This window comes from Aptenodytes patagonicus, chromosome 3, assembly GCF_965638725.1.
Source record: "Aptenodytes patagonicus chromosome 3, bAptPat1.pri.cur, whole genome shotgun sequence".
NCBI lineage: Eukaryota > Metazoa > Chordata > Aves > Sphenisciformes > Spheniscidae > Aptenodytes > Aptenodytes patagonicus.
In genome coordinates, this window is record NC_134951.1 from 120,417,229 (window position 1) to 120,561,407 (window position 144,179).

At 41.9% G+C, this 144,179-nt stretch overlaps 3 protein-coding genes across 11 annotated transcripts in view; 1 reads left to right on the plus strand and 2 right to left on the minus strand.

The window, feature by feature from the left end:
* Nucleotides 1-521: 521 nt before the first annotated feature.
* Nucleotides 522-27,086, plus strand: UGP2 (UDP-glucose pyrophosphorylase 2). 2 transcript variants are annotated; one of them, XM_076334993.1, is made up of 10 exons: nucleotides 522-576; nucleotides 6,860-6,987; nucleotides 7,535-7,642; nucleotides 20,032-20,217; nucleotides 21,604-21,737; nucleotides 22,404-22,701; nucleotides 23,787-23,984; nucleotides 24,172-24,414; nucleotides 24,879-24,983; nucleotides 25,981-27,086. In XM_076334993.1, exons 2-10 carry the CDS (start codon nucleotides 6,874-6,876, stop codon nucleotides 26,086-26,088), a joined length of 1,494 nt encoding a protein of 497 aa, XP_076191108.1. In that variant the 5' UTR covers nucleotides 522-576; nucleotides 6,860-6,873; the 3' UTR covers nucleotides 26,089-27,086. The 2 variants fall into 2 exon arrangements, with proteins under 2 accessions (XP_076191108.1, XP_076191107.1); XM_076334992.1 differs by lacking the exon at nucleotides 522-576 and adding an exon at nucleotides 952-1,221.
* Nucleotides 27,087-27,891: 805 nt separating this feature from the next.
* On the minus strand, nucleotides 27,892-80,122 carry VPS54 (VPS54 subunit of GARP complex). The gene is made up of 24 exons (XM_076334991.1): nucleotides 80,077-80,122; nucleotides 79,524-79,635; nucleotides 69,738-69,899; nucleotides 68,632-68,873; nucleotides 67,094-67,172; nucleotides 64,106-64,140; nucleotides 62,667-62,798; nucleotides 59,590-59,975; nucleotides 54,912-55,038; nucleotides 53,763-53,870; nucleotides 50,509-50,564; nucleotides 48,591-48,687; nucleotides 47,778-48,115; nucleotides 45,754-45,883; nucleotides 45,122-45,303; nucleotides 44,190-44,302; nucleotides 42,796-42,859; nucleotides 40,521-40,626; nucleotides 37,022-37,109; nucleotides 35,346-35,467; nucleotides 35,154-35,234; nucleotides 31,376-31,483; nucleotides 30,358-30,452; nucleotides 27,892-28,353 (listed from the first exon to the last, which is right to left on the minus strand). The coding sequence occupies exons 3-24, from the start codon at nucleotides 69,871-69,873 to the stop codon at nucleotides 28,248-28,250; spliced, it is 2,931 nt and encodes a 976-aa protein (XP_076191106.1). The 5' UTR covers nucleotides 69,874-69,899; nucleotides 79,524-79,635; nucleotides 80,077-80,122; the 3' UTR covers nucleotides 27,892-28,247.
* A 19,750-nt stretch (nucleotides 80,123-99,872) lies between these two features.
* Nucleotides 99,873-144,179, minus strand: part of PELI1 (pellino E3 ubiquitin protein ligase 1) — a 48,136-nt gene continuing 3,829 nt past the window's right edge. For 3 of the 8 annotated variants that reach the window (XM_076334994.1, XM_076334995.1, XM_076334996.1), the window contains 7 exons: nucleotides 132,733-132,897; nucleotides 108,703-108,847; nucleotides 107,456-107,585; nucleotides 105,763-105,864; nucleotides 103,563-103,760; nucleotides 103,262-103,450; nucleotides 99,873-102,375 (listed from right to left, as the gene is read on the minus strand). In XM_076334994.1, coding sequence (XP_076191109.1) covers nucleotides 101,809-102,375; nucleotides 103,262-103,450; nucleotides 103,563-103,760; nucleotides 105,763-105,864; nucleotides 107,456-107,585; nucleotides 108,703-108,847; nucleotides 132,733-132,787 — 1,386 coding nt within the window. In that variant the 5' untranslated portion in view covers nucleotides 132,788-132,897 and the 3' untranslated portion in view covers nucleotides 99,873-101,808. Of the gene's footprint in view, nucleotides 102,376-103,261; nucleotides 103,451-103,562; nucleotides 103,761-105,762; nucleotides 105,865-107,455; nucleotides 107,586-108,702; nucleotides 108,848-113,777; nucleotides 113,891-118,386; nucleotides 118,508-132,732; nucleotides 132,898-144,179 lie in introns of those variants that run through there. The other 5 variants (XM_076335000.1, XM_076335001.1, XM_076334998.1 and 2 more) reach the window with 3 other exon arrangements.

A 144,179-nucleotide genomic window follows, 5' to 3' on the forward strand; every position in this document is an offset into this window, starting at 1 on the left:
AACTGTCTTTAACCTTGGCTTCAAGCCCCGTTTTCCGAAGCTCCCACCCTCGAACCGCGGACGTCACGACAGACTGGCAATCGCGATGCATTTCCGCGCGCCTCCCGCGGGGCTGAAGGGCCTCAGGAGGGCAGCGGGGTGAATTACGGACGGCTTGTGCAGGAGAGGCCCCGCGCTACCGCTACCGCCCCCGCCGCCAACTCCCGGGGCAAGCGCCCCTGCTCCGGCGCCCCGCCCGGCCTCGCACCGCCCCGGGGGAAGGCGCTCGCCGGACCCCGCCCCCGCGCGGGGCCCCCTTGCGCGGGGGGCCGCGCCGCCGTCACGCCCGCCTGCGCCCCCGCCCACGCGCCGGCCCGCCCCCCACCGTCGCCAGCCGTGGGGCGGGGCGGGGCGGGGCGGGCGGGGCGGAGCGCCCGCCCCTCCCACTTCCGCCGCCGCCGCTGCGAGGTGCTTGCCGGGAAGGCGGCGGGACCCCGCCCTCGCTGGAGGTGGGGGGAAGGGGGGGGGGGTTGGGCGGGAGCGGGCGCGCGGCACGCGGATCTCCGCGCCGCCCCCCGCGGTGCCGGCAGCGACGAGGTGGGTACGGCGGAACCGCCGCGCCCCCCCCCCCCCCGCCCCCCATCTTCTCTCTGGGGCGGTGTGAGGGGGCGGCGGAGGCGGCGGGGAGGCCCCTCGCGGCCCCCCCGCCGCCTGAGGGAGAGGCGGGGCCCCCCTCAGGCCTAACGGCCGCGCGGGGCACGCGGAGCGGTGGGCGGCCGTGCCGGCCCGGCCCGGCCTGGCCTGTCCCGTCCGGGAGCGGGGAGGAGCCGTGCGGGGAGCCCCGGGGAGGCGGGCGGCCGGGCCCGGCGGGGAGGGGAGAGGAGGGGAGGGTTGGGGGTGGCGAAACCCGGGGCGCGGCGGGTCCGCCTCTTTCATTGATGAAATTTAAATTCCTCGGGGTTTGCCTCCCGCCCGCCGGCCCGGGAGGGACTGCTCGGCTGAGGGGCCAGCGCGGCGGGCGGGCTGCTCCCAGCGGTGCCGGGGCCGCCGTCTCTCTCGCCTCCCCGCCGCGCAGCTGCCCGACTGCCGGCGGCCAGCCTCCGCAGGGGCGCGGGGAGGCAGCTTGCCCTCCCCAGCCTTGGGGTAAAAAAAAAAAACCAAACCAAAAAACAATTCAGCCCCTATTTGTAAGAGCAAAGTATTTATTTTATTAAAGAGCGAAAATGTCGTCTTTCGCGAAAGGTAAGCTGACGTGCTTTGTAATTTTTTTTGACTCTTCAGCTGTGTTTACGTAGATCTCTGCTTTTTTCTTTCTTCTCTCCTTTCCAGCAGCCCGGTCGAGCACAGGCGGTGGTAGGTGTAGCAGCCTGATCGGCAGCCGAGTTGCGATGTGCAAGGGCTTCCTCAAAGTGTTACTCGTTATTGGGCAGCGGGGCCTCGGCCGGTTCGGCTCTGCTCGGTTTGCTTACCTCGGTGGATGTGTGGCTCTCTTGTGCGGTACAGGCGCACGGTGAAACTGGGCGATTGTAGCGGCAGGGCTCCGGTCCATGGCTGATGCACAGGCAGGATCTGGAGTATACAGGGGGATCTTGCAAGTGCAAATCTCCCCCCTTCACGAAGAGGTCTGTTAAAGCTGGGGGAGAAAGAGCACTGAGGTCGAGCATCTACGCTGTTTTTTCACAGGCTTGAGTGTGTTTTGGCGTTTTCTGATCCCGGTAGGCTTCGGCGCTCTCCTTTACTCTCCGCATATGTGAGCGTGTGTGTACGTGGTCCAAGTTTCAGATTCTTTTATTGCAAAACAGGGAACCAGCCCACAAGAGGTCATTTCAGGAGGAAAAATTACTTTGGTGCATTGCTGTGGCAGTTTTATTTTCCTCCTTTCCAGTATTTCTAATGGTGCCTGTGTGCTTTTTGTAATGAAATCCGTGCCTGTAGGTTTCCTTAATATAAATCCATGTAGGCCTATCAACAAATGTAACACTGCCTGTAGAAAGGACAGGAGTAGGTCTTTTGCTATATGAACTCGGATGTTGCAGGAAACCAAGGGCCTTCGCAGGCTTTGGGAAATCGCCGTCGCTCACCCAGTGGATGCCTAGGACTGTGCGACACTTGCTGTGTAAATGCATCGACTGTCCGCAAGTGTCCTGTGGCACCTGGGTGAAATGCAGAGAGCTGAAGGGGGGAAACGTTACAGCCACATTGCTCAGTCGGCTGCTCTGAAAGTTGTCAAGATAAGCCCCTTCTTGCTGTGAAATATATTATGAAAATATGTTCTGAATTGTTCTTATTAAATGGAATTGGCTTATCTCAGCCTACTGTTGAAGGTAGCCATCTTGCAAGCAAGTGATATTATTTTAGAAATGGAAAGCTGGAGAAACCTATGTAAAGATCATAACCAGTTTTTAAAATATGACCAAGGATTTGACAATCCTAAAAGCTTTTTTAAAAAAAGCATCCACCATTTAAGTGCTCTTTTATCAAGCCAATAGTACTAAAACATGTTGCCAATGTCAAGTGATATTTTTAGCATGAGGATCAGCTGCTAGAATGAGAAATCCAGCTGTGTCTGACCGTAACACCTAAACTCTTCGTGTGCGCAGCTGGCAAGAGCGGCTTCCTAGGTTGCAAACTTCTGAGTTAGCTCAGGCTAATGTGCTCATCCGTTAAGGAGAGAGGGAGTGTATAGGTTTCACTTCATGTATGCTTCAGTCCAGCTGTGTTGACAAATTTTGCCTCTAGTAGTAGGAAAAGAAAAGCTGTTTGTAAAGGTTGAGTGGGTATGTTCAGTTCTAAAAATCAAATGAAGTAATATTTACTAGCATTTCGCGTTATAGTGTGGGTATTTAAAGAGATTTTTATCCTCATCAGGGATAAAAATTGCCTTGAACTTTCAGCGGAGTTGGTGGAAGTTAAGGCATTCAGTCTGTACCCTCAGCACAGAGTTCAAGGATAGAGCATTTAAAGTTGTGTGTTTTAACTTAGTGGCCACCCTTCTTGATTTTTTTATGCAAGTAGTCTGGCTCCAAGGAGACCTAAATAATTTTCTGCTGTAGGTCTTTCTGTATATACTTGGATTGCAAAAGTGTTTACAATTCATAACCCTCGGCCCAAAAGATTTTTTCATGAGAGAGAGGACTTCTTGCTTGACTTGTCCCACGACTCCCTCCTGTGCTGGGTCCTTGTATACCGAGTACCAAGGCAGTGAAGTTCTCTTCTGAGCAAATTAATGAACAAAACTAGCCCTTCTCCGCTTTTAATGTAGAATAAGAGGAGGGACGGCAGAAAGGAAATACGTGCAAACCCCTAAGGGGTCACTGCTGTTCTGTTCTTGTGCAGTTTTCCTGAGGACATCTGTCCTTTATTTTGTTTCCGATAGTGTGAGAAGACCTCCTTTTTATTAGCTTGATCTGATTTATCATGTTTTGTTTTTTCATATGTCAGTTATAAAGTTATGTATCATAAACCTGCAAATACTCTGCCACATGCAGCAGTTCACGCTGTGAGGGCAGGGGGCAGGTTAGCAGTGAGCGCAGAGCACAAAAGCGTGCTACAAATTACAATGGGGGCAGGAGGGTTTGAGTGAAACTCTCCACGCGTCAGACACCACCGTGAACTTGAAAGCTCTCCTTTCTCTGCTACTTGAGGAAGCACTTTCTACTGAAGACACTAAAATAAGATATCCTGGGTGGTCATTTTTGCAAAGCCCAGTATTTTCTGAAGCCTCAACTATTTAGTCATGCTCTTCTGTTCTGTGCTAATTTCCTGCGTGGGCCAGTCCCCCGAGAGTCTTCCACTACCTTATCCCACCCTTTTCTTCCTTCAGATGAGTGTTCAAGAATGCTGATCCCATAAAAGTGGGCTTAGGCTGAAATCTGAGGCATTGGTTGCGAAATAGCTTGGAAGAGGCATTTCTTTTTAAAACTGATCTGGGAGTTTATGGCCGCATGTACCCTTGGAAATCTCTTCCTGCAATTATCCAACACCCCTGCTTCCCATCTGATTTTTAGAGGCGCAGCAACTACTTTTCATTATAGCCTTAGGAAATTTTACTTGCCTGTAGGAAATAACTGCTTTCAGATATGCAGTTGCACTGGCCTTTCTACATCCTTGTTGCTGTCAGGGAGAAAAGGGAAATAAATCTGCACCCAGGCTGTTAAATTTAATAGTAGCTCATGTTAAAGGACTGCAGTTGTCTTTCTACTAGTAGTAGGCTGGGGTGCATAAATATCAGCTTCTTCCCAAAAACTCTGAGGGGCAGCAACACAGGAACAACTAGTACTGAGTTCATTTATGTTTGGAGCGGATGCATCGATGCTGCTGTTATCGTCTTGCTTTGGGGAGCCTTTAGGAGTGCCGTAAATCCCTGTCCAGTCCAAATCCTGGCGGACGTCTCAAGATAAATGCTGAGAAGCCTGTGCCTTGCAATGGCACAGTAAAAGCAGAAAAGCTTGGAGTTGCTATTTCTCTTGGCTGCTTAGTTACAGTATTCAAATTCTTATGTATGCAGAGTAGATACTTTTCCTGCACCAGGCAAACGCATGTTTTATGGACTCCAGCTGTGTCCTTCCTCTCTCTTTCCCCAACATAATAATAATAAATAATAATAATAATAATAGCACTAGTAATGCTCTCCCCAGGCAACCGTGCCCTGGCATGTTGAATCTGCATGAGACCGAGTGGTTGCAGTAGTCATTAAATGGTCAATGTAAAGCCTAAATATTCTCTGTTGCCAATGAAGGGTGCAGCCATCAGCGCTGGTAGCTTTGGTGGTCTGAATTTCGGTAAGAAATGTCCCATCTAGCTGGCTGGTCTGCGTGCTTGACACTTGGTGTTTGGGAAAAGCAACAGGTTTGCTTTGCTTCTCTGCGAGGAGGTTGGTGGACAAATGCATTTAGCATTTGCTCATTAAGTCGTGGAGAATTTATCGTATTATAAAAAAACCCAACAGACTAGGATATTATCACGCATTTACTTTTATGGTGGCTTTTTCTTTTGATTCGTTTGTGACGTTACTTAATCTCTAAATGCTTTTATCTGGTAGATATAAGTCTTTTGGCTAATATGAGCGAACAAGATTTTCCTACTTAGATGGCAGCCTGGGAAAGGTGCTAGCTGGCTCTACCTTACTTAGCCTCAATGTGTTTAACAGCACGAATGATGGTCTCTGAATACTTGATATTTGCAGAGTTTCTTCCGAGATGCATTGCGTCATGTTGGGAGGTTCACGTGTTTTACAGGCTGATGAACTGTGAGAAATGGCCACCGTTGTTGCTGTAACAGAAGTCATGTATTACAACATGTCACAGGGAGGATTACAAACATCTGACAGTATCTCCTAGCAGTTGTTTCTCTGGAAGTTTAAACAGTGTTTCAATACGCGTCAACCCAAAATGTGTGAATGAAAAGACAGTACTTGCAGCAGTTCGGTATGAAAGTATCAAGCTGGTATAGACCTCCTCATTTTTCTGTAGGAGGAGGTGCTTCCTAATGAAGAGATGTCTGTGTTACGACATATTTGACCTGGAAAGATACGCCTAACAGGCTTTCAACTACTACCTGTGTTAACTATTAAACGAAGCATTTGATTAAAAAAAGAACCTATTGCTCATTGTACCGCTCATCCTGAGCTGGCGTTTCCCCTGTGTTGCACCACCACAGTGTGTGCACTGCAGCACTTGTCTGTTTCTTTTTTTTTTTTTCTTCTCCTCCCTCCCCTCCCCTACCTGCAAAACAGTGCAGTCAGGAAAATGGCTTCTGTGGGCTTCAAAGCAAGGATTAGATACTGTCACTGAGTCTGAGGAATACTCTGCTTAAAAAAAAAAAAAAAAAAAATATCAAAACTGTATTAAAATGAACTGCCTCTGGCTTTCTTAGACATTGTCAATAGAATAGCCTTTTAATGCATGTTCTGAATAAGTAAGCTTTAAACGCAGGTTCCTCTTCTAACAATATTTTCTGGTGGTATCACTGTTCACTTGCAAAGTTTCCTCTCATCCCTTTCTGCATTAGTATTAGGGTGTTTCTAAAATCCAGCTATATTTGGCAATACATCACTCTCTGTGTTACAGAGAAGTGATTACTTAAGGGATTTGGCAGAAATTAAATTAACTGAGGTCTTTAGAGAACATACGCAGAATGTCTTTTGTGAACGCACTCACTTCAAATGCTTTCTGTTGGAAAATAAAGTCATGTTATCTCCTGTTTCTGCGATGTGGACTTGACTGTATAGAACATTTGTGTATTTACTCTTTTTCACATTTATGGAGCTTATCGCTTTCAAAAGCAAAACAAATGCTGAAGTGATAGACAGACTAATTTTCTAGGTTGCTTAGTAACTGAAGTGCATTGCTATAGTGTGAAAATACTCATACGATAAAGTAAAGGAATATTTACTGGAACAAACTGAAGATCGTGTGAAAGGGCACCGTATAAATAATTAAAGCATATGTTTTTATTTGCCTGTGTGAACAGAAGGATACCCTCGATCACAATGTTCTACATAGAAGAATTTTTTTAGTGAAAAGCTTTTTCACACTTTTACTTGCTAAAGTATGTTAATGCGGTAGGATGTGAATTCTTTGGCTCTCTAGCAAAAAAGTGTACCGCCGTGGGTTTTTGGACACTTCTTGAGATGGATCATTGGTCTTTTGGTACTTTTTTGAGTTTTGAGAGAAGGGTTCTTGTTCTGTGGTCCAAATTTAAGGTCTATTCTCCGAGTTACTAACAACAAAAACTTTAGATTCCTGGAGTGCTAGCACAGTAATAAAATGAGACTAGATTATGTGAGTTTATTAATTTTTTTAAAGAAAATTGAAGACTTTGTAGTCTAAGTTAGTTTTCCTCCTTTTCCTTTAACCCATGTTTTTTATTTTTATTTAAGATTTCAGCAAAGCAATGTCTCAAGCTGGCAGTTCACAGTTTCAGGAAGTCATTCGACAAGAGCTGGAGTACTCCATGAAAGTAGAACTTGATAAGATACTTGCGACTGCACCCTCAAATGAGCTAGAGGTAAGGAGCATGATGTGGATGCAACTCAAAGCATGAGAAATTAGATGCAGGAAATTGAGGCCAATTTTATACAGGGAGACAAATCACACAATACCACGATCCTTATTTTTAGGACGTGCTCTGATCCTCTGGAAGAGTAGCCTGGATACAATGTTAGTAGGAGACTTTCAGTTCCATGTAAACTGGGTGACAGAGTTATTAAGTGTTTAATCATCTTTAGTTATTAAAGGTTCTATGTAATCTTTAATGGATTGCAGAAAGGGAGGGTAAAGCTGTTATCCTAAAGATTGGGCCAAATTGTAATGGCTGTGATTTTGACTAAAGACTTGTCTTTTAGGTATCCAAGTTGTTTTTGTACCTTGAGTTTTGGTGGAAATGAGCTTTTGGTACCTTTTAGAATTCTACTTAAATTTTAGCATGTCTCTACTTCAGTGCTGATAAAATTACTCGTGTGAATAGGTTGTACTTCAAGTTTGTCAAAATGCTTCTGTGATTGAATAGGTATGTGTTAAATACCAGCATTAACTAATGCATTATTTCTTTGTAGCACACTAAAAAGGACCTGGAAGGATTTAAGAAGCTATTTCATAGATTCCTACAAGAAAAGGGACCATCTGTGGACTGGGGGAAGATTCAGAGACCTCCAGAAGATTCTGTAAGTTGCGATGAAGTGACAGTCTGTAGGGAACATAAAACTGATAATTGCTACTTGTAGCAAATGATGTAGTCGCCCATAGAATGGATATAATTGCCACGGTTCTGTAAAATCACGTAGGACAACACTTTGGGTTCTAACTGAAAAATAACTATTTATTGACATATGTTGTATGTATTCCCAAACATCAGGTCCTGCTTAACATACGTATCGAGTTCTTTGGTGTTATTTTGTTAGCTGTTCTTTGAGCAAGTGAACAAAATGGGACAGATGCCATCTTACCATTTGATACCTTCTCTGGAGTAAATGGTAGCTTGTGTTAGAGGGGAAGTAGGTAGGACCCTTGTTGTTCCCCTTTCCCTCCTGCCTGTGAAAGAAGGTTGTGCGTCTCAAATGAGACTGTTTCCAGCAATCCATTCTGCTAAATAATTTGAAAGGGACATATGGCAAGTGGGCTGGGTTATATAGCTCATTTAGCAACTTCTGTAATCTACAGCAGCTCAGTAAAAGCGAGGAATCTGAAAGAAGTTGACTGGGGGGGGGGGGTTGAGTGTAATTTTCTAATGTCAGCTATGTTGTTATAACTTATAAACTGCCACTTGAGTTGCTGCTGAAAAAGCACTAAATGTTTTTTTCAGCACTGTTTAGTACTGAAATAAACACTTCCTGTTAAACCTAACCTCATTTTATTGATTCATCTGTGGCCCTAGGCTGTCTTTTGACTCTTGCATAACTAACGGTGTAGTTGTGCTACTAATTCTTGCTTTTCCCAGCGTAGCTATCTTGGCATATTGCGGGTCTTCTGTGTCCTCACACGTTTTTGGTTTCTCTTAGCCTCTCTGTGGTGATTCAATCGAGGCTCTGTTTCCAACTGAAAGGCAGGCTGTCCAGTTACTTCCAGAACAGATGCAGTGCTGCTCTAAAGCGTTGGAAGAATGATGCTGTTTTAGAGCAAGTCTAGGGTTTTTCCAAGGTTGAGTGTTTTCTTTTAACTTCAAAAACATGTGATGTCTCTCTTCTGTACTGTAACACTGAATGATGTGTTGCTTTGGGGAGGAAAATCCACCTTCAATAAAGAGGCTAAGGTGAGAAATTGGAGTTCTAGATAACATGACTTACAAGGAAGACTGAAGAAAAGGGGGCTGCTTTTAGTCTAGAGGGGGTGAGACTCTGGGGAGTGATAAGCCTTTTAAATATCTAAAAAGGTAGTTGCAACAATGAAAGGAATAAACTGTTCTCTGTGTCAGGATAAAGTCTGGGATTAAATGACAGCAATTTGATGCGAGTGAATGGGCTGCTTTGTGGCGAGGGAGAGCTATTGTCTATTTTTAAAGTTTTGCACACCTTCAGCGGAAAAACTTTCAAGTTCTATAAAGGACTGAAATTTACTGGGTAGGACATTGAGAGCAAATGTCAGACAGGAGGGTTATAAGACACTGAAATAGACTGATGGGAAATACCCAGGCAAGGCAAGCTCTCTTAAAAAAAAGAAGTTAGACTAAGGTCTAACTTAAGGTCACAGAGGGCTGAAAGGAGGGCAAGATTAGAAAGAGTATCTCTCTTCTTCCTTATGGCCTGTGCTGGCTGATTCTCATCTGTGTCCCTTAGCTATGTAGCAACTTACGACCAAAAAGAAGAAAAAAACCCAAAACCAAACCCAAAATGGTAAAACTCCTGCAAAAGTGGGTCACTTTGGCTTAGGGGAGATGCATGCATGATCTTGGAGGAAATTTTGCTTCCTAGCATGAACTCCAAATCAAATAATCATACTTGATAAATGTCACAGAAGAAAGCTAGGGAAAAATACCCACAAACGAAGGTCCTTCCGTCCCCCTTTCACTTCTCTTGCTTTAGGATTCCTTGGATAAGGTGATACTTGGAGACTTCCTGATCTGACAGGAGGCAGGTTGAGCGCTCTCAAAAACTGAGAGCAAACTTAACTTTCTTGAGTATTTTTTTTCTTTTCTTTTTTTGCTGACCATAAGACTTCCATTTTCCTGCCAACCTCAAGCCCTGCTTGTATTTATCCTGCCTCCACCACCTTTTTAATACGTCAGTCATGTAGGGGACATACCGTGGAAGGTGTCTTCCATGAAACATTTTTCAGGTGACCTGCAGTATAACTTCTCACAGATTATTCTTTGCTGAGGGGTATGAGTTGTGGAATTATTAGATAAAAATTTATTTATTCAAGACCAGAATTCCAGAATTATCAGTGTAACTATTATAGGTAAGAACAGTAGAAGCTTTTAGAAGGGGTAAAGAGTGATAATTTTAGAAGGGCTTCAGAATAAAGACTGCAGTACTGAGTTCTTTGGAACAGGTATCCATCTGTGAATATATGCAGGTTTTCTCTGAGTGCTTTTGTTCAGCTCTAACTGAGTTTTTTCTTTTCCTAGCTAGAAAAACTCAGTGTACTCTCTTCCTGGTCTTGTTAGAACAGCACAGAGGATGGTACACACAAGACTCATTTAGAAAGTTGGTTGGTAATCTTGTAAGTGATGTATAATTGCCTGGTCAGACACGTCCTTGTTTTATGAGGTGGTGGGTTGCTCGGCTGCTTTTGAGAATCTTGCACTACAAGTATCATGGCCTAAAAAGCAACAACCTGCTCTCCCCGATGTGAATTTATTTGCCTGTGACTGTTTTGGAGAATTGGTTTGCTGCTTGATCAGTCCAAAGCACTGAATTCTGGCATGTGTAATCTTCAGCTGATACCTAGTAGAGCTCAAAGTATGTGTTTAGGTATATATGTGTGTGTATATACAGACATACACATGTGTGTGTATATCTATAAAAAAATAAAAGCACCCAAAAAATGTGCCAAGTGTGAGGTTGTTGGGGGTTTTTTGTTTATTTTTAACAGCTTAAAAAAGTTCATTAGTAGTTTATTGCATTTATAGTCTTTGTCTTTTAATTTTCTATTTTACATAAGCTACTTCTGTCTTTCAGATTAGGTCGGAAAGGTGTTTCAGGCTTTTGCCCAATGTGACAATGGGACTGTGCTATGCAGGAGCAGCATTTCTGATCAGACTTCCATAGGTCATCTAATGTGTTATCCATTGTACTTGTTCTTTGAATGTAGTTTTCTCTTCTTTCCTGAAGCATCTACTGACAAGTAAAGGCTCCTGTCAGTAAATTGAAACAGAAATGATTGTCTTGTAATACTCCTCCATTTTTCTCTGCAACGGGAGATTTCATCCCCGACCTCCATGTTTACAGTGTAACAACAAGTACCGATGGGCAAGCAAATTGTAAGCTCCAGACAATGATAAGAGAAGATTGAATCCATTTCACGCTATATTGGTAGACTTCTGACTTGTGTTTTCCTTCCAGATGCTTTGCTTCCATGTGTCCAAAGGCTTACAGTGATATCTGGCATAGTTAGGGCCCATTACTGTTACAGTCTTCAGAGAAGAAAGTGTACTTAGAGTGCTGGTTAACAAGGAGGAGGTAAAGAATGTGGATATGGCACATGTAATTTAATTGTGTTGATGTAGATTGCAGTGATCTGTTTGTTTGAGTTGGAAGCAATAGCAAAGTCCTGCTGGGAGGCCTCCAAGGGAACTGCAGTGATCAAGCTAACCTCAGAGCAGTGATGCAAAACCTCATCTAGGATGTAAAGAGAGCATCCAAAGCAATGTGAGTGTGAAAGGAGCTTATCTATTAGAGGTTTTGTTGCCCCAGATTCTTGTCTGCAGCTCAAGTTGTCATCTCAATGAACCATACCATGAAGGAAAAGAATGAAAAGATGCAAAACATCTTCCTAATCTTCAATTCTGGAAACAGGTTTTAAGGGTTGACTTGGTGCCATTTCTAAAACTGTCCCTTGGTGCTGAGTAAATATTTCCTTGTTGTTCTGTAAGTACGTATTGACTAATATGGGTGTATTCCTTTCCAGTCTCCCATGATGACAGCCCTGATACTCATTTTGTCTGTCTGTGACAAGCTCTTCCAAACTTCCTTGCAGTAGGAGTATGCCGAAATCTGTTAGTCAAACTCCCAACGTTGCCTCATGCAAAACTGTTCTGAAAATCACTTCTGTGACATTGTCTGCAAAACCAAAAGAAGCTAGATATGTCATCTTAGTACAATCCCAAACCACAGTTTTGAGACATGTCTCAAATGAGTAACACTGTCGTTATGCATCTGTAAGCCATGTCATTCCTGCCTGTTTTTGTTCCTGAAGTATTTCCCCATCAGCACTTACTTGTCAAGTCCGCTGTTCCAAACCCTTAGATCAAGAATTGATTTTTACTGTGTAGCACTTCTTACACTTGTGTATACACTCATAGGTGATGAGGTAGTTCGGCATATTAGTGCCTACACATGACAGGAACTGCTAGATGATAGCACTGGCATCTGGCAGTCCTGGTGCTGCAGGGATCCTGCTTGAATTTGAGTTCTTGACATTTGTTATTCTCTGAATTAAAGACCCTTCAAGATCCAGGGCTTCATTGCTAAGTTGTCATTTCCAATGCCTATGCCAAAAGAAACTGAAATATTTAGCGAGGTGAAGTTTTATAAATTTTCTGTTTTAGCTGATGCAACATCCAATGAGCTAAATCCTTGATGGAGGGCCTGGATGGAAATTTTAACTTCATCAGGATTTTACTCTGAGCTGCATAAGCTAGTTTCAGACATGATAGTGAAGGCATAAAAGGGTAGCTGGCACTTCAGCAGAAGCAAATTATTTTGAGGCAGTCTGCCTCTGAACTGAGTGGCAGACTTTTTTCTTTTTGGAGAGCTATATTGTGAGTGATGCAAGAAGAACGTAGTGAGACTTGAAAGTTGAAATCATTTTTTTGGCTATTCAGATGGCGTCTGAACATTGTGGGTGTGACTCACATCCCACCCAGCTAAAGCTCAAACCTAAATGTTTTAAATCCATTTGCAGTCTAATACAGAGTGGTATTGACCTTAGAGTGGACAGGAAGTGATGGCAAGGAGTAAGGATCTAGTCATATTTCTCTCCCGAACTGTACCCAGCACCAAGTATAAATTGCTCTAGATCTTGTTGGGTAGTGAATCATTAGTTAAGCTTTCTGATGTACCTTCAGTACATTAAAATCAGTGTTTATCATCTCTTTGTTAATGAGAAGTACGGTTGTTTTTAAGGGTGTCTACCCAGCATGAACACAATCTTTGTGGTTGACAAAACACAGTAAGATTCTGCTTTTTGCACACTTCTGTTCCTGAAAAGTTCTAGGAACTTTGCAATGAAGTTCCCATGTATGTCCTCTGAAATGGCAGCACTGTGTGTTGGTGGTTTTTTTTTGGGCGGGGGAGGGCAATCTTACATTGACAGCGTGTAGCAACCCTGACCCTTGAGTAACTAATTTCAGTATTGACCTTTGGGAGCCTAAGGATCAGTGTAGTTACAGAGTAAAAAAAAAAAGTGCTTAGTAGTTTGGGCAACGGTCTCTTTAGATAAGAACTGAGAGAATGTGTGCCTGTGTGTTAATTCTTCTCAGTGTGCACTTGGAATTGGATATCTGCCATCGGTTCCTACATTCATGACCCCTTGTGCTTTATCAGCTGTCCCTGCCTTTCTGACAAATCCATGCTGGTAGCTTTCAGGATCTTTTACCTTCAATAGTTTGTTCAGATGCATCCTGCAACACTGAAATGCTGTATCCGTGTCCTGCTTCTCATTTATTCTGCATGCTTCCTTTCGAAAATACAGCAGAATAAATGAACTGTGGATAGAATAAACTAACTATGAACAGATGGTATTCCTGAACGGATATGCATTTGGAATAAGAGAGGGATTGCACTAGATCAAAAAGCTCCAGTTCTGTTTGACTTTTGCATATTAACATTCTGCAAACCTGCTTATATCAAAGATCTTTGTATAGTATCTCAAAGATTGCTAAAGGATTTTCTTGTATGTAGTCTTTTTAATGGAAAGGAAGGGTAAAAGGAAGGAAAGGGAGGCATGAGATGCAAAGGACTTTGAGTTCTCCTGCATGAAAATTATTTTAGCTCAAGTTTACAGAATGTGCCTCTGTTGTTCTTGTCTAGCATGGCCATAGCTGTTGTAAGGTAGTGCTTAAGGTCTAAATTCTCTTTGTGAGAGCTTGGCATGACTGGTGAAAATGGTGCAGTTTCCAGTTGGAACTGGAATAGTGCAATTCTTTGTATCCTTCTTTTCTCCATCCTCCCCCAGCTTCCACTTAGCAATAAATCTCAAATGAAAGAAGTCCTGTTCTGTTAAAGGTTCCTTTGACTTGTTCTATCGTCTGGATCTGCCATGAGTAGATGACCAGATCTGATGTGCAAACCTGTTGCTACAGCTCAGCTTGAAGCTGTGGTTTTGATCCAGGCTTTACTGGCCTCCGTGACCTTCAGATTCTCTCCCTTGCACCTGCTTAATTCCTAATAGCTTCAGAAAATGTTCATGGCAGTGAGTGTATGTGGCAGTGTAATGCCAATGCAGCAACCATCCTGCTCTGGACTGCCTGAGGCAGTGATCTGTGGGAACAGATAAAGTCTTATTTGCCACACAGTCCTGTAAGGGATTGCCGAAGTCTTCACACAGAAAGTGTGGTGGATGCTGTTTCAATAGACGACTTTCTGATAGATGCAGGCAGTGCTGCTGCCCTAGTTTCAGTTTCAGTATGTTATTTCAGTTGTGCTGATGTGCTCTGTTGCATGAACAGAGACATCTGGGGATGCTAAGGCATCGCTGATGCAAGACCTGTCTAGCGTGTGCCTCTCTTTGGTTGCAGAACTGCTTGCTGATAACTAATTGCTAGAGCTGTTGCTGCTGTCATTGTGCAGTGTTTTACTTAGGTCAGTTGCTTCTGTTTTATGGAGGGCATGCCATGCAGGAACTTTGGGTTTATTGGTGACAAGCTCAATAAACCTCCAGTGTTTAGTGATATTTTCAGGTCAGCTGTAGCTGATTGCCAATCCCTTGAGGCATGGTTACATGAGTGGTAAAGTTTTTATTTGTTGTGAAGATTGCTATACAAGCTTCCCTCTGAGTAGACTTCATAATCTGGCCTTTTTGTCCAACTAAGGAAAGGTACTGTATGTATAATCTGTTTTCCCACTTCCTCATACCCGAAGCAGCTGACTTTTCTAGTCCTTATTTCCTGTCATCTGAATATTTTCAAGAGAGCCTTCTCTAGTTCAAAGAGTATGCTTGTGTGTGTACACACAGCGCATGCATATATGATAAGCCCTGTATGTATATGTTCTGTTTGTTTTTTTTTTCCCTAAATATTAGTCTCCTAGTTCTCTGCATCTCACTTCCTGGAAAAAATGAGCTTCTCAGCTAAGTTATAAATAAAACAACTCTGCTTTCTCTGAAAGCTTTCTCTGTCTTAATTTAGCTGAATAACTCTATGCCAGTCATAAGTTTCCTGATGAAGGGCTGTAGTGTTCCTCTGTAACATAAAGTGCTTGTGTGGACAATCTGAAATGGTCCTTTTTGAGATTGGTAGATATGAGTATTTAGGAAGTGTCTTCGACACTATGTTTATCTAGGTTGCCACAGCTGCCCAACTTAGTAACCTTCTCATCCTGGTGGTCTTTCAACAGCTGTTTATGCATGTGGTAGAATTATGTTGGAAACCAGGATAGATGCAAGTGACAAGTCTTGGTAGCTTAGTAACCTTTGGATGACATGAACACAACCCAGGGCCATGGAGAGCAAGCTCCACTTGCAGAGGAGGAACAACAGTGTTTGAGAATGCCTAGAAGAAACGTAGGCTCCTGCAGTTGCTAAATGGAGAAGAGCTGGGAGGGATATTCCCTTCAGACCTCACAGGTGGATAGGTCCGGTTTCTCACCCTACAGCTAGTCTCCCTTACTAAGCTGCTGTTGTTGATCTGACTTTTGCAGTCGTCCACCTCCCACCACTTCTGGTGTGGCAGAAGGAAGAGTACAAGCCCTGTAGAAATAGTGCAACTGTTAGTAGGTTGGGCCTTCTATTCTTCTTCACCCCTTTAAGGAGCAGGAAACATCAAGGCCAGTGTGTTGTGCATCTTTGATGTGGAGGACATGCAACTTCAAAAACAAGCAAATCAGCAGCTACTGGTTTGTTTCAAGACGTTTTACATCTTCCGCATGTAACATTACAACTTCATATAAGTCCAGATGTTGCTGTTTATTTACCAAAAGTCTGAGTACAGTTAAACTTTTTAAAAAATATTTTGTGGGTTGTTTAGACTTTATGAATGAATCTTCTGCATTAAAAAGGCACAACAACAGATTGCTGCGTAAACACCCAAACAAACTCATTTTGTAGATCTCCTAGGATGCTGAGCTCCCAACTTTACGGGCACAAACCCAAAATCTTTTAAGAGCCTTACCTCAGAGAGACCTAAAGGCTGGAGGAGCTTGTGTTTAAGAACTGGTGCCTGCTCCCCAGGGTGCAGCACCACGGTGCAGGGCAGAGCAGGCTTGGCATGGGGCAGACCCGGGTGTAGAGCCAGATCCCACCACAGCCCTCTTGGGAGCCGCTGCCAGGTTGTTCCCTTCCAGGGAGGTTAGGCATTTGGGCTGCACCATGATGGGGCTTTTATCCAGGGGCTCACTCACACCTGAACTGTTCTGGAGGCATGTTTGGCTGCTCCCAGTTTGGCATATCCTGGGTTATGCATCTGTTAAGCCTTTGCTGAAGCAGGACTGTGGAGATGCTTCCAAAATGCTGCTGTTAAATTTAAAATGTGGAGAGGAATGTTTTGATAAGATGTACTGGTTTGACATTTGTGTTGCTGGGCATCATTGTTATCTTCTGTGAAGTCTCATGCCCGAGCCCGGTGGTAGAGTTTTGTACTGGAAAACTGACAGTTTGCTTGGTGTTTTATTTCCTGTTATTTCAGGTTTGGTTTTAGGGTCTTTTGCCCCTCTGCCTGGGGACTCCATTCATTTCTAGCTGTCGCCTAATCTTTCACCGTCTTCTGTCTTATCAACCTCAGCTGTCTCTTTCCTTACTTATTTCAAACTTCTGTCATCTTTGGATGATGCAATTGAGCAGAATTTATAACCTGGAGGCAGGAAGCTGCACCAGGGTTTGGGGTAGAAAAGGGAGAGTGGGAAAAGGCTGCAGTTGGCCAGAGATCATAACCAGAAAATCTGAGGGGAGGCTGTGGAGAGGGAAAAAAAAAAGCAAGGCAAAAATGGATGAATATTTCCCTTCTGATCACAATATTTCATACCCTGCCTGTGTTTCTTGGAGTAATACATGGCACAATCCTGTTATCTCTAGGCACTGTGTGACTAATTGTGAGAAGTGTTTGTGATTAGAACAGTTGTTTAATTTCTTGGTACTGCTAGATAAAGAACCTTTTTGCCTAGAATGAATGCTGCCACACCCTCACATGAGGAAGCTGGAATGGGAAGACTTTACCATATTGCTTCCCTAGCGAAGTGGTCCAGCTAAGATAGCTTTCAGTAACGTATTTGGTCTATAATAGAAATTTGCATAAATTATTCATAACGAGTTGTGATGTTATCAGTTAAGCCACACATTTAAAGCTGTCAGCCTTTTTAATGAAGGGATCTTGGAGAGCTGTTTTTAACCAGCTAGTTAACAAGGAAGGAGACTTGTTTTTAATTCTCAGTTCAAGGTAGCAGAAATCCAGAGCAGTCATTTTGATTTAGTATAATTTTTACGTGGGTCACTTGTACTCAACAACGCATTGTTGTCTAAGTGTTGTGTTTTATTTCATAATCTTATGATACAATGTCAAAACTGAGACACTGTCTGTCAAAATGCTGGGAACCCCCCGAAACCTTGTTTGAAAACTGTCTCTCTTAAATGTGTGAATCAAATTGTGGTGATGTAGGTAAACTTCTAGGGATCAAAGTTTTGGTTGTTCAAAGGTTAGCATTCAAGTTAAAGCCTCAGCTGGCAAATTTCCATTCCCTTGTCCTTTATTGATCCATGCAGATTTTACTGACAAATCTGTGTGCTTGTCAATGACTAAAATGGCATGTTGTTTCTATGGCTAGCATTCTCTGCAGATTACATGGGAAATAGCATGACAACACCACCTGCTTTGTTTAATCAGTTAATTTCTTTCTTTAAGGAGAACTTACTATTAGCAGAAGACTGCAGCAGTGATTGTGTTACTGCTTGCTGTCTGAGCCATGATAACTCCACGTTTACCTTCTAGCCTGCTGAAAGAGTGAAATAAAAACTGTTTAACTACCGTGTCTGCAACTGTGACTTAACTGGAAAGTAGTAGCTTAAATACGTAAGATTTTCCTTTTCATTCTTAGTCTTACAAGCTAAATTGTATTTATCTTGAATGCAACAATAACTTTACACTTAGGATAGTCTGCGCATTACTTCTAAAGCCTGTATACGCTGTCTCAGGGTCTTTTGGCACAGGGAACCTCTACTGCTTTTGAAGCATGGAGAAGTACAGTTAAGTCTGAACTTACTTGGTAGGTAGGAATGCAATAACTTGATTAAGAGCATGTAGATGGAAACATTTCTATCTTTAATGTGTTGGTTAAATCTTAGTATAGGGTCATGAGTGAGTCTGGATGTTACCTTTTCTCCTGGGAACGGTATAGTCTGGGGGTATCCGTATTCCCAGTACCTGCCAGAAACAAGCAGCAAAGTTCCCGGCATTTGTGCAGAATGTAGCTTTAAAAATTGCATTAAAAGAAAGTAATTACTAGGCTTACTCGTCGAGCCTCATCATTTTAGTTGCATATCTTTGTTTTGATGGGTACATATCACAAAACTATCGAAATTTGTCTTGTTCCCCGGTAACACTGCCCACTGAGCCAAAAATTAAGTCACAACATTGACATACATTTTTAATGTTCAACAGCTAGAGTGTTTCAACAAGGAATCTGGTGCTATTCTTATATTTAATGTTTTCATATTAGTTAAAAATAGTTCAGTGAGAAAGTAGGGCTTTCAAGTTAAGTTAATCGCTTGCTTTTTTGGAGTACATATCTTACACAGTGGGAAATTTTTCTAAACGGAATGAGTTTAAGCAATTGCATTGAGATGTTTCTCCTGGGCCAGTTTCCACTGTTTGAGTAATGAGTTTAGTTAGTCATTATGCTGTAACTTATGGAGTGATCTTATCTTTATACCGTAAGCTTTCCAGATCCTGCATAGGGCAGAGTTTCCCTAATGTGAGGGATCTGCTCTCATCTGCTGCCCACGGCATACTGGAATGCTGGAATTGCGCAAACTCTCCTCTCTTCCCCTGCACATCCGTGTGAAATATGACTCTTCTTCCAGTGCAATGTGAATTTCCATTTGAACCCCATCCTGACTTGCCCAAAGCAAACACAGTTCTGAAAACCACTCTGTATGTATTCGTTTTTGGAAATCAGCTGTGGATATTACACACCCCTTATCAGAACTGAAATAACTTTCTTGTTGCTAGAATACACACAGCACTGACATACCAAGGCCGCTCTTCAAAAGAAAATCTCTAGAAGGGCAGGCTAAAGGATAATTGTATTGATTTTGCTCTAACAGTTTTGGCATGATACTACTTGTTGCATTGTTACCTTTGTTTCTTTGACTTAGGTGCTTTGTATTAGGAGACAAGCAATGCCTAATGCAAGGCACACTGTCACTACAAGCCTGATTTTGCTCTCCATCGCTAGCCCCAAATGTAGCCCGTACTCTGTTTTGAAACCTGTAGGATATAGCTGTCAGCAAGGTAGAAGACTTTCTACAAGGTGTAACGTGAGCTGGATGAACACATCCTGAAAATAGCAGGATAAGAACTAGGAACTTTCTTCCTCTTTGTAGCATGCTATTGCGAGAGATTAATTATTATATTGGACTAGTAGTTGGAATAAAAGTTGGTTTAAACTGAGTCAAAGAACCAACCTTTTGCCAAGAATGGTATTTCTGACAACCTCAGAGCAAAGTGTCAAAAAAAATCTGCTGCGAGTTTAAGCTGTGCAGGGAAGAAAAGTTTTATGTCCTGCATTGCAGAGCCTGTGTTCTTAAATTGTGGTCTAGCTGAAGGGGGACATCTTACTGGGGAAGTGAGTTAGGTGGCTCATAAGGTGACACCCCCCCCTCCTCCTGCAAGGCAAGAGGAGGGTGGTAAGTGGCATAACTGGCCTCACTTCTTCCTTACTATTGAGTAAGTTCCCTCTACCTGGAAGAGCAGAGACATTTTTTTTTCGTCTGAATGAAGCTGATTGTGACTAGTGTCACAAAGTCTATAGAACTTCTCAAGAGAAGAGGTTATTATAGTAACAAACTGGGTTGCTTGTATTGTAACAGATCAGGGTATTGTAGGCTCATTTTGCAAATGTTCTTTGGTGTCATAAATCATATAGACAAGTGTGGGTATTGTTGCCAAATTTTAAGTTTTGAAAGGTTTTAGGAGAAAGCAATTTCCTTCCAAATATCTGACTGCTGTTTTGTTTGTTTGTTTTTACAGATCCAACCCTATGAGAAGATAAAGGCCAGAGGACTGCCCGATAACATTGCTTCTGTCTTGAACAAGCTGGTGGTTGTGAAACTAAATGGCGGCTTGGGCACAAGCATGGGTTGTAAAGGCCCAAAAAGTCTTATTGGGGTGCGGAATGAGAACACCTTCTTGGATCTGACAGTTCAGCAGATTGAGGTAACTTTTGATGGGCTTTTCTTTCTATGTTGAAGGAAGCAAGACACATTGAGCTTCTCCTGTATGACCCTTTAAGAGAGGTCAGAGTGGAGGCTTGCCAAAAGGAAGAGGAGAAGGAAGTGAGGTCTGGTCACAGTGCTAGTGGTGAAGTGGAGAATTGCTTTGAAAGAATAGGCATGAAAGTGACGGAGCAATCGGCAGTTGAACTCTGTCCACTCCACACGTTGGCACAAGTGTAATTCAGCGTGTGCACACCAACCCGGACAGTGGTGATTGTGTCCAGAAACACAAGCAATCAAATTGTAGAGCTGGCCTGGCGTGGCTAACTCCTGGGCTTGTTTCCGACTCCTTCAGGTGCAAGTTTAAGTTCAGCTTTTTAAAACCTTTTTTTATGTGCATTAGAATAAAGCTCTTCACAGCAGCTCCAAGTTCCTTGTCGAATTAAAACTCTCATGCTGGAAGTGATTGCTGGCATTTTCCTCTGAAGAAAGAAAAGTAAAAGAAAATAACAGCTGCTGGTGTTGAGAGAGGACGTTTTGGCTTATGTTTTTAATGCAGAATATTCCTCTTACAGCAGATAATTAAGCTGGTCATTAGAGTAGGAAATTGGGTGTGCCTGTTCCATAGTTTCTGGAGCTCCAACAATTTTTGCCTCAGTGTGGTGTTTGTGTGGAGTGACTCTCCCATGTATGTTAGTTCTATAGCAGACCAGAGAGTAATGATCCCAAACACTCCCCAGCAGATGAGGGCAATCTGATACACAAAGCTTAAAACTCACTGAAGTATCTTTTTTTTCCTGCACACTCTGTTTTTGAGGGAATGCTGTCGTGTTTTCTGATTTTTGCCTTTGCTGTGCTTGTGCACATGGAAATGCTCTTGTGTATTTCAGCTCTATTCTGTAGATTCCCAAAAAATTAATACTGTGATGTTTCATTCATTATGTACTCTTGATACTAGTGTCCATCTCATAGTCTGCCAAGAAGGCTCAAAAGTGCTCACTGTGCAGAGGAGGTTTTGAAACTTCACCCTGACAGACCTTAATAATTTGAGGGAAAACACGCTTTTTGTAATCAACAGTAGGCTAAAATTTAAAATAATCATTTTGTGGTGTCGTGCTTTTCAAATTTTAAATCTCAATGCAAATTTAAAAACAAAGACTAGTTATACGTTAATTAATGTGGGCCTTATCTTTACTACTTACAAGGATTTGTTTTCCTTTACCTGATTTATTATCCTTTCTGTCAGCTTAAGCACATCTCTTTTTTTTAATCTCATGCATTTATTATTTTCAGTCTGTTTTATCAAATTTCTTTCTCCCAAAATCTTAGGTGTCAGGAGTTAAAGCTAGTAATACATGCTGAATTTATGATTTCTTTCCCATCTCAGCATTTAAACAAATCCTACAACACTGATGTTCCTCTTGTTCTCATGAATTCCTTCAACACTGATGATGACACAAAGAAAATTTTGCAGAAATACAGTCACAGCCGTGTGAAGATATATACTTTTAATCAAAGCAGGTATCAAAAAAACCTTCTCCGCTTGGGGTGAAAGGAAAAACTAGCTTGCATTTCTCCATATTCCAAATGGTGTGGATTTTTAGCTTGAGATGCTGAGGTAGCAATAGTGTCCTCTGTACCCATGTTCAGTCTCTATTTTGGGCCTCTTTGAAAGTCTGAAACATCAGGGTGTTAAGCAGAGTCAAAGGCAATGTATTAAAATTAGGGAGAGGGGTGTGTGGGGGACATAGTTTCTAAGAAATGCATGAATAATGGTGTCCTGGATGCTGGCCACTTGATTCCTGAATTTGCTTTTAGTGTACCTGGGCTCTGGAGGGAGACAGAACATGGCTTCCTTATCAAGAACGAACTCTAATCTAAAGTGGCTGATGATGTCAGAGGCGTGCTTGGCATGCTCTAAACCTGCGTGTCAGAGGAAAGCTGTTTTACAGCATGGTCGGAGAACTGTGGCTTTAAATTCTTGAATGAGAGATTGCATTCTGCAGCTTCTCAGTGATAGCTCAGTGTTTGGATGGGTCTTTCAATTCAGAGTACTTACACTAACCTAGAAAGCCTATCTTCAAAAGCTGTATGAACAAGCCCATGTAGTTGCACCTTTACTATTGTATTTTGTTTTTCTTGATGCTAGTCCGACATTGGTGAGAACTTAACCCACTGTCTTCCCAGGTATCCTAGAATTAACAAGGAAACTCTGCTGCCAATAGCCAAGGATGTGTCTTACTCAGGAGAGAATACGGAGTGCTGGTATCCCCCAGGCCATGGAGATATCTACGCCAGTTTTTATAACTCTGGTCTGCTGGACAACCTTATCGGAGAGGGGAAGGAATATATTTTTGTATCCAACATAGATAACTTGGGTGCCACTGTGGACCTTTACATTCTTAATCATCTTATGAACCCACCCAATGGAAAACGCTGTGAATTTGTCATGGAAGTCACAAACAAAACCAGGGCGGATGTGAAGGTAAAGGGAAATAGTTGTGCATGTCTGTCCGAAAGCCTGGCATGCTGGTGAAAAGCTCAGTCTCTTGTCTCTTCTGTATGCATGAATTCAGACATATACATTAAATCTTCTTATAGCTATTTCAGGCACCATTTAACACATCAGCTGTGATCTAATTTGAGATGCACAAAATCAGCAAGTTTATGAAGTTCTAATTCATGGAACAAATTGGATCTAGGTTCTGGGCAACAGCAGACAAGGACAGCCTGGACTTGACTGATTACTGAAAACACAAGTGCTTCCTGCAGGGTGCAGGTCACAACCTCCGTACCTTCTCCAGACTGTCACTTACACAGGGGAGAAGTTTGGGGATGGTAAAAGTAGAGCACTGAGGGGTGGGATACAGCAGTTGTATCTCTACTGACTGAAAACTGCCGAAGCTGCTTCCCCAGCTGTCAGGGTGTGCACTGCACAACTCAGCTTGGCGTGGCTGCCAGCCTGCTCCTGCCGCTTGACTTTGTACAAAGTCCAGGTCTGACAATGTGTTAGATGTTTATGGCAAATACTTCTAGCATGCAGTAATTTGCCCCGTAACTGTACTTCGCCTCTATTCTTTTAAATACGAGGATGGGGAGGAAATGTGATTTTCTCTGTATTCATTAGATACTAAGAAAGCTCTGATTTAGTCCTATAAAACCACAGAAATGCACTGTAAGAACACAGTTCAGGTTACTGAAGTACCACTTGTTTCTCCAGTAAGTGCCACAAATACAGAACTGTTAGATTTAATTTAGACTTTGCTCTGTAATCTAGCAAAGTACTGCTGAAGGTGATTTTTGACAACAGCAGCACTTGCAAAAGATTCTCAGCAACTTTCATTACAAGAATTAACTGTCTTGGAGTGCTGAAACATGATCGTTTGACAGTTCTGACTGTACTTTAAACTTGCTCTATAATTAGCAGCCTGGTAGCTGAACACAAGCAACATGTTGTCACTGAGGTTCAACTTTAAATGCCAACAAAACAGTGTGTCTGTTTGGGGTGAGGGGAGGGTTTCTCTGGCATCTCATGAACAGGACTTAAAACTTCTTCTTTGACCCTTGCAGGGTGGCACGCTTACGCAATATGAAAACAAGCTGAGGCTGGTGGAGATAGCTCAGGTCCCAAAAGCACACGTGGATGAATTCAAGTCCGTGTCAAAATTCAAAATATTCAATACCAACAATCTGTGGATTGCTCTGTCTGCGATTAAAAGGCTGCAAGAGAAAAACACTATTGACATGGAGATCATTGTTAACCCAAAGGTAATCAGCTAGGGAGGTTTTAGAGGAAAAAGGACTCAAAAGAACTGTTCGTTTCTAGGTAACTAAATGGACTGCTGCCTTCAAAAAGGAGCCAGTCTGTCGGTAAATGCAGAGCTCTGACTTACGCTCGTCTCTACTTCTGAGTGCTGTTACCTGCTGGTCGGTTTACGTGAGTTTTCTCTTCCAGACTCTGGATGGAGGCTTGAACGTTATCCAGTTGGAGACTGCAGTTGGTGCTGCTATTAAGAGTTTTGAGAACTCTCTGGGTATAAACGTACCTCGTAGTCGTTTTCTGCCTGTTAAGACCACGTCAGATCTCTTGCTTGTGATGTCTAATTTGTATAGCCTTAATGCTGGATCTCTAACAATGAGCGAGAAGCGTGAATTTCCAACAGTGCCTCTTGTCAAACTGGGAAGTTCTTTCACAAAGGTAAACTCCTATAATTATACTTTGTTTTTATCTCTTTGAATAAAAATACAGTCCATAGCAATAAATAAGTTAAAAGTGAGGTTTACTTTACCCACCTCTGCCCATCCGGGCATTCCCTTTTGCTCTTTGTAAAGAATTGTTAGGCTGTTAGAATACAAACTACTTAACATGTGAGCATAACGTCATGCTGCTGTTCAGTGCTCCTTTACCTTGTCAGCCGAGGAAACAGAAAGGTGAATTGGGTTGTGTGTGTTCTCCGGAGTTTGTCCAACATACTGCCCTCACTGCTTCTCGCAGTTACCTCCGACAAATGACAACACTGTGTTGCTTTCAAAGTAGCAACTTTTATTACATCAGATGTAGATTCCAGAAAGATCCCTGAAAGGAGTTTTCAGGAAGCTCCCGCACTCGTCTTAATCCACAGATGGATTTAAACTGTCTCTATTCTTTCCTCCCTCCAAAAGGTTCAAGATTACCTGCGGAGGTTTGAAAGTATTCCAGATATGCTGGAGCTGGATCATCTCACGGTTTCAGGTGATGTTACATTTGGGAAGAACGTTTCATTAAAGGTGAGTGTGTAATTAATTGGCATGCTCCTGCAATAAACATGACTGACCTCTGCTCCTTGGTTATTCATCCTGCCTAAGTCAGTGCCTTTACGCTCAGTCCATGGAAGCACTCCCAGGAATTAAGTAACTGGCCCAAGGATTGCAGAGGCCAAAGACTGAACAGTGACCCTTATGAGTGCAAGGTGTTACTGGTATAGCTGCCTTCCTGTATAGTCCCAGGGAGAGCTGAGGTTTGTCTATGAACCTTGAAAACACCACAGACCTCATGACTCTGTGTTCACAACAATGCTTACATCTTTGTCCTTTAGCTCTACACGACATGTACCACCTCACCTCTGGAGCTGGCTTTACAGCCACAGGCCCCTTCTTATCAATTTGGGGTTCTTGATTTATTAGTAAATGTTGGAGCTGAGCAAGTTACTTTACCATCTCTTGATTCTTCCTTAGGATGTGGCCAACCCTAGCAGAACACTGCCATGGTCCTGTAACAGTCTAGGCCAGTTTAGCTGCTGACACAGATCGGTGCGAGGTGGGGCTGCAACAACCAGCATTTGAACCGGCTTAGGCTGTTACCAGGCTGCACGCTCACACGGATCTATCTGTTCCCAGCTCTTCCTGTGCATTTGCCTTATAGCTATAATGGTGAGCTGTGCCATGACATGCTGATGTGGGTAACGTTTTTCCACCTAACAGCAAGCAGACATGATAAGAGCACTTACGGCAAGCCTGTATCTTCAAAGAAGGCATCAGCTCTGCTTGTAAGCTGATAGTATCTAGGATGCTGGTAATGAGAGTGTTTCCAATATTGCTGGTTTAAAAAAATCTTTGCTGTGGGGGGGGAAAAGTCTGTGCAGAAACAATACAACTAAATGCATCCAGGATCTGGCTGTGTTACAGCTGACAACGAACTGGTCCTCCAAACAACCCTACTCTACCTCATTCCAAGTCAACAGCTAATAGAAAGTTTCTAATAGCTGCTTCTCTTCTGTAAATCCAGGGAACAGTCATCATCATTGCAAATCACGGCGACAGAATTGACATCCCAGCTGGAGCTCTACTGGAGAACAAAATCGTATCTGGCAATCTTCGGATCCTGGACCACTGAGTCAGTGAAAGGGCACGGTCGGTTCTGTAGACTGCTGTGCTAAACCAGCCTCGTAATGGAAGAACCTTTTAAGCATTAGAAATATAAGTACAGAGGGCCTCTGCTTTGCCATCTTCACAGTACCCTGCAGTATTAATTTAAAATTAATTTCTCTTGCTTATCTTTTTAAGCAGACACATAGCGCAGTGGATGTGCGTAAGTAATGCTTCAGTCCTTAAAGAGATTCTGTAACTAACTCAGTTAATATAACCTTGAAGTGCAATACTGTTTGTCTTGAGGTAAGATGGACAGATCATCTTTGATAAGAAGTTGAGAGGCTTGCCTCTAACACAGTAGTTTTGAATTGCTTGTAACTGCAGAAATAAAGCTGTGAAGCAATACACGTGGGACAACACAGTTAGCTACTCACGCAACTTTTTATGAAGTATAAGTAAGTGGCAGGCACAGTTGAAAAACCAAAAGTTTCACTACTGCTAAAACCCTGTATTTTGTGTGCTCACAAACATCCCAACCTATAGCCCTCTTTAATGCCCACAAACTACACGTGGGACGTCCTATCCCAATTGTATGTCAAGATACTGGGGTAAGGCTGTCAATACCTCCATTTCTGTATTGTGAGAGAGTGGGAATTGTTGGTGTTCCAAACTCGCCCAAAGAATCTAATACTTGAGAAAAATGCCTCGGTATCCACATGTGGTGGTTGCTTTGTCACATCCCATTTAAGACTGGATCTCCTGTTAATATCTTAACCCTTGATCTGCCCTCTTTTTTTCAATAAATGGATCATGTTGATTACACCCATCTTCATATTGTCACAGCCATGTATGTTAATTTATCTTCTCTTGAGTCATTTCTAAATTTGTACAGGAATTGAAATCCCTGTCCTGATCACTATTGATTTCTTAATGTTTCTCTTGTATTTACATGCAGACAAATTTATTTTAAAACTTCGTATAACACTGGTATATATCATTAAAGAAGTTGGTCTTTAAAAACAACTGTGATTTTATAGCTTTATTTTGACTGACAGTTAATGACACCTGTTATGCTAACAGATAAGCATGCCTGTCTGCAGAAGCCATAGGCGCGCACACACTGCAGACCATTCCATCATACATAATCGTCACAGGGTTAGGCACTCGGACTAGGGTTAGGTAAAGAGGTGTGAGGTGAAATACACAGGCACTTTTACTTAGGTACTGGCAGTGTCCAGTCTTAAAAGGTAGTATTAAAAACTCTTTAATTTCAGTTGCGCCTTCCTTAGTGGTGCAACCTTTTATAAGCAGCCTAAAAACTTTAAAATTCTGTGTCCTCCTCTGTCTTTATACACACTGCTTTGTGTCTTTAGGACTGCAGAGCAATGGGCAAAGTCCTGAAACACTCCCTGTCCTTACCCTACTGTCAGTGGCGCTGCCTAGTCTGTGGTTGGGTAGCTGCAGGAAACCATCCCCACACCAGCCTTTGTGCTACCTTCAGATTCCACTGGACACCCACTGTTGGGCTGTCACTGCTAACAATTATCATTTCGCAACTCTGTCCTGTAGGTAATGGCTTCAGTTTGTTAGAAAAAGCATATCTTCAGATGGCATTGGAGCCCAGCTGTGAGAAATCCCCTGAAACAGGACTGCTCCCTAACAAATCTGAATCCTATATGCAAGCAATCAAAAGACATTTATTTATATAAAGTTCTGTAAAAAAATAAATTTTAGAACAGCATTGTTTCATAGAGAAAAACATTTTCTACAGAGTTCCAACTGCAAGATTTTTATATTGTACCATCATTAAATAAGGTGGGACACCATGTGAATTTCATTGCACTAGAAGAAATGCAAAGCATCTTTTTAATATAAAGATATACAGAGCATTCTAGACAACTACAGCTGTGTTACAGCTATGTGTTCTTTTGGATTTGGTCCAAAGAAACCTGAGTCTGTTTCCAGAGAGAATGAAAAAACATTGCACAGACAGCTGATCACTTGTTTCTTGCTGAAGGACACTGAAAAGATCGCTCCCTGCAGCTCACTCTGAGTCTAGCTTCCCCGACTATCAATAGTGTCCTTTCTTGGACTCCGGTCTTAAGTATTCACCTCACAGTCGTCACGCTGCTTAGAAGAAAGTCGGTCTGTTGTCAGAGCCAAGTGGCTGCTCCCAGTGGATTATCACCTCTTCTGCTCCCAAATTTCAGCCATGTTTAGGTCTAAGTTCTTAAGGCCTTTCAGAGCTTGAAGGTTTCCAGTGTAAAAAGCTACATCTGAAGTAACCAGTCTGCAGTGAAACATACGAGAAGGTTAGCAGCTGAACAGATCACATCCACCTGGGGTATTCAGAAAAACAACCCGGGTTTGTTTATCAATTGGGCACACTATTACAACAATCCAGGTTCAAATACTACGCCTGAATTAGATGTTTTAAAATATCAGTTCAAAACTCAATGCTACGGCGGTGGTTTATTTTACAGGGGTGTCAGTACATGATTACTGCTAGGTGTAAAACGAGTTATAGGGAAGGGAGATCAAGTGACAAGTTCAGAAAACTCAGCAGGAATTGGGCATCTAAAACTTCTATTCTCTTGCTGTAATCCCAGGCTTACCTCGACTTAAACCCCCGATTCCGTTGCAATTTAGAATATTAATTATTGCAACATTAGCTTCTGTACTCTAGAAGGTTAATGTAAAAGTAACCGAACAGCAATATTGTTTGTAACAGTTCATACAGAGTTAAAATCCCTCATACATTGTTGAAACATACCAGGGGATGACAGACCCGTGGTGTTTCCAGTTAGAAAGCAGCAAAATGTAGGCACAAAAGTTGTATTTTATTTTCATAGTAAAAAGTTAACCAGGATTCACAGACCTGGATTTTTATCATTATTACAGAAACAGGCAGTTTAAAATAGGATGAGGATCAGAAAACTAGGTCAGTGAAGACTGCTGGAAGAGCAGCAAGTGAAATCCAGCGTTTGATGTTTCCCTTCCCAAAAGGCCCCGACGACTCAATCCCAGAGAGCTGCGTTCTAAAGTAAGTAACTGCTGCCATAAAAGAAACAAACTCTGGGCATTACTGTTTCCAGCTGCAGATGAGAGACCCTTCTGACAGTAAGGATGACTGTGCTGGGAAATACACCACCAGTATGTCACCAGGAACACCTGCCCCTCCTGTCAAAAAGGGATCCATTTACACCATCCGACTACAAGCATCAAACAAAAACCAAAAGAGCAGGATGAAGACAGCACACACACTGTTTAGGACTAGAAACCCAAGTGCGAAATGCTCCCGAACACACCCTGGGTGCTCTCATTTCACCTGGGGCTGCTGTGGCCTCACTCCTGTTCAGTAAGCTTGTTGGCTTACAAATGCCTTAGCAAGTACCAAAGGCAACTGGATGTTACCAAGCACAGAAAACCAGGCCAGATAAACTCTTTCACAGAGTACAAGGATGAATAAGCTTAAGCAGGACAAGTAAGAATAAATTGGACGGAAACAAAACTCTTCTCCATTCCAGCAACATTTGAAACATTTATAAACTTCCTTCTCTGGCTTCTTCAGCCCAAGACAATGCTTTCTTGCATGTGGGTAGGCCGACTGAATTTCGCCCCTACCACACTGCAAATAAACACCCCCAGGTCATTAAGAACCATTATAGAACCCACTGTTTCAGGGGACAATCTGACTTACAATAGGATTCAGCCTGCAAGAGACTGTACGCTTTCCCGGGAGGCGTGGGAAGCCAGGCACACCCTCTCAGGAGAGGTACCACTGACCCGTTTTGGTGATGGAGGGTTGGGCTGGGGCAGGAAAGGGGAAAAGCTCTGCGAGCATAATCTCTGTTTCAAATCTAGTTCTGCTGAAAAAACAGTTTCTCTACAGAAGCTGCCCATTGCACAGATGAAATCACTTTTTCCTATTTTTACTTTGCTAGCACCATGAGTCATCACCCATGTTTCAAAACTGCTTCAGGAATCATGCAATTCTTGCGAACTAAACTGTGGCTACTGCTGACACACAAAAGGAGAAAATGCAATCCATAAACTGAGGAAACCTACAGCAGGTTTCCAGTAGGACAATGCCCAGCTCCCAACCTATTACCAAGCTGGCTGCATTCCTAGTTACCTGTGGAAAGGCACAATTCATGTCCTTTACTGTAAGAAAGCTCCAAATAGGACATACTCAAACATGGAGCGTGGCTGCATTCTGCAATCACAACTTTCTTGCAGAAGACAAAGCCTGCTTATTTAAATTAAGCAGTAAAAAAAAAAAGCCCAAACATACCCATTTAGAGGTCCTCCATCATTGACTACATTTAGGTGGGCCAGCTGCCTCTTCAGGTGAAGTTTGTAGCTTGCGTTAATTCGTAAAAACAACATCTAGAAGAAACCACAGAACCAGAGTAAGGAACCATCCCCATGCTTGCATCACTGCCTACAGTGAGGAAATACATTGCAAACACCTTAAATCACTAACTTTCGGTTTTGTTTTTTGCAATTCATGTGACTTTCCCTTCTGCCAGTCCTTTGGCCTCTTAATCTTTCTGGCCATATACAGTTTATAACACACAGGACAGTACGCACCCTCACTTATTTGTTACGTGTTGCACTTAGAGGACACGTTCTTTGGAGCACGAATTTTTCTTCCCTGTTGTCTGAAGTATCTAGCAATTAAGGCTAAAAGATAACAAATCTCTTTCCTGTACTATAACCACTTAAAGTCTTTTTTCCAAGAGAAAGCGTGAAAAAGAGTTTGAAGGGACCATTTGATTTGGTGCAAAAGAGAAACTACAACTTAGTGCATTCAGTGACTGTATCAGTCCTTCCTGTCCTTAGATTTACAACTCTGCAGTAGCAAGAACTGCAGCAAAATACTGAAAAAGCACATCTGGTACAACGTGGCTGCATAATACATTTAGGGACCTTAAGAAGCCACTAAGTTTGAGCAGCGTTACAGAAGAATTCCCTAAAAGGGCTGTACTCGAGCCCCAAAGTGTTGCCATTTGTGTAGAATTTCAGCACTAATTCCTGAAGATCCACCTCTCTAGACATTAAAATGCAGCTCAAAATGCTGGAATCAGTTCTTTTTGCGTGTCTCATCGTTCTCCCTGCACATCCGAACACTTACTTCAGTTCAGACTGAGCTGTCTGCATGACTGCTGCCAACCTCTTTAATGTGTGGGTTTCACAAAGACTCAAAAAAGAATTTTTTTCCCCCTAGATAAAGCAGAAGTCTCTCTTGTTACCAAGTTCATGTGCATTTGCAAGGGAGGTGTTACATGAATCTCAAAAATAACATTCACCTGAGTTTGCTCCTCAGGAAGGAGATCATATATAGCTTCATGCATCTTTGCCATTTGCTTGCAGATATTCCTGAAGCATGCTGAAGGAACAGGAGCTTTCACTTCATACTGGAAATAAAACCAAAACCAGTTACTCCTTTCTGCCACCTTAAAACAGTTTATAGAGGAGGATTTCCAACAGCCATCTGAAGTCCTGCATTGCTAATGATGTCATGAATCAAGGCTCATTTAGCATATCACAAATTAAAACGGTTGCTCAGCATGATCTGATTCAGCCAAGGACTCACATCATACAATCAATCTTCATAAGCAAACAGTAACATTCAAACCAGTATGAGATCTGAGGATTTCCCAACTTCATCTATTCATCTTTGTTAGTTTGAATTGCTTCTCTTTGCTCATTACTTTTTGTTGGTTTCCACTACCCTACGAATTACAGAGGCAGAGAATAATCACTGTGCCAGCTACACAGATGTAGCTATGTGGCCTGCTAGCTGGCCCTCTCCTTCACATTTGTATGAGTCAATGACAGACAAGCAATTCCACCTCTGATGAATATGCCCCTCAGGTACTTCATGAGAGAAAACTTCTCTTGAGATCACACACATCCAAATTTCTGAAGAAACAAGGAAAGGAAAGCATAAACAAATGTAAGCTTCTGAAAACTCAATACTAGCCATAAAAAAAAACCAAACAAAAACCAAAAAGTAAAAACCCCCACAAAAACGTTGCAGAAATACCTTGGAAAACAAAGTAGGAAATATCGCTTCTCCCAGTGACTGAGATCAAGAAACAAGACACTGGAAACCACCAGATGGCAAGAGATTTGCTACAAAGGGAACAAAATTCTTACGTCCCCACCCTGGATAGGGAAGATCTGAATGCGATTTCAGAAGCACCTCAAAAAACTGTCCCAGGAACAGTGAAGCCAGCTCTTCAATTCCTGGTGGAGAGCCTGTGCTAGCACAGGCCTGGGTTAAACTGGTAGGTCACCTTCGGTAGGGTGATACTTCCTCATAGAGCCTTGCACAATTCAGTGGAAGAGCTGAATCGTTCTAGTTAAATTATTTACAAACACATGGGAGCACATGCGCTCTCTCATGCTAGCCTGAATTGTGAAAGGGAACAAAGTTTGCCTGAGTGTGAGAGAACAAAAGAAATGGGGAGTTTTGAGAAAGTCTTTATTGAAAAGCCAAAACGATGACCTAATTTTGACAGAAGTAGCAGAAAAATAGTGCTTACTGCTCCAGGAGCCCTGCTCTCTGCATGGGACAACTGCACAGCGTACAGGATTGTGCCTCAAGACATGAGAGTTAGGCAACAAATTATTTACAATTTACCAGTATGCTGCAAAGCCAGAGGGAACTGGCAAGCTGCAGCAATGGCTCCTGCATGACTACAGGCGAATCAAACTCTTCATCGTGACGGGGGAAAAGCAACAGCACCAGAGAGGAACATGAGCTCCAGCCCTGCAAGGTGCTGGCCATTTTTGTCTCTAGCTAAGGTCAACAGCGTGTAGTACCATGAGGGATCAGACAAAAATTTACTGCTCTTTTGTCCAAACGGTCATAAGACAGCAAGCTCCAAGAGCAGCTAACTCACACTGGATTTTTTCCATGAACATTTATCTCTTTTTAAAAGCCTACGCCTTTTTCACTTGTTAATTACAGCTGTCAGATACCCCTGTTCCTGTTTCATCTCCCTGCCAAAGTTAATAGACAGCTGCTGCGAACTGTCTGTGCTGTTGTGAAATGCCCTGCTGAGCACGCGGCCTCATCACGGTGGCACTGTGTGAAAGACAGCTCCTGTTCCACGGAGCTCCCAGAGGGAAGCAGAGCCTGGAAATGCAAAAGTAACTTGTTCACGTTACCCAAGTGCCAGGTCAATGTCCCTTCTACTGGACCAAACCGTTTGTCTCCTACAAAACAGGTTTCTAGACCATGCAATGTTTGTTTTTAAAGCATGCTGGACACACACCGCTATGGAGCTTGCTTGCTTACTCATTCAGATTTACACACTTTAAAGCAGGTGACCGCTTTATCCACAAGGCACTGAAATACTTGGGACTCTCACAAAAACATGTAACACAAAGAACATACTGACATGGTTGCACTGACATGCCCATTTGCATATTTCCTGTTTTTATGTTCTTCACACCCTTCAGTGCCAAGATTTCATTATTTCAGGAACAAGATGAGCCAAATTATGGGGTATGTTAGGAACGGAGGCAAATCAACACATGGTCTCCTTTCCTCCTGTACTCTGTGGGTTGCATTCATGTGAACCAGGCACTCTCACTCAAGTCTTTAAGAGCTCTAAAGGACAGGAATATTCTCAGTTTATATCTCATGCCAGCTCACAAGAGGAGAATGGGCTGTAAATATGGAAGGACAGTAAGGGATGGATACTTACTAACTACCATCAAGAACAAACTGTGTTACTGGTTTGTTGTGGGCTAACTTGTTTAGCATCAATAATCTAAATCCTTGCATTTATCTTTTATTTTCAAGAGATAAGAGGTAAAGTGACCAAAAAGCTATGTTACTTCACAGAACAGGTATTTTTATGTGGGACAAAAAAACAAAAAAGCAGCAGACCACTATTTGGATGTTTAGAAAAGGGCATAAACATGTTTTAAAAAGTGTAAACACAACAGGGGGTGGGGAATCCTAATTTAAATGCTTTGGGGTTTTTCCCCCCCCTAAGTTTAGGTAACACTATTTATCAGCCCAGAGAAACAGATGATAAGAAAAAGCACAACATAAAACAAACAATAAAACAACAGAAACAGCAAGGAAGACAGAAATGCTGCCTGTTACGGCCACCTCACTGCAGCCCCCATCAGCCTGTCCCCAACCTGTGCTCACCAGGGAGATTCTGTGCTTCTCGTGAGCTCCTACAAGGAAGAGGTTGGCCCAGGCCAATCCATCAAATCGGTCAGTAAAGAATTAATTTTTTTCTCTCATGAAACAGCTGCTTTTATTTTTTTTTCTCTCTGTTTTTTAAGAGCATAAGATCCAAAGCAAAACACTAAGCTTTAAAAGCTCATGTACTTTATCCATCAGATCTGTGGGCCCAGCAGGCCACACCTTGGGGCAGTCTCTCTCAGTGTATTCCGCCTCAAGATGAGCCAGAGTGAGTGGATCCAGGCCAGGACCAACCTGTTCCACTGACGGGTGTTCAAAAACCAAAAAAACATTACGAGCACTTCGTGGGACAGCTATTACTGTTGCTACACAGCAGAAACTGCTAAGCGCAGACCTCGAGCCCCCAGCCCTACAGCCCAATAGAAGAGCTGGTCCTTCCCCTCCAAAAACTCTTCCTCCTCAGCAGTTTTTTGCTGTTTCCTCAGCTGCAGGAAATTACAGCTCCCCACTTCCAAAGAGGCACCGTCGGGAAGAGCAGGAAATGGGAACTGTCTCAGCCTGACTGCAGACAAGAGCTGTCAGTGGATAAAACTGCTGAGGGTAGGAGAACACTTCAGTTTCTAAACACCAGAGCATCTGCGCCAGCCAAAGCATTTCTGTTACTGCTGAAGGAGTAAACGAACAATTTTTTTTTGTGGGGGTGAAGGCGAACGACACCCAGGTAGCAAATGTTAAGACAAAACACATTCACAAGTACAGCACAGAGCTTTGTGTTTATACAGTTTAAAGAAGTTCAAACAATTCCTCATTAGGAAAGTTTAAGACTCCATTTGAAACATCTAGACTGTATACAATGAGGCCTCCAATTGCAATTTAGAGAGTGTATAATTATTATTTCCATAAACCATTACCTTGGATAACAGTTTGTCAAATAAGCTATCCATTATGGCAACGAGCTTTGCTGAAATTTCAGCTATGTGGTCGTGATAATCCTGTAATGGAAGAAAGCAGGTTTTATTTACTATCTAATGGCATTCATATTCTTCAGAGCACAGTTGAAAAGCAGAACTTTGCGTTTAATTAGGAAATGCCAAAAGAATTACCTTCATAATGTGGTCAAAATGCCTGAGCATGCTAAACTGCTTCGGCTGCAGTCGAGCTTCAAAATGAGCCCTGATAATAGGAATGTAGTGTACGATTAGCTGTAGGCAACGTGAAGAAAGGGCTGTAAATCCAGAAGTGAGAAAGGGAAAGAAAAAGAACTTCATTATTACACAGGAAGAGTCATTTTGTGTAGACTGTATCTCCTTTAACATAAATAGCAGATCTGACACAATTTAGCATCCTTTTTTTTAATTTTAAAAAAAAAAAAAAAAAGGTAAACATTTGTTTCCACTAGGAAACCCCACCCAGTGAAGACGCCAGACTAGTACCTGGCTATTCACACCCAGCTTCTGTAAGATACGGGATAAGGGACTAATTTTACAAGAGGCTTTAAGTGCCTACTTGACATTTTGAGCCCTGAGCACATGCAGACATCAGAGAGATCTCAAAAGACCTGACTCATCAGCTACCTAACCTCAGCAGCCACATTCTCAAGGCATCAATATTTCTTCTGCCCCGCCAGTACTGTGCTGCCCAGAGCCTGCTCCTGCCTGTGGTGCAGCTCAGGGCCTGAGCTGGCAGCGGAACACACAGTGGTGCCAGAGTGGTCACTACACTGGCCAAGCCTTCTGGAGCAAAGACCTGACCCAGCTTTTCTCTGCTCACTTGTGTCTGCTCCAACGTTATGGCCCATGGCCCCTTGGGGGAAGCCTCTCAACCCATCCTCCTCAAGTTATTCCCTTTTAAAAAGGGAAATGCAGACTGGTAATCAGGACACCCTGAAACATGGGAACTGCAAGTTCAAACACCTGCTTCAACCCATCAACCAAAGGCTCTTAATTTCAGGAGAGAGTTTAAAACCGGGGGTCTCGAATAGTGTGTCAGACTTTTTTGTAGCATGGAATTGGGCACCTAGATCTCCCCAGCTTTTCAGAGCAGCTAAAGTAGTCCAGACGGGTAACTTGGGTCTGGCAATTCAGCTAAATAGCTGCACACTGAAAATGAGAAACTCTGAAGCCCAAATCATGGTTTGGATTTCAGCACACAGACACTGAGCCCTAAGTTACCTGACTGTGCCAGGACACTCAGCCACGTAAAGACTAACTATTCAATTCAGAGCCACTCACAGAAATCCTTTTGCGCATTACTGACATGCAGTTGTAACCCGTAGGAGCTGTATGTGGACACAGCATTACAGAATACAGCACCACGGGGCAGATGGGACAGCACAGCTCAGTGAGATGCACGGGGAGACGGGGGTTTGGCTGCATTCCTCTACCTATGTACCTCCAATCTCAAGATCTGAACACGAAGCAGCTCCCAAGCATGCCAAAGTCACTGCTGAAAAAGTAACTACACCTTCCCGCAGTCCTTGCTAGCCTGTGTATTTGTTCCTGTATTTCCTTCATGTAACACAGTGAAGCTTTACATTTAAAGTAATCCAGCAGACAGCAAAGGAATTTGATGGATTTCAGTGCACCCCTTAATCAGACAATTCACTAGCTTTTATACATGTTTTACCCCCTAACCAGCAAGGTCTTATCACCCTCTGTATTCCATGCACGGCGCCACACCACAAATGTAGCTTATCATAAATGTTTAGGGGTTTTTTGTTTGTTTGTTTTTTACCAGGCAGGAGAACAAGCTTTGACATTTTAAATATAGAAATCCATACCTAGGTTTTTTGTAGTGATTGTTTTCAAACCAACAACTTGTAATGCACCAGCTCCAAGCACTAGTTGGCAACTTCTAGAATTGAAATACTGTGAGAAAGAAAAAGATAGTGAAAGTGCATGCTGACTCTTTCACAACTACACATAACCACAGTTTAGAAATACCATCAATAGAATTTTGCAAGATGAAATAGACTATTATGAAGGCCAGTACCAGAGTTTCACATATTCTTTACTACAGAGGAGTCCACGACTGTTAACTAGTAAGACAAAAGGAACTTTTTCACCACTCTCAGTAGTCACTGGCCCGTAGTGGTTTTTTTGACTCAGCTTATGCTAAAGCACTCAAGGCAGGGTTTCAGCAAAGGGAAGTAGAAATACTGCTATTAAAAACACAGTTAGCTACTCAGTGATTTCAATTCAGGGACTAATTTCTGCTTCTCTATGAGACCTTTGGGTGAGGCTTCTCTCGGTGTGAAAGAAAAGCAGCAAGTCAGACTTGCTGCAGACTAGCAATGTTCAGCCTTACTTTGAAAGCCGTACACAAGAATGGCTTTGTACTAGAATTCTTTAAAACGTACTTCTCAAACAAGGACCTTGGATGGAGTGAAGGATAAGGATCTCACTAGTTTTGCTAAGTACAGTAGACAAGTGTAATATCAAAAGAACAAGTTTCTGCTCTGGCTCTAGACCTTCCCCACTGCTGATGTTAAAGAAAACTTGAAAGCACTGAAACTCACTGCTGCTGAGGTGGCTGCATCTGTAACACTATAAGAAATTAACACATATAAGAAATATAACACATTAAGAAATGATGCACAGAAGATGTTAAGCCATGTCAAAAAACAGTTCTGTAAGAATTCCAGGTACAGTGGATGACTCATGACTTGATCTTCCTAACTTAGTTCCAGAAGAAAAGAAGTTATCATTAAATGTACACAGGCCAGCAAGGTCTCTGGACAGTAAGACTGTTAGCATATTCTGTCTTATTTTGGAATCCTGCTCCACCACCCAGCTTGAGACACCAGATATTCTAGACTGGCTTGGGTGATGCAGTAGAGCTGGAGGAGCCATTGCTGCTGTCCCCAGTTCCTGCTCTGAATGGAGAGCAGAAGTCTCAGGGCTCATGTTTGAACAGAACTGTCCTGTTGACACTGGGGTGGAAATTGGGAGGCAAAACCTACAGAGAGCTGACCCTTTCTCTTACACCTGAAGAAAGATTCACAAGAAATTGTGACAAGGTTGCCCTGCAGCTTGTGTCTGCAACACAGAGGATTTCCCTCACATACAGCTCCTTTATTGGGGAGCCACAATCCTGCTTCACAGGTCCAGCTTAATGATATTGCAAGAACAAACCTAAAATTTCAACCCTCCTTGAGTAAAAACAAGAAACAATTTTTCTGGCTATTGCCTGGAGTCAGTCACAAAACTCAGGACCACAGAGGATACACCGTGAACCCCACACCCCCACTCTGGGCTGCCAGAGTGGTGTGTCCGGGGCCAGAAAAGCAACCCAGACCTAGTGCCACAACTGAACCTGAGGCTAAATGTGGCCCCTGACCTGAGAGAGGCATAATCTACTCTGATATCAGACAGAATTCAGGGCCTGAAACTGTCTGACATTCACTTCATCTCCTCCTCCTGCTCCTGAAAAGCAAGACCTTTTCTTATGCCTCCTGGTGGACTTTAAAAGTAGATCCACTGAGTCAAGGACAGATATATCCTACACAGCCTAAGCTCCTCTGAGGTATTTAGCTCAGGTTAGCGCCAACTCATCGACTGCATGGCAGACCATTAAAAACATGCTCTATAAAGGATGACAGACACTCGTACTCTCTCTCTGCCTTTCGTGGATATTACTCAGTTACCGGATGGCCTGTTGCAGACAAAGCAGCGAGAAAACAGCGTGCCTGAAACACCAAAAGAGCAATACCCCCTCCTTGTGACTGCTTGGAGGAAAGCATTTCTGCGTTCCGGCACCGTGGCTGCAACCCTTCTCTTGTCTGCACCAACTAAACAACTCCAGTAATTATGATCGTGTTTTTGTCCATGCACAGGTGTCATTTCACTCTGGTTGCAGCCACAGTTCAAAACGGCCTGGAATTTCATTACCTGGGAACACTTTGCAGTTTCCATCACAATAAAGACTAGCTCTTGCTACCTTCAAAGCTTGCTAGCTCTGACAGTTGTCAAACAAAAAGCATAGTGACCTGCAAGGACTCCTTGAGTGGCTCTTACTTTGTTCGAAGTGTAATAAATGAGCTTTTGTTTTTGCTAGCTGTTCTTGTCATCTCTCCAATTGATGGCACCTTGCTGCCAGATAGGAAATACAATAATTAAACTGCACATGATGTTTGAATACCAAGGAATAAAACACAAATGACAGAGCCAGAACAAGATATGGTAGGGAGAGAGGAGTAACACAGAGATGCAAATTTGGCCAAGTTTGAGGCATCTGCTGCTATTCTGCCTGCCTGCGAAAAGGTACTGCAAGGTTTGAGTGAAGCAGCAGCTAGGGAACAAGAGGCGAAGAGGGGCATCCCCAGTCCCAGACCGACTGATTTGCCTTGGACAGTGCTTTCAAAGGGGAAGGTTTGTGGATGAATCTGAATGATGTCTGCAGGGAGGAATGTTCCTGCATCTGGTTATTCAGATAAGAACTGCCAACAGGAAGATCATTTAAAGGCCCATCTCCTAGGGTGTGTTTCCCCTCCCCCATCCCCCCACCTTATGTAAAATATACTTTTGGAGAGTAGAATCTGTTTATCTTTTATCGATTATGCTTACGTTCAGAACTCTAATATCTGACATAACCTTTGTGGCCAAAGACACAAGTGAAAACCTTGAAATAAATTGACTGCTAGGCTTTGGAGCCTATATATATATATATTTATATATATATTTTTATATATATCACAGTTTTAAGGTGCATTTATGTGCTCCTTTTATTATTGTATACTTATATTACCTTGTATTATCTGTGCTTTACCAGCTTTCCTCTTCTCTAGTGAGAAAAAACAAAAGGTCCTGGTCTTTCATCATTACATTTTACAACAGAAGCTTCATCCCATACTATTTTTCACGCTTCTACTGACTATACCTCTACTGACTTGTAAAAACCAAGGGAGTCGTTTCCTTCCTGAATATAGATATATCTCTGTGGCATCTGGGATCAAATTGCTTTTTCTTCAGCAGCATTAATCCTACACCCAGCCTGAAGGACAGGCAGCCATGACAAACACTACTAGACGGGATTTTCAATATTCCAGGTGAACAAGAGGCAAGACAGCCTTCCCAAAGTTAATTCACACAACAAATTGCATCTTTAATGCCCTTAGCTTAAAAGGCTACCTTATGGCACAGTAACAAATGCAATCATTTCTAGACAATTTATATCATTTATATTAAATCATAAAAGCACGTGAAGCATTACGGAGAGTAAGACACGTTCTCCGCCCTGAATGCCCCTGATTAGCACAGATGGTACATTTGGAGTCATACCTTCAGTAAATCAGACAGGCGGGTAAGCATATCAGTGGTGATGGAAGGAATGTTATCCACACACTGGCAGTACTCAAGGATTATTCTTATTAACAGCAATACTGTCCTACAAGAGAGGAAACAGCCAAATATGTCATCTCAGTGCACAGAAGATGTTGAAAAACCAAACACAGCCAGTCACGTTGATAGAAAGCTACCTAATGCTAGAGATTATAGCATTAAATAAAGCCACTAACTGATCTGAAGAAGTAGTAAAACATAAAAGAAGATATACATAAAGATAGTTATAAAGAATACCCATTCCACAGGGTGGCGCGTGGAAAAAGTACTTAACATATATGAGAGAAAATCTCTAAGGTTCATTGGTATAACTTTTTAATCTCCAAAAAAGCTACTGTGGAACTAGAAGTCTCCATGTAGATGTTGGCAGGGGACAAAAAATCCAAAGCTCCTTTCTTATACTACTGTGTAATTCTGGCCAACTTTGAGCAAGTATAAAAATCCACAGAATGTAGACAACAACCACCATTGACAAGGATGTAATGAATGCTAAGGAGTCACAAACAGAGAAGGCAGCTGTGAAGAAACAGCACCAAATATTCAAATAGGCTCAACACCTGTAATTTCCCCTGAGTTCAGAAGGCACTGGAGAACTTGGGAGCTACTGGATGGAATTAAGAAAGCTCCACAAAGAGCAGGTACGCTCCTTTGAATTCAAATACACAGAAGGCAGGAAAACTAAGGCAAGCTCAAATGTTCAGAATATATATTCTAACATTTCAAGAAGTTAAATCTCTTTCTTCCTTTAGGCAGTAGAGTGCAGAAAGATGATGAATAATCAACTGAAAATAAACACCTGGAGAATTTTTGGGGAACATTTAGGCTTCTTTTCATGAATGCATTTTATTTGATTAACTACAATGAAACTGTATATAGAAGCGTGTAGAACTGAAACTAATATTTGCACCAACGTGAAGCTGACAATTGCTTCACAGAGCTAAATATAACAAGTTTCAAATGAGCAGAGATGGATTATCAAACACATCATCTATTAAGTAAATTTTATCCTTTAAAGCATGTTCAAATGCTCCTACTTGACCTGAAATGCTCTTTTGCAGTGATATCAGTTGGCTGGCACAGAAGTTCTGAGCCATCAGCTTCTGTTTCTAATTGAACAATGATGCATCATGAAGCAACTCATAAAACGACAGCTGGTTAAAGACATGTAAATCAGAACTTTTAAGTTTGGGGTAAACCGATATTAGGACTCTGGGAAGTGAGATCTTCCAGGTTTTACTCCCTCCCCAAAAACACTCTCATGCATATTTAATGCTTAAGCCTCACAGTCTCTGGAAACACAGCATGCTTTTAAATGAAAGAAGTATGTGAGTATCATATATTTTAAAATGTCTTTGATATAACGAGCTTTAAGAAACTACTTTCCAATCCAAAGCAATCAGGATACCAAGAAATAGCGTATGCAGCTTCTGAGATAGCCCTTATCTTATTTCTTATTCTGAATAAGATAAGCAATCATTCAGTAATGGGGACTCATGTATTTTGGGGTTGTTTAGCCTGGAGAACGGAAGGCTCCAGGGAGACCTTATTGCGGCCTATCAGTACTTAAAGGGGGCTTATAAAAAAGATGGGGACAGACTTTTTAGCAGGGCCTGTTACGACAGGACAAGGGGGAATGGCTTTAAACTAAAAGGGGGTAGACTGAGACTAGATATAAGGAAGAAATTTTTTACGCTGAGGGTGGTGAAACACTGGAACAGGTTGCCCTGAGAGGTGGTGGATGCCCCATCCCTGGAAACGTTCAAGGTCAGGCTGGACGGGGCTCTGAGCAACCTGATCTAGTTGAAGATGTCCCTGCCCACAGCAGGGGGGTTGGACTAGATGACCTTTAAAGATCCCTTCCAACCCAAACTATTCTATGATTTTGCCAGAGATATATTGCAAGAAATAACAAGTGTGCTATCAAGACAAACCTGTATTTTCATGACTGTGTGTTTTCATGAAATAATTGGAAAAAAACATATTCAAATTAAACCATAAATTTCAGCCTAGTCATTCAGAGAAGAAACAGCATTTTAATGTACAGAAGAGCTTGCAATGTTTTATAACTGTTTGGGAACTAAAGAGAAACTAGTCTGTGGAAGGAGAGATGTTTTTTTATTTAAATAAGATTGCTAAAGCTGTTAGTATTCATCACAGTTCTACTCAAAAGTTCTCGCCAACTAACCCACTGCTAAGAGAAAAGAGTACATCTTACCCAACTGTTGCATATTTTTGTCCTTCAACAATAAGGAATTCAGTTGGCTTTCTTTCTTCAGTAGCTAGACATTTTAGCAAGAAAAGAAAAGGGATGAATTGAACTAAAAACAAGTACAAAAATGCTAGTTTCTAAAAAAATTGGTGCTCACTTGCTAAGGCTTGGAAAAAAAAAAACCACAATCAATCTTTGGAGCACTGCTCTCTTTTACAATATTTATTATATAGTTGGTCACCCATCATAATTATTATGACCCATAAAGTTACTTTATTATCTGCTAGGATTTTAGATCAAAAATCCCCCAAAGTCCCACAGTCACTATGTGATTAGAAACTTCAAACACAACAGGTTACAAATAGAAGAAGAAAAGCAGAAAAAGTCACTAGGTTTTCTACTATACATTCTCAAATGATTTGCCATGTATATTAATATTTTAGCTTCAAACCACTTCTTCCTCAGGCTTCATAGGAGAAGCTCTTACTGATACAGTTTTTTCATGCTAAATTTCATGCCACCAGTTTCCTATCTTCTTGAAGGAAGCTGCAAGAGCTTATTTTAAGAGCAATAGTCAATGAGCACATTTTGGTGTCTTGTTCCATAACTGGAGTGATTATTGCCTAATACACTCTCTGTATCTGCTATATTCTTTTTGGGGGGTCGGGGTTTCTCCACCATGACATTATTGTATTTTCTTCCTTCTCATCTATTGCCATTTTCCTTCCCCTCTATGTATGTTTTCTTCCTCTTCTAGCTGTTTACACACATTCATCACTGCAACATCGGATGAGTATCCCCACAAGGTAAGAACGCATTATGCGTTCCCATTTTGCACACGGGGAAATGGGGCACAAGGAGAAAACAAGACTTGTCTGAGGTCAAATGAGGTTTCTCTTGCAAGGTAAATAATTGAATGTACATGAGTTTTCACTTCCATGAGCAGCCACATAGCATGCTGCCTTTCATTTGAACAACCAGCAGATGAAGTAGTGGGAAGGAGCAAGCTCTGTTTAACACAAGGGGGGCTGAGCACACACACATGATCCTCATTCCCTTGCAACACTTCAGTGGTATGTTCTGGGGAAAGACTGAATTTGTGCAAAGACTGTAAGCCTCTACACTGGGAATACTTGTATAAAAAAGTAGCTCCCTCCCTATGCTAACACTTAAATGGGTTTTCAAAAAATAAGTAAATAACCTTTTAAGGTCAGCACAAGAAGTTTCAACAGCAGTAACAGGGAAAAGAAAAAAAAAAAAGGTATCAACTTCCTTCTGATCCCCCCTGAAGACAGCGAGCAAACACAGATCAAGAGTGACATCGGAATATGTCCATCAACATTCAGTAGCAGATTTGCTGATAATAAATTCAGCTAACAGTAGGACTGCAAGATACACACCTGCTGGTTTTTTTTCAGGGAGAGAAATTCTGCCATCTGACACAGAATCAACAAGGTCCTGAAACTCGGCAGGAACTTCAGCTTGCTTCCAGCGCTCATTGTCCAAAAGTAGGCTAGTTATAAACACAAAAGAGAGGAGGCTGAGGAAATGAAGTGCCTTGTCTTGATGCTTTTCCTACCTGCAATGCCATGGAATCAAAACTACAGTAATTTTAAAAAAGCCAGTGGCCCAAAATGTTATGTTATTCATCTTCATTAGAAAGAGGTGCCCAACAATTGGCAGAAGCAAAACAGAAAAACACCATGTTGGCCTAGAGATCTCACAATTTGTTCATTCAATCTATCATAGAGGACAAAAGACTACACTAGGCAATAAAGATCCTTATGAGATCACTGCCACTGAAGTAATGTGTAAATACTGGAATTTTAAGAGCTTTTGATGAACGAGAGCAAAAAGACTTGAGGTATGTTACTAGGAAGGCTGTTCCCCAAGTGGTTTGGTTTTTTTTCAATCGTTGTTTTTGTTGGAGGTTTTTGGGGTTGGGTTTTTTTGTTTGTTTGGGTTTGGTGGTTTTTTGTTTGTTTTTTTTTTTTTTTTTAAAAAACAGTTGGAAGCGAATTATCCTGAAGTTACTTAACCCCTGAGAGAGAGCAATCCTGCCCTTCAATGTCACTCTTGAGTACTTCCTGTAGCTATTACTGTCCTTATGTAGGTAACTGTAGAACAATCCAGTTTGAAGAAATTAAGTTATGAAAACGGTAGAAGTCGAAACCAATTGAAAATAATTGGCGTTTAATACAGTTTTTTCACCCCCTGCTCTTAAGTACAACTGGCTTACTAGTGTTCTAGGCAACAAAAGATCGTGTTTGCCTGGCATATGATTGATAAAATTACTCACGTAAGAACACAAAGATCTTCTACCCAGAGATACCTTAGTTTCGTCTTCCTCTCCTCGTGGAATCTATTCACAAATCTATTGGCTTGACTCTGAAGTGCTCCTCGCAAGGACATACTTTTCCTGCCGCAGATCTGCTCAGTATCTAAGATAAAGCCTTCCATCAAGCGAGAAAGAGCAACAAACTCATTGGAATTCAGCTTCTCCAGGAAGCCATCCTATATGCAAAGAAAACCATCGTAAGGAGACATAACACCACAAAAATTCAGAGATATATAGAAATAACTAGTCAGCATGTCTGAGGGCTACTAGTATTTTAAGAGGCACATTACTTAACCCTACATGGGACAGAGAAGGCAGACTGCAGTGCAAGCAGCTACCCTGTCATAGATATGCATTCTCTGCATGGAGCTTCAAAGACAGCTAGTCAGAATATTAAAAAGGAAAAAAAATAAAAGTAGCAGAAACCCACATTGCCTTACAATGACATGATATGTTAATGCTTGTGTGCTCTGGGCATTAACATCAAGTGCCTGTGGCAGCAGCAACAGTTACTTAATTTCAACTGAGAATGCCATTTCAGAACTCTCCCTCATTAAACCAGTAACTTGAGAGTAAATTCTCATTAAGGATGAGACACCAACAGCAGTCTGACCCAAGCTCCTTACCTTTGCTCTTGCCATGAGGAACTTGACTGAACGATCATGGCAGATATCAGAGGCATTATAAAGTAACTCTTGAATATTATTTGCCAGCCTGACCAGTTCCAGGTCAGTCAGCTTCATGTCATCACTGATCCTACAAATGACAGAACCAGTTGAGCTGTTGAGCATCAATTTATAAAAAAAAAAAAAATTCTGTATTTCTGCTCACAGGTTGAAGGAGGAAAGAGCCTTGCAGCAACTGCCAAATGCAGACAGTCAGTTAATCACCAAAGTCACTTTGTACAGATGGGATCTTCTAAGCTGCTGTCAATGTCATGTCAGTCCCTGTAACAAGGAAATGCACAACTGCACATCCTTATATTTTGTTTTAAATCCACATTCTAATTGCTATTAATGGTCTAGAAGAAAACATGATATAGTCATTACTAATACAATAATTATTAACATTTACTGAGCTAAAATTTACCCAGCTCCTGTAACACTTCAGCACCACAAGAATGACAAGGAAAACACAGCATTTTTCTTCCAGTGCAAGTGTAAAGCCTAAAAGTACTCTGCACTCCCCACCACCTTCATCTATAGGCTGTCATTCTATTAGCTCTTTAGACTTCAGGCTCCTAAGTTGGTGCTTTTTAAAAAACCTTCTGTGATTCGTCTACTGTTTTGAGGCTAGCCCGTAGCACAGCTCTGCCATTCATGTAATTAGTTAAGATAATAATCTTTCGGTCCAGTGTGGCTGCTCGAGGGACTGACAGTATGAGAAGATGCTAGAGAGCAGCAACTGGGCTAACATTGTTGCAACTGTGTAATTTTATCAGTCTGCTCCAAACACAGAGCAGAGGTGCAAAGAAAACCAGAAGAGGGATGAAGCAAGTTCATTTTAGAACAAAGTTATGCAACCAGCCTCAGAAGCAGCTTTATTGCTCAAGAGCTCTAGCTGGGTGGTATATTTTTAGCAAACTTGGCAAAGTGCTCCAGACCAGTTTAAATCCGACCCCCTTCTCCCTCCCTGCTCCTGACTGTAACCCTGGACTCCTCTTCACATTGCATTTCTCTTCCAGCGTACAACAGATGTTTGGACATACAGAGGCCTGAATTTGCTTTATGCACAGTGTATTTATTTTAAATCTATCTCCTTCAGCCAGCATTGTGATTTGAGGGGGAAGGTCTCTATCAAAACTGACAGTTGCTTAAACACACAAGTACAGACACTTGAGTACCAATCAGCTGGAGCGAGCGGGGCCACTTGCTATCTTCCATCTTTCAGCAGGGTAACAAGTGGTATTTCAATTTTGCTTCATAGAACTCTGTATCCAGACATGCTGGCTTTTGAAGTGGCTCATGCCTGAGTCCCACACACGCTATGCCTGATTCTTTTTAAAAGGTAGCTCTGACTTCCAGCCATAAATAAAGTATGCATAAAGGATGCCAAAAAGGTTACAACTCTGGAGTCTGGAGCACCACAGAGCAGTACTGCCTATGTTACCAAAGCACTGAGATGGACTTATTTAAGCATGCAAGTCAAATAGTTGACAACGAACAGCAGATTTTTCTCCAGAATTTATCAAGATGTATTCCACGAAGCCAGCTTAAAAAAAACCAGAAAAAATAGCCATAGGGAACATGGACAGGGAACAGAGATGCTTCTGCCTGCTAAAGGCATGACAAACAATCTGTCTTTCATGTAGGCTAGACTTGCATCTCTCCTGCTCTCTGTAGAAGCAGGCTCCCAAGCAGAACAGATGGAGAAGGGGCCCTTTTCTGTAAGAAGTGACATAATCAGTACCCATACCACTACACACAGAGGTGAAAGCAAGGCAAATAAATGAAACAAAGGTGACCTGGGGACAACGCAGTCTGATGGCAGTATCTAGGGGCAATGGTGGAGAGCCATTCCACTTCACTTACCTAGAAAAGCACAGTCCTCCAAAGCAATTTTTGTACTGTACCATCAGAAACAACCACCTCCACCTAACACCTTGTTTCTGACATGTTGCAAAGTCGAGACAGACAGTGCATTTACTTACATCATCTCTACTCCCCCTGGAGTAACAGACGATGATGTTTGCTCTTTGCTGGATGAGGAATCGGTAGTGCACTCCGGTTCAGAGACCGAATCGCTGCTACAGGGCTCACTGTTTGGGGAAGTGTTTCTTTGAGAGGTAGTGTCAGCTGCTACAGGCGGGAGGTCCCCTTCGCTGAATGCATCACTTATAAACATGCCTTCATGAGTCAGGTAAGCCACTTCTGTGTCCACCGTACTGTCTTTAGCAGAGTTCTTTTGTAAGGTGTCCTCCAGGTCTCTGGTTTTTTGGTTCTTGTCTAGAACCAAGAAAACCACGCTATGGATAGTATTTAATGTTGCCTAGAATCAAATATAACTTTTATTACAAAAAACCCAAACCCCTGTGCCACAAACTTGCACTAGAGATTTTCTTTTACCCACAAAACTGAACTAAATCCCGGCTTTATTTTCTATTGTGTAATTAGTATTCGGAGGCAGACCCATCCGTCTTTGATGCTAACCAATATCAGATGTTTCTGAGAATAGTGACAGAAACCTCATTTGGAGCAATCTAACACATACAAAAGTTCTGTCCTAATCCCTAGCAGCCTGAAATGGATGTAATCACACAACAAGAGGTATTATCTCCTTCCCACTGCTCTCTTTGTTAGCAATAATCATTTTTGCCCTGGATGCCAATATTCACATATCCTTCTTTCAATCAAAAGTTTCAATCAAAAAAGCAAAACCAACACCTCAAGACTTCAAATGGAAAATAACTTCATTCCATTTCATGTCTGAACTACGTGAAGCTCTTGGTAAATGAATGTCTTACCTTTATTCTCTTGAGGAAGATGGTAAACTTAGAAAAAATACTCTTCAGTAAATCAAACCACTGAGGAAAATTCATCATCCTCATCTGGTCTGCAAGCCTAAAAAACAGAGCAGTATTCAGTAAACAGCAAATGTTTACTGGCCATGATGCCGACTGGCACATAAAGAAAAAACATGCTTTAAATGGAATTGTAAATATAAGGAACACTGCGTAGACTTTTATCTGGCAAGACAACAGACATCACCTGAACAACGGTCACGATCAACACAATGTATGCAAGTGGAATGGGGAGGGAGGTGTATAAAAATAGATCATATTAAAAAAATGAAAGCCTCACATTTACCATTTAGTTTTTCCAGGGCATAATGTTCTTTTCCCTGGAGTAAGTATGTGATACCAGCAAGGGAGGTGGGTTAATAACATTTTCACAAATCACGTGAAAAAAAGAGATTACGAAAAAAAAAAATTTTGCAAGTGTTACAAAAGCCATGTTATTAAGCCCATTTTGTTGCATTGCAATGAGACCACTTCTGCTATTAAGGTGCAAGTCAGCTGTTTGTGGCAAAGGGCAGAAAAGTCATTGATAGAACAAAAGTTAAACCCTCTAACACACAGTTAGGACCCAATTGCAGAACAGTGAACATTGGGGAATGGTGAACAAATACCCAATGTTTAAAAATGACCCTGTGCCCGTCTTTTCGCAATCTGGGTGTGAATCTCATGCAGATTCTGCCACTCACTTTGCTTTATCAGCTGGTCTGGTTTTATTATCTTGGGGTAACCCTTTGCTGAACCAAACAAATCACAGAGCTACGGAAAGTCAGATGCTGGCAGAAGGGCCTCTGGAGCTGGGACCCCTGGAGGTGCCAACTCCTGCTCGACACAGGTCCAACTAGATTGGGTTGCTCAGCACCCTGTCCAAAGTTTGAATCCCACAGCATCTCTGGGCTGCTGTTCCACCATTTGACCATCCTCAAAGGGAACACACTTTTCCTAAGATTCAACTGGCATTTCTCATCTTCCATCCTGTGCCTATTGCCCCTTGTCCTTCCCATGTACACCTCTGAGAGGAGCCTGGCTCTGTCTACAGCTCTGCTAAAACCCTCCTCCCATGGGATAGCTGTGGGCAGTTCTCCCCTGAGTTTTCCCCTCCCCAAGCTGGATGGGGACCCAGCTCCCTTGACTGCTCCTCCTACACTCTGTGCTTCAGCCCCAACCAGCCCAGTGGCCTCCGCTGGATCTCAATGTCTTTCTTGTTCCTTGACCTGCTGACTATGCTAATATGGCCCAGGCTGCGGCTGCAAGGACACACTGCTGATCCATGGCCAACCAGTTCTCCACCAGGACCCCCAGGTCCTACCCTTCAAAGCTGCTCTGAAGCCAGCCAGCTCCTGCCTCTCCTCTTGCAAAGGGTTGCTCCTTCCAAGACACAGAACTTGGCACTTGCCTTTGTTGGGCTTCAAGAGGTTCCTGCCCACACATTTCTACGGCTGAAATTGTCTGATCTCCTCTCGGGATAGCTCCTATTCTTGTTCATGCGGGAGGTACTGAAAGTACTGACACGTTTTAATACAAAATCCCAGATTATGACAACAGGGAATGCCTTCAAGTAGTTAAGAGATATATGCCTAAATACAGTAGTTTATGCTTCATGCAATGAGATGCACAGAATTTCAGTATTTATTTTAAAGGTAAGTTTAATTTAAGGTAACGTTAGAATCTGAACGAGAAAAGGGGAATACGCAATACTCTCACAAAGGCAGACAGAAGCAGAGGCTTAAGGTGAAAGAGAAGGATAATCCTTAATTATAGGGAAATGTAAGCAAAAATTAGAATGGTAAATTTATCTATGCTAAAAACCGTCCATCTCCTATCCCCACCCACCACCAAAAAAAAAATAATCTGGCTGTATACTTACTTAACAACCACTTCTGTATCTATTTCTTCTATCTGCGATACCGTATTAACCACACACTGTCAAATTTAAAGGGGAAAAAACAAAACAAAAAAGATCTTAGCTTCCTTCTAACTGCTGCTGAGTTTCATAACACACACAATAATCCTCAAGTTAAATAAGAAAAAGTAAAACAAAGGAAAGACATACTTGTATCATTTAACAACTTGATCCTCTAAAAACAAACAAACAAAAACCCCAAAAGAAACCCCCAAAACCACCCCCCCAAACATCTATTTGCAAAATACAGATGATCAAAATGTTCCCAGCTGTGTACTAAGCTCTGGAGGGCACACTGGCTCCATCTCAAAGGGACCTGCTTTTCTGAGCATGGATGCTAAGCACCATTTCAAAAATGTCTCTCAGGTCAGGTACTTAAGAATAGAAACCATATTCTTCCCCTTTCCAAAGTGACTGACTTTGGAAAATATTGGTTGACTTCCTTTTCAGCTTTAAATACAGGACTTGGGATCTAACCTAAACTGGAAGGAACAGCACCAGGGAAGTGTGGAAGCACACACCTACAGTCCTGTGCTTTCAACTGTTAAGGCAGACCCAGTTTCAACTGCTCTCCTAGCAGACATGGTATTTGCTGTCTGTCTGTCCTCTTCACTGCCAGGGCACCGTCCGCCTCTGTCCCTAGATTTCTCTACATCTTTATTGCTACGCTGTGGCCTCTCCTCCAAGGACATACGCTCTTCAACTGGTACATACAAAACTGGCTGGTTTCTTCAGGTCTCCAGAACAATCAATTTTCATTCCAAGCATCTATTGTTTTACAGCAATTTGTTCACTGATCTCTTTTCACATTACTTGTAAGCCCTAGGTACAAATCAACTCCATTTAGACTGAATTAGGGGTTTTCTCCCAAATGTACAGTCAATAACCTGATCAAAAGAGTCAGTAGTGTACAAACTCATCTTGCCTTCAAGTGAATATGTACAATCCAAATGGTGACTGATGGCCACCATCTCAAGCTACATGGATTTTACCTGCATTTTGAATAAGGTGGTCAATACAGAAGCTTCTTAAAAGCAGACCTTGTTCTTGAACTATGCAGCGTGTTAAGTGCTTACAAACCTCTGCTCTTTCCCCTGCCTGGCAATAAAAAGCTACTAAAGTACTGACCAAAACAGCCCAGCAATGCATTTGAACAGGAAGCACATTTGAGATGTGGGAAGGAAAGTTTCCTTTATTAACGAAAAATATCTCTAAGAGTTGAGACAATAGGCCACAACGCAAATGTGTTGCGCAAACCACACAGAAATACTCCAGTCCTGTCTATTTTCCCTATTCAACAGAAACTTACATTGGAAGTTGATTAAACTTCGTCTATTACTGAGCAGAGGTGACACCTGAAAAATCTAACATAAAGACAAATATTCCCAGCAGAATGGGAAAAGCACTTTATGATCAAGAATGAGCAGGAAAACAGGGAGCACTACTTGCCTATTATCCAACTAAACAGAATTTAAAGGAAGAAATGTCTCCTCATGACCGCCAACACAGGCAAGTGAAAAGCCAATGGAGACCGATGGGCAGATGAACAGTTTTATCCTGATGTTGTTCATTCATGCTTTTTTTTTTTTTGGTGTTACACTTTATGTGAAGGCCCAGAGCAGCTGCACGCAGCTGTATGCTCTTGTTCTTCCAGGCTTACAGTAATACAGCATGACCAGAAAGCAGTGCTCACTCCCACCCTCTGCTGATCTTTCAGGGAGCAGGGCAATGACCCCGCCCAGCACCCCATTGCTTTCAGGTGGGGAAAGAACAGGCAGCTAGGGGCAGGGGTGCTTAACCCAATTTAAATTGTATCAGGGTCAAGTGAAAAAGAGCTCACACCATCGCCAAGTCCTTACAACAAGTGGTGGTGCAGTTGCACACATCACTGTCTTCTAATTCTGCCACAATATTTACTAGCATCATCGGCCTGTGTTACCTACACCCACCCTGCACAACCAGATCAACAGAACCGTGGGGCTGCAATGTGAAGTGGATTGGGGGAGCAAATCTGGTTTAAAACAAAATCCTAATAATAATAATAATCCTCCTCCTCCAAACTTTTAAAAGCTGGGTTCCCAACCTGGTTCACAACACAGCTCTGAACAGCATGCTATACTACGAGAACAGGAGACACTGTCTTCATCTGCTGGCAAATCCACCACCTGACTATCTCCCAGCCTTTGAGATACAAATCAGAGGTGGCTCATAACACATCAGAACATGACTCCTGAAATAATCACGTATCTTTAGGGGAGAAAAACACCCCTTGCACAATATTCTCACATATGCATGCAAACAAACAAGATGAGTAAAATTAAAAGTACCAAACACACACTTAAAGTTCAGTCTAGAGTTTTTATTTGCAAACAAAAGCTGTCATGTTACTGTCCAAAATATTTCATGCATTCTTCCCCAAAGAAGTCATCTAAACTTTGTTCATTTGTTGGTTTTAGCTGGTTTTATCTACAAAGATTTTTGATTTTAAAAGATAGATACACTACCCTAAATGGCAAATGATGACAGCAATGTGGACAAGGATTCATTTTTTAAATAATTTTTACAGGCAAGCACTTCTACCTTCTTCATTACTTCACCTTGCTCACTTAGAAAAAGGCAAGGATGTTTGCCAACCTTTTATCATGTGCCTATGCTAGGTCTGTGCTAACATTCAGGCAAGCATTGTTTTCTGTAGCATTTTTTGGGAATTCGATTGTTTCAACTGGCAAGTTTTTTGTTTCTCTTTTTTGTATTTACACCAAGAACTTGGGGGTTTTGTTTATTGGAGGGTTGGGGTAGGGGCTTTTTGGTGTGGTTTTCGGCTTTTTTTGTTTGTTTGTTTTGGTTTTGGGGTTTTTTTTTTGTTTTGGTTTGGTTTTTGAAGCAGAGTGTTATGACACAACTATACTATTTGGGAAATCTGTGTGATAAGAGAAAGAAAAAAACTAAGCTGAAATCAGGGGATTCAGAACAATGGTAATTATACAAAGAAAGCTGTGATCTGCTGTACTGTGCTACCTACTCCTTCCAGAAGGTCTTTTCTGCAAACAGACCTCTGTGCTTCAGGAAGTCCTTATAGTGTCTGCAAGCCCAGCTGCTCTAAATGAGAGACCATCAGCCACCAAAAAACTTCATCAGAGCTGTTCTTAACTACTTAAAAAATAATTTGTAAGGGGTTGAGGCAACCTTGTCAGATATGTTAGAAGTGTTTGGCTTACCTGTTTAATTATGTTCTTTGCAGTAATAATCATTTCATCTCCATATATTTCATAAAAATTTAGCTTTCTTTGTTTTAAAAGTCCAAATACTAGTGATACAAGTCTCTCCTATCAAAAAGAAAAAAGAAAATAAAAAACCACACTAAAAATATCAAGGTGAGGACAAGAAACAATTTTAAGAAATTGCACAGCAGTAAGAAAGTTCATGTACCAAACACATGGTGAACAGGATTTAGATCAGTCCAGTGCCTTGAGACTAATGCCACGATTTAACTATACAAAGTTCCCTGTGGCAATACCAGCTAACAGAGTCCCTTCCTCCTTCATGCTGTTCCTCAGTTGTGCTCATCCACTTGTGCTTAAAAACATGGATATTTCTAAAGATTAGTGAGTTTCCTTACCCCGAGCAAGAATGATATTCAATACAATTGCACCAGCACAAGTGAGAGGCTATCACATTGCAGCACAGAGGTGGGAAGAAACTATAGGGCCGAAATGGGAATATTTAAGTGCTATTGCCACTCACTATATTTCATGAAACCCATGGATGAAACAAGACTAAACAGTTAACGGGATTTAGCAATTACTGAAGAATAGTACAGGCAAAATCCAGAAAAGTCTTTTCCTGGCGAGAAAGCAATCACAATAGCTTAATCTTCAGATGTTCATGATCTTCAGAGGAATGAGGAATATATATATGGCAAATGAAGCATGTATTCAGGGCAACCATATGCTTGATATAAGCACCCATAAATGCACAGGGAGACAGAATGATAACAACATGCAACTATCAGCTTTCATTGCAAAACTTAAATTTTACAGTCAAGTAGATGCGAGAGTCCATGCTCTTTTCCACTTACATGTTGAGGTTCACGAAGTGAACTCAGTATACATTTAATCAGACAAAAGAGAACTGATTATTTTGAAAAAAATAATGTAGGACTGGATTGCAGTTCCGTGAGTTTAGTTACAATTATTTAATTTTATTAAGCACAAAAAAAAGGGGCGTGGGGAGGTTTGGATGAGAAGAGAAATAGTGTAAAATTATAACATTGCTACTAGGGACCTGAGTGAATTAGCTGGTGCTAATTAAGTATGTTAAAGATGTAAACATATTCATCAGACAGTTTATTTCAATAACAGACATACCTCTTCTAGAATTTGGCAATCATCTTCTAGGGGTCTATTTAAATCATTGCGAGCATAAGTTGAAAACTCTGCAATCATCATTTTATCTATCAGCTTTTCCAGTTCACAAAGCTGTGAGCCAAGATGCCTAAGAAAAACAGCCATTGAGATATGAGCTAAATAATCAACCTGAAAATGAATCATTAGTTCACAGTTGAAGAAAATAACCACCCAGCAGGTAATTTCCATGCAATCAACGCTGGCTTAATAGGAGGTTGAAATCTTTCACTTCTTAGAACATTTTTCAGAGGCACCGTCACCTTGCAGCAAAACATATGGACTTGAATATTGATGGAAGGTAAAAATTGGATGTAGGGCTTTTTTTTTTTTTTTTTTGAAGGTGCCGAGTATCTCTCTTCCCAATGAAGTGAACCAGAACCAAGAATACTCAGTGCTTGTAAGTATATAGGTGTTAAAAAGAAGGAATACTTCTTTTGCTCATCCAGTTCCTCAGCTAATCGGTCCACAAGTTCCTCCACTTCAAACATTTGAGCTTTTGATGTCATCACAGATTTAATTCACGTGACTGAGATACAGTAATAGCTTTACATTACAGGATGGCTTTCAGAGAACACAGAAGAGTTTTCCATTTAGATTAAAAATTTGCCATTTTTACGCTACTCTAAAAATATTTTTTCCACGTATTGCAGATTTTAAACCATATTTTGCAGACTGTTGTCATACAGAACCACAAGGGAATTTCTCACGTCAGAAATGTCAACCAGTCTTGAAAAGTTGTGCAGTTACAGAAACATTTAGCAGAGTAAAATTAAAAGTGGGAATTTCAGAGATGCCAAACACTCCAGGCTTTCCAACTTCCACTGACAGCTGAGAGCACCAAGTTATCTGTAAAAGTCAGACTGCTTTTTCTTTAAAAAAAAAAAAAAAAAAAAAGACACTTTGCCAATGAGAATTAACAGGACCTGTGATATTTTAGATAAACCTAGATACAAAATGGGGAGGATGAACCTGCATGGCTCACTGGCTTTAACTCAGTGCTGGTGTAGCTGGACCATTAGCTTGCGTAGAGTGGCAAAAATGTCTTAGCACTCCCTGGTAGGAGCACTGCTGTACCAACGAGAAGCCCACAGGATCCGGCCTCGCAGCCTGTGTAGGGCAAAGTCAGCGCCAGGACGCGAGGAAGCACGATACCAGGGTAGCTCCTCCATGCAGAAGCCCACATGGCCAGCGCTGAGCTAAACTGAATGAATCTTGCTGTATCTGAGTTAGGCAGATTAATTTATTTTAATTTTAAGATGACCAGAGACGTGTCTGCTTTTGAAATTGTTGGTCAAGAATTGGCTGGAATAGACAAAATGGACACATTTCAAATATCTAATTTAAGCAAAAATGGCCTCTAGAAAATCCAAACCAGTTGCATCATGGACATTTCAAAACAAACCCAACAGAAAAAATTAAAGATTATTATTTGCAATGTAATAATGAGTTGCAAAACTTACTGCAGGACTAATACCCACAACACAAAGGCTCTTACTTAGGTAAGCACAAAGATGCTCTTTTGTAAATTATTTCTGTAACTGTGCTTAACTACACTGAAACACAATGTAACCTACCCTCTCAAACCTCAGGTATGGAAATATCCAACAAGAGTTCTTGGTGGCACTTGCTGCCACCACTTCACCCGAGATATTCTAGCCCCTAACAACAAAAAAAATCACTCCACCCTGAAACACGCAGGAATAAGTCAACCCTTAATTCATACTCCAGCGAAACACCTTGGCAATGATCCCTTAAGAGGCACCAGTCACATAACAGGTCCTTTCAATGACTGAATACTACAATTCTCTTATGTAAAATTATGAGTGCAGGGTAAAAATTCTTTTAAAATACATAGACGAGAACTATTTTACCAGGAGTCTGTGGTTTGCCAGCATACCTGTGCAAAAAAATCACCAGATCTCCATCACCCCAACAAGGATTGTGAAAACAATGTAAAAACTGGCAGTACAGATTTGTAATTTAGTTAACACGTAAGTATTTTTGTTGTAAAATTAAAAAGATGAACTTGAAAAGGTTAAAGAGCTCTAAAACTTTAATTCTATCCTATAGCAGTAGCAAGCAATAATCATACAGTTATGACTGATACATATAATCATTGGGGATATTAACCTAGATTAAAGACACCAATTTATTACTTCACAATACCATTAAGGTGCTTTCATTTTTTGCTATAACTAGAATCAAATTACATTTTGCATACAGCATGACAAGAGGAGAATAACTTTTGTACATGGATGATCTGAATAGTTTTCTTACTGCTTTACATTGAATGCTTCTGTGACATGACTCAATTTAAAGCTGTCTGTTCAAAAGCAAATTCTACAAGCTGCCATGTACAACACTAAAGCAACAAGTTTTTTTTTTTTTAAATAAGATACAAATTATTTAGGGGAAGAAAAAAGTTACTAGTTATTTAGAAAAATGAGATACTGATTTAGAAGTTAATCTCTTCTTAAAATCAATCAGGTATTTAACTCACTTGACAATTGTGGCATTCTTGCTCAGAACAAAGCAAGAACATCCATTTGGTATTTCTTGGAAAAAGCTGAAGTATTCATGTATGGCACCAGTTTAGATTTTTTTTTTTTAATCTATTTTTAAATCCACAGCATTCTACTGAAGTTTTATCCAGATCTCCGTCTTTCCATTGCACATTATTTCTCCAAACACGCTATACACATAGGCCACTGTGAGACTTGGGAACAATTGTGCTGGGCTTCTCAACTGCACTTGCATCTCTGGTGGGGGTAATGACTTAGCTTTTAACTTTCTGAACCTTTACTATCCAAAGCAGAGGGGACATTTCCCACTCCCATCGCTATTTTTAACTCTACCAAATCAACCAACTAAGTGTTATTCACAGAAATCACTTTTTACAGACAAGATGAATATTTACCTGCAAATATGTTCCACATCTGAGTGTAATTTTAAAATAATGGCACATTCTTGGGACATCACGTATACTAATCACAACAACAGAATTGCACTCTGCTGACGTAGCACGGAGGTTACTTGATTGCAAAACACAACTAATTCTGATTGATGTTGTCACAGGGTTGTAGAAGTATACTCACTATCACCAAGGTAAATACAAATGTGACTCAGTCAAGGGCTGTGCACCATAATCAAGTTGTCGAGAGTAGGAACAGTAAAGAGGAAAGAAACTGCACTGGTGTCTGAAGATGGACCATCTAAGCTAAAAGAAAGACTAACAGCTTCTAACAACTTTCCTCCCAATACTTTATTCGCTCTTTAAAAAAAAAAAAAAATTAATTTTTTTTTTTTAAAAAAAGACTTTTTCTGAGATCTTTTCTACATAAAGTTTGAGTCTTTTTCCAAACCAGCTAGAAGGGGTGTTAGAAGAGGAACTCATCTGAACAGAGGGACAAGAGTAGTAACCATATAAAGTTCTGAACATTCATGTTACAGTTATTGAGCAACAACCATGTTTTTATTATGCAAACTAGGAACCACCAGGCTGCAGGAACCACATAACCTCTAAACAAAACAAAAAGCTCCCCAGCATCAACTTACAAAACTAAGTGTACAGCTCCTCAATTTTACAAAACTAAGAGTACAGCTCCTCAACTGGCTGATGCAAGTTGCAGAGCTGATTTAACATACACTACTTCTGCCAGCATCGTACCACAGTGGCAGCTTTGCATATGACACTTCTATCCTGTATATGACCGTTATGATAGCTTATTTTACAACAGCTAAAAGGATTCTACTGTAGTAATACTCCTGCATATCACAGAGGACCTTGCCCAGTGCAGTGGCATCTCCCAAGTGGAGCTCTAAGCATCCACTGTTAACAGAAGCAGCCAGCATGGGACCTTGGACTCACTAATTCCCATCACTGTAGCAAACATGGGTGAAAAAACAGTAGCAACAGCAGCTTGGGCAGCACCTTCCCACTGTTTCTTCCCATCCCAACTTCAGCAGCTCACAGAACTGGATTTCTCAGTCGGATGGAGCAAGAGGAAGCACTCCCTGGCCACTGTAAATACAGCTCTCCACAAGAGCAGACATGGCTGAACACGTCCCATCTGACCAGCTGTCAACCTCAGACCACATTTTGAGCCATGGTTTGATAGCTTTGCACTGGCTTTTGCTTCCAAAGCTTCTTCCAGCACAAGCACAGGCTGGAGGCCGACCTACTCAACACACAGTCTGTGCATACTCCTGTAACACCACATGCCTAGGTTAGTCACTAAAGACAGCGGCCCGGAGTAGAGCTGCGTAGCAAGAACTCTATCTCTGGGGTGCTGCATGCATGAGGATTGTAGACCACCACTTGGAAACCATCTCTCAGCTGTGGGCTACAAGCCCTGCAAGATGAAGGTCTAGCCACTGCTTGGCTCTCATCTCTGCACCCTAAACCACCTGTAGACAAGAATGGAGTACAAAGCATCTAGATGTTAAAAGTTCATCCTCCCCCCCAAAAAATTCTCTCTGGCACATGCATTAGTCACACTGTTTATGCCACACTTACATTCTGTACCTTTTGTACTATGTCCTCCAAGAATGAACAAACAAAGGTAAAGCAGCCAACATAACGTGCTCAACACATTCTAGCTCTTCTTGCATTTTATTAATTTCCTAGATGGTTACCTACCGGAAACTGTGAATGCCTTGAAGCTCTTGCTGTAACACCTCCTGCGTTGTTGCTATTAAGTCCAAGGCTCCAACAAACTCAGAAGTAGATAGCAGCAACTGTACTGTGGGCTGTGTTTGGTGCACAGTAGCCATTAACTTCAGTTTATTGTATGCTTTTATACAGTTATTTCTGGTGAGTGACAGTCTTAAAACTCGAAGCGATCCTTCACACATTACTTTATCAATTTTGGAGATTTTCTCTCTAAGTAATTTTACAGCCTGGGAGGTTTTCCTGAGGTAGTCCTGCATCTCATGCTGAGAGGTCATTGCATGAAAAAATGCTTCTGAGCGCAGAGAAATCTGATGAGCAATATTGACTTCCACAATGTCTAGATAATGGCTCAACTAGAAAGAGGACGGAGGAGGAAAAACAATGTTGTTATGACTTGGCAAGTCTATCACCATGCAAATCTACTTTCAGGGTATTTGTCTTATTGTATCATGAGGAAATTTTGCTAATAAAAATTAAAAACCTTTTTCAGATTAGCAAGCAAACAACTACCCATTGTGGTTTGATCATTTGTTTTTAAATGAGCTCAAAATCACTTTGGGAAGGCTGACTTGATGGCTCTCCTGCTTGAAAATTACAAGGTAGAAAAGCAAATAATTTTCAAATACCCAAGCTTTTGTATCACATGGTTGCACACTGGCACTGTTACAATATGGCCATTAACCAGGAGGCAGGTCTGGATACTGGCTTGCAACTAAGAACAGTATACACATGCAAATATGCTATGTACTTCTGGTCACTGAAGCTGCTAAAGATGCAGCCCGACTACACTTGATGACATGGCTTTGGAATGGCTCTGTTCATTTAAAAGGCTGTAGCATCTTCTTTGTAGAAAAATCCTCAGGATAGCTCTGGCTGCAGTTGTTTTTTGCCAACCAGTTGGAGTTCCTATTAAACCTATTTCATGTGTGCTGGCACCGTGGGATTCCCAGAGACAGAGTATGCCTACATGTTCAGAACCTGAAATTCAAATTCTCTATGTTGAACAGTTACCAGGCCACTGGGCTGGCCTGATTATTTGAGCTGTAAAAGCTCTGTGCTCTGGCTTATGCTGAATATGCAAACTCAAAGGACTGAGGCATTAGGATGCTCAACTGAATGCTAATACTCGGATGACATGGTTTCTAAGAGGTGCCAAGCACTCAAACCTCATGCTGAATTTCAAAAGGCCCATCCAGAGATGGAAAGAAAATCAGCTGGAGAATGTTTCCTTCTTATAGTTATTTTCATCCTGCATGTATTTAACACTGGGGATTTATACAATATGTAAACCCATCTTTTTTGTAATACATTTAATCAAAAACACCCTCCACCAAACAGCTGTGACACACCTAGCCCACAGGAAAAGCTGAGACAGACTGTGACACAGGGATCAGAGAAAGGGTTATTATGATCATTTATTTATGTGATTGTACCAACCAGATGCCCCAGGTCCCTTCACTGTGCTAAGCGAGGTAGAACAAACAGAACAAAATGATAGTACCTGCCTCAAAGAGCTTACAGTTCCAATGTAGGGTAAGACATGGAAGGAGGTAAGGAGGAAAAAAATGTCAGGGGGAAATTGTTCAAGCAGATCAGCAGCAGTCCAAAAGCACTAATAGCCTAAGTACGTGTGCTTAAGGCAGATTTTTCCAAATCCTGTGGAAAAATAGTGCCTGGAGCTAAGGATAATTATGGCAGCAGGGTGTGTATTTACACATGGTAAGTGTAAACCTCGCGCAATTCAGAGCCTTTAAAAAGTAAAACAAAAAACTTGGGCCCTTTTCAGTAACATGAAGCAGTGTAGTAATTTATCAGGCATGTGACTTTAGAGGCAACAGAACTGTTTTACACTCTTTAGGTATCACCTCTCCAAAGAAGCGTGGCTCACGGCTATGCAAAACCTCATTTTCACTCCACTGCATCAGAGACGGCTCTGGGTCTCCTTCACTCAAAGTCCATGTTGAGTGTCCATCCTGCTGCTGCCAGGCCCACTTTGCAAGTTTAAAGCATATGCCAGACACTGCTTTTTCATCTTCAGACAGCAACTGCCACAAGAAACTCCAAAGAAGTATTCCTCCAACTTTAGGTGTGGAGGACAACCCAATGAAGGATCAAGTTAGCCTCCAGCAGAGCCTTTCTCTTCCTCCTGACCTGGAGGGAGAGCAGGAAGACTATCTCCTGGAAATTTGGAAACATCTTCTAGAAGATTTCATGTTATTTTTTCTTAAGGCACCTCACTATTTCCCCTCCCCCCCCCCACCCCCGCCAGCTCCCAGAGGCTTTAGTAGGTTAAACAGGAGGGAAAATTAAAGTTAGAAAACAGACTCCAAAATTATGTAGATTTTCTATAAGCATTTTGTGGGTGTTTGTACCATAAAAATTATTTATTATGGGATTTTCTATACTATGGCTACATAACTAACAAAAAAAAAAAAAAGACCAAATAAAGACTTCTGTTTCCAATATGAAAGAAACAGTTCTGCTTTCATGCTCTCCAATGCACTCAAGTCCTTTGTGAAATGCAAAAAATGGATCAGTGCAGATGACATGACAACAAAAGGTAAGAGGAAGCCCCTGACATACAAAACCTTAGGATTTAGTATTTCTTTTAGCACAGAAACCACAGTGCCTTGAATCTGGAGTTTTCCTGAGATGTGAGAAAGCAATAGTTTTAAACAGTGTACAACCTCTAGCTTTCCCTTCTCATGGAATTGCTCTTCTTCCCTACCAAACAGCTCCACATCTCTGAAGTTCTCAATATATACCTGCTTCACTAAGTTTTAGTGGTCATGAAGAGCCAATTATTATGCCATATATAGATTCTTTTTTCCAGGTTTGATAAATACATTTATTTAGCAGGGGAAAAAAGTTCTCTTTCAGTAAGATGCTTCCTGCATTGTTTAGTAACAATCTGCAGCCTAATGTCAAATGAGAGATAAAGCTCACAACAGTGATGTCTCAAGAAACAGTACAGAACAGCAGCAATGGAGTTTCTCTGTAGTAACAGCTGTGATGGATAATGACATCTTGTGTCAAATTTGTACCTTTTCTTGAAGTAACTTGGAGGAAGCTGCGTCACGATTTCCTTTTCCACCAGCAGTACTAAAATGAGACCATGGTAAAACGGCATTAAATGTTAAGGAATCTTCCAAGGCAAAATCTGGTTTCATAAAAATCTGAAACAGAAAAACAAAAGAAATAAATGCACCTCTCTCACCCCTACATTTTCTTCCCCAGTTTAACACACCTCCTGTCTCATGAAGTTAACATGGACCTTATTTGTTGATTTTTCAAAAGACAAGTTTTCATTTATCCAGACAAATTCATTCCAGACCTTATAACCTATTTACTTTACATCTTAAAAGCTTGTGTGATCTGACAAAGTCTCATCTTCCTAAAAGTGGAAGCCACAGCTCCAAAATTACATAGGTTATTAAGCACCCAAGATGATCTAAACATCCTGTGCATGAAAACGTAGGCAGCATTAAACTGCAGGTGGGTCCAGAGCAAATGTTCTTCAATAGCAAGGGCATCCTACTGCTGATGTGCTCATTTCTGGGGCCACAGCTTCTACAAGACTGAGGATCCAGCCAGCTGTCAGGGTGCAGCAAGTGTTGCCTATGAGGGAACAGAACCTCAAGCTGATCTCCTTTAGCACAGTGCAGCAAACGTGCTGGTCACAGAGTCAGTAACATTAACTCTACACATCTCAGAGAACTATTAAACTAAAATTCTCTCTGATAACATTATTTTTACTTGACAAAACTGGTACAAACCTTGAGCTTCCAGGCAGACAGTAGTACCCTTTTCCCTTTATTTATGAAGTGTAATTTTAAAAGGTTCAACATAGACTATAGCATCACACCACACTCAAACATTCTTGTTTCCTGGGCTTTAAACATTGCAGTGACAGCTATTCAAGTAACAGCCTACACGGCTGGCACAAAGATGCTGACCCATATTAACACTCTGACTTACCTAGAAAAAAATTATTCAGACTGAAATGGAATCTGGAGTTGTGTCTTTTGTCAACCTGTCACAAAAAACCCACATCATATATGCTGCAAGCATATATGCAAGAGGGCTTTGCTCAAGGATTCAAGGAGTTAAACCTAATGCTAAGTTGTACACTATGCAATATTCAAGCTTCTATCAAACTCTTCAGTTTCCTTTTCCCCCTAGAACATAGAGTGGCTAATTTTGCCCAGCTCTGAGGTTTTAACTATGAAAGATGAAAGAATTCATGGCATTTGTATTCTACTTTAAGAGAAAAATCAAGACCACGGGAAACAATGACAACAACAAAGAAAGAAAAATCAGATTGTTCTTAGTTGTTGTAAATTCTGAGCACTGCAGATCCTCTTGAGAATCAGCTCAAGTAATCACCTTGGACAAAATTTCTACAAAGAAGAGAGTTCATTCATATATTCAAGACTACATGTGATAAATCCTTATAAAAGCTTAGAGTGCACAGGAAGCATACCTTAGGTACTTGTTCCAGATCTGTCCTGGATTTATCTAAAATTAAACAAAATACAAGTAGTCATTCATGAGTAAACAATGGAAAACAATTACCTTGAACACTATGAAACCCTATAAGGAAGTTTTCAAGACAACGGTGCCAGGTTCCTCACAGGGAGTGGACAGGGAACAGTGGTTATAAATTGAAAGGAAAGGTTCTGACTGAACATGAGGAAAACATGAGGATCATGAGGACAATCAAGCATTGGAGCAGGCTGCCCAGAAAGGCTAGATACTCTCCATCCTTGGAGGTTTTCAAGGCCCGTCTGGATAAAACCCTAAACAGCTTGGCCTGACCTCACAGCTGAACTGTCTTTGAGATGGCAGTTGCAATAAAGACCTTCTGAAGTCCCTTCCAACCTAAAATATTCTGATTCTTTGAAACACTCTGTTATCCTTTGTAGTTTAGGTCTCGTGCTCAGAGTATTCAAAGGTGCTCGCACTTGGCTGCTTTGACAGTGAAAATGTTATGTCATACAAAGCAATCTACTTAGCACTTCACATTCCTTAACGCACTGTTCAATCAACTGGCAAGGGCCAGTGAAAGGTCCCTCTAACATCACCCCAATTTTAATGCTCCAGATTGAAGCTGCCCATATAATCACTTCTGTACAGCACTTGGAAGATGGATGCACAGAGGCTGGCAGGAAGAATGAATGAGGACTCAGGACAGACTCCTGAGCACACTGAGCAAGTAGCACAGAAGTAGCCCTTCCCTTGAAGTAAGCTGACCTGACAACTGCAGAGGGTAAGATAGTTGAGCTGAGAAAAGAGGTGCATCGTTGTACTCCAGCAGAACTTGAAGAAAAGGCAAATTCAGACTTTTGAGGTTCAGCCAAAACCCCCTTTTCCTCCTCTACCCATTAACTTAATGTGCATCATGAAGAGGGGGCACACTGGAGGCCAAAAAAGGTGAGGAATTTAAAAACAACAAGCCCATACCTCAGCTGGACGGTCTACTCGACCCTGACAAACATGGTAAGTGCTACATCAGCATTATCTCCCACCTCTTTGTTTCTTACTTTGTTTGTTTGTTACTTTATTTGTATTGAAATACAAAAGGCAACCTAGGAATCATTGTGCTGTCCTCAATCTTTGGACAGACCAACTCCTATGGAAGTGAAAGGCCAAGTCTTGTGGGCTGGAGTTAGAGGAAGACAGGCAACGCTAACAAAGAAACTATAGAAAATAGAGTTTCAGTTTACCAAATGATGCTTCTACTAGGAACTGTCCATCTACCCAAGAAGCTCCCAGTTACTTTGGTGACACAGTCATTTTCTCCTTTTAAAAACAAAAGCCTCTTTCAAAATGGATTACGCTAAGCCTGAAGAAGGAACTTTTATTTTGCAGTATGCACCACAGACTCACTCATTCAGGAACAGCTATTCCAAAATAACGCCAAGTACAGAGAAACCCTACAGAAGGGCTTCCTTTTACATGGAAAAAGAGGAAGAAAGCCGACTGAAAGAACTTGATCAAAAGGAGTAATGCAGCTTCTTGCTGCATTACCTGTAGACATTGATATAGACAAGCCTGATCAAACAGTGATTGGCAAATGAACCTTTTTATGCTACCATTTTTGAGAATTAAAATAAATTAAATATTAAAAGTTTTCTCCAGGTTATGAGTGTTTCTTTTCCTTTTGCTTGTCTTTTTTTCATTTTGCCTCTCGCCTTCCTTTGTCCAGTTTCATATTAGCTGAACTACTTCCATAAAATCTTGAAATTCAGCCTTGCTACAGCTGTGGACACCAAAAAAAGTTTGCCAGGTAGTCCTTGCTAACAGTAATCAGAGAAATACTAACCAGAGAACTGGCCAGAGTGGAATTTCATGAAGTTCAACACAGGAAAAGGCGAAGTCCTGCACCTGGAGAGGAATAACCCCAACCACCAGTACACACTAGGGGTCTAGTGGCTGGAAAGCATACCTGCAGAGAGGGACCTGGGGTCCTGGCAGAAAACAAACTGACCATGAGCCAGCAATGCATTCTTGTGGCAAAGCATCCTGGGTTGCATTAGGCAGAGAATTGCCAGCAGGCTGAGGGAAGGTGATCCTCCCTCTCCACTCTGGTGAGATATATGGAGCAGTGTGCCCAGTTCTGAGCTCCCCCGTACAAGACAGACCTAGACATACTGGAGCGAGTCCAGCGAAGGGCCACAAAGACGATTAAGAGACCAGGGCATTTTTCACAGGGGGAGAGGCTGAGAGAGCTGAGACTGTTTAGCCTGGAAAAGCTATGGGGGGATCTTATCAATGTTTTTAAATATCTGATGAGAGGTTGTAAAGAAGACAGAGCAGGCTCTTCTCAGTGGTGCCCAGTGACAGGACAAGACACAATGAGCAGAAACTGATACATGAAAAATTTCATCTGAATGTAAGGAAACACTTTTACTGTGAGGGTGGTCAAACACTGAAATAGGTTGCCATAGAGGTTGTGTAATCTCCATCTGTGGATAAATTCAAAACCCAACCAGGCACTGTCCTCCTGTAGGTGACCCTGCTTGAGCAGGTGGGTTGGCCTAGGCCATCTTGAGACATCACTTCCCATCTTAGCCATTCCGTGATCTTCATGGCAGAGAGACAGGAATGGCCCAACGCTGCCATTCTTCGTTGCAAAGTCAACAGCTGCTAGAAATTTGATGCAACAGTTTCAACAGATCTTAAATAAAAGGAAGTTAAAGAAAACACTGCCAGGGACATAATGACCTGCCATGAATGCAAACATGCCAAGGAAAAGTTTAAGAGCAGGTATCACAAGCATTCTGGCCTATAAAATATCAGCAGTGGTCATGAACACTTCTAATCAACCATGTCTGGGTTTTCAATTATTCTTCACCAGCAGCTATTTTTGCACATGAAGCCCTTGAGCAAGTAAAGGAGATGATCAGTATGTTATAGCAGTCATTAAAGAAATTACTTTTTAACGACTAAAGGAAGGCTTTGACTGTACCGTGGGTATGTAATAGAGTCCTGTCGAAGGTATCTTTAGGAGTACAAATATTCTTGCATCTTTCATGAACCTTCTCTCTCTGTAAAAGAGAAAATATATTAAAGAATTACTTTGAGGCTTTAAAAAGATTTTTTTTTCCTTTGAAACAGAACATTCAGAACATTTTCAGTGAAACATACTGCATTACGCCAAATAATTCTGACAAGTTCACAATAATTTTTTTTTTTTTCCTCTTAAAAGCTCAGATGATGTTTGCCCAAGTGAAAGGTAACACAGGTTGAAATTTTTGGTTTGTATGGGTTTTTTTCAGTATCTTTACATCTCAAGAGAAAATGAACACAAAAGTGTTCAAGAAGTGTAATGACCTCTCTACATAATGAGATATAACCATAGAGCAATTGTAATTACATATCTAAACATTTATTTGCTGTCTAATCCAGAAATCACACTAACACACAATTAATGCTTTTACATTACTAAATTAAATCGGATCAAAGTAGAAATTGCTTCCACATCTTACTAGTGAGCACCTTGCTGAAACCACGTATCTTGTTTCATCATGCTGAGCTTCAAATTTTATCCACAGGTGTAAACAACACCAGAAACCATAGCGGTGAGAAATTACGTTTCTAAAGAACACCTATGTTAGCTAGATCTCTGCTAGAAGCTACATCACGGGTCAGTGCCCTCTTCCTAAAACTTTCTTTCATTTCGCAGTCACTGCATTACATGCTACAGATGAGCTCTTAAACATTTTAAATGTTGAATGTGTGAACTAATTACAATAGTTCAGTTACAGACAATTCCCTTCCATATTCTTTAACTACGATTTACATAAGTAACACTTCCTGCAGCTAATTCTGTAACAGCAAAAAAATAAGAAAGTTACAAACCAAGGAAGCAGAAAACAGTGGGAGACTTCTACATGTTCTTTCAGTTAAAAAAAGAAAGAATACTACATACTTACTGACACCTGTATTTTAAGAGTTTGTAGAAGTCTCCTACTGGTCCTGGTGTCCTTAGATGTAGCTTAAACTTTCCTGTTACAAAAGAAATCATCAAAATAATAGGCCTATGTATAGCTTAAGAACTTCACGTATAAATGTTTACATTAGAGACTCTTAAAAAATATCCCCAAGCCTTGCAGCACATAGTCATGTTTTATATTTGATGCAAAGGTCTGAAAATGCTATGTTGCACTGTAGAGCCTAATCATTAAACAATCCTTACAGAAAAAGGATTAATAATCAGAAAGAATAAATAGGAACTGTAAGCCCTCGTACAGAGCACAGTATTCAGAAATACAAATTAAAAGAAATATGAAATTGCCCAGAGAGAATTTAGACAGCATTTTCCACACTACAAATACTGAGATTATAAAAGAAATGCCTAATGAAGAGTCAACAAGCACTGAAGAGCAAATTAATTATCAGCTAACTGTATGACGACTACTAACAGGGACACTCTCTAATTAGAAGAAGGATCTCAAATCTCTTTCTGGCCCCTAGTACTACGTGCATCTAATTTTGGGTTCTTACCGGAGTGATTTCCTGTTGGTATAATGCAAAATGTTCCTTGGTGATCTGTGGGAGGTAGAATGGAGGCGTGACTTCAGTGTCCACAAAGTCCACTCCCCATGTTTTTGTAAAGAAATCAGATTCCCTTTTTGCTAACCTAGGATCATTTAGTGCTGCTGGGAGATTGACTTTGGAATGATAAATAGTCCATCTGTGCTGATCCACAACTAGAGATGGGCTGTCACATAAATTACTGGAATCGCCTGCAGCACAAAAGACAAGACCGTTTGTTAAGGTGAGAAACTGAAAGTTGTATTTTTGCTAAAATGTGGTTCTTAAGCAAACCATGTTTCCACAGTTACATGTGGATCAGAATTATCTGTGCAAAAGACGCATGATATTCTCCTTCTGCAATACTTTAACTTGCATTTTTTCGATCAGATTAACCAAAACAAGTTTTGAACACAGTAGTGTATTCACACTCACTAAATATATTTAGATCAACAACATTACCTTCTACTGAAGAGAAAAAAATTCCAACCACAAACATATTTTCAGTAATCTGAACTTGATCAGAATAACAGTTGAAATTCATTAGCGTTATATTTCATAATTCTTAAGATCCCACCCCACCTACTCTTTTTTATAAACACAGCTTTAGCATACCACAGCAGCTATAAATGTGACCAAAACCTGGTTTTACGATAGCACTATAGACTTAAGACAGTGCTAGAGATAGGTTCTGGTCTCTTGCTTCCCACTGCAAGAAGGCTGGGGTGTTTCACAGAAGTAATGCAGCTAGACTTCAAGCACGCCGGACAGGTCTGTTACAGGCTCTGACAGAATATACCCTCTTCTTGCATGTAGTATGGATCATAGCTATAATGTGGAATCACACAAGCAAGATCCCATCTATAAAGTGGACATCTAAAACCAAGCTGCAAATAGGAAGGCTCTCCCATTGCTCCAAAGGGACACTAGGTAGTATAAAGCAGAATTACAGCATACTTTGAAATAAGACTATGGCTTAGTACACTACACCCAGTATACGAGAAAATTTGACTGAACAATTGTAAATGGATTAGCAAATTTAACTGCATTTTCACTCTCCCCTACACCGACATTACCTGTAGGTTCCTTGGGACACACATCAGGCAGCGACTGCACAGGTCGAAAACATTTTGTGGCATCCATTTCCTTTTTAAAGAAAGCATCACTGCTGTTTGACTGAGGCACTGGTGAAGAACTGTGGCTTGATGCCATTGCATAAAATCACCACTTGATAAAAGCTAAATAAGAAACAATAAATATCAAGGCTTTAATAAACTTCTGGTTACAGATTGTATCAAAACAATAACACTCCATCAGCTATATAGTATTTTTTTAACTGCAACACTTTAACCAACACATTTCAACAGCAACAGGAAAGTTTATTTTAAATACAAAAATAAAAGGCAGAAGGTAACTTCATAGTCTGTTTCCTCCCACGCCGCTAGGTTTGGAGGATACCTTGTTCTTGCACACAGCACCAATAAAAATCATACATTTAAAAAGTCTTTCAGGCACTTCTGCCTTTCTATTGCCATAACTATTGCAGTCACAGTGCACACACTCACAGTGGAACTTCCTCACAGATATCAGGAAGCTCGGGTAGATGAATATATATATTCATAATATAGCCTTCCACCTCCTCTTCCCTCCTACCTACCTACTATCCTCAGTGACTGCAGGGAGCAGATCACCTTTTGCATCTGCAGAGGCATGCCACACTCAGTGAGGTTTAACCACAGTGTGTCACATGCTTTAGTGAAAAAGGTAATGGGTGCAGGTGGGATATTCTGTGCCCTCACTTTGTTGCGCTGCCTTAGTGTTATGACCCCAGCAACAGGAGGCACACCATTTTCTCCAAAGGAGGAGGTCTGCAACCTGTGTTCATGATTCAGCCAAGCCCAGCAACAGCTACCCACAGATACAATATATCATTAATTATTTATAGTAACTGAAATCATTATCACATTTCAGACAAATCAGAATCTGAAGAATATAAGCATACCATGTATGTCAGAAAAGCACGAGCACATACTACGCATAGAACACAGACATCTCTTATCATTTGAATCAGGAAAATTGGCAATTCAACTTTTCATGCCTGTCTAGTAAAGTAAACTATAGTTTATTTCAACGTAAAAAGCATTTGCAAAGAGAAGACGATTAAAACACAGATCAAAAAGCTCTGGAGTAAGTAAAGTCCCACTAATTTTCAGTTTAATTTTAAACTCCCAATTTGAAAATAAACAGCCTTAAAAATTTTACACCAGGGCTGAACAACATAATGTGTTCTTTCCACCTGTAAACAAAGCTACATTTCCATCGAAGTATCAGTTGAGTCAGTAGTACGCTGCAAAACTGTTAGAGGTTTGAGAGTTTACTAAAACATCCCCATAATGTACAGCTCAAAGAGTGCCCGTTCAAAGGGACTGATCTGAATCCTCGCCTTTGAGGAGAAATAAACACATCTAGCAAGATCTTAGCGTTTAACTACCAACCCTTAAGGGACACCTAAATTACTTACTACCCTGTGAAGGAGCACAAAAAGATAAAAGGCCTATTTTATCTTCAATCACTGAAGGAGGCACCAAGGGATGACTGTACATCACTGTGTCAACTTCTAACAGCATAACATATATTACAGCAAATCTCATTTGGAAAAGAAAAAAAAAGTTCTACTTTCTAAACGAGGTTGGAAGTACCCTACAAAACAATTCTAAAGACCAGTTAAGATATGTACAGCTATAATAAAGCATCCCAATGAACGGGCCCATAATGACTGACAAACACATATTCTGGCCAAAACTCTATCCATTGGGTACCATTCCTGATGTTCACTTGCCTCTCTCCCTTTCTATCTGACAACGCAGCAAGACAAGGAGGATAATGTGCTTCCACCATCATTTTTAGAAGTGACTTTTAAAATGGGTGAAAATACACCACCAGAACCCTTTCTAAAAACACTGCAGAAGGACTGAAAATCTGTCTCCCATTTTTTCTTGTGAGGGGATTCCCTTCTTTCTTATAGTAGAAAAACTTACTAGTCGAGATAGAGAATGGGAGCACTAATGGAAAAGTGGAAGTAGTCAGAAAGGGGAAAAAACCTTCCCAGACATCTGACAGACCTTCCTTAAATATCATAAAGCATCAGTCTCTCTCCCCAAAACGCCCCAAAGAAAACTTTTTCACTACTACTTCTGTTACATGTTCATATTCTTATGTTCTTCCCTTGACATTTCCAAAGCAACTTCTTTCTTTATGAAGCTCTTCCCTAATGTTTTGAGGTGTGTTTGTGAAAAATCTACTTTATGATAATGACAGAACTCTACCGTTTTAATATTCTTAAAAAACACATCCAGTGCTAAGTTATAATGATCAAGTCTCCTAAAGGCATACAGTAAATTTATCCACACTTGGAACTGCTTCAAAGTTCTGTATTTGCAGTTTTTCTCCTGAAAAAGCCTCTGTAATATGATACACAGTCTGCTCTAGCCAGATGTATGAGCAACTAAGACAATTTGTAGAAAGCACTGAAATCTTGTACTCTTGCTAGCAAGTCTTTCATTAAGCCTCTTTCCTTTCCCCATAATGAGGTATTGCCTAAAAGTATATTCTAAGATGTGAATTGTCTCAACTACATAAATCTCAGCGGAGAAAATGCTAACTGCATTGTGCCAGTGTAAGATTTAAAATAAATTTAAAATACAATTTAACACTGAAGACTGGTTCAATACCTCAACTTTTCAAAAACAAACTATACCGACTCTCGCACAGGTATTTTTATTACTTATCACCATAAAACATTCATATTGCCTTTGTACACTGAAAATCTTAAAACTGAATGAAAAGAGTACAATAAAATATCATTACAAGCAGTAACCTTCATACTACTGAGTGGATTTCAACAAGATATAAGGATTCACAGATAGAGGCCTTCTTAAGCAGCATGCAATATGATGCTGTACTAAATTATTCATAGTTAACAGCTATTCTAGTAGCCTCATAAGTCAGGACCTTATGGATAATTAACCTCAATGAACAGCCACATTTGCACAGGAATAAACCCATCCATACTGCCCAAAACCAGGCATTCCTCAAACTGCAGTCCTTTACAGCCAAGTAAATATAGCTTCAGAGAAAGAAAGAAAACTGGACAGAATTACCGGAATTAAATTCAAATTACAAAGGAATATGTGACAAGTCTATATGAAGACAACCCCCCCCCCCTTACACCTGAGCACTTCTGTTCACGCTAACCTTGCAGACAACAGGAAAATAGTTTCATTCATTCACCAACAGCTGTTCCTTGTGCTACACTACCAAACATTTTATAGAGAAATGAATCTATAACCAGCCTTCAGAATCAGCATTTTTAAATACGTAACAATATATAAATTTGCTGATTTAAACATACTACAAAAAAATGAAACTCAATGTTAACATAGAACAAAACCGCTGCAGAATATTTTAACTCATTCAACTTTAAAAGCAAGTGAAATGCAGGTAGATGTAGTTAACTGCACAAGCTGTGCAGAGTGAATTATGAAATGGTGAGTCCCCTGAGCCTCCTACTTAGAAGAGCGTATGTGCAGCAATAAGAATATGCAACTATGTAACTTAATGACATCAGTATTTAAATTATATACAATTAAAACTGGGTTAGATTAACTGTTCTCTCCAGTAATCACCATCATTTACTCACATTTTGCCTAGCAATGTGTATTAATCTAACACAATAAAAAAACTTGAGGGGTTAGATACAAGAGTAATGTGGAAATACTTACAGGATTACGGTTATATTTGCAACATGCCTTCAATATATTAAATCTATTCTGTACACACTGTATTAATTTCCTTAGTTTAAAAAATTGACATTACACTGTCACTGTAATTACTTAGTATCACTGAAGTTAAACATTAAAAAAAAATTTTAAAAAAATCAACCATCACAACAATGAAAATACCTTCGATGATTTGAATTTATGGTATTCTTAGAGTCTGAACACAAAGATTAATATTTCATATTCAACAATCTTACAGCTTCCTCTTTAAAAAAAGTCCTTGCTCAATAACATGCTTAGCAACTATGATATGACACAGTTGTACGACATACAGCATGGAATAAAATGACTGTGATGACAAATGTAATAACCACATGCTTGGATACTGTACAGTCAGCAAAGTAGAAGATCCGTGCAGTTAGTAATGTTATTAATCACATGAATTTTAAGAAGTTATTTCTGTGATGACTACTCTCTGACTCTCGAGTTTCACACCCAAGATTTCAGCAGTTAGAAGAGCAGCACAACAAACAACAAAGCATATTACTCAGAAGTAATTGCACAGGATGGTCATAACTCTTAAGCATGTGCTTGTTTTTCTAAGTATTAAGACTTGCATGAAGTTCTTCAGAAACTGCCTTTCCATATTCTGAGAGTTATTCGCACGCTTTGTTTTTCAGATGGTAAGTCTTTGCTGCTGAAACATTCAGTATTATCTCTGCATAAACACGATATTAGAGAAGGTGCAAAATAAACCTTGCCTATTCATGGGTATTAACTTCGTATTTCCTCATTTTGGGGCAGTTTTCCATTAACATTATCAACCAATTTTCTATTTCCTACTTAAGGCAACAGCTTTACATGAGTTAATAGTTTTTACTGGGAATTTTCATGTGCGCACACTTCAGTCTGTAAAGCTGTAATTTGTATTAACAATACAAATTAGAATTTATGAAGCCAGCACAATCCCTGAAATGTGCCTGAAGTAAGTCTCAATTTATGCACTAAAGAAACCTGTATTTCTCCTTTCTCTGTGCTCTCCCTCTCAAATGAAAATAAATCTACAACCTACTAGTAATACCTTCAATTTAAATTGGTAGTTTTGATAAGTTAGCTGGTACTACAAGGGGCACCCAGGAACATGAAGCTTATCAGCTCCAGCCCTTCATACAATTCATAGAATCTGCTCTCCAACCTCAATTTTGGCTTCAAAAATAGTGACATCTGAGAACAGACACTAAGCACCCAGGGGAAAGAGCCCAGGGCTTCCACTGACCACACAACACTGAGCAAGTTCTCCTTTAAGTATTCCACATTGTCCACGATGAGCCACGTTTGGACACCACTAGGCTCTTTTCAAGAGGTACACTCTGCATCCCCAAAGTAAGGCCAGGAGAAGTTTCTCTGTGAACACGAATGGCATGCTAAAGTCCCTGCTGCTTTTCATGGCTTTGTCTGGCAACAATGGAGTGAAATCAAAACATTTTAAAGTACTGTTCTGGCTACCCAACACCCTTCGGAATAGAAAACCATCAGAAGCCACCCACAAGTCATGCTAAAGCAAAATATTTCACCATTTCTAGAAGAAGCGATAAATACCAGAGATACTTGTTAAGGAAAAGGATACCTGAAATATAAAAAGGGAAAAACACAGAAGGGATTCCTTCCAGGACCTGAACAGCCAACATGCCTGTTATCGGTCTAATATATACTCTGTCTTCAAAAGTTTAGGTTTCCCACTCTATTATTATACAGCTCTTTTTGCTAAATCAGCAGGATTTAACCCTGTAACAAGGAAACCATGGTATGAGCAAAGTACACACCACCTTTGTAAGACAATGTGAACCAGCCTGGACTAACGCAAGCTTTCAATTTCTTTCAACCAGCTAATCCCTCGGACTGAAATTTCCACGTTTGTCCCTGTGCCCCAAGACAGACATCCCTCTTTCAGCCAGGGAGCCAAGAAGGTTAGGTTTCAGCAGAAACGTTCAGGCAGTTTCAGAGAATGAGGTTAGGGCTGTGGACGCTGTTCTGCTAACCCAAGCTCTTTCTGAACACCGATTTCCCCCCTGGGGTTTTAGAATAGGAAGCAGATGATTGTCAGGGGGACGACGAGGCTAGCATCAGAGGAGAGCTGGGACTTGTCCCCATGGAAAGCCATCTACATTTGGTGCACACTCCAACATCAAACCTCCTTACACAACTTGGAGAGGAGCCTGTGTCAGCCCGGCCTTTCTGAAAGCCTAATAAATATACATATATTTGTATTCATAAACACGCATGTATTTTAGTGCATTCTGCACATCTTTTAATAGTATCCCAAATCTCATGTTCCCACACTGAGGGTATACCTTGTCTGCAAAGTTAGCGTGAGTGACAACCATCCAGATTAGCCTTGCTGGGATGAAAGCAACCTGACAAGGAAGCTATGTATGAGTTATCTGCATTTCTCATGAGCCCTACTTAGCCACATGTGCTGTTACAATCCAGCATATTCTGTAATTCCTTGGACGGTGCTGAGCTGAGCCAGACTGTGCTACTTTCTCAAACTGCATAATGGGGACTGTGGAAAAGCAAGAGCACTTGAATAGCTTAAAGAGTAATGCCACCACCCTCCCTTTAAATCATGACTTTCATAATGCCATCGCAAAATGCTCTCCTCACACGGGGAAACACGCAAGGAAAAAAGTAATCTGACTACAATGAAAGAACAGGACAGCTGCATCCCCACTGTAAACCACTGTGGGTAGACTACAAGGCCAGGGTAAAACAGCGTCTGACTTTCATATTATTATTTTGTACCATTTTGTCCTCCCCAGCTGAAGTCACCCAAACAGTAGATTTAAAAAAAAAAAAAAAAAAAAAGCTTTACTTGAGCATTACTTCTTTAAATACAAGAATAAGAGCCTCTGAAAAAAAATTACACCAAAAAGCCCCATCACTGAACAACATACTGTTAATTGAATGCATGTATGCACAAGTTATTTAGAATAATACAAAAGTGTAACCATTTTGTCAAAAATTGGAAAGCAATTTATCTTCCTATAGACAAACTATCTTAAAAGTAATATTTCACTTTTATTCAGGTACAGAATAAAACAATTAAATGAAACGTGTGATATACCCGAAGTACCAAATGCACTTCCTCTCATCCGGAAACCTAACTTCCCAATGATGAACACTAATTTGAACTCGGAAGGCAGCTTCTGTGCTGGAGGAACAGACCTTTCTACAGCTATTTAGGTTATTATGCGTCAAGTTCTTCCATGCCAGGAGTGGTAGAATCATTCAGAAACAAGTAACAAAGCAGTAAAAATATATGTCAGAAAGGAAAAGGCCTTGTGGTTAGTTGCCCACACTATCACACAAGATGAGAGTGAAATCTCTTTGTACTCTTTTTTTTTCAGGCATCAGCATTACAATGTGCATTATCCCCTTGGAAAATGGTGAAATATGAGCACCTCATATAGCTCCACAGAGGTACATGCAGCTGAACAAAGATCCAGGAGCCCCGGCAGTCATTCCAGCTAGAAGTCTGTCAAAGGCAGAGACTGCAGAGCAGTGACATTTTGAGGAAAGGCAGAACTGCACCAGCCAGAGAAAAAATCGTAACAGTAAGGTCCTGACTTTACAAAAGGAGTTTGACAGAAGCTGACGGCAATTTGCATCAACAGCAAGTTTCCCTGTGCAGGCTCTCCACTTGCTCTCTTCAGTGGGGTTAGGCTCAATTTGTTAATCTGAAACTAATTTTCTAAAAATGTGATTTTTCATGAGAATCGCGTCTTTCTGAAGCCTTACCAAAACCCTGCACAACTGCAAGTAGCTATGAAAGAGCCAAATAAAAATATTTAATAGTTTTGACATTATGCAAAAAGCTGAGACCAGGGATTATCCAAAAGCAGGCACAGCATACCTCATAGCAAGTCTTACCAAGTGGCCTTGACACAGGATGCCAGTCCACTGGCAGGAGGCAGTAAGTCACTCTGTAGGGCAAGTACTCAGCAAACAAGACCATCCAAACTTTACCTTGGTGAGCACCAGAGAGTGCCACCCATGTTTGTTGATAGTTCTTGTGGTGTGAATACCTGCCCAACAGAAGACCAAATGAAATGTATCACCTCTATTCACATCACTATCTTTTCAGCCCTCAAATAGCTTCCATTTACAAGAAGAATAAGTATTTCTATAAACATAAAAAACAGTATGGTTATGCTACATTTAGAATGCCAAAAAATAAAAGGCAGGCCTTGCACAGCTGCTTACAGTAAATGTGTAAAGCTGATGGGAACTCTCTGCCATACTGCAAAGCACCAGATATGCTACTCCAGCTCTAATAACCTATCTTAAACACACACACACCGCTCCACAACCAAAGTGGCTCCTTTTTTTGTTTTAAGAACCAGATTAATAGTTGAAATAGCCTAGCTTTTTCTCTATCCAAAGATGAGTATTTTGGGACATCTGATCTGTAAATGGATCCACCATTTTTGAGTACAAGGGAAAATGCATTAAGGATTCTTTACCTTTTGAAAAGAACACTCAAGATCTTTTTTTAAAACCTAGGTGAGGTAGCTGCAAAAAGTTAAAAATGTGGGGAAGAAATCTTAGATGTGCTTGTAAACATTTCTTTGGACTTAATCACGTGAGGCCCCAGAAATATATATGTAGAACATCCATTCATGATCACCCTTTCTCTCTTTATGCTATATTCATAAAACAAAATGTGGAACAAACAAAATAAAGTGGGGGAAAAAAAAAAAAAGAAACAGAAACCAAAAGAAAACTGAGCCTCCCGACTAGAAGGATAATAAGATGTTCGTGGCCCTTCACTCTTCTTTTCTTGAGAAACTCGCAGCTCCTCATTTCCCCAAAAGTCTGAAGAAGGAAAGCAGAAGTGCCTTCTACACAGAGTTGCTGCCCCGAAAGAAGAAATGATAACCTACATGATTCCATTTCCCAACTTCTTCTTCCCATTCAAACTGCCAAAGAGCAAGTCTGTGGTCTGCTTTCTCCACTCTCTCTAGTAGCTCCTGACACTTCTCAGGCAAACAATGTTCCTGTTCAACCTTGGAAATGTACATCCCCTTCTCCTCCCATGAAGTTTGTGCTGTCAACAGGAAGGCAAAATTCCTCCACACATGTGCCAGACTTCTACTACAGAGAAAGACAGTACTGAAGACACAGGGACACCCAGGACAGATCCTGTTACTGGCAAATGGGATGGGAGAGGTAGAGCTACTTCTCAGCATGCCTTCAGACCTCACTAGTAAGGCTGCCCACATGACGCACAGCAGCTTTTGCTTGAACAGCCATAGATCTCCTGTCAATTAGTTCATTTTAAGCATTGTTTTCCTACCCAACAGAAGCACCATCCTATGCCCAGAGGATTTCAACAATTAATGTACTACAGTCAGTTTTTTTAGTAAGAGCATTTTCTCACAGGGCTGCAAAGCAGCTGTGGGTGCACAGGGACACAGCTGCACAGAAGTCCATAGGACTTCTTCTTGCTCAGGACTCCATCAGATAGGGTATAGGTAAGACGGTAAAGTCAATACACCACCTGTGCTTTAAAACTCTCAAAACCATACATGCAAATCTGTAATCAAGTAAATATTTTTCTGTGCTTAGAAAGCATAAGAAAACCAGAGAAGGGAAGGAGAATCAATAAAATACTAAGGCCAAAACTGGACAGTCCAAGACAGAGAAAGTTAATTTTTTGTTGAAAGTGCAGGTCAGTATTTTACAAACACATATGGGTATTTCTCTCAACAGGACATACTGTGTTTGAAAAATTACAGTAAGGAAAGGTAAGAAATTATGTTTGTCTATGCACACAATTTTAGGATCGTCTATAAACCCAGGAACCATCGCAATCCTAAATGGCTTTTGGAACCAACAAATCCTTTAGCTCTCCACATCCCAGTCCATCCAGGTCGACATTAACATGGGTGTCATGTGCCAGCATTACAGAGAAGAACCCCAAATACTTGCTCCAAACGTTACTTCCCCACGCCAGCACTGAAGGAGGCTTATAAAAGCCGTGCCTGATGAGCACGGCACTGCCACGCAAGGAGCCGGCCGTACCTTAGTGAGAACACCCTGGGAGTATCTCAAGGAGGCCGTCGTCATATCTATCCCTGTCGCATCGTACGGAAAACTGCCCGGTCTCGGAGCCTGGGGACGGCGCGTCGATGACCTGCAGGAGAGAGCCCACATGAGAGGGCCGCGACGGACGTGCTCAGGGCAGCCCAGGAAAGCCTGGCTTAACGCTGACACTTCCACACACGCTCAACGCCTCCCTGCCAGGCACAGGCACCGATTTCAGACACCGCCCGTTTCCCACCGGAGAGTTACCATGGAAATACAAAACGTAAATTTGCGGAAAAAGGGGAGAACCGGGCGGCACCCCCCGCGCCTCGGAGCTGGCGCCCCTTCCCTCACGCCCTCCTCTCCTCCTCACAGCCCAGGCCGGCCCTCGCCCCGCGGAGAGTCCGGGCCGCAAAGACAAAGGGCACCCGGGAAAATTCAACTTTCCCGGCCGCTCTCCGGGAGAGCCCCCCGGCCACGGGCGGAGGCGGGGAGGCACCTGCGCCGGCGGCCTAGCGGCGGGCGGGCCAGGGAACTCCCCGCTGCCTACCTGCGGCGCCGGGCGGGCAGCGCGGCCTACCGTGGCGCCTCCGCGGCGACACGTCGCTCCCCCCCCCGCGCAGGGCGGCGCAGGGCGGCGCGGCGCAGGAAGCGGCCCGGGCGGCTGCGGCGGCGGCGGCGAGAGGGGCCGAGGCACCGCCTCTCCCCACCGCCCGGGGGAGGAGCCGCCGCTGCCGGAAGGGGCTGCCCCTGCCCGGCCGCGCTGGGGGTTGCGGTTCCGTCCCCTCGGGAGCGGCTCCAGCTCTTGGCGCGGGGCCCGCCCTGGGGGAGGCTGCAGGACTGAGGTGCCGCCGTCCCACCCGGGGGGACGACCCGCAGTGCCTGCCGCCGTCCCGGGGGGCGAGAGGCTCCGCAGTGCTCCATGGCTGAGGTGCCACCATTTGAGAGTCCCTACAAGTGCCCCACTGCTACAGCCCCACCATTCCAGGGTGTGAGAGGCCCCATGAGTGCCCCACAGCCAAGGTGCCACCATTTCACAGGCCCCACAGACAAGGCGCTGCCATTTGGGAGTCCTCAGAAGTGCCCCACAGCTACAGCGTGGCCATCCTGGGGTGTGAGAGGCCCCATGAGTGACTCATGGCCAAGGTGCCACCATTGAAGAGGCACCATCATTTGAGAGGCCCCACAAGTGCTCCATGGCCAAGGTGCCGCCATCCTGGAGTGCAAGGGGTCCCACAAATGCGCCCCAGCAGTGCCCCTGGCGGGGGGAAGCAGGGTCTCCTTGGTGCCATGAGGACGGCTTCCCTCCATGCCAGCAGTGAGCAAGGGAGGGGAGCCACAGCAGCCAGGCTCTGTGACGGCAGCTGCTCCTGCACAGGTTTTGGCCACGGCTGCTGTGCTGTGTAGCGGTGCAGAAGTTGTGCCAGGTGGCCACAGTCACGCTCAGAGACTTTAATCAGGTATCGTACCCAGCAATCCCCTGGCTGGTAACTTCTTATTCAGACTTATATTTTAGGCTGTAATTCTTCATCAGGCCACAAAAGATGCTGAAATACAGGGGACACGTTAAGTCCCAACTGAACAATAACAGCCTCATGCCTGATGGTGCCTTAAACACATGAATTCTTGGCCGTAGTCCTGTGGCAGTCAACAAAAGGTATCAAAACACAGGGAGGCTCTGATTAATTAATAGCAGCAATTCTATTTGTGTTAACGAGCAGAGGCATGTGAGCACGTGGCTATCGGCCGCATAAATGCACATAGGTGGAAATCCATGGTTCACACCCTGGCTTGCAGCTTGCTAACTCATTTCTGTGTCTGCCCCTGTGCTGACACCAGGCAGACTGGTGTCATCCCAGCTGGGCTGAAGGTCTTTTTTTGCTCCTCGGTAGTCAATGTGGAAAGGCGTTTGCTGGGTACAAATTGCTTTGCAGGCTCTGGACCGATTAATCTCAGATGGCTGTCACCAGGATCAGGTGCCTGGGAGTCACAGGACTCTTTGATGGCTTCCTTGGGAGATGTGTCTGACCTGACCCATGTTCACCCTTTGGCTCAGGATGCTCCTTTGTCAGGTAGCAGGCTCCTGTCTTCAGCTTTTCTCTTGTCACTAATGTACTAATGGCAACAGAAAGCTGCTGACACCTGTAATGACCCTGTGCCTGTTGCTGGTGCAGCAGGCTGAGCTTTTTGCAAGAGAACGGATGAGCTGTAGATGCAGAAGAGAGAAATACGTACATACACACACACAAGATAATAAACAGCAGGAAGAAAATATAAGAGAATAGTGGAGACACTTTGTTCCCCGCACAACCCTGCATTACTGACATTATTTGCTTTGTTCCTGACACTGTCTTGGGGAGGCTGCGTATTGTGGTTGCAGTATCCCATTTCATTCCTCCTGTCAGACTTAGTTTGCAACATGGCAAAAGGCTGCATCAGGCTAAAGAGATGCACTAGCATGGCTACCACAGGCTGTGAAAGGTTTATCCCAAAGGATAACCAGATTTGGTACATTTAAAGCACAGACCCATCAGCAAGCAAGCCATTGTACATCCCATGGTAGAGGCTGTGGTTTCAGGTAAGTGGATGTTGTGCTCACAGGGCAAAGTGCGTGCCTCTGTGTCACTTCAAGGCTGTGTTTTGCTACTGCTTTGGCTCCAGCAGCAAGACTGACACAGGTAGTCACACCTGTGTATTGCTGCTGGTATCACACACCTGGGCTGCCATTTCCAGTGGGACTACTCTTCCACCTCGCATTAGCACAGACTTGAGCGCTAGGCTGAGTCACAGCTTTTAGACCCAGGCATGGAACCTCCTGGGTCACAACTATTTGTGGGACCTGCTGTCCCACCCAGCATGCAGCTATCTTCCTGTGGGGTTGTGGAGCTCAAGTCAGCTGTTAGCTCTGCAGACCTTAGGACACTGCAGAAAGGAACACCTGAGAGAAGTAGGTGGAGGATTTCATTAGCGTTTACCCTCAGAGGCCAATGGAAATTTGTGGCTGTAGTTTTCCTGCTTTCACTGCTTAATTTCACTTTTTCAGGCCACCACACATCTGGATGCACCCATGGGTCCCCAGGTTTCAGATTGTGAAATACTGAGTAATGCCATGGAGCACAAATAAGGATCTTAAGTTGCCTACCTGGCAATTACTTCCCTCTCACTTCCCTATCTGCAAGGCCCTGGATGGCCTAATGCTACAAAGCCAAACTCATCCACAGTCCACATGGAAGCATGTGAACATGGTGGAGATCAGTCCAGGACCCTTCCCTGAGATAATCACAGCCTCAGCCCGCGTGTCTTGCAGCCCTAGTTGTGCAACATCCCAATTTATTGAGGGCACAGGGAGCACCTTTGCCTCCCTTTTATTTACAGTATGAGTACGTCTGTTTTCCAATAAGCAAAACATTCCAGCCCTGTTTGGAAGCGGTCATTTCATGCCCAGATGGAGGTTTGGGTGTTTTTGTTGTTGTTGCTATTGTTGATTCATGTTAACACCCTAAAGCCTCAAAGACTGGAGAGTGAAAACTGCTGCTGTGGATCCCAAGCTTTTTGCATCAGAGTATTCCTGGCAGTTTTTACAATGTTTCTGTGGCTCACAACTCACACAGCACCAAAGTTTTCATTGCAAAGCTTATTGAAAGCACAGCTTAACGTGCTCCTATGTGGACTGAAGTGCTGGCTACTTAGCCTGGCTCGCTGATTGCCACTCACGTGTGCGTGACAGTCTGGGAGACACTGACGTAGGCTGAAATAGCACTGTTTGCTGCTTTGCATGTGAAATTGCAATGAAATCCGATCTCTGGTCTTACCCTGCAAGAGGTAACTGGTTTATACGATGAGTTTAAAGAGCAGAAAATGTGGCACTACCAGGAAGAAATACTAGTTTAATATTACTATTACTCCATAACTGTTGGCTTCAGTGTCAGTGGTCATCACCACCACGGCTGCGCTCTCTTTACATCCATTATACCTTTCCTAGCCATGCTTTAGAAAATAAGGATGTACCCTCTCATGCTTCAAAATACCATCCTTGGCTTTCTGAGGTGCTGGAATTAGTATCAGCTCAGCACAGCTCAAACAGGCTTTATTGGAAGCTGGAACAGCAAAAGCAGTAAAAAAACCATGTTAAATATTAAATGCTTGTTAGGAAGCCAATGGAAATTTCCCCCCAGCAACCTGCAAACGTCACTCACAATATTTTCATAGCATCTTTTCCACTACCTGGCAGAAATCTCTTTGTCCCTAACAGCCTCAGCCATGTTCAGACTGCAGGCACACATTTGACACGCTCTTCGTGGGGAAAACGTGGTGGGTTTTTTTTTGCTTGGGGATCACATTAGTTGGAGTCTATCTGTCTTCTAATCCCTAAAACATGACACAGTTGCAATGAAGTGAGAGATCATGAGCATAACATAAAACTGATCGCTGTATATAGATCCACACTGCAGAAAGACTGAGTTTGCAGAATTTACTCATGTGGATAAAGTCAATGAAATCAGAGAGGCTGTGGGAGGGACGGAGGCCGTGTTAGCCCTGTCCTCCATTGCAGTTCTGCTTTCTGTTACTTACTGTTGTCTCAGACGAATGTCCTCAGCCGTGTGGGTTGAGGATGGCATTCCTGCCTCGCTGCCTCGTCATTGCTGTCAGCTAGCTGGGGGTGTTCCCATGGCTCCTGCAAGCACTCGCAAGTGAGATGGAAAGTTTGGGTTTGCCCAAATCATGTTCATTGTTTGCTTTCAGAAGTCTGAGTTTCTGGAAAGGGACCTGGGAATATCTACATAACCACTTTCCACTGGCAAAGACACAGATGGGAGGGGATGGGAAGGGAGGGGAAAGGCAAAAAGAAAGGGAATCCCCAGAGGAGGAGCAGCTGTGTGTGGTTATTAACTACAGCTGCTGTTTTTGAAGGGAAAGCCCTTCCCACAGCCTCGGTGGTAAACCAAGTTTCCCCTCTCCAGCCCTGTGGGTCAGCCTGAGGCTGAAGGTGACTGCTGCAGTGTGGATACCATTTTCTACGCCTCCCTTGGATGAATCATGGGCTGATACACTCGCTGCTGCAATGTGTCTGGTCCTGGTCTGCAAACTGAGCCAGAGCCAAGTCCAGCTGTGTATGACTGACCTCAGTGCTCAGCTGGCGAGGTTCAGATCTCCATTCCTGAAGCATCTTCACCTGAGTCAGGGAGACATCCTGCCAGATTAATCTCAGTCAATCACTCAGAGCAGCTTTAAAAAGAAATTTTGCATCACTCCCTTAGCATGAAAAGACCTTTATGTAGAGCTGGACTTAACCCTCAGTTGACATTTGCCCAGGAAGTACTGATCTGGCTGAAAACCTCAGGTCTGTGTTTCTCTTTCACCAGAGAGGTACATTCAAATCCACAATAATTGATTGTGCCAGAGACACAGGGGAAAGCCATACCGTCAAAGTGACCTTTTAGCCATGCATCCTCCCATGACCTTTAAAATTTTTCAGTTGCAATGAAGAGAGTCTTGTTACCTGCTCACACAGGGAAAGTAAAAACTTGTTTGATTTTCTACCTTAATGCTTCATTGATGTTATCTCTGAGTTAAATGTTGTTACTGTTCTGCTGCATTTTGTATTAATAGCAAAGCCTTCTGTTCCCCTTGGGAAGAATAAACTAATGCTGCATAATATTTGTGGACCAGAAGGAAAGGGTGACAGGCATGCAGTTACCTCCTGCTGCTTGCTTTTCTGACTGTCACCTTTTGGCTAAACACCACGGTGGCAGTAACAACGCTAGTCCAGCCCGAGATATCTCCTCCCCACCGGACTGTAGGATACTCAGTGGGTGATTTCTAGTGACTTTGAGAAGAAAGGCTGGTTTAAACCATAACAAACTTCCCCAGGGCATGCAGCATGGCTGGTCTTGTGAACTCTCGTATTCGCAGCCTGAACGTGCTGACGGTTCTCTGCAGATAAGAACGGCCATTTCTTTACCAGCAGAGTTTGGTGAGGAAATTGTGAGTCAGTCAACCATAGTTCACTTGGTGTGTTATCTGTCTACCTCTTCAGTACAACTTATACCCGTAAAGTATGCTTTTATGGTAATTCTTCTGACTGTAAGATTTTAGTTATCTCTGCTTCCTACTGATTGTCGAGGGCCACGTCAGCTTTGCAGGAGAACGTGACTCAGTGCTGCCAGTGTGTTACAGTGCCCCAGTGATATAAAACGACAAACATCCTTATTCCTGTGCATGCTGGACATAGTCCTACAAAGAGTCTCCTGGGTAAACAACTCCAATCCCCAGTAGTTTTAGCCAGGAAAATTTTTCTACCGCTACTTTTTCAGATACATGAGTTAAATTGGCATTCTTGAAAAACAACATAAATATGACAGGGTTTTTTCCTACACTCACTCTGATTCAGGAGTCTTCTGCAGAGTTTTCCTGGAAAAGAAACAGGGGAAACAGTGGGTGTTGTGATGTAGAAAATAAACAGTAAAAAGAAAAAAGTAGCTCGACGTTTTCCCAGATATGAGAGAGTGCAAGAGACAATAAAAAGTAAGGAAATGCGTATTACTGCTTGGTGGCAGAACTAGTAGCCAACTATTGTAAAAGCTGGGTTACCTCTAGTAATATCTGGTCTCCTTTCTTGGGATACTATAGTGTTTTAGAAGGTCCTTGCTTGCAGGGTCCTGGTACCACTAGCTTTCAGAAACTTTCACAGAAAACCTTTGCTCAGCTTGTACTGCAAGTAAAAAAATGAACAAGGTATTGGGATCCGTAAGGAATATGAGGGAAAATAATGATTAAATGTAATGAGAGGGGCAGGTCCCCCAGGAACCCTGAGTGTAGTGGGTAATCTTGTCTCTAAAAGAGCCGCATTAAACAATTATAGGAACAACCAAACATCAAGGAACAGCTCTCCTTGGAGGAAGCAAGGGATATAAAAGAAGTATGTAAAATAATGAACACTGCAGAGAAAGCAGATGGAGAGTTTCTGCTCTTCTTGTCTTCAGTGATGTGAAGGGATATCGAGACTGAATTTTTCATGCCAATAATAGGGAAAACATTTCCATGCCTTGTGTAAATGGAGTGTGGCGCTCAATGCCACAAGAAACCTTTCAAGACAGGAGCTTAGAAAGATGCAGAATGGGATGGCAGTTTTATAGGGCAACATTAGTGGCTTTCAAAATTGACACATATGACAATTTTGAAGATTATTTTTATCATGTCAACCAAATACTAACTATTAGAGCTCAGGATAAGACCCATGTAGAGAAGACAGATGACTGGCCCACCTCTGCACTCACGGCCCACCACCTGACATGCTGTATCCTTGCTAGAGGCAAGATACAGGGCAGGATGGGTGCCTGGTCTGACCCTGGAGGACAATACCCACGTTTTCCTTCAGAGATGAGAATGAGCCGGGCCACTACTGCATGTCAGAGTGCACAAAGTGTGAGAAGGGGCCTGTAGGAAGGAAAAGTGCTGGAACAGGGTAGTGGAGGTCAATGGCTCTGTTTAGGATAGTTTCTTAATAGACTCTGTCAAGACACTGTCACAACATAAGGACAGCCCATAAAACAGGGATGCCAAATCTCTCCCGTTGCTCCTAAATGATGCGGTGTTTATTCCTCCATATCTGCAACGGTAGCAGAGCTCCTCCTGGCTCTAAGTCATTCCTCAGCACATTAGACGTGCTGCAGATGTATCCGTGTTTAACCCAGTTTCTTCTTGGTACTGTCAGTCTCCAGTAAAGAAGCTGTGTAAAATTAAAAGCTCTTCCTTCTGTATCTGGAGTGAGCACATTATATCAGATAGCAGCTTATTCTGATGAAGTGGAGTACATTAATACCTGAGTCATCAGGGGCTCTGGCTTTTTTTATGTCAGCTTTCCAGGCTAGCTTTATTATCTGCAGCGCTGCCTTTGAATTCGGCCACTGCCACCCGACATTACAAAAGGAGGGATTCTAGTGGGATGCTTTCAGGGAAGTGTAGTGGGAAACAGTCTGGTCCGGGCGGCAACTCCAATATCATCAACCATGGATTCAAACAGGGCTTCGCTTTTAACTTAAACGGCGACATGGGAAGTTATTGAAAAACACAACAGAAGATTCTCCTGTTTGGCAACAAGGAATCACTGTGTAAAGACCAGGCGTGCCCGATGCATATGGAATTCACCTATAGCATTTACTTAAGTCACCCACAGGGATTAAGATGCCTTATCAAGCCCTCCAGCTTTGCTAGGTCTATGTAAGACTTCTCCTTTTGCAGCCTGTAGACTCTTTCTCTAATCCTGCTGCTCTTTGAGATACACCTGAAGAAGTTCCTCTCTCTCTTTCATCTTTTTTCTGTCTACATCTCACTGTGGGTGTTTTCACCAGTCTGACCCACACCTTTGTACTGCTGACAAATATTTACCTCTTTTTTATTGGCATCTCTCTCTGTCTGCTTCCACCATTTAGGCTTGAGTACCTACCACCTTCACCTAACCATCTCTTCAGCAATATTTGATGTTAGACCTCCTGACCACTGTAACAAAACACAGCCAAAAATAAATTATTTTCCTTCCCAGATCTCACTGTTGCCAACTATCCTGGTATCCCAGAAGCAGCAAAACGTCTTGACTTTACTGGATTTTAGTGTATTAGGCACCATCTGGCAGAGGGACGGACGCGTGCCTACAAGCAGGCAGACAATACACAACCCAAATGTTTTAAAAACTACATCTCCGAAGTGCATCCTCTCCAACTGAGTATGTGTGAGAGGAGGTGTTTGATTCTTAAAGCACTCCAGGAACATGCGTCCACCGGAGTTGCCACCCCACAGCCATGCAGTAAATCTCTTTTTACAAAACAACCAGGGTGTCGGGAGCTCCTGTCCTTTATTCCCACCTTTTTCCATGCAAACTCGTTTATTTGGAACAATTCTTTCTGGCCTCTCAGTCTGTCTTTACTCAGGCAAACCAAAAGCTCTTGTTTCTGAGATTACTTGTGAGTCAAAATGTGCAGTTTCAAAGCAAGTGATGATGTGGAGTGAGAAAAAAGAAAAAAGTACAGAAAAAGCAGACCAAGTTGGTGATGTCTAAAGAAGGTACCAAGCAAGCAGGGCTGGGATCTTAGGGACTTTCAGAGATACGAATTTGATTCTAGTTTTACCACAGGGTTCAGTACAGATTTTATTTTAAAGATCAGAGCTAAAGGCCCTGAATTATAGATGTTTTTAGGCTTTGCTCTGCTCTAGGTTGCAAGGTCCACCAGTAGAGGGTACAGCCACAGGAATCCCAATGAAGTAATGCAGAAGCGGCGAAGCTAACTCGTTGCTATCTTAGGTATCACACATACCACTGAGAGGAAAAACGCACATCTTTGTGCATTTTAAAGTTCCACAGCTGAGAGGCTGTAGAAGTACCGTGGGCACCTAGATGGAATTGAGGAAGCAGCACACTGTCCCCTCACAGCAGGCTCCCCCAGCCTGAACGGTGCTACGTGCATTGCTGCCTCAGTCCCCCTCTGCCCATCTCTGACCTCGACTGGAAATACCAGGGATTAAAGCAGGTGGGGACCACAAGGATGGTAATTTTCCTCTAAGGGCATGATTTTGTAGGGATAGGTAATAGCTGTTATTAGGAGAGTGACCTGTGTGAAAAGCATCAACATGCCTTTAAGTGCACAGTTCGTCTTCGCTTGTCTTACCTTGCTTCTATCCTAAGCTCATCGCAGCTTCAACATGACTATTTTGATTTAGGTCAGATTTATTTCCAGCAACCACTTTGTATTACAGCAGATGGCAGCCTTTCCTCAAATTTCCAGAAATGAAGCGTACCTGGATTTCAGACAATACATGTCTTTTCTCCTGGTGTCTGCTGGCTGCCAGCAGAAGCCTCCATAGGAACTGAGCAACTGGATCGAAGAAGCTAGAGACAGAAACAAGACTGAAATCACCTCCTTGCATTTGCAGGGCTTAGCTTCTCACCAGAGGTCTTTATTCATCTAGGACGATGTTTCCCTTCCAACTTATATCAGAGTTCAAGATCAAAGTAATTAAAAATCCATGCTAATTCATTTCTTCACCTTGAGAACAACATGTAAGAGAAAATACATCATACTTTGTGGGTAGTATGTAAAAATCAAAGTGACTTTTTCAGTGCTTGATTTAATGTGATGTTCGTGCTGTATTAAAAAGCACCTCTGTTAAACGACCTACAGCAGCTGGCTGAAGAAACTGTGGTGTGGGCGAGGCCTCAAATTACTTCATCTGCTGGTGACGGCTCAAAAGAGCCTCAGATACACTCCATGGATTCACCCAGTCCTGAAAAGCAAGGAGAAAAGTGATCAGCACTCTTCTGTCCTGCCCCTTTTTATTTCTTGCTCTGGGAGCCAGAACAGGAATGCTTATTGGGACAGGGTTTTTTGAGATGACCACAGGCACACCAAACTCTTTCTAATACCCTCTAGACCCTGTGAAAGCATTTCTTATTACCACGTGGCAACTCCCTTGTCCATACTGTGTTTTTATATCTACCTGACTGGTATTAATCAGTCCTAGTGGTCTATTTCACAAGCACAAGAGAGGTGCAAAGATGTCGTCTTCTGGGAGGTTGGTCTTGATGCAAACACAAAAGAACACAGATTTACTTCTACATAGGCTCTGCCTTCAATTTCTACTTTTTATCCTGCTTCTGTTCTCACAAAATATGTTAATGTCATCCAGATGCTTATTAACACATTTCATACTAACAACCAGAGACAGGAAATACAGGCCAGATGAGGAAAAGAACAGTTTAAACAATAGTTAAGAGAGAGGAGAGGAATTCAGAGTCAGCAGGGCCAAGTAAAATTTACTCTGGAGCCTTCAGGAAACTAATCAAACGGTTGTCAGTGAATGACTTTATAAACTCTGGGGACAGGAGAGGTCCCACGGGACCGGAGAACCTATTATCAATATCTAGGGGGACATCCAAATACAGCATTAATTAATCTTAAAGACCCATGTGATACTAAAGCAACCGCTACAGGCTTACAAAAACAAGCGGTGTCTAACCAACTCCATTTCTCTCTTTGATAAGGCAGCTGGCCTGGCAGCTAGGAAAGGGAAGTCACAGATGTGCTGTGTCTTCACTTGAATAACGCTGGCTCATGCAGCCACCAAAGGAAATGGTCTAGACAACGTTATGACGAGGTGAACAGGCGAGTTGTTTATGCTCAAGGTGTAATGTTCATCACATCCCTTGGTGTGTCCCTGAGCGCCACTGCCATGGGAATGTTGGCTCCTGAAATCTGGCCGAAGAGGCAGGAGGCTGTATTTCTGTGCGCGTACCGTGAGGGATGGGAGACGTGGGGAGAAAGAGTGAATTTCACATGGGAAATCACTGTCAGTGAGGAAATTACTCCAATTCCCTACTTTATACTCAAGGTCTTGGCATTCATGATCATCTTTTCCTTACATGACATGCACGCCACTCACCCCCAGTTCAGCTTTTAATAAAAAAAACACTTAAAATACTCTTCCACCAATCTACCTAGCCCGCTGAGACTGTTGCAGACTGCTGCTTATATCTGTCCCTCAGAGGAGCCTTTTCATCCTTTTGAAAGCTGCCCTCTTCTTTCCCAGCTCTGTAGAGAAATCTGGCTAACTAGAAATCTCGAGGCCATTATACTGCAGTTCTCCCATCTTCCTGGCTGCATTCATTATTAATAGCTCATAATTAAATTTTAGTAAATTGAATATCAGAGGTTTAAGGCTTGTTAGGCACCCTTCCTCCATTTTTTTCCTTCTAGGTCCATTCAGTGTCATGCAGGGGAAGCTGTCGATCAATAACAGGCGTACCTTTTGCAGAAAGTTGTAATGTCTTTATTTCCAAACTCTGCAGAAGTGCTTGGAATACAAAAGCTTTTGCTTTGAGTTGTTTTTTTCTATAAGAAAACAAAACAAAAAAAACCCCAAACAGTAGGTAAGTCTCTGGTCTCAACTTGCTTTTCGGTTTACTTTATTAGAGTGGGAGTTGACGAGTTCTAGCTTCGTTCATTAATGAGTTGGTTTCAGAGGGAAGATGGGAGTGGCTTGGCTGTGTAAGACTGTTGGTCTGCGCAGGACCGATCCTAATGCAGGATCTGCCCCCTGAAGAGCGGTGAATTGGGGATGCTCCAGGAGAAGCACAGCAGCCCGTGGTAGGGAGGGAGCCCCTCCATCATGTTTTTCAGGGTGGAAGTTGCTCTACCATCATCCCAGGGGTGCACAGCCCCTCTCCTGGGTGCAGCAGTGACACTGTCAGCAGCACTAATATTTGCTTGCATAGCAAGCAACCCTCACCTTGCGGTTAAAACCTGAAAGAAGGACTCTGTAGAAGATCCAAATTGCTCAGCATGCATGCAGGACATGGGCAGCGACCTTCTCACTTCACTCAGCAAGTGGAGGGCCTCAGGGAGGACATGGCAAAGTTGAAGACAGAGCTCAGGAAACAGAAGCAAGAACCCCGACAGTCTGGCAAGCACAACCTACGAAGAAAGATCAAAAGGACCGCTTCAGCATAAAGAAAAGGCTGAGAAGAGACATGTTCACAGCCTTCACATATGTAAAAGGCTGCTAGGAGGGAGAAAAAGCTATTGCCTCCACATCCTCTGGGTTGTGGAGGCAATAACAAGCAGTAATGTGCTAAAGCTTTCCTTCTGGGGGGCTTTAAGTTCAAGATGAGGAGCAGTTTCTCACTAGGAGGATAGCTGAAGTGAGGAACAGGCTGCCTGGAGAGGTTGTGGAGTCTCCATTAATTTGCAGATTTTGAAAGGGTAAGCGAGATGAGTGCTCGCAAGCAGGATTTGGGTAGAGCTGACCCTGCCACAGGGCAGACTAATGCAGGAGAGGACCTTCCATGGATCCGTGGTTACATTATGAACTATGCATTTTAAAATCAGCTGATGCAAAGAAGCTTGCATCTAAAACTCGTGAAAAAATTGTTTGATGCAATCTGGGAACCCTTATTGGTTTCTTTTCTCCCCCCCTCCCCCTTGAAATAGTAGGGAAATTCCAGAGACTGTAAGAGCTGGTACTCAAAAGAGAGCAAGAACTATAATTTTAGACCAGCTCATCTGACATCCATACTGAGCAAAATAAAAAGAAAGCTGATCAGAGCTCACACATAAAGGACAATAACATAATGCCAATCAACATGGGGGTTTTTTTTGAAGAAAAACTCACATCTGGCAGACCTGCTTTCCTCCTTTGAGATAACAAGTTTGGTGGCTAAAAGGCAGTCGCAAAGGAGTTTTGTAAGGCATTTGACTCAGTACAGAGTGACATTATGATTAAAAGATTAGCACTCCCCACTATCAGAAAAGCCAACGTTAAATGCATTAGCTGACAGCTCCCCGGTGGAGGCTCTGCCACTGACAGGACAGAATTGCCCAGGAGGTGCCCAGACCTGGTGCTGCTTTGCATTGCCACTCAGGATCTGGGAGTAAACATAAGGTGATCGCTGACAGTATGTATACAGGATGTAAGGATCAGCCAGGTGGCAAGCTGGGCTGAGGAAAGTCATTTAGAAACTACTGCTGCACAGAATACGCTGGATGTGTGGCTATTTTTTTTTTTTTTTTTTTTTGAGTACCAAGAGCAAAGGTAGGTTTAATACCCCCACCCTGCTCTTCTCTTCCTCTGCTGTGTCCTGGGGAAGCCAACCTCTGACATCCCACCTTTATACTTCTGTAGTGTGAATTAGCCCCTAAATTACAGTCTGAAAGGTTGTCTGGGGCCAGCAGAGCCTAAGCCTCTTGCGTGACACTATTCAACATATTTTTTGCTGCAGAAACATAAATACAGCCTGGCTTTATTAACCATTAGCCTATAAAGATAAAAATACAACACAATGCAGACACACATGGTCTATAAGTATATTTATGCTGTCGTGAGGAACACTAATCCCAGGCCTCCACAGTATAAAAAACACTCCACTGTATAAATAGTGTGCATTTGGCAGTATTGTTTTAAAGACAGGGGGCTGGGGTGTTTTTTTCTTTAGGGCTGGCACAGTCTCTAGTTGAGCTCCCCTTTTCCAAAGGCACTTGCCCCGGCTCCGGCGATGGCTTTCCCTGGCAGGCAGTTGCCAGGAGCTGCCAAGGAGTGCGACGTGAGCACTGATTCATCGACGCCCAAAGGCGCTTGCACACACCTTCTGCTTCTCCTGCTTGAGAACAGGCGGAGTGAGATTTCCAAGTGATAAAGAGTGACGCTGGCAGAAACGCTGAGTAACACTGAAAACACCCAGAGCAATGGTGGAGCTGAGGTCTTCGGCATTGCTTACCCTGCCTCTCGGGAAAGCTGCTCTGAATCCACTTTTAATGCAAATAGGTGAAAACGCATTACATATCCATGCTCCGTGCTGTTATATGCAGCATTTAAAAGACCTTCTGATTGATTTAGCACCCTCTTAGAAGTGAAGCAAGCTAATTAAATGCACTGAAGCCCCAGCAGCTTTGCTCTGCAGAGCCTGAGACCAGCTTTGCCCAGCTGACCGCCGTGACCACAGACTGCAGGGAAGAGGCAGCAGATGGGAGAGGTGCCTGCATCCCTGTGACGCGTCTTGGACAACATTTATCCTCCAGCAATGGTGGAGGGTGGCACCACACGTTCATCCCGTGGTGGGACCCATGGGCATGTCCCCATTACAAGGTAACACTCCACAGAAGGGCAAGCTGGGCAGGTGAGACCATGACCTCTCAATCCCCTGCAATTTGGAGCCTTTCATCCCCTTTAAAGTCACATTTTAGGTGATTGTCCAAGCAAAACAAAAAGCAGGCAGGCACACCTGCATCTCAGTCCTACAGAGACTTTTGAAAATGTCAGCCACCGTGCCAACTGGAAACACTGGCCAGAGAGAAAAAAAGAGGCCAATTAAAAAGCCAGGTTGTCTCAGTGTTGCTCAGGGCTAACAGAACAGATGATGGCATCGCTGGAAGCTGCGTTTGCTTTTAATTGTCCTCATTCCACTGAATAACTAATTCTTTCCTCCTCCCACACAACAGAAAAAAAAAAAGCATGGGTTTTTTGGAAAGGATGAGTTGACTCAATTCCTTTCCTACAGCGCATGACAGCAAGCTGCAGTTTTTAGCTTTGCATCCAGGCAAGTTTAGAATATCGCTGCATGCATTTGTTTTGTTTCAAATCTTCTGGGATCAGCTAAAAATATTATTTTGGAGAGAAGAGGATATGGAAGCACTAAAGGCTTTGTGTTCATTCAGCTCCTAAATTGCAACCAGCCAAAGGGAATAACACAGGTAGATCCCATTTGTGAGGCAGTCGTATTTAAAAGTTACTTTACAGGTATCGGTGCTGAGACGTGGGAGGTGCTGGGGCTCGGTGACATCTGAGCATCATCCAGCATGGATGTCCTCAGCCCAGAGATGAAATGCTCATCCTTCACGTGGCCATTTCCCAAGAGCCCAGGAAAGCCATCGGTCTTCCCTTATCCTTTACCAGCTCACATTTCCAGCATTTTCCAGGAGAGACTGAAGGGAAACCCTGTCTAGGCTAAAGAATAGATCACCAAAAAACCCCAAAACACATTTTGCAGGGCCTGAGTCCAGCCAACATGGTTCAATGCATTAAAAGTCACATATTTCAACAGAAACACTTAAAAAAAAATCATAACCATGGTGAATATGACTGAGAAACTGTCAGATAAAACAACTGCAGAGGAAAAGTGAATCTTATTTTTTTTTTTTTTTTAAGCAGAAGCAAATACAAGGACAAAGATAATGAGCTATAAATAAGACAACAGGATGATCTTGGGAGTTATTAGTAAAGAATACATATAAGGACACTTCCCCCCCTCCCACCCGAGTGATTTAACTGTGTACTGTACTTTCATCTACTGTCTGATAATATGAATTATCATTTCCTACCAGCCTCTCCCTGCCGCTCATGCTTTGTGCGGCACGCTCACGGGGAATCCTTAGGAGTCCATCGTGTGCTGCGCAAGTGCTGTGGAGGGGAAGCCTTTTTTAACTTTTCCACTAGGAAGAGGAAAAATAGACGATCCTAGTGTGAGTTATAACTCCAAAGGACTTTCATTGTATTTCTGAAAGGCAGATCTCCAGCAGCGACCTCAGTACAGAGCTGTTGTTATGTATGTAGACAGGGTAGAGGAAGGAAGTCAGAGCAGATTAATAATTTACTCCTGCCTCAGAGCTGTTTAGTCACACTAAATCAGCAAAAGCATTCAAAATAAAAACATCACAATATTGCAGGCGTTGCCAAATTACAAAGGAGTTGCCTCTGCCAGCAGGAAAGTGCTTCTCTAGTTGATCCATAAGGTCATTTGCGCCCATGCAGAGGATGCGAGATGTCTCAACCCCCCCTGCATGGTAGCGCTGGGCCCTCAGCAGGGATGGCAGAACCAAGTATTTGCTGGTGCTTTTGCTGCTGCCACAAACGCATCATTGCCAGCAGAGCCAAGCAAACGTCACAGGGCAGAAAACAGGGGCAATGTTGGTGCCGGTTCCCATTCCCTCCTGCCAGCCCCACAAGAGGGGCAGTAGGACAAGGACAGCCGGGCATGCTAGTGGCAAAATCAAGAGTGGCATATAAAAGGTGAATGGGAAATGGTTATTCACTGCCTCTTGTAACACGAGAAATTGGGTATAAAGCAAAGTCATCAGACTCCAAACAAACAAGAGGCACTTCATAGTGTGCAGCTGAGCCTTGGGTCTCCTTGCTGCAAGAATTTCAGGTGCTGGAAGCCTATTTGAGCTCAAATGGAAGTTATATTAAAGAAAGAAAAATCCAAGGCTGCCACTTTGGTCATAAAGTCTCTGAGCCACAATTTGTATGAGGCTTGGGCAATGTCACATCTGCTTGTGCCGTTCTGATTCCTCCCAGGCACACGCTTACATTCACCACTGGAACCCAAACAGCGGGGTTTGGTGGACCTTGCTCTGTAACGGAGCGATTACTCTGGATCCAAATGCTTTTCATGCAGGAAGACCCGGAGGACCACTGTCAGCTCTCCTGCTCTACAGTTCAGACATGAGATTGAGGGTCCACCCCCCCTTTTCCACACCAGGACCTGGCACTGTCCACCCATTTTGCCATGTCCCTGTTGTTCTGCGCAGCAGCTGCCGAGATGTAGGGAGATCTTGGGGGAAGGCTGGAGCCAGGGAGTGGGCAGGGAGCTCCTGATTGCCAGAGCTGGCACTTGGCCTCCGGTTACTCTTCCCCCGAGCTCAGCCTCAGGGGATGCAGCCCCAGCAGATGCCTAACCTGATCCCACACAAGCTAGTGCTGGGCAAGGGGAATAGGGCCGGCTTCTGCAGTCACCTGCTTCCTGCAGCTGCGGAAAGGACTGTATCTGCCAGGGCTGAAGGGAGGAGAAGGGTGGGCAGCAGCTCACAGGGGGACCAAGGCAGGAACATAAAGATTTAGGCACTGGGGCTTAGGGCTGACACTGTTCCCTAATGCTGCACTGATGCACAGTCTCAGGCACATCTGAAGCCACCGGTCCCTGCTGCTGGCTTTGCAGTCCCCCAAGGCTGTGTTTGGGATGGCTGCTCTCACAGGGGCAGCTTAGGCTTGAGGGAATAAAAGCACTTTTTTTTCTGCTCTTTGAATCTGGCACCCTTTTGCTTTCAGGAGGGAGACAGGACCAGACTGACAACCAGTAGCACCCAGCACAGCTGAAGCAGCCAGCGGTTTCTTGTGCAATAGCACACACTGGTGTTTCCCCAGCTCGGCTTCTGTCACCAGATATGTTACCATGGGATACTGCATCCGAACATCATAGTTTGACACACCACTGTTCTCTGCAAGACGACAGGGTCCTGAGCTCTTGCTGCTGCCCTGGAAGCAGCACCTGGGAAGGGGCAGGCTTGCTGCTGCCCATGCCGAGGCCATGCTTGCCAAAGAGCCCCTGACACAAGTCACAGGAACCATCACAGCTCCCACAGAGATGCCTTCCCAGATCTTTTTCACAGGATGCACAACAGCATGTGTACAAGTGATCTCCTATAGCCGCGAAAGAGCCTTAGAAGCTGCATTTCCAGGATGATCACAGCCCTTATGTTAAAGCCGAGTGCTACAATTAAAAATAGATCAGCTTTGCCAGTGTTTTTACAGAAAAGGAAGAAGGGATTGCACAAGCCAAGACTAAGACCAGGAAATCTGGTCTAATTCAACAACAACCAGGCCTAATCCAGGCTGAAAGACAGCGTGCAGGTAGGTAGCTGTAGTCATCACAATAGATTTATATTGCAAAACTGGAAATGTATTTTTAGAATCAGGCCTGGAAAGTGTCTCTTCAGAAAGAGATCAAGCATGCCACAGCAGGGTCATTATGGGATTTGCAGAGCACCTTCAAATACAGGAGGACTGCTGGGGTGACTTCATCATGTCATTAAACCTTTCAGGATGCTAGCCTCATTCTTGCAGGTGTAACAAGCCTAGCACAGATGGGATTAGAAAACCTCATCCCCAGCCTGCACCACACATCTCAGAGCCACACCACGCACTCATGGTATTGCTTGAACCCAGTGGCTGAGTCAGCAAAGGGAACAGAGCACTCCGTCAGTGCTGGGCTACCCACCGCCTTCCCAGGGAAAGCCCCCAGCAACCTCCCCATCCACATGCTCCTGCCCTGCTGCGAGTCAGCACACCAAGAGCTGCCTCACTTCTGCTTTGCGGGGGGGTGGTGGGGAAGGGCTTCATTAGCCCCCTCCTGTGCCAAGCTGCTGCCTTTTATTCATGTTAAATCCATGCGATTTCCTACAGCTGAAAAGCAAATTAGCTCATTAAATCACCTGCATTACATATCACACACAAGAACTGCACAGACCAGAACAGCCATGCACAAACCAATTGCAGAAAGCTACTTGCTGATTTCCAGTTGCATTTCTGCAGATCTTCACAAAACTTGAAGGCTAGAGAAGGGCCTACACTTACTTCATTTTCCACGTGCATTCCCTCATCAGTTCCACATACCTGCAATGATCTCCCAGGGAACAGTCCTGTCCCATCTGCTGCTTGCATCATGGATCCCTCTTTCCATTCAAACAAACTTTGAAAGCAGGTTAAAGCCACAGATCTCCTTCGGGGCTGGTTTTCACAGGTACAAGGGGCTGATTTAGGCTGCACACAAGTGGAGCTGTAATCATCTCAAAGCCAGCACAGTGCAACCTCTTGCACTTCTCCCAGCTCCCAGATTTGTTCAGAAGCAAAGGCCTTGCAGTTCAGAGTGCTTCAGTCAGCTGGTTGAGTCAAAGGGATCATTTTACTTTTAATCTGACATTCATTTTACAGTTTACAGAGCACAAGACCTTCTGTTTAAATTGTTCATTAAAGAACAGAAGCCCAGGGGGAAACTCAGAGAGGGAACTGCCATCAAAGCTACTGCTTTTCGTTAGCTTGCATGTTGTATGGAAATTGTTCCTCAAACTACTCAACCGCTGCTATCCTGCTTTTGACAGTGGAATTTCTGTGTCTCAGGCATTTGAATGCCCATGTTCTGCCCATTTAAAAATGGGATTAACAAGCCCAGTTTGGGTCAAGAAAAGTACACAATGGGCAGAGAGCATGGAGCAGACTCTGAAGGGTTATCTTAGCATAACACTACCCAGAGAAACAGCCGGTTCTGCTAAGACCACACCTTCTGTGGTGTTTCTTTTCTTTTTTTTTTTTTTGGGGGGGGGGGGCGGGCAGGCAGGGGTAGAGAAGTATAATGAAAGCATAAAGTATTATCTTAATGGGGAGAAGCTTAACATCAGTTATGCGTTGGGCATGAACCTCTCTTCTTCCCCTCTACAGTCAGATGTGCGTGTACCTAACTGCACCACTGGCTCCACATCAGCATCCAGCTGTGCCTCCAACACGGGGTGAGTACACTGCTTTCCATGTGTCTGCTACCACCCAATTCTCAAACTGTTTTCACAATTCGTCTTTGTATTACTCCTACTGCTTTGTAGCTTTCATCATGTCCTTTTCTGATTTTTCATATCCCTGTAATCAACAAGATCAGGACCAGAGAAGTGTCGATCCAATTTTGTGGAAGATGAAATCAAGAGCTCTTGACATTTTACAAGAGCCCAGCCACTTGGTTAAAGTTTTTGCTTACATTTCATTATTTCTAACTTACTCAGGGAAGAGATCATTTAACTATGTCTTTTGAACAAGAATCTCGCCTTTGTTAATGTAGGGTTAAATATAAAACACATTGAAAGGTCACATGTGAAAGGAGCCCTTCAAATCCACGACCGGGATAATGTGCAAACCCTCTACAGTTGCTTCTTTTTAGTCATCTTAATCCACATGTGCAGAACAGACACCTTACGTGACAGCAGAAGGGCCATCTCCAGCCACCTTTCCCATCTCTTGGAAACAAAGCAGACAATCCCAAGATTTCTATTTTTGAAAAGTGTTTACTCACGTAGTTTGAATAAATTAATTTGCAAATAAAAATTAAACTACAGTATACTATAGTTTGAATAAAATGATTAGAACAACTACAATACAGGGATTTCTTGCTGCATAAGTTTCATTACTTAATGCATATAATCTGGAAAATGTCAAAATCAGTTATATTTCTATGGAAAGGGAGTAACAGCAGTTACTTGTACATGACAGCTAACTGAACTTATAATACAGGTTTCCTGACACATGCATTTCCTGAGTGAACCAAACAATATATATAATTTCTTTTTAAAAATGGAGAAACAATTGACAAAGTAAATAATTCATGACATCTAAGCAACACAGGTCTCTTTTTAAACCAAGAAAGTTTTAGAACAGCTTCAAAAGGAAAAATTAAAGCTATGCTATAAAGTACAGAAATTTGCTACCGTCAATTATACAGTACATATTTTAAAAAAAAAAGTATGAAGCTGGCCAAAAAAGCTCAACTCAATCCTAAAAAGGTCAGGTTGTGTATTTGCCATGAAGCACAGTGGATTAGCGGCAAAGCTGGATGTAGTGCACTGGCCTTTTCTGGTGGATACAGAGGGAAAGGAAGGGTAGGAAGGGGAGAGCAGAGAGAGACTACTAACTAGAGCCCACCTCAGCGCGAGCAGACCTTACACAAGCATCCCACACCGAGGTCTGCGAGTCCCGTCCAGTCTCAGCTCAAGCTCTCCCCTAACAGATTGCCAATTGTGTCAAGTTGCACAAGGACACCAGGCCGCAGGCACGCATCCCTTGGGTACCAGGCTTCAGCTGTGTTCCGTGTGTGGCCTAGATGAGTATTTGCACCCAGCTCCTCGCAGCAGGGTAAAGGCAAGCCTGTGAAGCCCATGGCTCCCACGTGCCCAAGTGTGCCAGTTTGCAATGGGCCAGCAGAAAGGCAGAACATCTGACTGACAAGCCTGTCACAAGGTGTGGCCTTGGCCAATTCACAAATTGCTCCCTGCTCCCCACACATGTGCACAGGCACATTTGCCTCTCCCCTCACCCCGCGCCCCGAACAGCAAGGAACAAAATGAGCCTCGTCCTTCAGGTTTGTTAATGTTTAACATTGGAAAAAACCCTCACAAATGTCACTAATGCTAAATAAAGAGATGTGTTAGCATGAAGGGAGAAAAAAATCCTTAATCTAGACTAAGTTGCATATTCAAAGAGTCTGGTAAATATTCTCCTCATAACCAGATCTTAAGTACAGTCCTACCAAAAAGACATTTTAAGAAGTCCTTCTTAGCTACCTTTCAACATGGTTAAGCACACCTTTATGCCATCATAATTTGCATTAGCTTTGTTTAAAAAGCATTTTAACTATTCTAAGAACTCAGTATTTTAGATTAAAAAAGATTTTTCTACCATTTCCATCTCACATCCTTCTCCATCCAGAACTACTCTACACATCCAATTGCTGGATGAACACACTATGACCATGCTACTCTCTAAACATTCTACGTATTTTCAATAATAAAGATAAATAGAAAAGAGTTAATATACACGTTATATTTTACAATGTTTGCATCCAAGCTGTAAACTAATGTTCTTTGAACTATTTACCCTCCATATACAAAAAGAATGAAACAACTTTCAAACACTGTGGGCATGTGATTCAAAACCATTAAATGGAAGGCATCAAAGTTCATTCTACAACACTTCACCTCTTCAGAAGTAGTTATTAGCTAAAAAAAAGCAGTTCTCCCCCTTCTCCCCCCATTTCTTCCATTTCCAGACTTTTCTCAATAGAGAGGGATTTAGCTGTTGTAACAAAAACCCAAAAATTCTTCATCTTAATGCAAACCAGCAAAGCCCAGAGAATACGAAAAACAGTTGGTTTAAAAAATCAGAATCGCTTAGCTTATCAGTTTACTGCAGTCCTCAGTAACACGTGTTAGTCAAGAGGTCCTTGGAAAATGAGTCTGATGTAACCTTGCTCACCAGCCAGCTGATGTGCACAGAACGGACAGGCTGCGTGAAAAGTGTGAGTACCATGAGGAAGAGGAATTTGGGACCAATATGCAGTTGTCTTTTCTGAGCACACGTGTCCACATGGGCTGAACGCATGAGTTGGAGGTCCTGCATCCACATAAAATCCTGCTTCACATCCAAGCCACAGAGGCACATAGGGGCCGACGGAGCGGCACATGGGACACTCGCGATCCTTGCCGTCTCTCTCCTCTTTGTTTCCCCAATTGTGATAGCCGTGGACGTGGCCACAGTTCAGATACACCCACGGCTGCTTTTCGTCTACAACATCTTTTCTCTTCATGCTGGGAAACGCCAAGGTGTTAAACCCCACGGGACACTGGGGCCTTGCCGCATTTATTTCCTGTCTTAGTGCCTCCAGGTGCTTGACAGTAGGAGTGCGTGAAAGCCCTTCCGCAGTGCGCCACAGCAGTGTTGCTCCACACAGGTCAATTAGAGAGCCATCTTGGAGTTGGTTCGTTTCGTTCTCAACCTTGTGATGGACAAAGGGAAAGAGAGGCGTCACCTAAGGTTACCTGAAGAGTAACATAAGGCACTTTCATAATACAAATCTGCCTGGGAGATCCAGACAAAAAGTTTCAAGCAGCTCCTGACTGTCCTGTGCAAGATACCCATAGAGCCCCCAGTGTCAGCTTCTCCCTCCCCTCTTTTTTAAAAAAAAAAAGAAAACAAAACTTGACAAGTCTTGTTTAGTCCTCCATCACATTTTAGACTGTTTTCTTCAAACACACCTTTACACATGGCTTTCCTCTCCTCTAGAAAAAGTCAGCTGTCAGCATTCCTAGCTAAATGCATCACTTAAATAAGTGTTCATGTAACATTTCTTTTTACTAAGAGATCCCAAGTCACACTAAAACCAATCATCTCCTTGAAATGTCGCCAATGCTTTGGAAACAAGAGGAAGAGGAAAACTCAGAATGCCAAGGTGGAAATGGATATCCAGGTATATAGGCATGTGTCAATAAAACTATAATTATTCTTTATTATTCTATAAGAAATGAAAAGTGGGAAAACCTTAAAAGCATAAACTCAAGAGGGAGAATCAGGAAAATACTCTTTAAAATGTGTGCATGACTGTGACAGTTTGCAGAAGAGCGTAGTAGACTGGCAACTCAATGTAGGAGAGCAGTCTAGATCTGCAATTAAGTACTAGTTTGCAGATAAATGTCAGTTATTCAGGTTGAGCAAGACACCTTCATGTACGAACACAGACACATAAGAAGTCAGTGTAACTAATTACAGAGGTGACATCTACACTGAATGAGGCAGATTCCAGCCTCTGTTTATGCCCAAGCTGCACCACTTAGGGCTGTACCCATTTTAAACAGGCTGCATAAAACATTGGTTACTACTCTCACCATTTTTCCCCTCTGCTGAGCTGATCTGGTTTCACGGAGGCTGAACACATTCCCACAGACAGATATCTCTCGCCACACCCCTGGCTTGGAGTCTTCTGTAAATCCATTACGGGGATGCATAACAAGAACACCATTTGTGGTTAGCCCATCCATTTGCCCATCTGATGTCTTCCACTTTGCAGCTTTCTCCTAAGAGAAATCACATCAATGAAAACTTTTAATTTGGCTGAAGTGGAGCTATGAATTAGTTTAAAAATAAGCCTGCATTGAACTCGGAGGAAAAAAGAAAGAGTTCCCTTACCCCAAGAAAGATGTTTTTTGAGGAGTCAAATCCTGCAGCATATATTCTTGCTGTAAAAGGAGGGTTACGTTCACATATGATTCTGCAGGCAAACCTTGATATAGTGCTCTGCACAGACTGTGTATCTGAATTACTCTGACTTCCAGGAACTGTGTCTGTCACAACAAAGTCTATAGGACTCTCCGTTGACCGACCAATCTGGAAAAGGATTTAAAAAAAAAAAAACAAACAACTGTGTAGAAGTTTGGCTTTGGGTCTAAGAATATTCAAACTCAAAGCATTTAAAAAAATCATGACATTCCAGTTTGAAGCATTCCCCTCCACCAATCTAAATTTAGGTTTCTAAAGCCTAATCTGAATTGATGAGTTATGCCACCTCCGTGTGATCAAAGTTATTCTGAAATCTGAATATAGCCAAGTGAAGGAAGGGGAAATAAAATGATGTAATTAAGTCAATTCTGAGATGACTTCCCATTGAAGGCCTTCTCATCAGAAAGGTTACATTCAGGTCAGCCGGACCAGCCGCAGCAGTGCCAAAACAGCTAGGAAACTGCAGTTAGATGGAAGAAGAGTGGTATTCAGTCACTTTGCATGCCCAGAATATTCTGAACAATGCCAGGCTAGGTGGAGGTGTAGATATAGGAAAATTAGATTATGTGAGCTGACTCTCCAGCTCCAGTGGGGCACTGAGAAGCAGCAAATCTGTCAGGAAAGACCAGGTACAAGACGTTTGTGATGGGGAGGGGTTACATTAATATGCACGGAACACAACAGGAATACAACATCTGACTACAACCAGATTTTTCTAGTAGCTGCACCTTCTTTTCTGGTTGCATGGAAGAATGAGTTTTGCAGTCCCACACAACTCTGCTGGGTTTGATAGAATTGCATGGGTTTCACTGCTTTTCCAAGTCAACTCATCTTGTCCTTTTCCTCCTAAAGCATAAAGAGAAGTTATATCCCTCTCCCAAACATCCACGTAACCAGGCTGAAAGCCCACTTACACACTACCATCTTTCACTCACTTTCAGAGCTCTCAACAGCTTCTTATAAAATAGCTGGTTGTATTAAGACTGATTAACTGCTGGGCAGGAGACCCAACAGCCTGAGGTGCTTTTGGTGAAGGCTGGAGAGCTTTCATGAGACTGAAAGTGCTTTGTCAGAATGTATTTTTCTATTGCTTCTTAAGCAGGATAACCCATCAGTACACATGGATTGCCGCTGGCAATTTTAGAGCAGCATACATGCCACAGCATGCCTGAAGAGAGAACACTTACACAAACAATAGCTTATGCTGCAGTTAGTTCGTTACAGCCCTTTTGCTCTGTTGTAGGTATTTGCAGTTGCATAGCAGCTTCCTCCACCACTTACCAACACCTCCCACCTCCTTAGATCCTGCAGTGGCGTCACAGCTAAATGCTGTGACAGCAAAACTCCTTGCCATAAATTAGCGACAACAAAAAAAAAATCAACGCAAGATCAGTCCAGGAATCAGAAGGAACAAAGCACACAAAAAAACCCCAAAACAAAACCCTTCCTTTTGAGAAAAACAGGAAACAATTCTAAGATATGAGCGCACACCACAGCTGCAAATATGTTTGTGGTTCCTTCTCATACATACAGGAACTGCAGCAAAGTTGCTCTGAACTGCCAGCACATCAGAACTGGGCCTCCTCTCGCCACATTTCCCAGCGCTTTAGACTTGTTTCTGGGTTTGCTTAAAGGAGTTAGGGGTATTTTTCATATTAGTTGTGTCAAAAGCTTTTCTGTAGTTTCCCATTGTATTTCTTCTACCCCGTCTCCAACTGGCTGATCCCAAATCTCTTTGTAAATGCTAGAAGCAAAGTTCCAAGTGCTTAAAGAGAACTGTGCACTTTATTCTTCATTTTGGAAGGAGGGACTAGGAGACAGGTTACGTGACTTGCAGACTGGCAATCAAAGGCAAAACCATAATCCTGTGCATTAGTCACAAAAAAACAACTTTCACCTCTGACCAAGCCCAAGAGAGATGCACAGATATATAGCCTTGTTCACGTGATGGGTCTTGGGAATGAACAGAATTAAACGTCTCTGAATAGTAAAGTGCAGAAAGTGACACACGCAAACTTTTGGGTCTGAGGGAAAAAGCCTGTTGAGAGGATGTCTTGCAGAAACTACCAAAAGTGAGAATACATTTATATATCATATTTACTTCACATACCTGGAACATATCTGTGTTGCTGTCATGTGTATATTCAACTACTACGGTCTGGGCCCGAGACAAAGTGTAAGATATGCTGTGTTGGTCCTTATTACTTATTGCCTATGGAAAAAATGCCAAATATTATTGAACCAGTGAACAATAACTCTACTGAATACAGCAGCGAAGCAGACAAAATATATAACCAGGCTCTTGTTCTGCTTAATTAATGCATTAAGGCAGACGGTTGTTAGTGATACACCTGTAGTTAAACTTCACAAAAACCAGTCCTGGACATTAAAAAAAGCTGCAGGATTGATTCAGCAACAGACCAAACTGGTCTCTTCACCGCACGCTGCAACAAAATACACGTAACCAAGACATATTATTAGTCATGCTTCGTGTTAAAGCAATGCTGGCCTTAACACAAAAGTACAAAACAACTGAGTGCAAAGGCTAAAACTGAACCTAACACCTTCATGGCCTTCTCAGCCTGAACTTCTCCAACAGCAAAGTGAGGACAAAAACTTAGGGACTTCATTCTAAAAACGGCACCCAAGTTCATACTAAAATCAGTGATGATTAATAAGATACACAGGCAAAAAACATAACAAGTAGTGGTGGTAAACAGGGTAAAATGGAGAAACAGCACAGGTTGCAGAAGTTGTAGCAAAGTAATCTGAGTTTCACTTTGTTAGTCTAGATTTTCATTCTGCAACTAAGGAACTGAACAAACACTCTTCTAAAAGTGCTGCTAAATAGCACTTACTTGAAGACCATAAAGACTGAGCAAAAATAAGTGTTCTTTTCACAGATGTCCTATAGATGTAATTCTATTACAAGAACTTTGGTTAGCAAAATCAAAAAACTTTTGATTTCAGAATACTTTATGCCATTCCATAATTTAGGAATCAGTATTCTTACGTGTCAAGGTATTTAGGGAGTCAAACACTTAACACTACTGTATTTAAGGGCCTGATCTCAACACAGGAGATCTCTAAACAACCACTAAGCATTCTCAAATTCCCTTGGTTTTAGTAGAAATGCTCCATTTGTTATTGAACATAATTGCACATACACTTGAATCACCACAATACAGAAGTATTTCATGGTAATACCTTAGCTATAATATATTAGTTCCGACATGAAATACAATTCAACTTCAGGACCTAAGCCCTTCCTTTACTGCTTCTTAATGGGAACTCTGAACTTGATTACAAGGAGTATAAAACATGCCCTGCAAAATCCACCTGTCCTCATCCCTGGGGAACTCCTACCCATTGGACAGAATAGCAAGTGCACAGAGAGCTTTGGCAAAGGACCATTTCAAAGTCAGCTTCACGTGAAGCGGTTAGCCCTAAAGCATGAACGAGTGCGAAAACAGGAAGGCTAGAACAGATGTCTGTAGTGAGTTTGGAAGGAAAACAAAATAGAAAGTGTTTTACATGACTAGCCTTTGCCCTGAACATTCATGTTTCAAAAATAAACATTTTTCTTTCTGGACACAGCAAGAACTGGGCATCAGATTTGTTTTGCTGAACAGTTTCTTGCTAACCCTGACAGGTACCAAAAAAACTTGGATAAACATGAACCATTCTTTTTGCAGCGAGAACTTCATGCTTTTTACATCATTTCATCTCAGCATAACAGCCCTGACTTCACTGAACTCTTTAGACAGCACCAGGAGAAATCAGACTTAGCTAGTCAAGCTTACCTTTGCTGCTTGAGGGGTACAGGCAATATGCACAGTGCTAGGTTTCACCCCATTTGCTTTGGGCCTTTTAAATAAAGCAAACCTACTTTTTCTTCTTCCTCTATCTCCATTTGGGAGAGACCCATTGTACCTACCAAAAAAGACAGAAAAAGAATAAAGTCCATCTTCCTGCATTACTTAGCTTCTCACAAGATACGGACCCACAAGAACTTTCATACTAAGCACAAAGTCGTCTTAAATAGTACGGTATTGAAAAAATTACAGATTTCCAATTAATCACATCTATTTAAATCTAAGAATTGATAGACACAATATTGAAACATGCCCATGGAATTACAGCATATGCACACAAAGCTTGTAGAGCAAGGAACACTACCCAGATTAATCTCAAAGCTACTATTGACAAGCAAAATAGACTCTGGTCCCAAACATGAAAACAAGTAAGGTTATATGCTTATCTGTAGCTTTAACTCTACATGGTGTGTTCACACTGTAAATGAAAGAATCTAAACGCTCACCAAGCCTGGTGGAGAGGTAATATTTTAGAGAATTTTGGTTGGAAAAAACCCCGTGTAAGAAACAGACATACTGTCCTCAGAGACTCTGATTTAATCCACCAGAAAACCCTCTGACCCTCACTTTGAACATGTCAACATAAACAGGCCAGCCAGCAAACCTGCTTTATTAAAATCTTCTGTTTGCACTTGGATAATAGAGAGTCAGTTACCACGTTCTTATAAAACTCCTTTCATTTTACTTCTAGTCTTAGGGAACCTCTCCTTCCACATTATCACATTAGTCATCTGTCTAGGTACAACCTGGAACCAACTGGGAAACCCTTCACAAATTCACTGCCTTTGTCATGAAACACTGGGAAGAACACAAGAGCCAAAAATAAACTTATGACTACTCAACTGTTCAGAGCCCTACCCTCCATGCTTATGTTGTCACAAAAAAGCATGCGTGCTGCAGTGCAATTTTCCAATACATCACATTACATATAACACCTGGTTGCCACTGAAAAAGCTAACCCTCCCTCCACTCCCTCCCTTACATGAGATCAGCTACCAAAGAAAAGCTGATCAACTCACCATTTAGTTGCATGCTCACTAGATACGCTGCAAAAGAGGGAGTTCAAGCGAGAGGTGGTGGGACCATCTCTCACAGTAACCTGCATTTTATCTGCTTTAAGTGCACCCTGAAATTCTACCTCCATTCTCACTTCCAACCAAGACACATACACTTACCCTAATACAATCAATTCACCATATTTTACTGGTGCTTTTGATGGATGATTTTCTTGATCAGGAGAAAACATGAGCTTAGCTAATGACTTCTTCTCAAATTTCAGGTCTCTGATCAAGAGTTGTGGCACACTTTTTTCATTATTTCCTGTAAAAACAAAGATAAAATTAAATGTAAAAATCCCCAACCTCAAAGCCATCAATTAACAAACCTGCACACCTGATACAGTAGGTACAATATTTTGTGTTTTCCATATTTTGGTTTTGCCTGAAATAATTTTTAAAATATACATATAAAACCACATCAATGAAGGTTGAATTGCCTGGAAGAACTACCAGATCACAAAAAACTACAAGTGCATTTAAAAATTTCCAGTATGGCCTTGATAAAACATCCACAGTTGTTTTCCTTCATGCTAGTTTTCAGTATAAATAGTATATAGCTTCATTTAGTATGTTTGGTTCAACTATCAAGAAGTAGAGCCAGATAGAGATTAAATTTAAAGGGGAAAAAAAAAACCAACAAAGCAAGACCAGTCCATTAGCTAAAGAGGTAGAAGTTTTCACAGAAAGTATCTGATTTGGAGCTTTCCAAGAAACTTCTGGATTTGCAGATGGAAGGAAGTTGTATGACAACAAGTCTACCGTACAAGTTTGGGATGTGCATTGTGATCTCTTATGCTTAACCAGAGACAGAAGTGATACAAACAGCTGTTTGAAGGAGATTTCCTGAGGTAATTCCACATAATTTTTAATGAGAACAGTCTCTTGAAGTGCAATTTTTCATCATATTTCAGCTTTGAGGAACAGTTCACTAGTATTTTTTACAGCTTCTCATTAGTAACATTTCCAGACAACTCTGACCTACCCAACCCATCCCTGACCTTCCTATAGAGAAAGCCTACCCAACAGAGCACTTGCTCGATAAAGAATAAAGCTGATGCTAGCCTGTTTGAGGCTTTCTTTAACAGAAACAAGAACACTCCTTTGGTTCTTCCAAGTAAGTTTTCATATCAACTCAAAAAGCTATTAAGTTTTTTTTTAGTACTGATAGTTAACATTCTGCTTTCTGTTCAAATATAGATTTTGGCCCATATAACATTTCTTGTATCCTGTCATCAACTTTTAATCACGACTACAATGTTGCATCACCATTTTCTTCTATTTCAACTAGACTGTAGATATTAGAAGAAAAGATATCATCATGCAGATTTTATCTACCTTATCTTCTGTCCTAACAACACAGAAAAGGATGTGGCAGTGCTTGACACCCTGCTCACATTCATTCAGAAGCTGATGCAAAGATCCCTCTACTGACCTGATCTCTACCCTGTCTTGGTCGTCTTTGCTCCTTCACAGAGAAGCTTGGGTTCAACATCTCTTCTCAGTCTACCAATTTCTTATTCAGCACGGATATATTGATCCCCACCTGCAATCAGCTCACAGTGCCATCCAAAAATTCAGTATGCTCCTTCATTGCCTTCTTTCATGCTATCCCATGTATTTGGGAGGGCTTCACACAAATACATGCAAGACATCTTGCTGTCCTCCAAACTTTTGCTGTGATGCCTGCAGAATACAACCAGGAGGCTAACCTGAAGCCTTTCTTTTTTCCTTTCATTTCTCATTGTCTTCCAAATCTCTTCTCTTTTGCTCTCAAGTCTGGGTACTGTGGATTTCACAGTGCTTGGAATAAGTTAACTGAAGACTGTCTTTGTGGTTAGCACACGTGTAACATGATCACAACGGTACCCTGACCCACTGCTAGATGTGTGAGGGCATTGTAATAAACCTGATCTGCACAACACTACTGTGAAGTGTCTGTGTCCCGTCTACACAACAGTTACACCAATATTATTTTTTGTTGCATAGGAAGCAGTGTACATTTTCACTAGGCAGCTACCCTGGTTCAAGCCTTATGGTATCCATCATTTAGCTGGTGCAGAAAGTGCCTTATATGGATCCAGCAGTCCTAATTTGTCACACAGGAATAGCAACAGCAGCACAGGAGAGCGCGAAGCAGTATAGTTTGTTCAGAAGCATTTCTAGATTGCTGACCCACGTGTAGCAGTAAGTTACATGGGATGGTGAGGGTACTTACTGTTGTAGGCAGGGCCCAAGGTTTTGCCTTTAAAATTCTAAAATTAAGAATTTAAAGCAAACTTATCATATAAAAATGTGACCTTAAACACCTATCATACCAGTAGCCACAACACATCGAAGTGGAGATTGTCCCATTTGATAAACGGAGCCGCAAAACATTAACTGTGTTCACAATTTTCATGTTTGCTATGGCCATCCGGGGTCTTCCTTGCCTCCTGGCACCACAACCCCCCTCGGAGCACCACACCGCAATTCTCTGAAACCATGTGCCTTTGAAGACACCTCAGGGGTGGTTTACTGACATTAATACTAAACTATCTAGCTCTTAGTGTTTAACAGCACTTGGTTCTCTAGCCACATCTCCTTTCTGAAGTATTTCTACTTAAATGAGTATAAATCTTAAGTATTTATCTGTATATAGATATAAGGGTATAAATATACTTACTATGAGGTATTACTATCAACTTCAGCATTTCTTGTTTTGCTTTATTTTAAAATCTTCTTGCATTATAGTTGCTTATATATTGACTTCTAAAAACAGCTCCTAATGTTTTAATCTCCTACCCAAAGGATTAACCTATTTTCTACTTGAATATTGATCTCCTCAGCAGTCTCTCCCCTGCACTTCAGTCTTCTCCACATACAACTAATTTCATCTTGGCCATTGCATTTCACATGCAATACTTCACATTTCTTTGCTAGAATACATAATGGTTGTCCTTTGAATTGGCATTTAACAACTCAGGAGAAATACTGCTATGAAATCTATAGCACCACCCATTAGGAAATAGCACAGGACTAGTAAATATCATGACAGGGTTAAAAAAAAAAAGATTTGAATAGTATCCACCCAACACTATGGTGTTTGAAAAAGAGCTAATCCATTTACTTAGAAAAGGTGGGAAGGCAACCATTAAAAATAACTAACTTTTGCCATTAGTACAAGAAAAGGTTTGGCATAACTTCTCTTCTGTTCACCAAAGTGAACAATTTCATGGAAAGCTAAGAAATACATCTCCCAGTCACAGAGTCAGCTTCTGAGTCTCATTAAAAGTAATCACACATGAACAGTTAAAGGAGACTCTATTTTAAAGAGTTACCTGAACAGGTGGCCGGTAACCTCCTCTTAGGACGTAACTGAGCAGAAACTATAAAAGGGGCCAACAGTTCCAAGTGACAGACTTCAACAATGCAAGAAGTTAACTAGAACATCTTAATACAAGGAAAAGTGTCCAACATTTAACACTCAGCTCCCCCTTATACATTTTTTGTTTCACATTTAAAGAAATCCAGCCAAGTTTACTTTGGGGCCAGCACATACGATGGAAACCCACTTCTTATTTGACTTAAGGAAGGTTCAAAAGTTAGCAATCTAGAACTACCATTAGTAAAACAGCTTGTTCCTGCATTTTCAAAGGCAAGGCTTGAATGTTTAAACTTAATTTTTGTAAATATGTCTCAGAACCTTTATGAGCTGCACACATCACTTTCACAGCTACTAACACCCAGTAACTTCAACTCAAGCACATACAAAATCCAGAGCCCCTAAAAAAAAAAAATCAGCGCAACGTACATGCTACTTCTCACCCAGAATGATCTGCCTGATGCACTGTACCCAAAAGGAAGACTCATGTCATTCCCAGAAATAACAAAGATTAATTATATTCTCCCAATGAGGTCCCGAAGACTAGTCCAAGTGAAATTTGATGTCTGCAAATAAAACTCAAGTGTTCTCCCACTGGAGAGGAGTCTAATAATAGGCCATGTGATAACATCTCCACTCCTGAAACAGAGCAGGCTTACAGATCATTTAAAGCTAGATAAAGCATTTAAGAACTTACAGGAGGGAATGCTCTTGAGTGGAGAGGAAAGATCAACTAATTTATATAATAAGCCTTCTCTTGTAGAATAACCTGTCCTATTTTTATTCCTATAAAGAGAAGAGACTTCTTAAAAGTGTTAGGAAAGGCTAATTAAATATGTTAAAAAGACAGCTTGGCTCTGTAGTGCCAGCATACAACTAAGCAACTGACTGCTTGAGCAAAACATGTGAAAGTTAGCTTCTCTGGCCACCGGTGGAGCAGGCTTCATTGAAGTAGGCTCTGAACAGCCAACTGTTCCAAAACTTCTCCAAGACCCTTCCATGCTGATAAGGAATAAGGTGTTAGTTATAAGATCCCATCCCATCCTACATTCTTCCAAAATCATGGCACTGGTAGCAGCAAATTTTCACCTCAAGATCTCTGCTTCTGCTAGAGAGAAGAGACCAAAGCCTGAAAACCCCTACCTGTGCACAGTCCTGTATTATATCGTATAATAGATTTTGTGAGTAAAGCAACTTGCACACAGAGAAAACAGTTTCGGAAAGGCGTTACTTGATTGGGTAAGAGATGAACACAGCTATCTGCAGTTAGCACAAAAACACAATGGGTGCCAGTTAGTGCCTTTTAGTCTCAAAAATAGGAAACCGGAATGGGAAAAACTCATGAACAAGTAATACATTTTTATTCTTAACACTGGTTCCTCTGGAGCTGGGAGAAAGCTCATGGAAGGTAACTTGCACAATACTGTCACGTGCAACTGTTTTGAGGGACTGGAAAGAGATTACATCTAAACTGAAAAAGTATTTTAAATTTGTTTTAGGAATGGAAACCCAGTTTCTTACAAGCCTTCTTGTTCAATATTCACTAGAGTCACAGAAGGCAAAGATTGCTATGGCAGAAAGCAAGCCACAGATTTCTGATTATATTCAAGTAGAAGGAAAAGCTGTATCATTGTACTCTCTCCTGTCAGATTCAAACACTAGTCTCTGAATCTGGAGGCAGACTATTCTCCAGGAAGACCCAGCAAACCATGCTTCAGAGTAGATGAAGAGTTTAAGAGTCTGCCCACCTTCACTGCACATGCCATCTTCTGTGGGGGACCTAGAGATATAATGAATTTTGGTTGTTTTTGAACTATCAGCTTTAGCTTACCAGCCATCCTCGATCATTCAGCTGCCTTTTCTGATCGTAAGACTCATACACGACTAGTCTTTGGTGGCTTCTACAGAAAGTCTTCAGATCTTGTTTGCGCTGAGGCACAGCACCTTGTGAATAAGTTTGCTATTTAGTAGACCAAGTACAGCTTTTGGAATTGCAGCAAGAATAGCAGTATCTTAATGGTTAAAATGGGGCAGGAGGAGGGGAGAACATAAATTCAATGAGCCCAAGCAGAGATTCATTAAACGCTCGGCTGTGAGCTAAAAATACTAGAATAAAAGTCTCTTTGTAATAAATTACCATCATTTTCTAAACACAGAGCCAGCATTATAGGCTGCTAGCAACTGTAGCTAGTGCCAGACTAGTCCTTTTCTAAAATGCTGCATTAAAAAAAAAACACTTTCACAGTATAAAAAGAAGTCCTCTGTCAATGAGTATATTAAAATAAAGATATGCTGATTCAGATGCAAAAATTGGAATTTTTTTCCCATTTTTATAATATTATCTTCTTTATGTTCTATATCTACATATTCTAAGGTTTGGAGTTTTCTTGGCTTTTAGAAATAAAGCACAAGACAGCTTGTCTACTGATGTTTTTATTTTTATAAAATTTGCTATTCGTAGTTCTCCATTTACTATGCTTGCAATTCTCATATCCAGCTCTTCCCTCAGCAATTGTGTGTTAAATCAGGAGGTATACGGACAAAATATAATCCAGCCCTTCTCACAGGTATGCAGTGACAGGACAAGAGGCAACAAACAAGCTGCAACACAGAAAATCCTGATTAGCTATTAGGGAAAAAAAACAATCCAGAGAGGCTGTGGTATCTCCATCCTCGGAGATATTCAAACCTTAGCTGCATGTGGCCCCAAACAACCCTATCTAAGGCAGTCTAGTCCTGCTTTGAGTAGGGGAACTGGACTAGACAACCTCCCAACGTAAATTATTCTAGGAATACAATTAATTTTAGGAAGCCCAACACAATTTTATCAAGCAACTGAAATACGCACCTTAAGTGCACTTTTGATCAGTTAGACAAATTATGAGCAACTCCAGTACCAATGAGACAAAATTTTTCCTTATCCTCCTGAGATTTACATATTACTGTCTATAGCTTTATTTGGATTTAAAACCCCATATTGCTCTTCAAACAAAGAATTGTGCAGTTACCTGACAAAACACAAGTAGGACCCAAGTTTGCCAACATCCATTTACACATTTAAGCTCTTTAGCACTCCAATTTCCACAAGGCAATCTTGTGGCTGCAAGATCAGAAACCAATCTCCTCTGAATGCATGCACAGTAATCCAGTGCTGCATATTCTCTTCTATGGTTACATCTCATCCCTTCAAAGGCAAAATCTTGACTTCCAGATTTGAAGGACCAGAATATCAAAGTTAAAAGTCACTGTGAGGCACAAAGGATGTGTGCAGAATACTAGTCTCTCAAGATGAAGATATTTGCAAGCATGGAAGAAGGAAGAGGCAGTAAGTAATGAGAGAGAAGTAAAAAAAAAAAAAAGTAATTCCCAAACTGCCTTCTTGCTTCATTATGAGTCCCCATCAAGTCCAGGTTGCCAGATTTCACAATATCAATGATGTTACTGCTGATCTACACCAGTGCGAGCAACAAGGAATCAGCTCCTCACACCACTATGTTTCTGAAAGCTGAGACAAAGATTGAGAAATCACTTTCTTCTACATGATGGTTAAATCACCACTGGAAAGTTATTCTCCTTTACCTGTTTCTCCTAGCAATCTTTTTGGAAGCATTCATTAAAATAGTTTTTACTGAAGTGATCACGTGGGTAAAAGAGCATGCAGAAGAGTATGTTTTTATCAGCCATAGTTTTCACACTTCTCCCAGTTTCCAGTTTAAAAAACAAGCTCACATTTCCTTCACACACATACCTGGAACTAAGTTCAGCAGGTTTTATATTCCACTTTCGAGATTAGCCAGATTCTGTCTACAGCTTGCATCCTTCACTACAGATGCACAGCAAAGATCATAGAATCATTAAGGTTGGAAAAGACCTCTAAGATCATCAACCCAACACCACCATGCCCACTAAACCATGTCCCTAAGCGCCTCATCTACACGTCTTTTAAGTACTTCCAGGGATGGTGACTCAACCACTTCCCTGGGCAGCCTGTTCCAATGTTTAACCACTCCTTCAGAAAAGAAATTTTATAGTAAAGATATAGCCATACAGCTGTTATGTATTCAAATTGCATTGTCACTTTAGATCAACAGCCCTACTTTACCTTTCTAAGGAAGGATAATTAATTTTCTCCTTTCTAGAAAAGGGAGTTTTCCAGCACAAAAAAAAAAATAAGCCTTGGGAGTATGGAAAATCAGTCCAGCCTTCTGCTTTTGTATGGCTTATTCTTTCCTTAGTCTATACTATTCCCTTTTCCTTTATAACCTCTGAATAAGCTTAGTCATCCACTATACATACACGAGTGTCTTACGATATGACAGCATTGAAGGTAAGACAACAAGGCCAAGCTCTGAAATGGAGGAAGCAGTCTCTCCTGCACAGGATACCAAGCATAAAACAATGCAAACAACTATCTGCTGCTGTGCCTTGAGAACATCTATAAAATCTCAATAGAGGGGTTTTTCATTCTCAAACAGAATGAAAGCATCTTTCCACCATGGACATCTGCCATTAGTAGGTTGGTCATCCTGGAAACAAGTCATGCAAGAGTCACAGCACGGAAAAAAAAAAAGGCACATTGCCTGTAGACACTTTCAAAGGGGCATTAACTTCATACACAAGAGCAAACCTACTGCTTTGCACCAAGACTACAGCTAACTTTTTCCAGTCTAAGAAACAGCAGTTTTAGTTGGGTTGCCAGCCAGTGTCCTGCTTCAAGTTCTGTTTCAGTCTCAGAAGCAAGTCTGAGCTATTTTGAGCAATTTTAGGAAAGTCAGGAACAGCACTGTGAGGACAAGCATCCTTGCTCAACGAGCAAGGCAAATGTTTTAGAACAAGACTTCTATTATAGGCACCTATATGAAAATCTGTACTTTATGACAGTACTCAAAAATAGCATTCCTGTTCAGAAGATGGAAAAAAACATCTAAGCACAGGGGCCTGATTTCAATCGGACCTCTGCTAACTTCAGTTCTGTTATTCTGAACTGCTGTCAATGGGATGAAAACGTGGCCAGGCGTATTAAACCTGGAAGATTTATGTAACTGCTAATGATCGACTCCAACAGATTGACAAAAATCAATTCTGAAAATACTCCCCTGGAAAAAAAAATCCAGCATTTTTTTCAGTTACAAAAAGTAACAGCTGATCCTCCCCTGAGGAAACCACGATAGCCTCCTACAGGTTATAAATGATGTAATTCAGACTGCATGTGGGAAGCTGAAAACATTTGTCTTGTAGCACAAGGTGTCTATTTTAAAGCTGTCACTGCAATTTTATCTATAACCTTAATTAGCTGAGAAAAAGTTCTTCACCAGTTAAACTGCTACACGTACATGCAGTCTACACCCCCTTACCACTCATCCTCTATGTCAGCTTTCGGATATACCAGTGACAAAGCACACAACCTTGCACGAGGCAAAGCTCCTCCACTGACCGCCCCTGCAGCACGAGGGCCAAATGCTACAGGTTGTACTTGTTCAATAGCCATAGCACTACCTATTCGTATCTTACCTATTCGAGTGCCTTGAGAAAGTAGAAGCAGGAAAACAAAAAGCTTTGTAGAATACTGGTACGATGTGGCAAAAGTACAGTTCTGATACAGAGAACTTTGCAGTCAGGATCCTTTAAAATTATCCTCTTTACTGCCTTCAGACAAATTACACAGTATTACCTTAAAAATAAGCAGTCCCAACTTTCATTGCAAGTCGGTGACAGAAGTACAACTTCCATATACAGATTAAGAGTTTATACTAAAACAGAGGCATTTTCTTTTTAAAAGGGCCGTTACGCAAATAGATGGAGCTTTTTACGCTTTGATGACTGAGCCCAGGGAGATCTACTGTCTGATACACCTGAACTAGAATACACAGCCTGTGCTTGCAGAAAACCACAATGACTTCTTGTTCTACAGATCTGAACATTACCATTTTGTTTTTTATGAGCCTCTGACTTCCTGATAAGGCAGTTTATGTACCAAAGTATTAGCCAAATAGGTGTTTGTATTACACTAAAGCCTTTTCACACAGCATACTATATTATCTTGCAAAAATAGGAGTTACGATTACATTTAAAGCCTTTTTTTGATTTAGACAACACAAATATTTAACAGCTCTATTAGAAATCCCCCTTGTTATGATTTTATTAGATAATGCTGACAGTTTCAAGGCATGTTGCTCTGCACCGTAAAAATGAGAAGCGACTGACACTTCTTAAGAACAAGAAGCATTTATTATATTATGCACTTTAAACGTCTCTTCCTATTTTAGGTGGAAGGGCAGCCCCCAGACACACTGCCTGTTCTCAAGATTTCCTTTCGACTGCATCACTGAACTATCTTTCAACTTCTCACTGAAAAACACTGCAATTGAGGAGGCTTTTAGAAGAGGGACTGAAACAATACAACACTAGAAGGGAAAAGCAATGGCATGCAGAGCACTTACCGGTATCTTTTTGTCCTTTCAGTATTTCTGCACAGTAGAGAAGAGAAAAACCCACCCCTTCAATCTTGTTTAAAACCAGCCGAAATCCACCAACTCCCTTTAAACCCCCAGCAAGTGCCAGACTGAATGCCTCTGCTCTGTGTGCTTTTACTTAAGCGGTGGGTAGCACCTTCTGACTAAAGAGGGGCTGGCTCTGCCTTGCGTAAGCTAGGTAAACACCACCATACCACACACCATTGGCTGGAGTCAGAGCCTGCATCCCGCTCACCACTCCATAAATTCATCCATCTCTGACCCCAAAAAGGAAAAAAGGAAGCAGAGGGTGTGTTGAGAACGATCCTGCAGCCCAATTCCCCGGCAGCTCTGTGGATGAGATTCTCGGAGAAACACTGATCTATTTCCTTCTCTGCTTCTCTTACATAACTGTACCCATGCATGCTATACCTTCCTTTTTTTTTTTTTTTTAAAAAATCATCACTTATTAGCCCAGCTAGCTTTCCTCACCTCCCACAAAGTGATTTCTTAATACAGTGAGAATTAAACCGGCAGAAACTCTTCAGGCATCGCTATCCCTGTTTTCACTAATGCTATAGAATTGGACACACGACACACCTGCAGACACCACCTGTGTATACTGGACTCCCGCAGCCAATGATGCTATAACTGCTCATTCCTGTAGGATGCACATTTAGAAAGGCAAATCTGCACGTGCCAGACCTGATTCTGGGCTCATTTCTTATTCCACTAACATCGAAATCACTGCATCAAGCCAGTGGGTGGGATCATTTAAATGTCTGAGCCATAAAATGGTGATCAAGTTATCACAGCTTCCAAGTTACCACCTCTTAGAATTGATCATGCAAGTGCTCTGAGGCTGCTGCAAGCATGATATGACGCAGTAGCTTAACCTTTACATCAAGTTTTACATCACAGTTGTAGTGGGCCAAGAAGGTGTGCATGGTTACCCTGGCTCAAGTTATGTGTACTCAGGCTGACATTTGACATCTCCAAGTTCTACAGGTGACTATTGCTCTGGTTTCTGCTGCTCCTTCCTCAGCTTGCCACCTCAATTTTGCAAGCACAACTTTATGGGCTGGTCTCCCCGATCTGTCCATGTTTTTAAAAGCTGTTTTACGCTCAGTTGTTTTTCAGCTGGATCCATTTCCCAGTTCAGCTCACGGCATGGCCATGCAGTCATACCAGTAGAACCAAAGGTGGGAATGGCAGGCACATTACTCGGCAGCACTCAAAGCTAAGCACTGTCGAACAAGCTTTTTGTTCATAATGCCATAACATAGCGTAAGTCGCAACTCCACATAAGTCAGCTTCACTGCTGAGAACAAGGTGAATGCATACCTGTTTTCTCTCTCCTTGACCTGTACTCCACAGCCAACCTTCCCCCAGGTAATACCATAAGGCTCTCCTGTTACAGGGTCTTCTCACCTACCTGGAAAACTCAACTGCAGAACACCTTGCCATAAGATATTCTGGATAATAAAACTCTACATAGGCTCAAAGACACTTTTTTTTTTTCTCCTATCATAGATTACTAAGCACAAAGATACCACTTTGCTCCACAGAAGTCATTGAGCCACAACTGCTGAACATTGAGAGGTGCTTGGAGAAACATCGATGTACAGGTGCTCCCTTGTTCCCAGTCTTCTTCTGGCCACCATAAAGGACATGCTCCTGAATACTGATCTGAGATGGTATGGTCATTATCACAGCTGTCAGATTACTAAGATGGTAAAGGACTTAGGGAAAAACCAAAACACCACACAAATCCCAACTATTTTAACCCAAATCATTTTGCTAATCTGTTTCCAGGTTTATTCTGTAAACCCACTATACCACTGCAAGTGAGGGGATAGGAACCTTCTGAATCAATCTCATCAGTGAAGCCAGAGACTCATCAAGACATCTTGAGGTTAAAGTTGAGCCTTCCTCCCTGCCAAAAATCAATGGCCTCACTCTACTAGCTCATGAACCTAGCTTTTCCATTGGTAACTAGCAGAACCTGAACATGTTCACTGTGGTGGAAGAGTCGCCCTATCCCACCTCCCCCATCACTTTCAAGTATTTTATACTTCGTCCTGGCAGCTTTAATACTTTTTTAATCAGGGCTAAGGTTTGGTTTTAAAAAAAAAAAAAAACAAACAAAACATCACCCTCAGGACTGTGTAATATTACTTAACACACAGATATGGCAACAAGAGTACAAAAGGTGCTCTGTGTTCAGGTATTTAACTGTAGTGATAAATTACATTGGTATGACCACTTCCAGGTTGCACTACGTTTCTCACACAAGCCATAACACTTGAGTTGCACTGTTTCAAAAGTCTTCAGTCTGAAAAACAGAACTTATGACTAATTTGATTCTAGAGCTCCTTCTTCTCATTTTAGATGCCACTGTCAGAGTCCAGGTTAATAAGCCTGTGGATTATGTTACGCTGCAGACACATAAGAAGTAACAGAGTGAGCAACTGCAGGTGGATATGCCTTCTGCTGCCCAACCCAGCCTGCCACAGATAATTCTTATCTCTACATCCCACCTGCCTTCATATTAGTGACCCACAGTATTCTGGAGCACAGACTTCTGCTATCAGGCAAATGCACCACATAATCCCCTTTTCATAGCTAATCATGCCCCATCTTAAAGCAGGGCATTTTGGGGTTTATTTTGCCCCTAGCCGCACTGCTACATGGCTGCCTCTGAACCTCCCCCTACAGAGTTCGAAACCCTTTGTTTCCCTGCCTGTGTTTACTCACAGCCATGCTCTACTCATCTGTTCTTGTGTCAACATTGTTCCTCACTTTTATTAAGAGAAGGGTTTAATGATTTCCACTCCACACAAGAACCATGCTCTGCCTTGAAGACTGGAAGCAAATGCCTCAAGCGTGCTGTCGCTAGGCAAGCTATCTAACTTTCCCTGGAGCAGAGATGCTGCCAACCATGCCAGACTGAAACAATGAAATCAGTAGCCCAAGATATCATTGCTAATTTCATGAAGTGATGCTTAACTGCAGGGGAGGTTCTTTCCTTGAGGTTGTTAAAGAAATAAAAGGCTGTATCGTCATGTTCTTCTATCTGACTCACGAGCAGATGCTGTACAGTTTGATATAATTACGTGATTTCACATGACATTCAAAATGAGCTTTGAAGAGGAATGCATTTCTAGCTGTATCAGTTAAAAAGACAGCCTTACAGATACGGGCAAAGGGCAATGCTATGTCCCCTAGCGTGCAGACAGCCAAGAAGCCTGAGTGGCAAACTCTTCATCCTAGACTTAACCTGATCAGTATCTAAATTTCAAGACAGACATTTTAAACATATCTCTCTTGATAATTTTATTTACCAAAACAGGCAGAGACTGGAATAAAAGCCCCACACAGGATAAGTGCTTGAAATTGCCGCACGCAGGGTACAGAGGAAAGGAGAACAAAGGAAACACTGAGAAAAGAGAGCAAAAACACGGAAGAATGGGATCTGTAATGGTCCCAAGGGGAAGTATATTTGTACACTCAATACTGAACACTGAACACGCACTATACACCACCCTAACTCTGTTTCCCACAAAGTCAGTGGCTGAACTCTGATCAAAGCCAATGATACCCAAAAAAGACAGATATTTCATGCATTGGAAAGTGTGAACACTGTTAGGGGGTTCCCAGAAGTCTAACCCCAGGTGCACGGGGGAAGAAGGAAGGAAGATTACTGACTTGCCAGCCCCATTAATCTTTCATTGTGTTATGTCACATGTAACCTCTGAGCAAGGAGTTCCCATGTTACACAGTTAATAGAGTCATACTACAGTGTTTTAAGGAGATTATAGGGGAGAAAGCAGCCTGAAGCCAAGAACATGCTAATTAGAGTATACAATAGAAATGTTAATCAAATAATCTGCAGGAAGAGGAGGAGGGAAGGAAATGACCTAATCCCCTGCACTACTGTGTGGTGCCTTGTGGCAAGAAGTAAGAAAATTCTTGTAAGGGCCGAGCAAACAAAGGTCCATTGTTATAGCTACAGCTTTCAGAGAACGCTTTGCTGCATCTCAAGTTGCTGCAACATGAAGGGTAGATGGTACTTTATGAATTCTTCTACACTGACCACTTCTGGAAGGGGTGGGAAAGGCTAATTAGATTTGCAGGACAGCTGAGTAAAAGACATCTAAGTAGAATCTCAAGTTCTTAAGGCACAGCAAATTCTCCTTCAAAGGGATTTGCCAACTCTAAAATGCCTGTCATCCAACAACCATGGTGATCCTTAGGCAACTGTGGAGCAATTCATTGCTGAAGCTGCAGTAGCCTAGTTACAGAGAGGCAACAAATCATCACACTGCAGAGAGGCATTTCCCGTGACACGAGTTATCCTTTGCCATCAGACAAACCTAATGGACATTTCTTATGAAGTCCTATTCCACCCTTAGATCTTTGTGTGCCTGCTCTTCAGGTACACCAGGGAAGCCGCCCTTCTACTCAAGGACAGCATGTTACTATCAACGCACAGCCCATCCTGCAGACTGAAAAACAGTTGTCCCTCCGTCTTCAGTCTGATCTCTGCTTTACTAGGCACACGTGGCTTTCAGCACTGTAGCAACTCAGTACTTTCAACTTCCTTTAGGGAAGAGACCCCATTAAGAAAAGTGCATGTAAGATTCCTGATCCTTGCACTGAGAACGTATTTCATAGTTAACCTTACTATGAGCTGAAGGAATTTCAGGCAGGAATAAAGAAATACCTACAGGACAGCAGGACTACTGACTTTTATGTGCTTATGTGTTTCCAAGAGGATGAGTCAATTCCTTTCCTCATAAGGGACTTCACAGAATCAAAGGATAATTCCAGGAGGTCATTTAGTCCAACCTTCTGCTCAAAGCAGGAGTTGGCTTCCCAGATATCAAGCTATTACTGCAAGAGACTGGGAGCTTTAAGTATGAAACGACCTCTCAAGACATGCATTCCCTCAGGAAATAGGAAAGGCGTACCAAATGCTGGAGAACTGCAGATGACAAGCAGTCTTGCAGACCAGTCTGGAGCTTCGTGTTTGTTCACAGCCTTCCTATGACTGACTGATTCAACATTTGCTTAAAATAAAACAATCGGCAAAAATTACTGCAGAGAGCTTGCTGTAGCCACAACAAAGATTGTTTGGGCTGATTAAACACTTGAAAGGTGAGACCCACAGCATACCCTGTGTTTTACAGCAGCTTCACAAGAGAAATGTGTCCCAATAAGCAGTTCAGCACTGACACTACAGAACTCTATTCACAGCAATCGTTGCCCAAGTAAGACATTTGGGAATTGAGCTGCTCTTAAGATGGTCCTTCACCTGGCTGATCAAGAACGGCCTGAAGCATCAGACATGCTGGATTCCTAAAAATCAAAGACTGAAAGGATGATAGGTAAGGCACCGTTCTGAAGAAAACATATTCATTTACTGAAAGGTCAAACTGATTTAAACTATCTGCTAAGTCAGAAACACGCAGATGTAGTTGCACCAGGCTTCTTTCCAAGACAGTAAACTTGTGTTTCCCAGGTACCTGGAAATGGCTATTGTGAAAGATTTTTTTTTAAGTTCTCCAGGAACATTTTGGGATCTTGAAAACTCTGCAAGCCAAATACGGTATCTGCAAGTTCAGTTAACCTAGGCTATGCACACACACTTCCTCAAAAAACTTTAGCTGTAGTTCTGCATTCTTTGAACAGCAGAACTCAGATTCACTGAGTTTCAGGTATTATGGTTTCCCCTAAATAAAGAAAGGGAGGCCCAATTTGAATTAATTTCCAAGACATAGTTTTCCTGCTTGCAAAACTTTTAAGATACCTTCTAGCAGAACTAGCTGAACCTGCATTACCTGAAAGTTTTCATTCCCACAATGCTAGATCGTTTGACTGTGGACTTCTTCAGAGAAAGTCAAGACAGATGGTCACTAGAAGTATTAACACATCTTTGCCTCACTTTCAGCGATGAAAAACATTTCACACGGATTAGCAAAAAAAGGACAGAAAAAGTATTCAGTTATAGAAATTCAGCTATAACTGGCTGGCTCCCCACACTCACATTCTAGGAAAAAAAAAATCTTAAGAGGGAAAAAGTTTAAAAACTATTCAGTACAGTTTCTATTCAACTCCCACATCACACAAATGGGTATCTTAATGTAAGGCTAGTACCTTTTCACTCAGAGAGGTCGTGAAGAGCAAAAGCCAAGTTTATCCAATAGAGTTTCCCTCTGCTTTATCCTAAATTCCTCACCACACTGTTATTACACTCTTGACACTCACCATTTCGACTGTAGTTCATCTGCAACTCCAGTAAAAAAAGTGCTGGATAACCTCCACACTGCTCTCCTCACCTCTGCATGTGAATGTCTCAAGTCTGTAGTTAATCCCTGAATATTTTGTAAGTCACTGCTAATAAATGTACCATCTTACTATATACCTCCTCCTCCTCCTCTTCACTTCAAACTTTGGACAGTCTTTATGTAAGGTACAAAGCCTGGCCCTTTCTAAACATATCACCTCCAGCATTTACATATAAAAGCATATGACCTACATACCTCTGGATAGCTGTCAGAGATCTGCCTACTCTCTGCAAGCCAAGTGTCAGGTTTTTATAGTGGCCTGATAGGATATATTACAGCCCTATACATAAATGGCTGATTTGGTACCTGAGTTTCCTGTATTTCTGACATTCAAGCATGTCTTTTCAGGAATATTTTAAATAGTGTTGTATGAGCTCAGGTACAGAACAAAAGTTACTTTAGGCAACAACCCAAGAGAACAAGAATTGATTACTTTGCATATGCAATAGGTTTCTAATAGTGGTATACTGAAATATCTCCAGATACATAAAAAGCTGTCTCTTAATGAGTAAGGTGAACCAGCTTTTATGCTAATACAACTTGAGTTTATACATAAACACAAAACTAACTTTTTGCACACTTAAGTTTCCATGTTAATTGTCTCCTACAGCCAACAATTCCAACAGGACAAAGTTCAAATATCTCCTCCACCTCCTCATGTTAGATCACCTACCTGTTCCCAGTTTGCTACTGCTCAGAAAAAAAATCCCATGCTATTTGATTATATCTTTCTCTTTCCTTTATAATCCCATGGGCAATGTATGATTTAGCCTATCCAGAGAGGAGCAATACTTTACTTCCTACACTTCTAATCCAATTTGGATAAGAGGTTTGTTGCTTATAAAAATAAACAGGCAGTTGCACTTTTCCTTTACCTCTACGGGGGCACTAACACCTAACAACAAAAAGGTCATTCCCAAAGAGTAGTAAGAATTCAGTGCTAGGGATGCCGTACCTAAATTTTACTCCTTGGTTGAAACAGGAATCCAGTTTCTTGTTTACAGGTACAAGGAGAGAGCTGGTAGGTACTCTTGGCTTTTGTCACATATGACATTTGGCATTATTGTGCCAAGTACATTCTCACCAAAAAAAGCCAAGGATAGAATACCTCAGCCATGGAGATGGAGCTGTACTACTTCTATAGGGACCCAAGGGACTTTGGTCTGACCATATGGTCCGGTTTTAATTAAGAGCTAAGGAAATCATTATGTTTGACATTTGACTTATAGTTGGAAGTTTTCAAGGTGTCACTAGTTTCAAGTTTTCAATTTGCTATGCATACAGAAAAATGTTACCTTCAAGTAAGAGAAGGTATCTAGCCGAATATGGCAACTTTAAGTTAGCGTAGTCTTCAGTTACAACCGGAAGAACTCTGATGGAAAAATATTTTCAAGTGTGTGGGTCATATAAGATACATTTTTGAAAAACAGCAAAAGGTATTTTTGTACCAAGATAGTGGCATGTTTGTTTTTTAAAACAGCCATGCTCTCCAGAATCTGTATTGCTTTTTGTCTTCTCAGAGCCTGTCACTGAGGAAAGAAAAATCAGACAAAAATGTAGTGTATGAAGACAAAAGTAATTTTAAATTGGTAGAGTACAGGGATACTGCCGGTCACTGTGGCAGAACACTTTTCCAGCAACAGTCAAAGTGCACACCCATTGCTAGGCAGCATTAAAATGTTCAGATGGTAGTTTCACGGACTCCCCTCCATTTTTCAATGATGTTAAGTAACATCACTAACCCTAATAAAATTACATTAGCAAGACAGCAATTTGACTCTTAGTAATTCTACCAGTGAGGAAAGTGCTCCTGAAGACAAAAAAAATTATGTTCTTCCTTGATCTACCAAATTCAACAGAATTCTGTGTGAATACAAACCTTCAAGATTTGGCCTAGAAACTGATAAGATTCCTAAAATTGAGGTTTGGGGACACGAGTTCAGTGTATTTCTCATCATCCAATGCAAGTTTACTTATTTCCCACATAATGTTCTCAAGCAAAATAGCTCAATAATTTCTTCCAAAAAAACCCATATGCTTAAAGCTGTATCCTGGCTAGGACTCTGGTTCTCTGTAGATACCAGCTCATATTTCAAAGTTACCTGAAGAAGCCTCAAAACCAAGTGTAGTTGAACAGTTACAGATTGGGCTAGATTTGAATTAGCACACACATGAAAGAAAAATCTACATTTCTTTCCCATTTCAGGCCTTTCTCTGACATGCAAAGATAAATGCAAAAGTATCTTAACACTTGCAAACTCACTTCTAGCAATTACCTTGGCTTTGCACTTTGTACCTATATGCTTTAAGCAGTAAAGAATTACTCATTTTCTCTCAAAGAAAAATTTTTCCATTCAGGAATAGGAAACACCATTGGGCAAATATACCAAAAAGAGCCACAAAAAGTCACAGTTTCAACAGCACCACAACTAAGTCATTTTTAAACAGCACCAGACGATTCAGAACACAGTAGTACTTTACACAGTTTTGAAATCAATTTCACATGATTTACAGCACACGCTTATTTATTAACCAAAGTGACTGGTTAATATAACACAGACTTCTTCCTTTCTGAATCTTGAGAAAGAGGTTGAGAGAAGCCTCCACTTTAACCCATGGTATGCACTCCAGACACCTATACAGGCTACCAATAGACCACTGTTTCGGTATCTTCCAAGTGCACCTCTGCGTACCACGGAAACCTTAGGACCTTTTTTTCTAGTATAGCAAAGTTAACAGTAATAATCTAGTATGCAGGAGCCGTTTCACTTGCCCTTTTTTAGTCAGCCATTCAGTGCAGACTGATTCATTCCACAAGATCTGGCTCTTCAGAAGTAATCTTTGCAAGTTTTTAGGGGTAGACTGGCCCTCTCACAACTGACATTGTTTATGAACATTTCTTCAAATTACTATCAGCTGTTCATACTGAGCACAGCAGTGCCTCCTTCACACGCATTCATAAAGGTTTGTAGAAGTCCTGCTCACATTCAATTTGCTGCTTGTCATTAGTTACCCTCCTGCTTAAGGATGTCTCATGTCATCTGTTTGTGGAGCAGAATGCCATACAGCTGCAGAGGGTACGAACAGTCATAAGCAACCAAGTTGGCACACGTTAAGAAGTTACTACCCAGACTCAGCAGAGACATCTGACCACATTCAAGCTCCTGGACCAATGCAAATTCAAAGTAAAAAAAAAAACATTTAAGGAAGCCCATTCAAGTAATTAACTATACAACAGACATACTAAATAAACTAAAGAACTACAAATATGGCAAAGTCAGCATAGCCAATTTCACACTAAACCAGAATAAGTTTATGAAGTGTCAGATGAGTGGGACAAAGGCTATGAGTTTGTCAGGGTGATCAGCTGAGACAGCTAATAGGCAAGTTACTGCCTTTAGCAGCATGTATTGCCTTGATGCAACTTAGTGGCAGACATTTTATTTAAAATTTCAAAAACAAATTTTCAAGCATTCTCAGTCTCACTTCAGGAACTTCAACACCAGCTGTAGAATATATATTCTCTAAACAAAAAGGAAAGAAAATTCTTTCTCTGGCTTCGCAGCCACCGTTGTACTTAAACTCTTTAAAACTCTGAAGTCATTCTGTACTTTTAGCATTTCATTGATGGAAGTGTGTGAATTACATGTCCCCAAAATAAACTCTGAACTATACAAATAAATACAGCACTGTCACAAGCTCACCCTCCTCTAGCCTCTCTTTTATAATACTTATTCCTTATTGCTAGGACAAAGAGATACGAGGTCAGCGGCACCAAACAACTCTGAAATGCTATCAACACTATAGAACATTACCAAACCAACATAATGAGGACTGTATCAGCTCCAATAATTTTATTAGTTTCTGAGGTGAAGCATTTTTCTTTTAGTAACCACTTCCAAGCTGACTGAGGCTTTTTTCCTTGTTAGAAGGGAGGCACTTCGTTTTAATTGCAGAAAAATTAAAAAACAAAAGCAAAACAATAAAAACAGGCAAATACAAAAAACCTATCCTCTAAAAAAAGTCTTCGCTGGAGCGTGTCCAGAGAAGGGCAACGAGGCAAGGAGGCTGGTGAGGGGTCTGGAGAACAAGTCTTAATGAGGAGCGGCTGAGGGAACTGGGGTTGTTTAGCCTGGAGAAAAGGAGGCTGAGGGGAGACCTCATCGCTCTCTACAACTACCTGAAAGGAGGTTGTAGTGAGGTGGGTGTTGGTCTCTTCTCCCAAGTAACAAGCGATAGGACGAGAGGAAATGGCCTCAAGTTGCACCAGGGGAGGTTTAGATTGGACATGAGGAAAAATTTCTTTACTGAAAGAGTGGTTAAACATTGGAACAGGCTGCCCAGGGAAGTGGTTGAGTCACCATCCCTGGAGGTATTTAAAAGACATGTAGATGAGGTGCTTAGGGACATGGTTTAGTGGGCATGGTGGTGTTGGGTTGACGGTTGGACTCGATCTTAGAGGTCTTTTCCAACCTCAGTGATTCTATGATTCTATTCTATGATTCACTTTAAAACCATTCTGTGACCTAAGCTTTTTATTTTGAAAGTATAGTTTAGTAACATGGTGGGAAAGAACTTGTATCAGTAACATTAGATATACAGCTATATAATTTTCATCATATTTAAAATCTAACAAAGTTATAGTACCTATCTCATATTAGAAATAAGATTTTTTTTTTTTAATAAATTACTTGAGAAGGATACAAACATCATAGCCAAAATGCAGGAGCGCAACTGTTGGCACAAAGCTTCAGTCCTGAAACTTGCCTGACAAGAACTGCAAGTTAGAGCTCAGTGCCTGTGGAGCAAAGCACCACTTCTGTGAATAACTGCATGTTCCTAGTTTTGCGACGGAGAGCTATTTTTTACTGCTTCTGGTATTAAAACTAAGCATGCTCGTATTTGCTGTATTGAGATTTGCTAAAGTCCAACTGTGGGAGTAACTGTGTGTTTTACTTGTCCTAGGTCCTTCTTTTAAGAACAGGACTGAGCCCAACATTAAGGGGTGCGAGTTTAGGAATTACTGGGCTTCTTTTTATATCTAGACCTGTCTTTTCAGGTCACCCTCCCTCACTCAGCAAAATGAAAAGGTTAATACAATCACAATAAATGGGATTTCCATCCCAACATCCTCACACGTTACTTACCAATTTTTTATTAACAGATATAAATATCTGTGTTTCCCAAAGTTAGTGTGGTGCTTATTCCTTAACTTTTGGTATAGAAGTCTACCTAAAACGTAAAAATTGGGTAAAAAGAAAAAGAAAGGCTGTAATCCCCACCCCCAAAACAACACCACTATAGTTGTATACACTGAAGCATCAAGACTTGTCTTTACCTGCAAAAATAAAGGTCCAGAATACAAAAGTTAAGCAAAGATAGCAGAAGACCTAACACAAAGAGGCATTGAAATATTACAATCGAAACTCCCAGTGAAGTGGCAGCCAACTGAAATCAAAGATCATAAGAAAAGCTTTCTTGATAATCGGAAGCAACATGGAATCTCTTTCCGACCAGAAATGCACAGAGTAATCTAAAACAGCTCCAGTGTACAGAAGACTGCATCCTTTGACAAAACTTCAGCCTTTCAGATAACCGCTTGCAAACTCAACATGCTCCAAAGATGGTTTTTACTGTGGCACAAATGAAGAATCTCTAATTAAATTAAAAAAAAAAATACTTGCAGCCTATAAGTTTAGCCCAGATTGGAATACTGCAACAAGATCCTCTTCCTTCAGCGTCTTTTTAAAGCGTGCCAAAACCATTAGTTAGAAGGATAATCTAAATAAAGCCATTGTTAAAAAAATAAAAATACATCATACCATGGCTGGAACAGCTAAGGAACTGGTCAGGGAGGAAGGATTATTTCCTGGCACAGTAATGTAGCAACAGACTGAGTTCTCTCTCCTTATTATTATATTAAGCCTTCACAATGTTTTGCAAAAATAAAACTGAGGTTTGTAGCTCATCTGTTTAACAGATGATCAATTGTATCAAGCAGCAAGACTTTGTTTCTAGGCACACTGTGCAAAAAAAAAAGTAAAAGCATACTTAGCAAGGAAAAGTCCAAATTCTGTTTTTGTTCATCTACCAGGTCACCTTGCCAAACCCGATACCTGAGCCCTATTATGCAGGTGCAAGTAAGGATTCAACTGCATTGAAGCCAACTGCATTAACCAGCGTAAGCAAGATTGCTATCAGCCTACCTAAGCAAGACTGTACTAGAGCAGATCTGGGTTGGACATGTAATTTAATTCACCACTCTGATTTTGGATAAGCCCCAGACATTCAGAATAATTACAGTGCCGTCAGAGACAATGCTCAATGTCAGTTATAACATTTAAGTTGTGTACTGTTTGTCTGAAGAGAGGAAGCACTCAAATGCCAGGTACCTTCCAGCTTCTCAAGCCAGCAGCTTCAACTGTGTTCCACAGCTCTTAAGGAATGACACTCTAAGTTTGTGGCAAGCATTTTGGCTTATACACGAGTACTTGAACATGGTAAGTCCTCTCTGACCCACCATATTTCATTAAATAGAAACTTCTTCCTAACAGATGAGACTCGAGTTGATAAAACAAAGCTCTAACAGCTACACTACTATTAAAGCTCTAGACCATACTGTACTATCTGTTGAGCTTCACCCTGAAATGCACTGGCAGAGTTAAGTAATTTGGAAATAAAATTCACTTACGATAGAAACTCAAAAGAAAACCGAGAGGCACAGTGGAATATACAGCTGATCAGAAACTAAAAGAAATATGCAGCATGAATTCAAGTCAGCACATTCACGTGAAATAAATAATGGAGTTGTCTATACTCAAAATGTTTTGGGCTGTTAACCACCAATACTGACTGCTCATAACCAGTTTTAGGACTTTGGCAGTTGAAACAAAAATAGCAGCCATTGAAGTACTGATACCTTTGATCATGAAAAACATTATGATGATTAGCATCTCCTGCCTATTTGTGCCAATCCCCCAAGATGTAAAAGACTGTAAACATTTTCGAAGTGATATGCCAAAAATCTTCTCACTATTAATCACACCCAGTGTACTTGAGAGGCTGTACTCTCAATTTCACTAGCATTAACTTGGTACGAAAGCCGGTCCAAGCAAGGGAAAAGTTGATGTTCTCACAACACCACATTATTACTTTGGTGCAAGCAATAGCGAGAGGAGGCAGCAGCTGTTGTGCTCAAACCAGAGGGCTAAAGAAAAAGAACAAGCCACAGATACATTCACAAAGCTATGGAAAGCAATGCAAGAATTTTAAGCCTACCACATCAGAAGGGTATACAGTCAGTCTAATGACAAAACTTAAGACATAGCTCCCTGAACCTCTTAGAAAACTCCTACGATTAAATTTGTTTCTCTCAAGTTAGTGAGAAAAGTCAGCTTGTACAAAAACTCTGGTCAGCAGGTCTAGAGCAAAGAAGGGTGCAGGGCTGCACAACTCAGATCTGGGGAGAGAGGCTGTGTGCGCGCACAGGCCAGGGAGATGAGAGGGAGAAGGCATTGCTCTCAGCAGGCAGTGAAAATTATATCAGCTCAGAGCCTCTGGAAATAACCTTCAGTAGAAATCCAACATTAGGGCATGAGAAAGTACAAGCTTAGGACGCATCTCTCTAACATAACCATCTGCAGTTTTATAAAAGCTGGAGGTGGTTGCTGTAGAGAGATGCTGTCCAATGAACAACTTAAAGCATTCTCCCTCCACTTACTTTAAAAAAAGACAATGTTTAGAGAACAAATACCATTACGGACAGTAACAGCAAGACAATACTAATAGTTTGTATTGTTCTACACTTATACTTCTAGCAACTAATCTCAATCAAAATCTTAAAGAGTTAAATAAAAGGTCTATTTTAGGGGAATTCTAGAAGTAGTTACTGAATTTTCTCTTCAAATTTTTTATCTAGACAAGAAGTTCAGGTGCAAGTAGAAAAGTTTGTTCTCTTAGAGCAACTGTGCAGATGTAAACTCACCGTGTCCAAGAACCGCGAGATTGTAACCGCACTTCCACTTGGATTTACGATACATAATCAAAAGCCACACTCGCAGAGGGAAAATGACCTGTTGATGATGGTGGCTGTCAACAATGGGTTCAGATCAGTTAGCTGCTAGTGCAGACAGGACAACATTTTTCAACACTGCGAGAGAAAGTGAGAGCGAGACCATATGGTTAAGCCCCATCCACATTAGCACCAAACAGCTAGCATCATCAATTGAGATCTGTCAGCTGGGAGAGGCAGAGGTGGGAAGTCTACCTGTTGCTCACAGCCACTGTAAAGAATGGTTTCGTAGAGGTTTATCAATGTTGGCTCAGTGTCTACGGGAATAAATGCATTTTGAGAAAAGCACAAATAACATGTCTTTGAACACAGCACATATTCTTGTGTCCAATCAGTATTCCTAGTGCAGAGCAACTCAAATACTAGTTGTTCAAAGTTATTCAAGGAATTCAGTTACCAGTCAGTTGGTTGCAGCACGCTCAAGAGTTACTGGAATTTAAGAACATGTTCTGGAATTATACTGGATAAGTCTAAGTTTTACATTTACAGAAGATTGACAGTTGCAGGTAAGCATTAGACAAGTATTGTCAGCAGACACCCTGGCTGTATGCTATTCAACACCATGCAAAATAAAGGGATGAAAGAGCCGGCTTTAACTTCAAACTACTTTGAGTAGAGGAAGCTGGACCAGATGATCTCCAGAGTTCCTGTCCAAAATAAATTATTCTATTCATTGACAAACCTGGCCATTAATGCAGAGGCATGAGCTTTGCATGCAAAGACAGAAGCACTGCACCACAGAACTACTAATCACCTATTCTCACGACCTGCAGGAATGCCTGCACTTAGCTGTTACCACTAACATACAGCAGGAGCACATTCTGTTGTTAAACAATTTTAAGGCAGCATAAAATACCACTGCCTGCAAAAGCAGTGGTCCTGCCTGCTGCCCTGCATGTAGACGACACAAGGTTTTTGCACAACCATAGTGTCCACAGATTCACGCCCCCATCTGTTCCTCAGTTGAATTTCCTAGGTTCCACGCGTGCATCTGAACACAGGACAGGAACAGAGCTGGGACCACCTTTCCTATAGTGGACTTTGTGTTCATTTCCAGAAAAAGAGCAAAATTATGTTTTTTTTAAATGCATGGACTAATTAATAGTGAGATGACAGGAAACAGGGTTTGTCCCTGAGCAGCACTTAAAAGCTGTTCTTAATTTTGAAAAACAGGGGAACATAACCACTCCTATTCTTAACTTTGGAGCTAGTTTTTGTTTTCTTTATACTTGCTCTTCTATTCAACTTATTTTGTTCCTTTAGGTAACAAAAGCTACATTCATCAGCAAAAGACAGCTTAGTAGAGCAATAATCTTATTAGCATGCATATTGAGTTAATACTAAGCTTATATGAAGGATGTTTGAAAATCAAGCTTGAAAACAAGTGCAGGAACAGCAATAAACTAAAAAAATTCAAATTCTGTCTCAGTTACAAAAGCAGACTTGCAACAACTCTTTGTTCTGTCTTCATCAGGTTTAGTCACTTCCTGTACATTTCTCCATAGGACAACTTTTCTATTACACTTTTTGCTATGCTTGGGGGTCTAGGACTTGGGACAACTCAAGACACAAAAGGAAGACAAGCACCGTTAGCCTACTCAGTTCCGCAGCATGATGTAGCACCAATTCCTCTTATGAGGAATGACACCAAGATAAAAATTACCAAAACACTTTTGGGAGGCAAAAATGAGGCACAGTTTGTCTGCTAACATTAATGCAAGTTACTTCCATAACTAGTTGCTACAATAAAACTTGGGATATACTAACATTAACACATCTCAGGGTCTAGTTGCAAAAACTCTTCCACCAATAATTCTTTCTTCTAGCACTGCTTGGCAAAGGTAAACTGCAGAAATTGAACAGGCCCCAAGAGAGACTCCAGCACACGTGTACTAAGTTGCAATGAGAAGACAGGAGGACAGAAAATAGTCTCTGAAGACCGTGGGATAGTATCTGAAGATTGTCAAAGCTTAAGTGATGCTTCTGAAGACTAATCATCATACTTAAGACGGAGTAAAGCCTAACTATAAACTATGGCTGAGGACTAGACAACTGCAGTTAGACTTAAAACCATGCTCAATCCTTTGGCATAAGAGTTAGGCCTATCAAAAACCACTGAGTGCCATGGTTGAGCCTACAATGAAGACTAACCAGGAATTCCCACATACTTCAATTACAATAATGACTATCAATAGCAAGAGTAGAACTTCTTGGAATTTTAAGTCTCTCTGTATCAAGAGACACCTCTGTCCCCCACCTAGATGCATGTCTTTAAAGAGCTGAGTGACTTTAGCAACACTAGCAGAAGGTGAAGTTGCAAAGTAGAAACCAAAACAGACTGTCATTTAATAAAAGGAGGCTCAGCAGGAGTAAGAGAGGCGGAGGTGGAAAAACCAGGCTCCACCGAGCACACCAGCACAATGGAAGGGAATCCTGCTCCACTCTGAGGGCTATGAGCCACCTGGCCAGAAGCCATGCTTATGCACAGCTACTTGGCCCTGAGGGTTGAAAATAAAAGATGAACAGCCAAAATATGAGGCCAGCAGACACAGCTGTCAGGCAGTGATCAGCAGACCCAACGACTGTAGCGTTATGAATGCTCCAGCCCATGTTGGTTGGCTGTTTTGCACTATACCCTATCCTTTTCCTCAGTTATTTCCTTCCTCTCTTTGTCTACCTACTGTAACTCCTACTTGCGCTCTGTTTCTCTCCCCTACCTCTTCCCTTTTTTGTCTCTGAAGAGTCCAAGGTCTTACAGGCAGACTTCTATTCATACAGCATACAAGCACTGCAAAATGAAAGTTCACAATTTTTAGTATGTTTAGCTGATTGTAACAGTCCTTTCCTGTCTCAGGTTTTTATAAAATTCAGGTTTCTTGAAAAACAGTTGATGGATTCTGTTTATAACACTATCCTTAGTCACAACATACCAGTCAGTATTAAAGACAGGAGTTCACAAATAATGCAGTGTGCTGTTTTAGCTTCTATAAATGGAGAGTGCAGCCACTGCAGAGACGTCTGATCTACAGCTCTCACTCATATAAACAGTCCCTAGCCACACAAATAAAGACTGTCAAGATCCTTCCCCAAATTCCTGCAGGGAAAAGAAATTAAAACGATAGCAGATTGGATGGAACAGCTCTAAGAAAAATCATTAATGGTAGCTGTAAAATCTAAAATTAAAGTAAGTCTGGTTTTGATGCTTTCAGTACACACAGTACATTAAATTTGGCATAAGCCCAATGGAACATGAAGTACTTGTGGACAATGTCTGCCAAGAGCTAGAAATATAGCACTTAGTCTTTAAAGAACAAACAGAGAGCCTCAGACCATTTCTACTTTATGCATCTGAAAAAAATTAAATCAAGGTGATCTTTCTGAGGGAACATTTGTATTAAATCTAATTGGCATGCTTTGTGCAATACTGAACTGAGCATATGCCAATTGGCAGAGAATCAGTACTTGTCATTTTATAATCCGTTCCACTTGTGACAAAGGTTACGAACAGATGTTATGCCTCCCCATATTCCAAATCACTGTCCTTTCCTCCTTAGCAGCAGGCTTGTGTCTCAGACAAGTTCTGTACCTGGTCCTTGGTCACACTGACACAGTGGAAGCAAAAGAAAGAAATGGGAAGCGTGAATTCAGAGAACTCACACCGCACTATTTTTTCATCCACCTTCACATTTGTTGGTACTTCATTAGTTTACATGCCTCAGAGCAGAGCAAGATTTGATTAGTAACTGAATACTAATTTGAATTTCTGTAGCAGCCTCCAAACATTAGCGAATTAAGCATCAACACACCTGTGAGTTCCTTACCTTTATTAAAATAAGGACAAAAAAAGGGAGACAAGCCTAACACCCATCCAGGGCTTTGGAGACACCATCCATCATCCCAGCATACAGGTTCCTCTCCCCCCACACATCTCCCATACGCTGAGCTCCTAGTTGGACAGGAGAACAGAGTGCAATTCCAGCTTTGTTATGATTTCTGCTATTATATGTGGGAGGGCTTACACATCCTTCCGCACTCCTCCCAGGGATTCAGGAGGGAACATAACCCTCTTGTCTTTAAGGCCAGTATGAGGTGCTGGCACAGAGGGATCGCAGCCCCAGCCCTGCCTTGGGAAACTGGAGAGCCAGAGAAAACAGGCAATGCTATACGTGTCATCTGCCCAGAGCGAGGCAAGAAACTCCTCCTGCCATCTCACTCTACATGTAAGCCAAGCACTATCTGGATCTTTAAAACTGTTACTTCTTGATGACTGAGGTTTTGAAATATATAACAACAAAAGGGCCAGATAAATCTGATTGTTACTCCTCATTAATAGCTACAAAATAACAGCAGCAGGCCTACAACATTTGCTGTTGTGGACTCTTAAGAGACTGAAAGACATCAGACACTTTCTACACATGCTTATTGACACAATAAATAAACTCTTCACTTCTCCCTGCAACTGGTCCCTCTTGGGTTTAAGGTAGAGGTTAACTCTTCCCTCATCTTTCCCTCCCTCAACAGGAGCTCTTATCTTTGCTCCTGTTTAGACACTGCAACTTAAACAAGCTCCTCCTCCAAGTTACAGTACGTGAAAGATTGCAGCAAAAATGCTTGTAACACTTTCCCTCTAGAGGTAGGAGTTTCCCTTGCTGACTACGAGTATCACACAGAACAGTGAAATACGAATAGTTAGTTAAATGAGAGAAAAAAATTAAATAGTGTGTATATATGGCTTTAAACTAAAGCAGGGTAGATTTATTCTAGATATAAGGAAGAAATTTTTTACTCTGAGGGTGTTGAAGCACTGGAACAGGTTGCCCAGAGAGGTGGTGGATGCCCCATCCCTGGAAACATTCAAGGTCAGGCTGGACGGGGCTCTGGGCAACCTGACCTAGTTGAAGATGTCCCTGCCCATGGCAGGGGGGTTGGACTAGATGACCTTTAGAGGTCCCTTCCAACCCAAACTATTCTATGATTCTGTGATTCTATGATATTGGCATAGATATTCAAAAGCAGTTGCTAAATCTAAGTCACAAGTGGCTTATAAGCCCCCACATTTTACTACAGCATCCTGGCCTTTTTTAGCCAGCAGTGAGAGGTGCAAGGACCTACTCTATGTTCACATCTGCTGCTCAGAAAGCCTCAGACAAAGCTAATACACTGGCCACAGTACTGACTGTAAAAATACACACACGTGCAAGAAAAAAAGTAAATGGATAAAAATAAAAGCTACTCATGCATTTATCTGTTTGCAAGATCAAGTTGAGTTCCTCAACTTCAGCAGGTGGCTGACTGCCTCAACAGAATAATGCATCACTTCTTTTAAAAAACAAATGAAAAAACCACACAGCTGCTACCCTCACCACGGTACACTCCAACTCTCTGCAACAATCTTGAATAGTTTACAGAAACCTTAACCACCAGCCAACAGTTCGTGCTGCACCAAAAGGGAAAGCTCTACTGGAATGATATTTCACATCCATCGCATACAGCACCAAATGAATGCTAAAACAATTGATGTGGGCTATCAGCAGCATAGTAATTACCTTATTAAAAAAAAAGATCAAAGAACAAAGATCCAGTATGATGGATACACCTACCACAGGAATCAAGAGGAGATGACTTGGCTGTGAAAGTCATCTAAGCACAAAAGGGTGATCAACTGTCTTCAGACTAATATACATTACAATATAATTTGTCTTATACTTGGTCTGCTAATCCCAGGGTATGAAGTGCACAGTTATTTATATATGGTTTTTATCGATATGGTTTATATATTAAAAAACCATATGTAATGGTTTAACTCTAAGAGGTGCAGGGAGAGCAGATTGGATGAGATCATCACTATGATCACAAATTTGCCTAAACATTATCACATGAGAAAAAGAACAAACAAAACACCTAAGAGCCTACTTTTGGGCCTTCTGGTTCTCTGCACTACCTGTCTGAAAAACTGAGAAAAATGTTTAAATCTTTCCCCCCCTTGAGAAGCAGTTTTTACTGATTGCCCCCGTAAGTTTCAGGGAATTTGAGCTGGATCTCTCCCAGCTCTTTGCTGAAGGTACATTAAACAAATATCCACCTAACACACACAAACAGCAGGTGTTGAAGTTAGGTGTTACCATGATGACTTGTTTTACAGTTTGACTATTATCTTCTCCCCTCTAACTATTCAACTGCTAATCATCACTACTCATGTTAAAAATATCTTAACATTACAATACCAATTAAACAGAACCTATATCCAATGCGAGAACAAGCTGGAAACATTTTCTGGGTAAAAACAGAGATGGTCTTTACATGTGGCTTTAATTCATTCTTTTAAAGCAGAAAAAGACGACAAAAAAATGAACATACCAAATCGTTAACAAGCATACAGCAAGCGATATCCCTCTTCCAGCCCAAGTTTACCAGCCTCATCTGTGTTGGCCATTCAAGCCTAGATTATGTCCTATGGCTAAGATTGGGCCACCCGCCACTCAAGCACAGAAGACAGATTATACTAGAGCATATCTAATTTAAGGAAGCCACGCACGGACAGCCAGTGCACTCACACCACTTGTGGGCATCATACAGATTTTTGTGGAGTTCTGAAAGCAGCATTCCTAAATCTGAGACCAAATTACCCTCACGTTTGATTATGAAGATGGAAATAGCAATATTGACTGAACAGTCCATAACTCCGGTTTCCCACACACGAATAGTTAACAACTCTGGTTTCCTATACACAAGGAACTCTCCCAGTTTCTTTTAGAAGATTTTGACATCATTACTAGCACGTTACATTTTCCTTCCTAAATTCAAAACAGAGCACTTGCCCAGCAGAAAGGAGCCAGATCCAAGAGGAAGCAAATACCCTACCTGAGACATTAGCTAAGGGTTGAGGCCCCTGTACTCTTTCACTGTAGAACAGAAGTTCAAAGTCATCTTCCGCTAGCCTTGAAACACAGCAGCAATCTAAATACAGCAACTCAAATACCTACATGCATTTATTTTCTTCCATGTTGAGCATTCCTTGGAGTATTTAAAGTGGCTCAGGGAAAAAGCAAACCAAAGCCAAACAAAGAAAAAATATATTAGTGGGAAATGGCGGAACTGACATATTTTTAGAATTAGCAGCTTGTCCCAAGAGGTGCATTAAAGAAGGAAAATGAGCAACAAGTTCTTTAAAAGGAAGCAAATTACTTTATAGTAAGCCTCCATATGTGATGCATTTTGGATTTTTTCCCCTAACCTCATACCAAATAAATAGTTCAGCTACATGATATGACAAGAGAACCATTACTTATTTTCCCAGTTGAACCTTGTGTTAAACTACGATTAAAGCAATATTTATTCTTGTAAAAATATTGTACTGAACTACAACTGCTTCAGATAAGTGGAAAGGATAACAAGGTAGCATCAGACAAAAATCTCAGTATACATATTAACACTTAAGAAAAGAGGAGCCTTGAGATTTCTCAGCAGGAATTCTTCAGGGACCACTTCTATCATTTAACACGAATAATTTGTCTTAGGACAAAGAAAATACAGATGAAGTACTCAAGTTTGTATGGTTTTAAAATCAAGTCTTTACTATTTAATACTGCTTGACCATTAAAAGCAGAAGGAACTGAGGGCAGGGAAAGCAGGCACTTTGGGGCAGATCTGTAACCGTCAGAGAAGCATGATCTTAACACAAGAAAAGGAACTACAAACACATGACACCCTAAGTCTAATTTTGCTACCAGTATAATGTTGTCTTATAGCGTCCCAATGGACTTGATGGTTAAGGGGGCCATACGTGCAGGCTAGATAGGCACACTAGTTCCCATACTTAAAGCCCACAGTTCCACCTAGATGCTTCATTTGCTGCCCCAGCCGTTGCTGACCATTTCTTGGGCAAAGATGACCAGCTGGATGGAAACATTTCAAGCTAGATCTAAGCCAGAGACGCCAGTTTGGTTGCCCAGACCCAAAGAACAATTAAGACATTCGTGTTGTTGACCCAGGTTAAGGGGTTACCATCCTAGAGGACACGCTGGCAGAAGGGAGGGAGAAACTAACTCAGCTGCTACTTTCTAGTTGCTCGCCACTGCATTCAGAAGAACCGTCTGACAATTAAGCAGGAGCACTGAAGAGGCAAGCAGGTCAGGGTGAGATGCCTGAATTGGATCACTTAAGTTTGCTCTCACTATGCCTCCAGAAAACTCTTGCGGGCCTTGAGCTCCACCGATGCCAATGGCAAATCTTAACAGTTTTCTTAACAGAAAACAAATCAGTCCCTTCAAATTTGACGTCTATACCCCCACCTTGCCCATGAAGTAAGGAAAATAGGTATCCCAGCTCAGGAAAGAGTATTTTTAAGTGTTTGTAATGAAGCCCAAAGAGTTATATAGTTGCAGAAACATTGCATACTTGAAATACAAGCAGCTAAGTACATCCAGGCAGATGAATCAATTGGCAATGGAAGGAAAAATCCATTGATGGTGGCCTACTTAAAGACAATTTTGGCTAGGCAGGTTTTTGTGTTTTGTTTATTGTTTTTCTGGTTTTGGGGGTTTTGGTTGGGTTTTTTTTTCCATCTTCTCCACAAGTCCTAGCTCCAATAAACTATCCCCCAAAGAATCTTACTCAACCAACTTGCTCCAATCCCGTATCTTGCAAACGTCTACACAATATTTTTTGATATATCCCACTTGCTCAAAACCTCAATCAATCCACAAAACAGCATTCTCTAGTGGCTATTCATATTATCAACTATCCTAATAATAAAAAAATATTCTGTAGATCACTTCTGGTTTAAGTCTATTTAACTTCAGCTTTTTCCTACCTTCCTTGCTGTTCATTTCTGTGCTATGCCATAGACTTTGTCTACAACGCAGAGCCTCAGCCTCCACAGCAAATGTTAACAGAACCACAAATGGAAATGCAGCGTTTAGTGACAAAAGCTCTTCTGCCAAAACCATGCTTATCTCCCTGAATACCGAATACATAAACTAATAGGCTGACAAAAGCACTCTATCAGCAAAAGCTTGACTACATCTCGGACTCTGATTAACTTCTGTCAATTAGATGGTGCAATTGCTCCCACCAACACATACATCTAGTATAGCCAGACCAGCACCTCTCTGGCCCAAATATCTCTGTACTATTAAAAAACTTCTCCCAAACGGAGCACTTTTCTCCCCCTTCTAAAAACACATTTATGCAATTAATCTGCTACAAACAGGGTCAGCAGAGAAAAACATCTGGTTGACATAGCTGTATAGCCAACATCAAGGAAGATCAAGAGCGTCTTGAGCCAGCATGACATATATCCAAAGTCTTCTACAACATACTCTACTGGAGAACAAGGAAAGTATTGCAATGCAAGCGTAAATCAAACAAATCCTCTTCCCAGCAGCGATATAATTGTGGGGCCGGAGTAAGAGGTTTTGACTGCTCCTACTCTGACAACTGCCACATGCCTTCAATTAGGACAGTAGAATTATAGGACACTCCCAGTCCTGAAACCACAGCCAGAAATGCACTGCAAGGTTCAGTCCACTCCGCTCTTGAGTACATGAGATTTGAGCCTAAAATTCAGCATTTATATAAGTACATACCATGGGCGACAGTCAAGTCACTATGGTTGAATTCAGCAGCATGGATTAAGAAACAAGGTCAGCAGACTAACTTTTATTACCTATTCATGAACTGAACTGTGCTCCTGCATGGCAGAGACCAGATGATACCATCAATCTTTAGAATCATAGAATAGCTTGGGTTGGAAGGGACCTTTAAAGGTCACCTAGTCCAACCCCCCTGCAATGAGCAGGGACATCTTCAACTAGGTCAGGTTGCTCAGAGCCCCGTCGAGCCTGACCTTGAACATTTCCAGGGATGGGGCATCCACCACCTCTCTGGGCAACCTGTGCCAGTGCTTCAACGCCCTCAGAGTAAAAAATTTCTTCCTTATATCTAGTCTAAATCTACCCTCTTTCAGTTTAAAACCACTACCCCTTGTCCTGTCACAACAGGCCCCACTAAAAAGTTTGTCCCCATCTTTCATATAAGCCCCCTTTAAGTATTGAAAGGCTGCAATAAGGTCTCCCCAAAGCCTTCTCCTCTCCAGGCTGAACAACCCCAACTCTCTCAGCCTTTCTTCGTAGGAGAGGTGTTCCAGCCCTCTCATCATGTTCGTGGCCCTCTTCTGGACCTGCTCCAACAGGTCCGTGTCTTTCTTGTGCTGAGGGCTCCAGAGCTGGAGGCAGTACTCCAGGTGGGGTCTCACCAGAGCAGAGTAGAGGGGCAGAATCACCTCCCTCGACCTGCTGGCCACGCTGCTTTGGATGCAGCCCAGGATACAGTTGGCCTTCTGGGCTTGTCCAGCTTTTCATCCACCAGTACCCCCAAGTCCTTCTCGGCGGGGCTGCTCTCAATCCCTTCATCCCTCAGCCTGTATTGATACTGGGGGTTGCCCCAACCCCGGTGCAGGACCCTGCACTTGGCCTTGCTGAACCTCATGAGGTTCACATGGGCCCACTTCTTGAGCTTGTCCAGGTCCCTCTGGATGGCATCCCGTCTCTCTGGCGTGTCGACTGCACCACTCAACTTGGTGTCGTCAGCAAACTTGCTGAGGGTGCACTCGATGCCACTGTCTGTGTCATTGGTGAAGATATTAAACAGTAATGGTCCCAATACAGACCCCTGTGGGACGCCACCTGTCACCGATCTCCATGTGGACATTGAGCCGTTGACCACTACCCTCTGGATGCCACCATCCAACCAATTCCTCATCCACTCGACAGTCCACCCATCAAATCCATATCTCTCCAACTTAGAGAGAAGGATGTTGTGGGGAACTGTGTCAAAGGCCTTACAGAAGTCCAGACAGACAACATCCGTAGCTCTGCCCTTGTCCACTGATGTAGTCACTCCATCACAGAAGGCCACTATGTTGGTCAGCCAGGACTTGCCCTTGGTGAAGCCATGCTGGCTGTCTTGAATCACCTCCTTGTTCTCCATGTGCCTTAGCATAGCTTCCAGGAGGATCTGTTCCATGATCTTCCCAGACACAGAGGGGAAGATCAAATTAATTAACCAAATGCTTCCACCCAGGTGCTGCGTTCAGCCTGAATCAAACAAGCTGCTGACTAGTTCACACTTGAGCCCACATCCCAAAACACTACCTTCACAGCATTTACACCTAGTATGCCAGCCAGGAGACAATGCCGGAGCAAGACTGGTATTCATGACCACCTACCTTCAGCACAGGGTGCTGGCAGAGGACAACAGACTTTTCCTGTAGAGCCTGTAGTTTCCAGTCAACTATTTTACATCCATTCATGACTACAGGGTTATTCCAGAAAGGTCATTTTGAGCAGCTAGCAACATTT

Coding starts and splice junctions, on each gene's coding strand:
- VPS54 (XM_076334991.1), bottom strand. CDS start 69,873: ATGGCATCAAGCCACAGTTCTTCACCAGTGCCTCAGTCAAACAGCAGT. Junction 53,871..54,911: donor ATTGCCAAATTCTAGAAGAG/GTATGTCTGTTA, acceptor TCTTTTTGATAG/GAGAGACTTGTATCACTAGT. Junction 45,304..45,753: donor TCCTCATGGCAAGAGCAAAG/GTAAGGAGCTTG, acceptor CTTTGCATATAG/GATGGCTTCCTGGAGAAGCT.
- UGP2 (XM_076334992.1), top strand. Junction 20,218..21,603: donor TGACAGTTCAGCAGATTGAG/GTAACTTTTGAT, acceptor TTCCCATCTCAG/CATTTAAACAAATCCTACAA. Junction 24,984..25,980: donor GGAAGAACGTTTCATTAAAG/GTGAGTGTGTAA, acceptor CTGTAAATCCAG/GGAACAGTCATCATCATTGC.